At 35.3% G+C, this 144,179-nt stretch overlaps 4 protein-coding genes across 4 annotated transcripts; 2 read left to right on the forward strand and 2 right to left on the reverse strand.

The window, feature by feature from the left end:
* The first annotated feature begins 8,572 nt into the window (after positions 1 to 8,572).
* RHAG (Rh associated glycoprotein) lies at positions 8,573 to 50,483 on the forward strand. The gene is made up of 10 exons (XM_049765227.1): positions 8,573 to 8,711; positions 33,562 to 33,745; positions 34,445 to 34,595; positions 36,327 to 36,474; positions 37,473 to 37,639; positions 41,885 to 42,022; positions 42,561 to 42,682; positions 49,347 to 49,420; positions 49,781 to 49,854; positions 50,343 to 50,483. The coding sequence occupies exons 1-10, from the start codon at positions 8,573 to 8,575 to the stop codon at positions 50,481 to 50,483; spliced, it is 1,338 nt and encodes a 445-aa protein (XP_049621184.1).
* A 16-nt stretch (positions 50,484 to 50,499) lies between these two features.
* On the forward strand, positions 50,500 to 82,552 carry LOC125996287 (cytochrome P450 2K6-like). Its single transcript, XM_049765228.1, has 10 exons — positions 50,500 to 50,507; positions 63,546 to 63,690; positions 65,392 to 65,554; positions 66,911 to 67,060; positions 69,109 to 69,269; positions 70,057 to 70,230; positions 72,012 to 72,153; positions 78,342 to 78,526; positions 81,184 to 81,325; positions 82,365 to 82,552. Exons 1-10 carry the CDS (start codon positions 50,500 to 50,502, stop codon positions 82,550 to 82,552), a joined length of 1,458 nt encoding a protein of 485 aa, XP_049621185.1.
* A 12,254-nt stretch (positions 82,553 to 94,806) lies between these two features.
* C18H6orf141 (chromosome 18 C6orf141 homolog) lies at positions 94,807 to 95,295 on the reverse strand. Its single transcript, XM_049765229.1, has one exon. It carries the CDS (start codon positions 95,293 to 95,295, stop codon positions 94,807 to 94,809), a length of 489 nt encoding a protein of 162 aa, XP_049621186.1.
* Positions 95,296 to 122,129: 26,834 nt separating this feature from the next.
* On the reverse strand, positions 122,130 to 136,539 carry GLYATL3 (glycine-N-acyltransferase like 3). The gene is made up of 5 exons (XM_049765230.1): positions 136,462 to 136,539; positions 133,546 to 133,653; positions 132,423 to 132,549; positions 126,956 to 127,082; positions 122,130 to 122,544 (listed from the first exon to the last, which is right to left on the reverse strand). The coding sequence occupies exons 1-5, from the start codon at positions 136,537 to 136,539 to the stop codon at positions 122,130 to 122,132; spliced, it is 855 nt and encodes a 284-aa protein (XP_049621187.1).
* Between the last annotated feature and the right edge of the window lie 7,640 nt (positions 136,540 to 144,179).

A 144,179-nucleotide genomic window follows, 5' to 3' on the forward strand; every position in this document is an offset into this window, starting at 1 on the left:
CATATCTATGAATATGGATATGATTGAATATAAAATAGTAAATGAAATATTATTTGAACATAATAAGGGATAAAATACTGATTTGTGAACAAACAAGACGAATGGTTTGCTAAGTAAAATAAATAAATCACAAAACCCTCTATTATCTGTGATTTCACTACTGTTAAAATCCAGTATAAAAAGAACATTAGGAAAAAAAAAGATGAGTGGTCTTTTGGGGATAAAAAAAATGGGGATATAAATGGATAATTTCTAAAGAATATGGCATTTGGCAATAGCCATGTTTGAACTGGGCCAATTCCCTAGATTCAGTCTTTTCTGAAATTAGATGTAAACTCAGTTGTGAAAGATTATAGCTACACCAGCCCTTGCAGCAGAAAGCTGGCCATCTTGTGATGAAAGGGCAAGCCAAGCCCCCACCCTGCCAAAGCCAGTTTGTTGCCTCTATCATCCAGAATTATTGTTTCCCCTATGGCCTTGCAACATTTGTGACCTTCTGGATTCCTTTCAAGGACACTGACTTTATTATACTTCCTGTATGCCAGTTTGGGGGCTGAAGTCATCAGATTTTTGGAGAGTTTGGGCACCCTCCCCCCATATCTTCTTTGTTCTCAGAGACCCGGAAGCTGAGTACTCGCTCTTAAATTTATAGTATCGGGAATAGAGTTTTGAATTTCTAGCTGGACAACTGTATTTGTTTGATGTTATCATCATTTTTTTTTTTTGGTTTTTGGGCCACACCCGGCGATGCTCAGGGGTTACTCCTGGCTGTCTGCTCAGAAATGGCTCCTGGCAGGCATGGGGGACCATATGGGACACCGGGATTCGAACCAACCACCTTTGGTCCTGGATCTGCTGATTGCAAGGCAAATGCCGCTGTGCTATCTCTCCGGGCCATGATGTTATCATCTTTAAAGGAACACCTCATTTTAACTGAAGAGACATCTAACAAAAAGAGCTTATTAAAAACATTTTGCCATTGTATTAATGACTTTATTGAAGATAAAATAATCTTCACATATATACTTGTACTATACTTTTTCTTTTTTTCTTTTTCTCTTTATCTTTTATTTTTCTCTCTATCTTTAATGCCTTTTCTTTGACATATCTAGAAACAAATGTATTATGATCAACTATGTCAACTATGTCAGCATTTTTTAAGTATGTTAATGAATTTTTAAAAAGAATATGCTATTTGTGGGTCCAGGCATGTGACGCACTGATGAAGTGCATGCTCTGCATGGAGAAAACCTGAGTTTGATCCATATTAATATTACACACACCAATAAAATAGTGTCCGCTTTGCTCATTTTATTTTGGGTTCAAACACAGCAGTGCTCAGGATTTATTTTCTATCATTGCATTTTGGGAATATTCCAGGCAGACTAAAAGAATCATATAAAGTGCTGGAGATTAAATTTGGACCAACCACGTGCAAGTAGGTGAGTGCAAGGCAAATAAGTGTCTTACCCATTGTACTATCTTTCTGGCCCTAATATGAGTTTTGATGACATAAAAAAATGTTTGAAAATTTGTCGTAACTATGTTTATGCTTATTGGTGAATATGCTAAATTGTATTAAATTGTATGCTTTATATTGTCTGATATAATTATATCTCATTAAAATTGTTTGTTTATTTGTTTGTTTCTGGTTTGGGGGCCATACCTGTTGACACTCGGGGTTACTCCTGACTATGAAATCGCTCAGAAATCGCTCCTGGCTTGGGAGACCATATGGGACACAGGGGGATTGAACCAAGGTCCATCCTAGATCGGCCATGTGCAAGGCAAACTCCCTACCACTATGCTATTGCTCTGGCCCCAAAATTGTATGTTTTTTTTTAATTTTTATTTTGATCATAGTGGCTTACATATATTTTACCGTAGTATTTTATGTACATATTAACGTTGAATCAGGGGAATACCCACCAACAAATTTGTCCTCCCCCCTTCGCAGTTGCCTTTCTGCAACCCATATCCCCCATCATCACCCCCCGGGCTGTTAGAGTAGGTGGTCCCCTCTTTGTCTAACTTACTATCAGTGATCATATATCTGTTTGGTCCTGGTGCCCTCCTTTGTTTCTCCCTCTATTTGAGAGGCTGATAAAAATTTAAACTATTTCTTACTATGCATCAGACTGGAAATGAAGAATAGTTTAGACTACACCAATCTAGTAGAGGAGGACAATTAGAAAAATAATGTTAAAGTTGATATTTTCAGGTACTTTAATGTTTTGGGGAGGGGGATCCTCTTTATTGAGGTTAGCACATCAAGAGATACTCAGGACTTACTTGTCTCTGTGCTCAGGAATCATTCCTGGAAGTTTGCAGGGAAAAATAAAATGTCCTGAGGCTTAAACCCCAATCTGCCACATGCAAAGTAAGTGCTTTATTTTTGTACTATCTTTCCACCTTCACCCAATTAATTTCAAAATATATTTTTAATAAGATAATATAATTACAAGTGCCAATGTTTATGCTTTTGGTAAACAAAGTCATTGCACTTCCAAAGCCATAAAAATGTCCAGGGACTTCCACCACTGCCCTTATATAATTCTATTCTACTCTCTTTCTCCTACTCTTCCAAACCCCTATTCTCTTCCATTTAGTAATCTAAGTTCTGTTTTCAGAATTAGTATTTATTTGAATCGGGTACTGTTTATTCTTTTTTTTTTATGTGCAACATATGAATGAGATCTTCTAAAATTTGTTCTTCTCCCTCTAACCTTATTCCAGTAGGAACATACCAAGTTAAATGCCAATGTGTAATTTGAAGTCATCTAACTGTTCAAAAACAAAAGTAACAGAAATACACACTAACAGATGAGTAAACCTCTGAAAATGACTTAATGACCTCATTGCAAGATACAATAATTTTCATAAATTGACTTGTTTCTGTATTATTTTATTTCTTTTTTTCTCTATTATTTTCACTTAAAATCATTTCTCTCCTACTTACCAGGGAACAAATATATTTCAATCAATTATGTAATAGATAGCCTTTAATTTAAATATTAAAAAATTGTCATAAGCTCTTGATAAGAGCCTGAAATTTGAAGTTGTTTTGGATTTGCTGGTGTTCATTCCTCTGCTATTGTCACCTAATTCAATGAATTATGGGAAATGATGCTGAATGCAATCATGTTAGTTGAAGAGGAATTCCTGGAATACAAATAAGAGAAGACCCACAGTATCTGAAGGTATAGGCAAATGTAAAGAACCTATTCTTCACTGTATACTTTATGGCAACAACTAAAATTGTTCTGGTCTTTCTAACTCCTAGGAAGAGAAGGTACACAGAGAATCCTAACAACAAGATAAAGTCCACTATCTCTTTTGAAACAAAAACATGAAAAAGAGATAAAAGGAAGGTATTGAACTGAATACTCAGCATGACAACTGCTCGTTTAATAATTGCTTAAGTAGGGCCTGGAGAGATAGCACAGCAGTGTTTGCCTTGCAAGCAGCCGATCCAGGACCAAAGGTGGTTGGTTCGAATCCCAGTGTCCCATATGGTTCCCCGTGCCTGCCAGGAGCTATTTCTGAGCAGACAGCCGGGTGTGGCCCCAAAAAAAACAAAAAAAAATTGCTTAAGTAGTTTTAAATTAATAGAGTCAATTACATTATTATATTGTTTTATTAAATGCAATAGATATATAAGCATATAAATTAATTTCTAGAACATAGAAAATGCTGAAAACATTTTAGCACTTTTATTCTCCAGTATCTTTGTATTATAGATATATAAAAGTTAAAATAAAGACTATCATATTTTTATTTTTATTTCATATACACACCCAGCAGTACTAAAGGTCTATTCCCAGCCTGGTGCTTGGGATCACTCTTTTACTCCTGATAGTGCCAGGAATCAAATCCAGTCCCAAGGAAGAGATAGCTATGACTCCAAAACAGATAAACTAAGTGTAGCCTTGATCATATTGTAATTGTTCTTTTTCTGTATGCTGTGGGTGAAGGAGTGTGGTTTCTTGTTGCTGTTTTTCTTTTTGTTTGTTTGTTTTACTTTTGTAAGCTACTAAATTTTAATAAATACCAAAAATGTTTCTCATTATATTATAGCTTTCTAAGTGAAGAGGCTCTAAGTTTGTGGTTCTCTAAATTAGGATGAAAATTTTAACACATAAGGTATATATATATATATATATACATATATACATATATATGTGTGTATGCATATATAAACATTTTATAAAGTAGATGTATAGTTTATATTTATCTACATTTGTATACATTTTCTAGCAAAGGCAAGGAGCTTGAATTATCTTTTATTGTTTATTTTTATATATTTTATTTTTTAACATTTTATTTAAACACTTTGATTACAAACATGATTGTGGCTGGGTTTCTGTCATGTAAAAAACACCCCCCATCACCTGTGCAACAGTCCCATCACCAATGTCCCAAATATCCTTCCTCCCCAACCTAGCCCTGTCTGTACTTGAGACAAGCTTTCTATTTCCCTCATACATTCTCATTGTTAGGATAGTTCTCAATGTAGTTATTTCTCTAACTAAACTCATCACTCTTTGTGGTGAGCTTCATGTCATGAGCTGCACCTTCCAGCCTTCCTCTCTTTGTCTCTGAAAATTTTTGCAAGAATGTCTTTCATTTTCCTTAAAACGCATAGATGAGTGAGACCATTCTGTGTCTTTCTCTCTCCTTGACTTATTTCACTCAGCATAATAGATTCCATGTACATTGTTATATAGTATTAAGAATTTATCAGAGGATCTCCTGAATACTAAACCACTAATCTAAATCCCTCAATGTCTGTATCATATCAATACCTCATATCTCAATGTCTGTAAAAACAAAAAATAAACACAAAGTCATATTCCCAGCAATAACAATTACACAATTTTTCTCATATCCAAAAATTAAGTTAGAAAATCATGTCACCTTCCTGGGGCTATACAGAAAGTAATCAATCCTGGATGAAAATATGACTCATCCATTCCATGATAATTTCAGATTTACCTCACCTTACTCAGTGTCTTAAGACACTGAAGATAATTTCTACAATTTTTAGAATTTGCATTTTAATTAAAAAGTTTAATATAATCACCATGAAATTACAAATTACAAAGTACTGTTGTGACACATTGTAATACCTTTCAACATTACCTTTTTCTCCATTTTGAATGCTTACCTCCACCATAGACATGGCACTATGCCTGAAAACCAGTAGATAATAAACTTTTACACTTTAGAAGACCCCTACATTCTACCTCCTTGTAGCTAAGAATGGTCAAATGAGTGGTTTTCTTTTCATGGTTGTCAATTCAGCAAGGTCACTTTAGCATGTGCATTCTGCCGAGTCTGCCAGCTATTGGTTCTTCCAAGGTTCATAGTTTAATCTACATCATACCTTTTTCCAAGGTAGTGAAATGCTGAGGATAAGAAAGGAAACACTGGCTGGAATAATGAGAGAGAGACAGCAATATTAATGTTACATAAAAATAATGTTACATAAAAGACTCAAGGACCAAAGATATGGCTTACATTGGTAGAGAACATATTTTGCATGTGCAAGATGCTAGGTTTCGTCTACAGTAATGCATGGTACTGAAAATATTAAGTGTTTAGGATAATGCCTGCTGCACACCACCATGTATGGGGACCCAGAAAAAATAAACACTCACAAATATACACATGCATACATGAGCAATTAATTACATTAATTTCTTCCCTTTACATACCAACATTTGAATTCCCTTTTGAGTTTTTTTTCTCCAAGAAAGTCATCCTTTAACGCACTCATGACATTTAGCAATTGACCTCTGTTAGCTAGACACAGGATTTACTCTATAAAACAAATGATGTGTAAAAGACATGGCCCATGCTTTCAGGAAGCTCACAGGTAGTGAAGAAAAGAGCCAACTTAAAATGGCAGGAAGCTAAAAGGTAATAAAGATAAGCGCCAACTTATAAAATGGCATAAATATACAAATCCTTCCTTAGTGTAGCACCCGTAAATAAATATTAGCTGAAAGAGAAAAAATAAAGAACATCATTTAATGAGAGTACAGTATGAAGCTGGCTTTAAATGGCACTTAAGATTTTGTTGAGGAAGAAGATTCTATCTAGACACTAAAGGATGATGAATGCGAGTTGTGGGAAAGAGCAGAAGGAAGAGTATTTCAGTTAGAAATGCTTGTACAAAAGCTAAAAGTTATGAACAATTACTTTTCCTGATTATGTGTCATTCTGCTTATTTCAGTCCAATGGCCTATCCTTAAAAGGAGTGCCATAAAATCCAAATCCTAAATATCTAACACATCTATATGATAAGATTTTAATATTTTGCTAACACACTCCATTGATTTATAGTATATCTTCCTTTGCTGTTTTATTTGTTGCTTTGTTTTAGACACTTTGTACATATCTTATTAACACAAAGTCTTTGCTTTAAAATCCTTCTGTGGAGTTTTAATAAACACTCCTTGTATCAGTATAAAAGCAGAAATCAAACATAGCATGTACATGTGAATTTCTATTGAAATTATTCCTGATGTCATTGAGTAAAAAACAATGAAAATAACCATTTTCAAACTTGTTGAGTTACATGTTGATAAAACTATAAGAAAACATTCTAAACATTTTAGGTCCTATTGTGGAAAACATACAATAAACAGAAGAAATGGTTTCACTGATGAATATTTGTCTTTACAATATGTATAGCATGTGCAATTAAATAATGCTGTCATTTTCACTTTTTTGAAAATATTGATTAGTGAAAAAAATTGAACAAATTGCTTACTCTAAGTTTTCAAGCACTGGTTTGTCCTGTTATGAAAATAGTTAGAGAATGGGAGCAAAAATAGGAAGAACAGTGTAGTGTGAAGTGTATGGCATCTTATTTATATGTGACTTTTTCAAGAATAAATTAACTATAATCTTTTTGAATATTAAAATTATGTGTCTCAGCATATTTGTTTATTAATTTATTTACATTGATATAAAGCAAAGAAGTATACAATAATACCTGTAAGTATGAAAAATGCTTCTTACAGTGCTTAAAGTTCTTCTATGGTCCATAGGCCCCACACAATCCAGTCCAGGTACAATTACAACTTCAGCTCAGCCATTCTCTCTCCTATAGTTCAGCTTTAAATAACTAAATTATATGTTAAAATATGCCATATTTCTCCAAGAGTTGTGTTGTTTTCTCTTTTATTTACTTTACTGCCACATCAAAATTACGTTATTTTTTAATTAAAATTAATATCTTTATTTAAACACCTTCATTACAAATATGATTGAAGTTGGGTTTCAGTCACATAGAGAACACACCCCTTTACCAGTGCAACATTCTCATCACCAAAGTCTGAAATCACCCTCCTCCCCATCCGGCTTCCACCAGTAATGTAGACAGGTTTTCTACTTCCCTCATTCATTCACATTGTTTTGATAGTTTTCAATTTAGTGATTTCTCTAACTGCACTCATCACTCTTTGTGATGAGCTTCAAGTCGTGAGCTGGACCTTCCATCCCTCCTCTCTTTTGTCTCTGGGAATTATTGTAAAAATGTATTTTATTTTTCTTAAACCCCATAGAAGAGAGACACTCTTCTGTGTCTATCTCTCTCCCTCTGACTTATTTCACTCAGCATAATAGATTCCATGTACATCCATGCATAGGAAAATTTTATGACTTGATCTCTCCTGACAGTTACATAATATTCCATTGTGTATATTTACCAGTTTCTTTAGTCATTCATCTGTCGAAGGGCATCTTGGTTTTTCCAGTCTGGCTATTGTAAATAGCGCTGCAATAAATATAGGTGTGAGGAAGGAATTTTTGTATTATATTTTTGTGTTCCTAGGGATATACCCTAGGAATATACCCTAGTGGGATAGCTGGATCATATGAGAGCTCAATTTCCAGTTTTTGGAGGAATCTCCATATTGCTTTCCATAAAGGTTGGACTAGATGGCATTCCCACCAGCAGTGAATGAGAGTTCCTTTCTCTCCACATCCCTGCTAGCACTGCTTGTTCTCATTCTTTGTGATGTGCGCCAATCTCTATGTCATGAGATGATATCTGGCATGAGATTGCTACTCCATGTTCTATTATGCTTTTGTAGTCACAATTATACTGCTTATCTCTTTATACATTTATTCATATTTCTGCCTTATCAATTAGTTCCATCATACCCTGAAGAAAATTAAAGGACTATTCTATTTTTCTTAGTTTTGTGTTTCTTATAAAGCCTAGCTCAGTGTCTCTCATACTACAGGCATTTAAGAGCTGTCTTTTGATTCAGTTAAACATGATCATCACCATTTTCATGAAATAAATAATTTTAATTAGCATATTTTTCAGTCTACTTTTTATATTTTCAAGACAGCATTTGGAGCAATAATTCAAGTATATAGCATAACTCTCTGCAATGGGTGGGGTATTCATCAGTCTTACCCATTTCTTTTCTTGTGATATCATTGGAATGCCTTGAGCTTGCAGCTTGCTTCCACACACCAAGCTGCCTCACTGTTCTTATCAACCTCCTACAGCCTGTGAAGGCCTCAGTCTGGCCTATGCTTTGCCGCAAACATGAGGTTCAAATTTCCTCTCATAGCTATTTCCCTGGAAATTACCATGATTGTTTTATTTCAATTATTTGTTCATTACGACACGGAGCAGAAGCCCAATAGCAACAAGTCAACCAACGTGGACTTTGAGTTATATCCTTGTGAGTAAGCAACCTATTTCTTGAACATTTGGGATGCTTGGTTCTAAAAGTGTAAATTTTTTAATGCTATTAACACTTAAAATTTATGTTTAAGGTGTTTATAGAATTATGTTGTATTTATGAATACTAAGGGTATTGTGAGTTTGTACTAAGGTATCTGGTCTTTTCTCTGAAATTAATGTGTCTGAATAGAATTGGTATCATTAAAATATCAGAGCATTAATCCAATTGGTAGGTTTTTGTGTGGCCTTCATGTTGTTAACTGTCTTTATTTTAATTGTCTTTATTTTCTCCTTCAATTGGGCACTACAGTTTACAATATATAAAAATGCCATTTTGCATATAAGAAAATGTTCAAATGTAACTTGAGGAGGAATAAAGTAGAAAAAGATGAAGTATTGGGGTTAATCGAAATTTCATATGTGTACTCTATAGAATATGAGCATTTAGTGAAAGTATACCCATGCTTTATAATGTCCCTAAGTTCCTCTGTGATGAGATATCAAATGTGTTAACCTAACCTAAAAACAGCACCACTATCTATATGAATGATTAAAAGAAGGGATTATATTAGTTTCAAGTTTGGAACAGCAGCTTAAGAAATATATATGGTAACAATAAATAATACCCTTTATTAACTACTAGGAGCTAGCATAATAATTACTTTATTATAATGGATAGGAATGGTAAAATACCAATGATATATGAACTTAGTTTTAATAGTGCTCAGAATTTAAAAGTTTCTAAATGTAAACATTTGTTGCAATATTTATCATAGGTTTTGAGTAAAAATTTAAAAAGCTGGGGCCGGAGTGGTGGTGCAAGCAGTAAGGCGTCTACCTTGTAGCCTAAGGATGGATTTCCTGGGGTCCCATACGGTCCCTCAAGCCAGTAGTGATTTCTGAGCACATATCCAGGAACATCACCAGGTGAACATCATGAGGTGTGGTCCCTCCCATAAAAAAAAAAACAAATAAAATAAAATGTCAAAAAGAAGTTTTAAAAACAAAACACTTTCTTTTTATGTTTACATTTTTGTAGGGAATTTATATAATGAAGTAATTTTTTTTTTATTTTGAAGTCATACCCGGCAGCTCTCAGCCGGTTATTCTTGGCCCTGAGACCAGGAATTACTCCTGGTGGTGCTCTGGGAATAGTCTGGGATGCCCAGGATCTAGTTGGCCTCCTATAAGGCAAATTTCCTCCCACTGTGCTATCACTCTGGCTCAATGAACAATATTTTTAAGGAGAAATTAGAGAGCTCCTAAGTGACTCAGCAAAAATGCATAATTACAAGTGAATGCCAGAGATAGGATCATAAGTCTGACAAGTGCAGTTCTCTTTGCACTAGATAGATGTCAAGAGGATTCATAATTTTATAAGCTTAAATTAGAGAACACCAAAGTAAAACAGAATTCTGTCCAACTCTTTAACATCTATTATGTTTTACTATATATTTTACTATATGTTTATAGTATACAAATTTTATATAAATATATATTTATTATATATAATATTTTACTAGTCAATTATATGTGGATAAATATCTGCTATACAGTACAAAGAAATAAAATATCAAAATACAATCTATAATTCATGTTATTTAAATTAATTATATTAAGAACTTAAGATTATTTGTAAAAAAATTGTACATTCATAACTTGTTTGATTTTTTTACATTTCTAATTGATACAATTCTGAACTCTCAAATTTTTCAAGGTAAAACTTAGGATAAAAATTTAGAGACAGAGGGCCTTAGTACTAGCATAGTGGATTGGGCACTTACCTTGCAAGTGATCAACTGAGGTTCAACTCTCAGTATCTCATATGGTTCCCTACAAGCAACACCAGGAATAATTCTTGTATGTAAAGACATGAGTAAACTCTGAGCATCCCTGGGTATGACTCCAAAACAAAGAACAAAGAATTAGAAATAAAAATAAAATTAGAAAGATTATTGCTAAGCATGACTTTTTAAAAATTGGCCTAGCAGTTTTAGAATATAGTCTACTTGTTGAAAATGCAGAAATTCATTTGCTTTTTAATTCAGTAAGAAAATATTATTAAACTACCAATTTTTTTCAGTCTGCAAAGCCAAAGTTTCAGTGAAGAAAGGTAGGCTAAAATATATAAAAATAATAATGTCATCATATATATTGATATCACAAATATAAACTGTGCATATAATATGCATGTACATCATATATTATTTATGATATAATGTACCTTGGCTTATATTATGTATGTATTGTATATATTATATAATTATATACATGTTAAATACATGTATGAATCCACTTAAAAACACTGGTAATAAACTATCACAATAATGAAGCAATAACCAGAAAGTAGATGCATCTAGATAATAATTTGATATGAGAGAATTATACCCTAATAGCAGCAAAACTTAAGTCCTTCATTATATAAACTTAGTTAGCTTCTCCTATTCATATAGGATGCAATAATCCTGTATACATTTTTAGATAATTGTAAAATAGTTAACTCATTTTCTTTTTACATGGTTTTAATGAGAAATTTTGTTGAGAAAGTCAGTTGATGTATAATGGGCTATTCTCCCATTATAAGGTAATAATCAATAGAACCAAAGAAAATAAACCATATAAATAATGGGACAAGGTACTTCTTAATATGTGTTCTGGTTGTTTTCAATTGGGGATTTCTTCATTAGGGCCTGGGGGCAAGCCCATTGCTGTCTTGGGTCTTGTTCCTTGCATGCAGACAAACATAGTTGATCTGTTATGTCATGTGGTCCCTGAGCACCTCCAGGATCCATCCCACATGTGATGCTTCAGTTTCTGGCACTCATAACCTTGTCTAGTAACTGAGTGTTACTAGAATTTTTCCCTCTTTTTTCCTTCCTTCCTTCCTTTCATCTCTCCTCCTTCTTTCCTTCCTTCCTCCTTCTTTCCTTTTTTCTTCCTTTCCTTTCTTCCTCCTCATTCTTTCCTTCCTTTCTCCACCTACTTTCCCTCCTTCCTTCCTTCCTCCTCATTCTTTCCTTCCTTTCTCCACCTACTTTCCCTCCTTCCTTCCTCCTCACTCTTTCCTTCCTTCCTCCTACTACTTTCCTTCCTTCCTACATTTCTTCCTTCCTTTCTTCCTTTCTTCTCCCATGAGTGAGAGAAGTAGAATGCCTGTTTCAAATATAGCCAGAGGGTGGGGGAGGAGGAAAATGGGAAGCAGTGGTGGTGTGAATGTTGCACTGTGAAGGGGTGTGTTCTTTCTATGACTGAAACACAACTACAATTATGTTTGTAATCATGATGTTTAAAGATGTTATTTAAAAAAAAGTACCTTGCTTTGAAAAACACAGTAATCAGACTTACTTTAATATATTTTATGAGAATGCTGTTGATAAAATAATAATAAAAAATAAATAATATCTTCATGTATCTATTGAATGTTGCTATTCTATTAACTATCCCTAATATCTCTGTCAACAATGGCTCACCTGTTGGGAATGGAGACGGGGAGATGATACTGTATTAAATAAATTGTCTGACCTGTGAGATCAAAAAAATAAATAAATAAATAAATAAATAATGAGACAAATGTTTATGCAGAAGAATCAGCAAGTTCAAAAACCTTGGGGGAATTTAATATATGGTAAAAAGAAACATGGAAAGTGAACATGGGCATTTAGAAGTGTAGTGGGCAACAGTGAAGCACATTGTTTTTAATCTGAGCGAATTAAGAAGCCATTTCTCAAAGAAAGCCTTTAAGTGCATAAATATTATATAATTTATATATTTCTATTTAAAGCATTTTGATTTACAAAGTTATTCATAGTTAAATTTAGAGATACAATGTTCCAGAGTTAATATCACCACTAGTGTGAATAGCCTTCCACCAATGTTCTCAGAGTCCATCCCGTGTTCCACCATCTATCCTAGCCTGCCATTATAATAGGCAAGTTTTAAAACTTTGTTTTTAAAGTTTGAAAGAAAAAGAGAGAAAGACAGAGATGAAAGACAGAACAAAAAAGAAGAAAGAAAGAAAGAAAGAAAGAAAGAAAGGAAGGAAGGAAGGAAGGAAGGAAGGAAGGAAGGAAGGAAGGAAGGAAGGAAGGAAGGAAGGAAGGAAGGAAGGAAGGAAGGAAGGAAGGAAGGAAGAAGAAAGGAAGGAAGGAAGAAGAAAGGAAGGAAGGAAGAGAGAGAGAAAGAAAGAAAGAAAGAAAGAAAGAAAGAAAGAAAGAAAGAAAGAAAGAAAGAAAGAAAGAAAGAAAGAAAGAAAGAAAGAAAGAGAGAGAAAGAATGAAGGAAGGAAGACATAAAGAAAGAAAGACAGAAAAGAAAGAGAGAGAGAGAAAGAAAGAAAGAAAGAAAGAAAGAAAGAAAGAAAGAAAGAAAGAGAGAGAGAAAGAAAGAAAGAGAAAGAAAGAGAGAAAGAAAGAAAGAAAGAAAGAAAGAAAGAGAAAGAAAGAGAGAGAGAGAAAGAAAGAAAAAGAAGGAAGGAAGGAAGAAAGGAAGAAAGAAAGAAAGAAAGAGAGAGAGAGAAAGAAATAAAGAAAGAAAGAAAGAAAGAAAGAAAGACAGACAGACAGACAGACAGACAGACAGAAAGAAAGAAAGAAAGAAAGAAAGAAAGAAAGAAAGAAAGAAAGAAAGAAAGAAAGAAAGAAAGAAAGAAAGAAAGAAAGAAAGAGAAAGAAAGAAAGAAAGAAAGAAAGAAAGAAAGAAAGAAAGAAAGAAAGAAAGAAAGAAAGAAAGAAAGAAAGAAAGAAAGAAAGAAAGAAAGAAAGAAAGAAAGAAAGAAAGAAAGAAATAAGGAAGGAAGGAAGGAAAGAAGGAAGGAAGGAAGAAGAGAGGAGGAAAGAAAGAAAGAAAGAAAGAAAGAAAGAAAGAAAGAAAGAAAGAAAGAAAGAAAGAAAGAAAGAAAGAAAGAAAGAAAGAAAGAAAGAAAGAAAGAAAGAAAGAAAGAAAGAAAGAAAGAAAGAAAGAAAGAAAGAAAGAAAAAGAAAGAAAGAAAGAAAGAAAGAAAGAAAGAAAGAAAGAAAGAAAGAAAGAAAGAAAGAAAGAAAGAAAGAAAGAAAGAAAGAAAGAAAGAAAGAAAGAAAGAAAGAAAGAGAAAGAAGGAAGGAAGGAAAGAAGGAAGGAAGGAAAGAAGGAAGGAAGGAAGGAAGGAAGGAAGGAAGGAAGGAAGGAAGGAAGGAAGGAAGGAAGAAAAAGAGGACAGGAAGAAAGGAGGATAGAAAGGAAGAAAATGGAAGTAGGAATGAGAGAGAGGGAAAGAAGGAAGGAAGAAAGGTAGGTCAGAGGAAGGGAAAAAAGAAAGAATAAGAAATATCAAATTGAAAAAATAAAGAAATATCAAATTGGAGCATCATTTCTCAATGAAGACCAAATGACTTCTTGAAGTCCCCAGGATATGACAAAGGGTCATAGGAAAAACTCAGATAAATTGGTAGGGAAACATGATGCAATAACTAGGGGTCAATCAGTAAAAAAAAAAAAAAGCACAGGAAGGAAACAAAGTTTTAAAGGGGTCAGAGTTAGAATAAGTTTGAGAAACTCTGGGTTAAAGAACCAGGGCAAGTGGCTGGTGAGGTGGCGCTAGAGGTAAGGTGTCTGCCTTGCAAGCACTAGCCAAGTAAGCACCTCGGTTCAATCCCCCGGCATCCCATATGGTCCCCCCAAGCCAAGGGCAATTTTTGAGCACTCAGCCAGAAGTAACCCCTGAGCATCAAATGGGTGTGGCTCAAGAAACAAACAAACAAACAAACAAAAAAGAACCAAGGCAAGAGTTAAAAGTAGTGAAAAAAATGGTCATTTTGTGGCTGTGAATTTTTTAAAATTGTGCACTAACTAAATTTTCTGACTCATTGCTCTATCAAACATTAAACACAAACGAATCAAGGAAGGAATAAATAGAATTTTACTTCCTTTAAAATTTTTACTTTCTCAGAGTTGGCTCAAAGGTTATACAAAAAAAGACTTTGCACATCACCTTACTCAGAGAAATGCAAATCAAAACAGTGATGAGATGTCATCTCACAGAACACAAATACTACCAGTGTTGGTGGGAATGTAAGGAAAAATGAACCCTCAGCTAATGTTGAAATATCATCCAGTCCAATCTAGCTCAACTTTATTAGAAAACAATACGGATACTTTCAAAAGCTAGAAATTACCTCTTACATGACCCAGAATTCCACTTCTTTGCATCTCCGAGAAGTGAAGAGAAAAAAAAAACAAAAAAACCCTAAAAACTGCTAAGTTCTTTGCAGTACAGTTCACAAAAAACCAAAATAGGAAACAAACCAATGTTCAAGAACAGAAGACTAGATTAAAAAACTATACATTGTGTAGTTGCTTCAACTGTTTAGTTAAGTGGGCTCCCAAGTATTTGAATTTCTGTGGTGGTATTGTGAATGCATTTGCTTTTTTATGTCTACTTCTTCTCTATCATCATTTGTGTATAGGAAGGCCATTGATTTTTACTTGTAAATTTTATAGCTTGCCACTTTGCTATATTATTCTATTGTTTCTGGAAGCTTTTTGATAGTTTTTAGGGTTTTCTAAATATAGTCATATCAAGTGAGAGCTTGACTTCTTTCCTATCTGAATGCCCTGGGTATATTTTTCTTACCTACTTGCTACGGCAAGTACTTCAGTATAGGAGTGCTGAGAGGAGGTAGCCTTGTCTTGTGACTAATCTTAGAAGGAAGGCTTTTAGTTTTTTTCTCCATTGAGTATAATATTTGCCATGGAAGGATTTTAGCTTTTTTCTCTGTTGAGTATAATATTTGCCAGAGTTTTGTGGTAAATGGCCTTCACTATATTAAGTAAAGCTACTTCCATTACCATCCTGTTAGAAGTTTTTTTTATTGTGAATGGGTGTTGCACCTTATCAAATGCTTTCTCTGCATATATTGATAAGATCATGTGTTTTTTTATTTAGTTGGTGTGGTGTATTACGTTGATCGACTTGTATATGTAAAACCATCCTTGCATATCTGGAATACATCCTAACTGGTCATGGTGTCTGACCTTCATGATGAGACATTGGATCCTATTTGTTAGTTGAGGATCTTTGTGTCTGTGTTCATGAGGGATATTGGTCTAGAGTTATCTTTTGGGGGGAGCATCTCTGTTTGCTTTTTGTATCAGAGTATGCTTATAAAAATGCTTATAAAACCATTTGAGAGTATTTCTGTTTCTTAAATTTCCTGGAAGAGCCTGAAAAGCATTGGCAGTAGGTCCTCTTGAAGACTTGAAAGATTTGACTAGTGAATTCATGGAGCCTGGGCTTTTGGTTTGGGGAAGACTTCTGATTACCATTTTAATAAAACAGGGCACAAGGTAATGGAAACATATACCCCATTCATGAAATGTGAGGATTAACATCATTAATATTTCAATAGTTCACAAATAATTATGCAGATTTAATGCAATCTCTCTAAGGATACACATAACATTCTCAAAGAAGTAGATCAAACCCTCTTGAAATTTATTTAGAATAATAAAAGCCCATGAATATCTAAAGCTACATTTAGGAGAAAGATGGGAGGCATCACTTTCCCCAACTTTAAATTGTACTACAAAGCAATAGTCATTAAAAAAACAGCATGGTATTATAATGAAGACAGACCTTTAGATCAATGGAATAGACTTGAGTATTCAGAGAATGACCCTAAAACACATAATCAATTAATCATTGATAAAGGGAAAAAGAAACACAAAATAGAGCAAGGGAAGTCTTTTCAATGAGTGTTGTTGGAACAACTTGTCAGTCACATGCATGAAAGAGAAAACTTATACCTTTAACACCAGGCCATGAAGTCAAATCAAATTAAAAGTCTTCGTATCAGACATGACACTATAAGGTATATAGAAGAAAACATAGGCAAAATGCCCATGAGATTAAAACTAAAGGCATTTTGAGGAGGAAACCTCACTGTCCAAGCAAGTGGAATCAGAGTTAAATAAATGGTACTGCATTAAACTGAGAAAACACTCCATTTCAAAGGAAGAAATTAATAGAATATAAAAGTCACACACAGAATAAAAGAAGCTATTCATTCAATATCCATGAGATAAGGGGCCAATATCTAAGATTCTAAGATATACAAGGTACCAACAGAACTTCACAAGAAAAAAAATCATCCAACCTCATCAAAAAATAGGGAGAAAAAATAAACAGACATATTCTCAAAGAAATAAAGATGGCCATGAGACACATGAGAAAATGCTCCATACAATTAATCATTGGGAGATGCAAATCAAAAGGATTATGAGTTATCTCACACCATAGTGACTGGCACAAATCACACACACACACACACACACACACACACACACACACAAATACAAACATGAATAATCAGTGCTGGTGGGGATGTGGAGAGAAAGGAACATTCATTCACTACTGATAGGAATGCTGTCTAATCCAACCTTTCTGGAAAACAATATGGATATTCCTCAAAGAAAAACAAAAAACAAACAAACAAAAAAAAAAAAAACCCTGGGAGTTGAGCTGCCATATGATCTAGCTTTACCATTCCTAGGATTATATCCTGGAAATACAAAACCACAATACAAAAATGCCCTCTGCATGCCTATCTTCCTTGCAGCTCTATTTACTATATCCAGTATTTAGAAACAATCCAGATGCGTGACAATAGATAAGTGGCTAAAGAAGCAGTGATACATCTACACAATGGAATATTATGGTGTTAGTAAAAATAAAGTCATGAAATTTGTCTGTACATGAATGGACATGCAGACTATCATGCTGAATTAAAATATACAAAGAATAGTTTCACTCATCTGTGGTGTTTAAGAAGAATAAGTGACAGTATGGTAATAATACACAAAGACAATAGCGCTGTGGGCAGGAAGGACCAGACCATGAAATGAAGCTTACCTTCATGATATGAAGGTGAGTTCAGTTAGAGAAATAACATGACAATTGTAGTGAGTGAGAGAAATAGAATTCCTGTTCCTAGACAGTTAGGGGCAGTGGGAGGAAAAAAATGGGTAATATTAGTGGGGGGAAAGTTATACTGGTGATGGGTCATGTATTCAATTACTGAAACCCAACTATTAACACTTATAGCCACAATTTTAAATAAAGAAATTATTATCAGAAAAAAAGGAATTATTCACATTTCAACAAAAGCACCAGATCGCAGATGCCAATAGTAAAAATTGGCAAATAATATATACTGCACTTAAACCCAACCTTTGAAAACTGAAGTTTCAACACAAAGATATATTCATTTATGTGTGTACAAGCTCACACACTCACACACACACACACACACACACACACACACACACACACACCTGCACGCACACACAGGATGCATAAGGACAATGAGAATGAGACCTGAGTGGGGAGACAAGTGGAACAACTCTAACAATAGTTGTCTCCTGAATGCCAGTAAGAGAACAGTAAGCTCATCATAAAGTCAAATCTTTTTTTTAATTAATATCTTTATTTGAACACCTTGATTACAAGCATGATTGTGGTTGGGTTTCAGTAATGTAAAGAACTAGTGCAACATTCACCAGTGCAACATTCCCATCACCAATGTCCCAAATCTCCCTCCTCTTCACCCGAACCTCGCCTGTACTCTATCAGGGTTCTCAAACTCAATTTACCTGTGGGCCACAGGAGGCAAAGTCGGGGTGATTCTAGAGTGCAAAGTCAATAGTAAGCCTTGTACACTGGGGGGTGTGACCCAAACAACTAAAACAAAACAAAACAAAAAAAGATTTTTCTAGGGCAGGGCCACAAAATGTACGGAGCGCCGTTTGCACCCCGCGCGGGCCGCGAGTTTGAGATAATAATAATAATAATAATAATAATAATATAGTAATATAGTTAGGATAGTTCTCAATGTAGTTATTTCTCTAACTGCACTCATCACTCTTTGTGATGAGCTTCATGTAGTGAGTTGGAACATCCAGCCCTCTTCTCTTTTGTCTCTGAAAATTATTGCAAGAATGTCTTTCATTTTTCTCAAAACCCATAGAAGAGTGAGACTATTATGCGTCTATTTCTCTCCCTCTGACTTATTTCACTCAGCATAATAGATCCCATGTACATGCATGTATGAGAAAATTTCATGACTTCATCTTATACAGAAAACATTCGTTACTTATTCCAAATGGTGACCAAACCCTATCCTATTGAAAGTTATCTCTTCTAGGAAGAAAAATGTCTTCCATAGAGGAATGCAGAATGGAGAGTAGGAAAATGACAGGGATAGGTGTTGAATATTGTATGAGTGAAACTCAAACATGTACAACTTTGTAATTATCTCCGAGTGATTCAACTTAAAATTTTCTTATTAAAAATTTATATTGCAAATAAAAAGGTCATCTTTTCTATTTTAGCTATAGTAATTCCAGTTTAATTATACTATCTCTGATTTAGCCCAACAAACATAACTAATTATACATGTATTCTTACATTTCAAATATTGACATAAACGAAACTTAAATATTATTCATAATATATCATTGGATATAATATCACTAAATATTCACTTATTAAAATGTTCAAACCTGGCCTAGAGAAATAGTGCAGTGGATAGGGTACTTGTCTTGTACATAGCAGCCTACCCAGCTTCAATCTTCTGCATCCCATAGTTTCCTTGGACACTGCCAAGGGTAATTCCTGAGTGTAGATCCAGTAGTAACCCCTTAGCATCTCTAGGTGTGGCCAAGAAAAAAAAACATAACAAAAATGTTCATGCCAAGTAAAGGGATGAAGTGCAGTTTCTGCTTCTATGAACATACTGTTTGTACTCTATCAATGCTTGATCCCCAAAGTACCACTAGGTACCCATACCTGGGTAACCTTTAAGTGCCATCAGGTATGGGCCCCAAACAATAATAAATTACTCAAGGCATTATCCAATAATAGTCAATAAACATTTTTGAGTGCTTCTATTTCATTATAAAAGATACTGACTTTACAAGTAAATAAAACTTGTATTGAATATTGATAGTTCAATAAATTTAATAAGACAAAATGCTTTGAATTTCTCTATTACTTGAATCAGACATTTTTAATAGAAGATAAATTACAAGACCAAAATTTTGTAGTAGCAATCTTTTTTCTCTTATTAATAAAAGGCAGAATTAAACATGTCAAGAGCACAACCATGAAGTGTATGGGACCTCTGAATATCATGTATATGGACACAGAAATACTCATTTTAGACATCATCCATAAAATACAGATTTGGCCTTCTATAGTGTCTAATAAAATGTTATTCACTCTGTTGAAGCAAATAGTTTCACAAGAAATAAAACATGACTGAGAATTTAGTCAATGATTGTTAACAGGTAAACAGGCTATAAAATATTAAAAAGGTTCTTTGAGTACTGCCAACATTTTATTAGGGATTTTACAAACCAAAGGCCTCTAGTATCTATGGAATATAAAAAAATCACATCAATGACTTTTTCATTCTATTAATATGAAACAACTTACTGTAACAATCTATTCGACTAACTCCTATTTTGAATAAATCTTTTACCTTTTTATGACCTTATTAAAATGTGCATTAATCATTTTTAAATATTAACTTATTGAAAAACTAAGGCCCTATATTTGCATCTGGCCAACTTGATTCAAATTCCTGGTACTGTATATGGTTCACTGAACATCACCAAGGTATTCCCCTGAACATACAGCCAGGAATTATTACAGTGTGGCCAAAGATGAGAGAGAGAAAGAGAGAGAGAAATAGACAAACAGATAGATAAAAAATAAGAACTATGGTTATATAGTTCCCAAATGTTGACATTTTCAAGATATCTTATTCAAAAGAATGAATTTATATTATCAATAATCTCAACTAAAAACCTTGGAGAGACATGGTGTAGCTGATAAGTTTGTATTAGAAGTTATAAATGTCCCAAAACTAATTAGAGCAAGGGGGTCAGGGAGATCTTTGAAGGACCAGAGATCCCACTTTGATTACCCAATGGTGCTTACAGAACAATGTGCGCCAAGAATCAATCATATTCAGCCATATGTACAACATGCATCTAAATTTCTATGCTCTCTCTCTGAACCCTAATTTGAAAAATAAACATCAAAATGCATTACTGGCAATAAATATTGTCAACTAAATTTTAGTAAAACAATGATATATATAAAAATAAATGACAACTTTACACTTGCATTTCTCCAAATATGTCAATAGCTGTCAGAACATAGTTTGGGTTCATTTTTTTCAAACAAAAATAAAAATCCAACAGTCACTACTAAACTCTTAATAATAGTATGTATGCTTTTTGGTGTGCAATTCTTTGCAGCATACCAATTCACAGACATTATTGAAAGGACATATATAAAAGGTTCCGGAATTAAAAATAACATTTTCTATTGCTTCAGAAAACATAAACAAACCTAGCTATTTTTCCCTCTAAAAGTGTGTGGAGCTGAAAAAGTTCATGATTATTAACAATTATTAATTTGGTAATTTTGCTTTCATTTATGTTAAAGTTTCTATAGTTACACATACTTATGTTTGTCACTATCTGTGAAATAGCTGAATAGTATAAAAGGAAAATTACATCTCAGAATTATCTGGAGATTTGAGCCACACACAGCATTGCTCAGTGGTTACTCCCGATTCTGCCCTCAAGAATCATTCCTGGATGGCTTGGAGGACCACATGGAATGCCTGGGATCAAACTCAAATCAACCATGTGCAAGGCAAATGACCTAACAGCTGTGCTATTACTACAGCCCCAAGAAAAGTCTTTTAACCTTTCAGACTTTCTGTAATCTCTAAAGTGCCCTATTATATGATAGGAACCACTGAACATAAACCAGTATATGTTGTACATTTAAAACACTAGAATTATTATATGCATTTCAATACTAGCAAGGAATTAAATAAAATTGTTTATTTTTAAATCAATGTTTAATATTTTGTTCCTCTATTTATCCATATCTTATTAAGTGTATCATTACCAGAGATAACAATAATAAAGAATAACTGTGTTTAAATATAAACAATATCTAGGGATCATTTTTATGTCATTCTAAGTTTTACCCAGTGTTGTCTCACTTATAAGAAAAAAGACTAGTGGATTCTGACTGCTGCCTTTTCTTTAAGTAGTCTTTTCTTCTTAAAAGAACTAGAAGCAATAGGCACAAACAGATCTCTATTCCAAAACTTATTTTTCTACTTTGGGACTATTAGGGGAATTGTTGATTTCTGATTGATATACTGGTCTAAAGATAGGGAAAGATGGGGTAAGAGTGGTATTACAGTGGATAGGAATTCTCTGCAGGTGGCCATTCTTAGTTTAATCCCTGGTATAGCCATTGTCCCCTGAGCCACCAAGAGTAATCCCTGAGAGCAGAAACAGTGGTAAACTGACCACTTCTGGCTGGGCCCCAAAGCCAAAAGCAAACAAACGAAAAGCAGACAGGCACTTTTTTTGGGGGGGAGTGAAGTTAATTTTATTGATAAAAATAAAGATATAATTATGATCACATAATAAATTATATCAGATTTCAAAATATTATTTACATTAATCAATGCTTAGACCTTATAATGTCAACAATATAAAACAATAATAACATGATTTTCTTGTTTTTATACTATTATTTATATGGCTGTGTGTGCTTTATTCTTTTTTTAATTTTTATTGTGATCATAATGGCTTACATATCTTTCACAGTAGTATTTTAGGTACATATTAACATTGAATCAGGGGAATACCCATCACCAAATTTGTCCTCCCCCCATCCCAGTTCCCTTTCTGCAACCCATATACCCCACCATCACCCTCCAGGCTGCTAGAGTAGGTGGACCCCTCTTTGTCTAGCTTACTATTAGTGATCATATATCTGTTTGGTCTTTGTTCCCTCCCTTGTTTCCCCCTCTATTTAAGAGGCAGAGCTAGATAAACTGAGTTATGTGGTTTTGTTTGAAGGAAAGAAAAGCGATATAATGGGGTACAAAATAATAAAAAATAAATAAATAAAAGAAGTCAAATACTTTGAAAATGGGCAGAGACCTTAGAGGCTTTCAACCTCAGTTTGAGAGAGGACATGAAAAAGGTAATTGAAACACGACAACAATACAGAAAGAAATATCAAATTAAATATCCAGTAAGCACTATAGCAATAAAGACAAGCACCACACAATAGTCTCGGTTCTGAAATCAAATCATGCTGGAATGTAAAAAGCAAGAGAAAGATAAGATAAAATAAAGTAAAATGAAATAAAATAAAATTAGAGATATCAACTTCAATATCTTACACCAAAATAAAGACGTCAAAATCGATCCATAAATAAATAAATGTGTGGAAAGATGATTATTTTGTGTTTTTTTTTCCCCTGCATAGGCACAGCAACTACTGGGGATATTATAGAGGAAATTCCCTTGGCCTAGGAGTTACAGGGTTTCTCTACCCCTGAAGTATACTGTCATGGGATTAACTGTAGACTCCTTGCATGATTATTTACTCTCCCCTCGGTGCTTTTGTGGTATATGGAAGACTTCTGTTTCATCTTGGATGGTAAAATCAGACCTCTGTATCTAGAAATTTTGGTGACTGTGCAGCTCAAGGAATGGAGCTTTGATGGAGTCTTTCTTTGTGGTTCTAAGAGTTCTGCTTCTTCAGTGTCGTTTTAATCCATCTTCTGTAATTCGTGGTCTTGGTCATTATGTTGCTCCTAGGATGGAGCCTGGGATAAAGTCTTTCGTTATGTTTACGGAAGACCCATTCAGTTGCAGTTGTCTCAGTCAGACCTCTGGAGTTGGAGATCTTGTTTATTGAACAGATCGTAGACCAAAGCTAGGCTAGAGCTTTACGTTGCTGTTGTTGTTGTTGTTGTTGTTGTTGTTGTTGTTGTTTTTGTTGGTACCGGGATGCGTACTGTCGAGTCCTGGTTGTAACAGGTTGTAACAACCTGTATATTTTTTTTTTGTGTGTGGTTTTTGGGTCACACCCGGCAGTGCTCAGGGGTTATTCCTGGCTCCAGGCTCAGAAATTGCTCCTGGCAGGCACGGGGGACCATATGGTGCGCCGGGATTCGAACCGATGACCTCCTGCATGAAAGGCAAATGCCTTACCTCCATGCTATCTCTCCGGCCCCAACAACCTGTATTTTATATAGAGATCTTAGCTTTTGCTCATGTCAAAGGGTGACATGTTTTCTGATTTTGTCTTATCGTTGGCTGATGAGGAAGGACAACTTGCTCTTAGATCAAGTTGTTCCCATTTCCTCGTTGTCAGGTTATGAATTTAGAACTGGCACATGTTGGCATCAGAGCAGTATTATGAATGCCCTGGAGGGGATTTGGTTCCTGGAGCTGTTGTGGAGAGCTCTGTCATTTCTATGTCTGGGATCCAGGAGTCAAGGCTGGACTGTCTGTGTCTAGTTCCCTGGAGTCTAAGTTGGTTACACATGACATATGTTCAGGGTGGGAGATGTCCCTGTGTTGTAAAGAAATATGAGTTTTTATCTCTAGTAGATAAGAGCTTGTCTTTACACATAAAATTTCCCCTTTGTTTAATATGTCTTTGCAGGAAGAAGTGGTGCTACATTATATTACTGGTGGATTTTTGGGGGTGGAGAGAGAAGAAAACAGTCACACGCCAAAAACTAAAAATATATATGCTCACACATATCTAAAGAAAAAGAAAGATTAAATAAAAGACGTAATAAGGGAATAAAGTGGGTCCAGGAGAGATAGCATGGAGACAAGGCATCTGTCCTTCCTGCAGAAGAACGGTGGCTCAAATCCCTGCATTTCACATGGTCCCCGTGCCCACCGGGGGGCGATCTCCGAGCATAGAGCCAGGAGCACCCTGAGTGCTGCCTGGAGTTACCCAAAAGAAGCACAAACAAATCAAATCAAAAACAAAAACTAAAACAAAACAAAACAAAACAAAAAATGGACAAAAATTTAAAAAAGGGAGGAAGTGAAACAGAAGATTATTTTACATTTGTGGAGAAACAGGATAAGAGGTAGTGTTATATAGGTCTATACCTATGATGAAAGTATACTTCCCCATTGTCTTTTGAGATTTCCTTGTGAGGTGTGCGGTCCAGGCAGGGAGCAGACAGGCACTTTCTATAGACTAACAGGAGTATGCCAAAGAACAAAAGATCTTGCTTAAAGAAACACCAGTTAGTTAATTTGGGAGTAAGGGAAGCAATAGAAGCAAAGATAAGGTGTTTATAGATTATAGATTATAACATACTGAAGACTAGAGAGATAGTATAAGAGGTAAGGCATTTATCTTGCACACAGCCAACCCAAATTGAGTGCAGACCTGGAGGCTTCCAGCACCTTCTGGATAGCACAGAAACTGCAGAACGCTGGCCCTGCAGGTCCAAAGTAGCATAACATCTTTGGACCCTTGATTTGAACTGCAACCATATTAATGGAGAATTTCCTGGATCTTTTGAGCATTGTTTGGAAGACCCACCCAAATTTAAGAAAACAGTATATACATTTCTATTATATATAATACATCATTATATATACATATATATATATATATATATATATATATATATATATATATATATATATATATATAATATATATATATATATATATAAGGATCACTCTTGGCAGGCTCAAAAGACCATATAGGAATCAAACTTAGGTTAGCTGCATGCAAGCAAAACCCCTTACCCTATCACTGTGGCTCATTTATTATATTTTTTTCTAAATATTTGAAATATATAAAAATTAAAAATATGGAGAACCAGAGAGACAGTACTGAAAGTCAGATGCTTGTTTTTCATGTGTCTGGCCTAGATTCAATCCATGTCACTGACTAAAGTGATACCTGAGCACAGAATTGAGAATAAGAGGGGCCGGAGAGATAGCATGGAGGTAAGGCATTTGCCTTCCATGCAGAAGGATGGCAGTTCAAATCCTGGCATCCCATATGGCCCCCTGTGGTTGCCAGGGGGTGATTTCTGAGCATAGAGCCAGGAGTAACCCCCTGAGCACTGCCAGGTGTGACCCAAAAACAAAACCAAAACAAAAAAAGAAAAAGATTGAGAATAAGCCTCGAATTCAGCTAAATGTGTCCTAAAACCCTTCAAAAATACTGGAAATGGCAAACTCACATTGCCAGGATTTAACCATTAAAAACAAAATAAGGACTGGAGAGAGCACAGCAGTAAGATGTCTGCCTTGCATATGGCCAACCCAGGAGACAGTGGTTTGATTCCTGGCAGTCCATATGGTCCCCTGAGCCTGCCAGGAGCGATTTCTGAGCACAGAGCCAAGAGTAACCCCTGAACACTGCTGGGTGTGACCCAACCCCCCAAACCCAACACACAAAATACCCAGTTGGTCTTTAATAGGAAGATGAGTCCACCAATTTTCATCATTTCATCTATAAACATAGTTTTTGGGTAAAAATCTTGCAGTTCTCATTAGACAATATTTTTGGAGTCATCCTCATTAGTGGTCAGTGTACTTATGCATATTGAGTCATTATTCTGGAAATTTATAGGTGCCATATTTTTACATGAGGGACTCTGGGAGACAAAAAAATGACCTTAATAGATCTACATTTAGCTTTTCCTTCATTTTGTCCTAAAAGAGTTTCCAGACATACTTGTTCCAGAGTCTGTTTGAATAAGTAATAGTCAAAAAAATATAAAGTAACAAAGAATCTATATAAATGAAATTATAAGCACAAACTTACAGTTGTTTCAGTTAATATCTTTTCAAGGGCTAGTTCTCCTAAAGTATCTACAAGTATGCCTCGTAAAGAAGCATTGGGAATGGAACAAAAAGAGCCTTTTAAGAACTAGGCATATGTAGACAGTAGAGAAAATTTTGTTTTGTTTTGATGGAGGATGAGTTGAAATCATTGCATTTAAACATATTGAGTTAATCAGTCTTGCAAAACATTCTACCTAAAAATTTAATATGGACACAAATCAAGAGAAAAACAACAAGAAAAATTAATGCACTAATAATGAAAGAGATGCTGGTGATGATATTATATCTTAGAGAGTTCGGGTTTCCGAATTTGAAGCCAAATTATTTCTTATGAGCAAAGTAGTACTGATATTGGGATAGAGAGAAAATTTATTTGATTAAGTTAAATATTTTTCAATAAAATATTTTAATAAAATATTTTCAATTAAAATATGCCCTTTCTTGGCTTTTAAAATCATGTTTTAGGGACAGGAAAGTTAAGCAGGTAAGGTGCCCACAATTCAATCAGCCAATCTGGATTTAGTACTTAGCACCTGCATTTGTTTTTCTGTATCAGAAATGCTTCCTAAATGTAGAGCCAATTAGAGTAAGCACTAAGCACTGGTGGGTGTGGCAAAAAGCATAAAATAATTACAATTAAAGCAAAATCAAATCCATGCTTTTACTACTGTGCTATATGGGGAACATTGTTTATAAGGCAGAAATATGAGTTACATCTGTCCACATGAACCATAGTTGTCATACATTTGTCAAAAATATTTTGAGGCTCCAACTAGTAGCTATCAAATTGTAAAGGTCTAAGGTACATTTTCTGAAGGATAATTAAATATTGTCAGTAAATTCAACAAAATAAGTATTCTTGGGGCTGGAAAGATAGTACAGCTGGTAGGGCACGTGCCTTGTATACGACAGAGCCTGGTTCAATCCTAGCATCCCATTTGTCCCCTAAGCACCATCCAGGAGTAAGCCCTGAACATCACAAGTGTGACTCCAAAACAAAGAAAGTATTCTTCATGTACTTTAAACCAACTTCAAAGTAAGTGCTGACTTTTCTCAAGTTAAATATAGACTGAAATTCAAATGTTATATACAGATGAGATTTTTTTTTTATTTTTATTTTTTGGCCACTCCTGGTGAATCTCAGGAGTTACTCCTGGCTATGCTCTCAGAAATCGCTCCTGGCTTGAGGGACCAAAAGAAATGCCATGGGATTGAACCAAGGTCCGTCCTAGATTAGTGTGGTGTGCAAGCAGACACCTTACTCTTGTGCCACTGCTCAAGCCTCCAGATAAAGATTATTTTTTAATGGTGAAATTGAGAATTTAATGTTATTTCATTGTTATAGGTCTAAGAAATACGTTTGATTATTTGAAAAAATTTTAAATACAGAGGTCTCCCAAGGTTCTGTGTTTTTTATATTATGGCTGAATACTCAATTACGACCATTTTATAAGCATGGGTATTTAAATAAATTTTTTTTTTATTTTAAAATAAATGCATTATAAACTACCTGGTAACTATAGTGTATAAAGAAAAAAAAGATTATTTTTGAATTCATAACTTTTAGCATAAACTAAAGCAAAAATCACAAAGCTTACCAGGCTCTATGTAAGAACCAATTCCACATGTTTTCTCTGTCTTTATTTCACTCGTCATCTTTGCTACTTACTAAGAGAGAAGATAAAAAGTCATTGAGATAAATAAAATGAGATTATTCCCCATTTTATAAACTAAGAGAACTAAAATTTATGGAGATACGTTTTGGAAGGGTCACACACCTATCCCTGCTCATTAAGGTCACTCCAGGGGTACTCAGAAAAATGTAGTGTTAGGGGCAATTCTGGGGTCTCCTGTAGGCAAATGTCGTTCCAGCCCATTGAACATATGTTCTGGCATATGTCCCATATGTCCTGGCATCCTGAGAGATCCTTTTATTAAAGATCATGAAGTTAATAAAATATACATGGATAACAAATCATGTCATAAAACTAATAGAGTGTTTGTTGATGAGTATTATTTGTACCTAAAAATGTGAAGAATACAAATTCATTTCAGCCAGTGCAAAGGAATTAATTAGGCATAATTAATTAAGCATCTACAATATTGAAAGTTCTGCACCTTTTTAAATGTTTCAGTATCCTCCTTTGTTTCATGTTTCCAATTATTAGAATAATTTTCCAATTATTTAAAAATAATACTACAGGGGCCGGGTGCGGGTGGCGCTAAAGGTAAGGTGCCTGCCTTGCTTGCGCTAGCCTTGGACGGACCGCGGTTCGATTCCCCGGTGTCCCATATGGTCCCCAAGCCAGGGCAAACTTCTGAGCACATAGCCAGGAGTAACCCCTGAGCATTACCGGGTGTGGCCCAAAAACCAAAAAAAAAAATAAAAATAAAAATAAATAATACTTACAAATAAAAGTGGTGTTAATTTGGTAAAGGAAGGTGAAGGGGAGAAGGACACAAAGAAAAAAGTAGTCATAGTTTTACCAGAAGGAAAATGTGTAAGATATTCTGCACCACTAGCAGAAAATTCTAAGTAAAATTTCAAGTCTTATTTTTTTGCTCTGTGCTCTGGAGTTTTTAACAAAATGGAAAAAGTCTAAAAGCATTAACTTGTTTAAGAAAAAAAAAGTTTTAGCTCCACTAAAATTTTGAACCCAAGAATTTCTTTAAAAGAAGCTGTATTGTTCACTTAGGCATATTTTGGACATCAGTAGCATCATCATGTCGATTCAAGTTGTGATAATCAAAAATATCCTTGATATAGGTGCCGGAGAGATAGCATGGAGGTAAGGCGTTTGCCTTGCATTCAGAAGGACAGTGGTTCGAATCCCGGCATCCCAAATGGTCCCCTGAGCCTGCCAGGAGCTATTTCTGAGCGTAGAGTCACGAGTAGCCCCTGAACTCTGCCGGATGTTACTCCAAAACCAAAAAATAAAAAATAGAAAGATACAGGTGCTGGCGAGATGGTGCTAGAGGTAAGGTGTCTGTTTGCAAGCACTAGCCAAGGAAGGACTGCGGTTTGATCCCCCGGCGTCCCATATGGTCCCCTCAAGCCAGGGGCGATTTCTAAGCGCTTAGCAAGGAGTATCCCCTGAGCATCAAATGGGTGTGGCCAGAAAAAATAAATAAATACATAAATACATAAATAAAATATACAAAATAAAAATATCCTTGATATCAATAAACATATCTTTATATGATTTATCCATAGGAGATAAACCTTGTATCAACACTTTCTTTTTTTTTTTTTTTTTGGCTTTTGGGCCACACCCAGTAACGCTCAGGGGTTACTCCTGGCTATGCGCTCAGAAGTTGCTCCTGGCTTGTCCCCATATGGGACACCGGGGGATCGAACCGCGGTCCGTCCAAAGCTAGCGCAGGCAAGGCAGGCACCTTACCTTTAGCGCCACCGCCCGGCCCATATCAACACTTTCTGACTTACAAAAAATCATTAGTGAAAGGGTCTGCACCTTTTCTAATTATTTATAAGCATTTTATCCATGTATTTTATGTTACAGATTTATCTACAATTCTTTTCAAATTTATCAACTGTGGCAACCTGAATAATAAATAAGACTAGTCCGCCACCTTGTGGCCTAAAGCAATAACAAGCTTTAGACAGGAGGTTAAAAAAAAAAAAAAAAAAAACACTGAAATTCGGTTAAGACCAAGAAATTCCTCTCTATACATAAATGCCTACTTGGTTTGCCCATCTGCCTCTTTTCCAATAAAAGGAGTAAAAGTCAAGTTAAAGAATCTTTAAACTGGAGTGTGTGGAATTTGTAAAATTAAATGTAACTCATTTTTACATTGGCAGGTTACTAGTTGCTTCAAAAATCAGTAGATTAGGAGATAGGATAAGAGCTAAGAGGTATTATTTTTCTTGCATATATGAGATCCTGGGTTCAAATCTCAGGATATTAAATAAAAAAATCATAGAACCCAATAGGAATATTATTACTCTAAGGGAGAAAAAAGAAAAGAATTTTAGGAAAATAAATTGATAAATATTTCATTGAACAATAAAATGCATAAAGTGAGTTCTCTTATCTTTACTATCAATCTTTTTATAAGTAAATTGTAAAGTAAGATGAGACTTTGGGTTGAATGATCCAAACTGTCTTTTTAGGAGGGGGGAACTAAATTTCAGAATAGTACAATCACATCACAAATGTTCTCATAGTTATTGTCTAAAACAAAGTTTTACTTATAAAAATTTAGGTTTGAGGCTTAGAAGCAACTTGCAAAAGAAGAAAAATTTCTATGGTTACTTATATCTGAAACATCAAGCATATTAATATTAGATGTTTTCCAGTTAGCAATTCCAGTAAAATCCAAGGATCCAAAGACCCACAGGTAGATATGAACTGAAAAAGAGACATACATAATGCTAGAATATGAAAGGAATTTGCCATAGAAGTTTTATCTTGCTTGCATATGTCATTGCTCTCTCTGAGACTTCCTTCAGAGCAGCCAGCAAGGGTTAGGAATGATTTCTAGAGGAGGGAGATTTGGGACATCGGTGATGGGAATGTTGCACTGGTGAAGGGGGGTGTTCTTTACAAAACTGAAATCCAGCTACAATCATATTTGTAATCAAGATGGTTTAAATAAAGATAATAATAAAAAATACGATTATGTGTAAAAAAAAAAAAGAAGAAACCTCTCTTACCCTCTTCGATATACTCTTGCTCAGGATGGTACACCCAAAGAAACACTATATTTTCCAAAGCCTCAAAGAATTGATAACGTTAAAAGAGGGAATGACACTGGTGTATGCCTGAATCATGAGATTACCCAGCAAGGAAATTAGCTCAAAGAACTGGAACACATTTTACATGCAAAAACCTTAAGTCCTTGCACAGCCCTGTATGATCTCCTGAGCACTGTTAGGAGTAATCTCCAAGCAATGAGCCTGAGAACTGCCAAGTGTGTCTCAGACATATCCCTTCCTGAAACAAAAAATACTGCTCTAGTTTTCTGAAACTCTAATCCTTACATTTTTAGTACATAAATGCTGGGTTTAAACTGTAATGCAGACCACCAAAATCCCCTATCAACTAGTTTATTATGATGCCACCAATCTGTCCTGTTTCTATCATAGTGTTATAATCAAAGATAAGTTCCTTCCTTTTCAAATGCCAGGTACTTTTGGAAAAACACCATCTTCCCACTTCCTAATGAGGAAAATAGAAATCCTGCCTCGAGTATAGGTGGGGGGTGGATGGGGAGGAGGGAGATTTGGGATATCGGTGATGGGAATATTGCACTGGTGATGGGGGGTGTTCTTTACATGACTGAAACCCAACTGCAATCTTATCTGTAATCAAGGTAATTGGACCCGGACACTCCCATTAGACATGTCCCCTATAATGGACAATATACCACCACAGAAACATGCATCAAAAAAAACAAGATCAACAATGGACTTGGTAATAAAGGAACTCTCACTGCTAGTTGGTGTGCAGATGGTCCAGTTATTTTAGAAAATATTGACATTCCACACACATTAAAATAAAATAGACGTTGAGCTTCTGCATGACCCAGCAATCTACTCCTGAGAATATACACTAGGTACTTTAAAAGATAATTCAGAAATGACACCTGCACTTCTATGTTTTGTTTTGTTTTGTTTTTGTGCCATATCTGGCTTTGCTCAAGGGTTACTCTTGGCTCTGCACTCAGAAGTTGCTTCGGGCAGGCTTGGGGGACCATATGAGATGCCAGGCATTGAACCTGGATTGGCTGCGTGCAAGGCAAAAGCCCTACCCATTGTGCTATCGCTCTGCCCCTGAATTTCCATGTTCACTGCAACAATATTCATAATAGTCAAAAGCTGTAAACAGCCCAAGTGCTTGCTACTAGAGTGGATATAGAAACTATGGCACATCTACACAAAAGAGTGTTATTTATCGATTAGGAAAAATGAAGTCATAAACTTTGCTTATACATGGATTGATATGCAGAGTATCATGTTGAGTAAAATGAGTCAGAGTTAGAGGGACAGAAAAAATGTTTCACTCATTTTGAGGATATAAAAAAATACAAAACAGAGTAGGTAATAATACCCAAAGACCATTAAAAACAGGAGGATTGGTTCACAATAGGAAACTTGCACAATTATGTGCAGTTATAACAGAGGAGAAATCACTATAACAATAATAGCAGGAAACGTTCACTCTGGACAGAATTGTGTGCTAAAAGAAGATAAAGATAAAGCATAATACCCTTTCAGAAATAGTATTGCAAACCACAATGCTTCAAATGACTAGAAAAGTTGAAGTCAGAAAGGAAGACTAGAAATGTGTCTGCCTTTGAGGCAATCTGTGGGGGGTGGTGATTAGGGAAACTGGGAATATTGGTGGTAGGGTACGTGCATGGGTGAAGGGATGAGTGTTGCAACATATTATAACTGATACTCAATTAAATAGCTTTGTAATTATATATCATGGTCATTCAATTTTTTAAATAATTTTAAATCACAATTTAGAACAAGATGTGGATACTTCATAGACTAATATTGTATGATTCATGTAAGATAACATTGCCTATGCTAAGGTATCTACAGGAAACTGAATGATGGAAAAGAGAACTTATTCCTTTGTCTTGGTATATTTGAAAAGTTTTCAAGAATGCTTGATGTTTATAGTATGCAATGGTTTTCTTAGAAGGAAAGTAATAAAAAGCTTATCAGGGAGAGAATGAAGACATGGGAATGATAGTACATATCAAAGAAAACTAACTTGCCTCCTGTCACATGGTCAAGCTGTTTCTGGAGACCAATTTTTTTGATGTGTAAAATTCTCTTCCGTTGTAATGTGCCTTAGAAGACTGAATCTTCCAAACAGTACTCAGGAAGCTCTGGAAGGCCAGTCCCTACAATTTCGACTAGTAGGACCACTGATTCAATACCAGGGCCCATTAACACAGGTGGTACTTGGGCTCTGTGATATTAGAAGGCCACTAGGTCATCCCAGCAATGCTTGAGGATCATGCGGTACTAGGAATCAAACTTGAGGCCTTGCAAAACATTGTACATTGAGCTATCTCCTCAGTCCAGAGCTTTACAATAAGATTTATTATGATGAAATATTTTATGATTCATGCTCCTTTAATGCAATTTTTTCTCTGCTCTTTCCCAGTATTCCAAGATGTACATGTTATGATATTTGTGGGGTTTGGCTTCCTCATGACCTTTCTGAAGAAATATGGTTTCAGCAGTGTGGGCATCAACCTACTTATTGCTTCTCTGGGTCTCCAGTGGGGTACACTTGTACAAGGGCTCTTGCACACCCATGGAAATAAAATTCATGTTGGAATCAAGAGGTGAGCATCCCACGTTTTTTTAACTATTGTGCTTTTAGTCGTTTTTCTTCTAAGTAACTTGTCAGTCAACACCTCTACAATCTATCAAATTCTCTTCCTTAGCAAAAGAAGAATGTTGTGATCTAGGAATTCAAATAAATACTTTATTCTGATAAGTAGTTTTATTCACTGATGTCTCTATGCTCTCTGCTTCACTAATAGTGTATAAGAAGTTCCCTTTAATAAAAAAAATTTAATCCTTCATCTTATTAATAGGGGATGGTGGAGGGAATCTTCATTAATTATTTTTCTAAATTACTTTTGAAACTTAACACATTATATTATGAAACTGCAAACACCACTGAAGTTAATTCATCATGCCAACAAACAAAAAATGTCTTAAATTAGACCAAGAATATGTGTTTTAAAAATAAAAAATAGTGCATCCTGAAATTTATAGTGAGGAAACTGGGGAGATATGGGCCAGTACCAGAGGTCTCTGAACAGTGACTCAAAAGAACGGTATATGGTGGGTAGAAGAAACTTTGTGTAGTAAAGTATAAGAGTAACAAAGGAGACCTTGTGAAAATATTTCATGAAGTATTAGAAAAAGAATCCTTGCACTCTCTATAAAGTGTTGCCCTAGTTCATTTCCACATAAATAAAACTTTATTTCAGTGTTCTCTTGCTCTTCAACATAGTTTTTTCTTTTCCCTTTAGCATGATAAATGCAGACTTCAGCACAGCCACAGTTCTAATTTCCTTTGGAGCTGTACTGGGAAAAATAAGCCCAATCCAAATGTTGATCATGGCTATTATAGAAATTACGGTCTTTGCTGGCAATGAGCATCTGGTTGTTGAGATATTTGAGGTAAGTGAAGATTTAGAGATAGTATGATGTGTAAGGCTTAAGTCCAACCTGAGTTTGATCCTAGGATCCCAGATAGTCACCTGAGCACTGCCAAAAGTGATTAATGAGTACAAGGCCAGGAATAACTCCTGAGCATCACCAGGTGTGGCTCCCCACAAAAAATAAAGCAAAAATAATTTTGAGCTACCAGTAGGATTTATACTTACTTATACTCATACATTAGTTCTGGCCCAAACACAAATTGAATAACTACTCTAAATAGAGACAACTTTAGAAGAAAGCATTAGCATAGTAAACAGTAATCATAGTCATCATTTGAGTCTGTTTTTTAAACAATGAATTACCCAAATATTAGCTCACTTTATCATCCATCACAACCGTTAAATTAGGTATAATCTTTAATCTATCCATTAACAATAAAATTTATATTAAGTTACTTGCCTGAGTATCAAGCCACATTTTTCTAACTCCACAACTCTTTTGAAGACATCAAATTTCCTATCAATGATTAGTTTCTATTTCTAATTCCTCATATTAGGTTAATCTTCCTTTTGAAGACATTCATTATAGTCTCGGTTAAATATTTTTCTATATGAAATTTTTTCTCATTGATTTCCTCAAGGATATCAAAATGAATATTTTAAGTTACTTTTGAACATGTTATTAATCAATCTGTATCTTGAAAGCAAATATTTTTGCAACTTTCTAAGCATCATGCGTTAGTAAGTTAGTTACAAATAGTATATTTAAGGTTTATGTCTTCATAGAACTTCCTATTCAGTAGGAGAGGTTGACATCAAACAAATAATTTACATTCACTCACCCTATTATGAACACACACAAATATTACAATCAATTGAATTCTACAAGAAGTAAGTAGAGAGTGTAGCCTCCAAGACTAAATTATGGACTCAAGGACAAATTCTTTGAGGAAAAGAGCAATATGTCAGCTCAACAAATACATATGAATTTCAATCAAATAGAAAAAATAGAAAACTTAATTTTAATTTATTCAAATTCCTGAAGTTGTTTAACTGTCCTACTTTCTCAGTATAGACCAATGCCTCGAGTTTGGCTCTTAAATTTTTCTTCTAAATATACAAAACACAGATAACGCGAACAAATATTTACTGCCCTCCAGGAAAAACTACAATATGTGTCTTCAAATAAATCTCAGACCTCAGCTAGTTTGCTCATCACAGAGCAGAGTGAAAATATACTAACTCAATGTGAGCTTTCAAAGTTTTCGAGTTGAATTAAATGTGCTTTAACTACTATTTTAAGTGAATGCAAAAAATATTTGTTTTTTTTTCATCATTTTTGTATCGTGTGTACCATATTTTCCTAACCTGAAGAAGTAACATAAAATATATTAATTATTCACCAAAGACCTGAAATTTCACAAACGTGGCCTTATCTAAGTCTCAATATAACTATGTTAGCCAGGCACTGTATGTTCGCACTTAACAAAACTTGAAATTAAGACAAGTATAATAATCCATCCAAATCCACACCACAGTAAAATATTTTATTTAAGATTAAAGACCAGTTTAAGCATTCTGAAACCTATTATTTTCATTTTACTGTTTAATTTTAGCCTTCTTTATACATATTATTTTTCTTCCTCTTAATATTTTATATTGTTCAGCCAGTAAAGTATCCTTTCATTGACTTTGCTCCTGTACTGAGACTTATCTTTATCTCTACTTACATTAATTATTTATATCTTAGGCATCTGATGTTGGAGCATCAATGACCATCCATGCTTTTGGAGCTTACTTTGGCTTGGCAGTAGCAGGAGTCTTATATCGACCTGGCCTGAGAAGGGGACATGACAATGAGGAGTCTGTATACCATTCAGACTTGTTTGCAATGATTGGTGAGTAGAGATGAACTCCCTAATTCTGTGCTATGAAGCAAAGTAATGTTGACTCCAATGCAGGTACGAATATAGTCAAAGAAGAACATGCGCCAGGGTTGGAGAGGTATTATGAGAGTAAGCCCTTGCCTTGTACTCAACTGACCCTTATTTGATTCCCAATATCACCATGTGGCACCCAATCACAATTCAAAGTGATCACCAAGCACAAAGCCACGAGTATATCTTTAAAAGAGCAAGGTGCAACCCAACTCTCTCTCTCAAAAGTAGAAATATGTTCTGACATCTCTTTTGTTGATGCTGACTTAGTGCTTATTTTTTCCCTAACTCTGAGACAACTAAATCTGAAAGTAGAGAAAGTATCAGTGTTTAAGACACACAGTTTCTCCTAAGCTATCTTCCATACTCTGAACAAGTAGTTCTCAAAATTATTTGACCTACCTACCACATTTCCAGGGGAAGAAAAAAAAAACACTGTAAATCTAGAACAATGTAAATCATTTTCCAAATTCACCCAAAGATACTATTTTTTGGTTCTTCAAAAATTTTAATCGGTATGTATTTATATTTTATTTTCTATGAGCATAAATTCATGTTTTACTATTAGGATTTGATTTAGTACCTTCTTTTTCTATTCTTTTTATTCTTTAAGGTTTCCATCATATACCATCTTTTGTCTTCTTGACTAAAATGTATTTTTCTTTTTATAACATAACTTATTACAAAGATTAATAATAATTTCTTTTTTGGATCAACTTAAATTTCATCTATTTCCTCATAGATCTTTTATAAATATCTTTATTTAAACATCTTGACTACAAATATAATTGCAGTTGGGTTTCAGTCATGTAAAGAACACCCCACTTAGTCAATGTCTCTCTTCCCAAATTATCCCACCCTCACATCATTCCAGCATTACCTCAATCTCCCAAATACAGAAGGTGGTATCACGCACTAAAAATCACTGTATTGACATTCCTCTTTGTGGTTCACTGCAGGAACTCTTTTCCTGTGGATGTTTTGGCCAAGTTTCAATTCAGCTATTGCTGACCCTGGAGAAAAACAGTACAAAGCCATAATAAATACCTACTTCTCTCTTGCTGCCTGTGTGCTAGCAGCTTATGCATTCTCTAGCCTTGTGGAGCACCGAGGCAAGCTGGATATGGTAAGTGTCATTTAAAGCCGATGAAAATTTCTCCAAATAACACAAATAGTTGCTGTTTAAAAGATGGTTCTTTTCGTGAAATTGCTGAGCTGCCACAACCTATTATATCACTGCCAATCATAAAGAATATTCTGAATATTAAGATATGATTTCAAAGACAGATACTTTTGTTGAGGCTTATTTATTTAATAGAGTAGATGTCACCTTCTTAAAAACTCTTCCTTAGAATGAGAACTTGCTAAGAGTAGTAAAAGAGTCTGGAAGCAAATGGTTCTATTTTTCTTTTTTTTTTTTTTTTTTTTTTTTTGGTTTTTGGACCACACCCTGTGACGCTCAGGGGTTACTCCTGGCTATGCGCTCAGAAGTTGCTCCTGGCTTCTTGGGGGACCATATGGGACGCCGGGGGATCGAACCGCGGTCCGTCCTAGGCTAGCGCAGGCAAGGCAGGCACCTTACCTCCAGCGCCACCGCCCGGCCCCATCAAATGGTTCTGTTTTTCAAAGTGCAAATATTTCTCTCAAGGAAGCAACAATGCAGTGTGATATAGGAACCAGAAAAGTTTCTGGAAAGAAATGGGGAATTAGTTGGCTGAAATGCTGGTGAAATCCAAATAAGTTATTTAAGAGTATTCTCTTCATTAGCAATTTATAATGTCAATTTCTAAGATTTATGAACTAAAATGTTATCACTGGTGGCCCTGGGTAAGGCATAGATGGGAACTCTCATCAACATTTTTAAAAGCTTCATTCACCTAAGTCTAAAATTATCTTGAAAGAAAATATTTTTTCAAATTTGACAAATATTCAGGAATATGGTTCAATGATAGAGCACACATGTTGTGTATATAAGACTATGAGATTGCGTTCACATTTCTGATTACAATCCTCAGCTCAAGCAGGTGTGAATTCAAGCACCACAACAAAGGCTATTACAAATTACAACAGCAAAAATCTTTAGTTGGTCATGTGAATTTCTTGCCTAGGTATTACAGATAAAGTGAAGGAAGAACCCGATATCTTCTTACCTAATTTAAGGAAGAAAATGTACAATATAGCTTCATTTTAGTATAACTGTGCTAAACACATAAAACTGAACATAACACATAAGATAAGCATCTGTTATAAACTCTCTGGAAATTATTTCCTGATACATAAGAGAAATCAATTCAGAAACCTCTTTTCACAATACTGATTGTTGGGGTAAAAAAACATAGAACAGCAGGTAAGGTCTTGCACACAGCTGACCAGAATTTGATTAGAAATTCCATATGGTCCCAAGCTGCCAGTAATGATTCCAAAGTGCAGCAGGTGAAGTAGCATCCCTCATGTGGCTCCAAACAAGCAAACCAAAAACAAACAAACAAAAAGTACTAATTGTTGTCCTCCTGGCGCAAAACAGTCATTTAAAGTTTAATTTTAATGAAATTAAACTTAATTTAAATTAATTAAACTTTAATTCAGCCTTACTGAACTTGGAGATATTTATGATGGCTCTATTAATAAAATTCTGAGGAATTGTAGTAAATAGTAATTGACTACTCATTCTTCATTTCTTAAATGTCTCCAACACAGCAACATCTCTAAAGCTTATCTTTAGAAAGTATCATGTCCATTTCAACCTCTCATTATCCCCTCTTTGAATAGTGGAATGATGCAGATTTTACAAAACATTTAAAATATATAGGCCCCTTGCAGCTTTTTATTAAACACAAACACATTTTTAAATGACATCAATGAGCAAAACACTGCTCTTAGTCTTCCATGAAGTTATTTTCAGATTTCTTCTTATTCCTCCCCTCAATGAACACTACCAATTGAGGACAATCCACTCACTCAGGCACTATCACTATCCAGTCAATCTAGATATCAAACATCAACTTCCTTCAATTTACAGGAGAGGCCTTCTATTTTGTGAGCAGTCTTTGTATACTAGTGACCATTTTCTTTGGAACTTTAGAGATTTCGCATTTTAATGTTGTCCCATCTGTTTCTATTTGCTTACACTTGCTTGGTCAGTGATGTTTCATCCTTGAAGTTGTGTTTAGCTTAAATATCATGGAGTATTCTGCATATGTTTTCCTCTGTGTGCCTTATGGTTTCAGGTCTGATTTCAAGGTTTTATTCCATTTTTATTTGACTTTTGTGCATGGCTTTAGAGAGAGGTCTATGTTCACTTTTACATGTTCCGTGCCAGTTTTAACTATACCACTTACTGAAGATACTTTCTTTGCTCTGCTTCAAATTTTTTGCCCCTTTCTCAAAGATTAATTGTTCATATACCTGAGGGTCAGTCTCAGGATATTCATGTCTTTTACATTGATCTAAGAAACTCTCTTTATTCCAATACCGTGCTGTTTTACTGCTTTATTGTACAGTTTGAAGTTGTGTAAAATGATAATTTCCATCTTCTTTTTCCCAGCCATTTTTATCTATTTGTGGAGGTTTATTGTTCCATGTAAATTTAATAATTGTTTGATCTATTTTTAATGTCCTGGGTATCCTTCTAGGGATTGCATTAAAAATATACAATGCTTTGAAAGTATGCCATTTTAATGGTATTACCTCCCAATCCATGAGTAGTGTATATATTTCCATTTCCTTGTGTCTTCTTTTATTCCTTGAAGCAATGCTTTGTAGTTTGCTTTGCAAAGGTCTTTTACCTCTTTACTTAACTTGATTCCAAGGTACTTGATTTTCTGAAGCATAATTGTGAATGGGATTGCTTTTAAATATCTCTCTTCCCTTTCATTATTTGTACATAAATACATAGATTTTTTGAGTATTAATTTTGAGTTTGCCACATTACTATACAAATCTATTGTTTCTGGAAGAACTGGGTACTGAAAGGAGATAAAGTGATATGCCTGTTACCCTTCCAGTAATAGTATTTCAACCTACATTTTCTCGAAGAATAAAAAGAAAAAAGAGGAAAACCATAGCTACCACAGAAAAACAGGTTTGAGGGCAGGGGAGAGGACTAGAGGTACACTGGTTACATTGTTAGCAGGAAATGTGCTTTGGTGAAGGGTGTTGTAAACTGTATGACTGAAGTTTAATCATGAAGAACTTTGTAACTACATATCTCATTGTGATTGAATTGAAGTAATCATTTATAAATAAATATATATATATTATTTTATTTATTTTTAAAAGAATATTTTAAATTTAAAGAAAAAAGAAAAGAAAGTTTTTTTTTTTATCACAAAGAATTCTCTTTTTGTAAAGAATCAGTAGCCCTTGATCCAGAAGACTAATATGCCACACTGGTCAGGGACTTTAACTTTACTAAAAGTCAACCCAGGTTCAATATCCAGCACTCCATACAATTCCTCTCTGTCTCACCAGGAGTAATCTCTGAACTCAGAGCCAGGAGCAAGCCTTCAACATTTATAGATGTGGTCCAAAAAGCAATATATATAAAATATTATATATAATAATTATATAATATATAGTCAGTTGCTCTTTGAAAGGGGATTATGCTAAATCAGAGGTCCCCAAACTTAAATGATCTCATGGCCCCTTTTCAGAAAGAAACAAAATTGCCCAGTACCAGCCTAGAAAATTATCTTTATTAAGTGTAGCATTAAATAATTAACGATGGAGCTGGATGGAAGTGGATGCCATCCCAGGCCACGTGGCTCCGCAACCCCCATTTAGCTGGCGGGTCCCAGGCCCAGGTGAAGGGCGGAATCAAGACTCACAGGCGGAATCAAGACTCACAGGAAGCATCAGCTTTATTCATCCCTATTCACCCCATGTGTGTGGCCTATCTCATAACCTTTCAAGTATTCAGCCATTCTTAGCTACCCTGCATCTTAACTCCTTTCAGCCATCTTCCTTTGACCTCCACCCTGGTCAAAGACCACAAGAGGCAAAGACCTAAAAGCCACAGAGTCCAGCAGGGCAGAGACCCCCTAATCCCCTCGCTCAAAGGTTTATCTACCTTTTCCAAGACCCCTCCCAGGAATGGGCCGGGTCTTGCAGGTAAGGTCACACCTAATATTCAGTTCCCAAGACCCCTCCCAGAAATGGGCGGGTCTCAGATAGGTATGCCTACAATTAAGTAGATAAACAAAGTTCTTACCCTATTGTACCTAAGGCTACTACAACTTTCGTGAATCTTTTAAGTATCTTCTAATAACACTCACTTTGTGAAAAACTGTTGAAAGATTCATTGAACTCTAGAGTCCTTCAACCCTTTTGAGCCCTGTCTGACTAAATTCATCCCTTTTTGTTTCCCACACAGGTTCATATTCAAAATGCGACCCTAGCTGGAGGAGTTGCTGTGGGCACGTGTGCAGACATGGATATCAACCCTTATGGTTCCATGATCATTGGGAGTATTGCAGGAATGGTCTCCGTCTTGGGATTCAAGTTCCTGACTGTAAGTGTACCAGATAATCTAGATCAGAATTGAGCCTGCAGTCACACCTTCTTGCATTTCACCAGCAAAAAAAATAAAATGGCTAGAAAATATCCTTCATTAGAATTTGTCCTGTTGAAGTGACATTTGGCATTTACCCAATTACCACTTGCCTCACTAGTCTGAACTATTTTTTGTAGCAGGAAAAAATTCCTCATTATTGATAACTTCGTTGAGTTGAATCTTAAGTATTTGTGTTTCTTTTATCTGACTTTTTTGCTGTTACCATTTGTTCTGTATTTTGGGGGACATTATGGCTTTTATAGAAAAATTTTAGGCTATCATCAATAAATACATCAGTATAGGATATGAATTTATTCTTCTTTAAATTCATCTACTAAAGACAAAAATCATTTGCCATCTGTGTATTCAGATTCTTTCATCTTTGTGGATTTTAAATCTGTACAATAGATAAAAAAAATTCTTCCTGCTTAGTCATTTACCTAAGTTACAGAGTTGTGTATATTCAACAAAATAATAAAACATTTTATAATTTTAGCCATTTTTTGCTACTACACTGAGGATCCAAGATACATGTGGAGTCCATAACCTACATGGCTTACCGGGTCTGATAGGTGGTCTTGCAGGCATCGTGGCTGTAGCTATGGGAGCATCTGACACGTGAGTAAAGAGGTTGTTTTACCTTCCCTCCACCCCTGAGCTGCCACTCCAGGTCCTATTGACTCAGAAATCTTCTAGTGAATAAGTTTTCTCTTTATCAGGACTGACCACCATTTATAAGTATTGTCCTTGTTAGAGCTCAAGAGCTACAAAAGAGAGAATAGAGTGGCTTTGGAAAATGGAATGGGGGGTAATGTTATTAGTGTTTTGTTTAATTAGAAATAATAATTCAAAATTTTCTGGCATAAGCAATTGTCTCCTAATAACATGATTCAGTAATCATGATAGTCACTTTTATTATTTTTTGCCTGGATGCACTAATATGGACAAAGAGTTGAGAAGTAATTCTCTCTCTACCTGCACAAAGGAAAATGAATTACATAATGTGGAGACTATTTGAATCTGTGAAATCAAACTGACATTTGTCCTCAACTTTGCTATTTACTAGCTATGTGGCTTTTTTAAAATAATAATTTCTTTATTAAAGCACTATAGTTACAGAAATGTTCGTAGTTTGGTTTCAGTCATTGAAAGTAATTTCCCACTGTAAATTTCCTGCCACCAAAGTTCCATATTTCCCTCCTTCCCACAACCCCTGCCTGTCTTCAGAACAGGCATTCCACTTATTTCTCTTCTATCATTGATGGAGTACTTATCAGTGCAACTGCACTCCTCATTCTTTCTGGTAAGCTTCATATCATGGGCTGATCCTTCCATCTCTCATTTCTATTGTCTCTGGAAACATTACCATACTGTCTTTTTCTTTTCCTATATCCAACAGATAAGTGAGACTATTCTATATCTACCCCTCTTCCTCTAACTCATTTCAATCAGCATAATAGTCTATATGTCCATTCATGTATAGGTATAATAGTCATCACGTTCTCTCATGTATCTGACTTCATTTTTTCTAACAGCTGCATAGTATTCCATTGTGTAGATGTACCATTGTTTCTGTTGTCAGGCACCTGGGTTGCTTCCAGGTTCTGGTGATTGTAAGCAGTGTTGCAATGAACATAGGAGTGCAGGGGACATTTTTACATTGTGTTTTTGTATTCCCAGGGCATATTCCTAGGAGCGGTATTGCTGGATTATATGGGAATTTAATTTACAGTTTTTTGAGGTATATCTATATTTTCAGAAAGGCTAGACTAGATGACATTTCCACTAGCAGTGAATGAGAGTTCCTTTCTCCTCACACCCATGCAAGCATTGGTTGTTTTGTTCTTTGTGATGTGTGCCAGTCTTTCTGTGGCATTAGATGACTTTTGAAAATTAATCAAGCTTTGTGGTTCTCAATATTTTTCTTTCTTTTGTGTTTTATTTTATTTATTTCCTTTTTGTTCTTTCCATTTTTTTCTATTCTCTTCTTTTCCTTTCTTTTCATTTTTTGTAAAAGTAAAGAATTATACTATTTATTATCTGAAATCATTTTAGCTCTAACACACCTAGATTTCTTCTAAAATAAATAATAAGATCAGTTAAATTATAAGAGAAAATATCTGTCAATGAAATCTAGGAGAATGAAAGTGATGCAGTCACCCATCTGTTGCCACTTATAGACAACACAATTAGAATTTGATAGAAATGTCATTCATGCCAAACAGTAAGGAAGATCATAGAATTCAGATTATAGAAAAAGTAAATAGGAGGTGCCAAAATTTTTCCATTTTTGACTTTTGCCCACACCTGACTTCTGAGAGGGCTACTATGGGCTCTGAGCTCAGGGATCACTCTTGAGAGAAATGAGGTACCAGATGTGGTGCTGGAGATTGAGCACAGGATGACAGCATGCAAGGCAAGTGCTCTACCCACTGCACTTTTTCTCTGTCCCCATAATTCTCAGTATTTAAATCTATTAAAAGTATGAAGAGTTATGAGTGTTTTTACAGTGTTTCAAGGTGACCACTGGCCAGAATAAAATAATTTGGAAAAAAAACACCCTAAATTTCAGCAGATTTAACCTTGCTAATATCAAGGTTCAAATAGTAATAAATATTATTTTTTGGTTTTTCGGGCCACACCTTTTTGATGCTCAGGGGTTACTCCTGGCTAAGCACTCAGGAATTGCCCCTGGCTTGGGGGGGACCATATGGGACACCAGGGGATCAAACCGCAGTCCTTGGGGGGACCATATGGGATGGGGGGATCAAACCGCAGTCCTTGGGGGGACCATATGGGACGTGGGAGGGATCAAACCGCTGTCCTTCTTTGGCTAGCGCTTGCAAGGCAGACACCTTACCTCTAGCGCCACCTCACCGGCCCCAGTAATAAATATTTTTAAAAGTTATAAACAGGGGCTGGAGAGACAGCACATTGGTAGGGTGTTTGCCTTGCAAGCAATAAACTCAGGGCAGAACCTGCCTGAACAATTTCTGAGTGCAGAGTCAGGAGTAGTAATCCCTGAGAGCAGTCATATGTGACCCTCCCCCCAAAAATTCTGTAATTGATGCAGTTTTTGTGGGGTTTTTAACTCTCTACTCAGATTTGGATAACAAGCCCTGAATATCTATATTTTCTTTTATTTTTCTCAATTTTTCTAGAACCTGACAAAATATAAACACCAGACACTAAAAATATTTAAAACAAATCTAGACTTTAATGTAAATCAAGACTCATGATAAAATTCTCCGTCAATGAGCTAAACTCCTATGTAATAACTGTCTTCACATTTTACAAACATTCTGTAGAAGTGGCTTAGGGTTACGAATAGAGGAGTTCTTGAGCATCATGTCTAGTCTAGCTTCATAGATGTAGTAATACAAGTCAATCTGGCTCTGAAAAACTAGATCTCACTGGGTGGCCACATTGGGGGTAGATTTCTGATTAGATAGTCCAGTCCTTCTATATGCAGGTCTAGCAAGACTCAATTTATGCTGAGGGAACTGGCAGGGGCATGCCCATTGCAGGCCCATTCACATGAGTCATACTTTTTACACATGAGATAAGATACCTGTACAAGAACCAAAACTGTTTGCATGTGTTCATGTGTTCGGAAGTCTTACAGACAGGTGTACTTGAGTCATAGTTCTCACATATGAGATAAAATACCTTGTACAATAGTCAAAATTGTTTATATGTGTTCATTCAGAATGATAGAATCAGTTTTATTGGTAAACATAGGACAAGGGGAAATTAATATTTAAAACGACATTTGCAAATTATAGGAGTCTAACTTAACTAAGACTATTAATTTTGTTTTACCTAATGTTTTTTGAGCTTATTTTATCATAGAATGATTTTTATTAAAAGTACATTTTTTAAATTTTGGGCCACACCCGGTGACGCTCAGGTGTTATTCCAGGTTATATGCTCAGAAATCACTCCTGGGACACCAGGAATCAAACTGAGGTCTGTCCTGGGTAAGCTGTGTTCAAGGCAAACTCCTGCTGCTGTGCCAGAGTTCCAGCTCCTATTAAAAGTACTTTTTAATAATTAGTAAAATGTCTTAGAAATTTTTTGAAAAAAGTTAAGATAGGAATGTAGTTCAGTGGTAAGCTCCTGCATTGAATCCATGAGGCTACAAAATCAAAACACACCCCACTCACATCTCCATGAAGTGCTAATCCAACTCTGTTGTGTGAAAATCACTGATGTAACCAAGTGTGCAAAGCCATGGTATACTCTATACACCACCCAAGCACATCCACACAAACACACACACCAGAGAACAATAACAAAGGAAAACTATTAATTAATTGTTAAATAAACATTGTCCTTTAAAAAGTCTTTTTACAGTGGTTGGAGCCTCTTAAAGTCACTGTAACTTGCTTGCCCTTTCCAGACCTGGTTTAATCTCTAGCAACCGGTTATGGTCCCCTGAGAACATCCAGGAGTGAATCTTGAGTGAAAAACCAGGAGTAAGCCCTGAGAACCACCAGATGTGGCCCAAAACCCAAAACCAATTAATGAATTAAAAAATCTTTATAACCCCAAAAATCTTTATAAAACCAAAAAGGGGGTGCAGAGCAGTGGTGCTAGCAGTAAGGTAGCAAGCCAGGATGGACCTTGGTTCGATCCCCAGTATCCCCAAGTCAGGAGCAATTTCTGAACACATAGACAGGAGGAAACCCTAAGTGTCACAGGGTGTGGCCCAAAAAGAAAATAAAATTAACAATAACCACATTATAACATAAATGTAAATTAAAGTAAATCAACAGGTTTTTTTATGTTATCAAGCTGAAAGCTTAATAAAATACTGAATAGTGTCCTAAGATACTACCAATTTACAACCATGATATAATCTCATTTCTGTGATGTTTTATTTTAGGTACATTATTGAACATACATAAGAAACTGTCATAACAGCACTTTCAAACATATGAAATACTGGAAAAATGTAAATATTCACTGTAGCTATAATTAGTTATTTGTGTAGTATATAACTCTATAGTGACTAAAACTAAGATCCAGACCTACATTAATTAATATAGCACACTAGAATTTAAAGAAAAATTAAGTACTGGTGGGAATGCCGTCTAGTCCAACCTCTATGGAAAGCAATATGGAGACTCCTCCAAAATCTGGAAATTGAGCTCCCATTCGACCCAGCTATTCCACTCCTAGGGATATACCCTAAGAACACAAGAATACAATACAAAAACCCCTTCCTCACACCTATATCTATTGCAGCACTGTTCACAATAGTCAGGCTCTGGAAACAACCAAGATGCCTTTCAACAGACGAATGACTAAAGAAACTGTGGTACATATACACAATGGAATATTATGCAGCCATCAGGAGAGATGAAGTCATGAAATTTTTCTATACATGGATGTACATGGAATCTATCATGCTGAGCGAAATAAGTCAGAATGAGAGAGAGAGAGACGCAGAATAGTCTCACTCATCTATGGGTTTTAAGAAAAATAAAAGTCATTTTGCAACAATCCTCAGAGACAATGAGAGAAGGGCTGGAACTTCCAGCTCACTTCATGAAGATCACCACAAAGAGTGGTGAGTGCAGTTATAGAAATAACTACACAGAGAACTACCATAATCATGCGAATGAATGAGGGAACTGGAAAGCCTGTCTGGAGTACAGGTGGGGGTGGGGTAGGTTGGAGGGAGATTTGGGACATTGGTAGTGGGAATGTTGCACTGGTGAAGGGGGTGTTCTGTACATGACTGAAATCTAATCACAATCATATATGTAATCAAGATGTTTAAATAAAGGGAAAAAAGAAAAAATATATAAATTAAAAAAAGAAAAATTAAGTACTGTAGCATGACTATATTTTCATAAAACATGGTTATGTTTTACATTTTAAACTTATAGAATTAAAAATTGAATGTTTTTCTTTTTTGTTCTCTTTTCTTTTCTTTCCACCCTATTGGAGGGTGATATACCCAGAAATACTCAGAGAATACTTCAGACTCTATGTTCAAAGATTACTCTTGGTGTGGCTTAGGGAACCATATGTGTGCCAGAGAATAAATAGAGGTTGGCTACATGTAGATAAACACCTTGACTCCGTATAATTGTTTCAATATTCTTTCTTTCTTTTTGACTTATAATTTTGTCATCAGTTGCATGTTATGTGTAAAAAGATTTCTCTACTAAAAATGATTTTAATTGTAAAAAAGAGAGATAAAAGGAAATTTTATTTGCACTCATTGTCTTGAATTAAAAGATAAAAATACCAACAGATTTGACACATTGTTTGCCTTTATTTGTTTTCTTGCCCTCAGTCTTTCAACAATACTTTCCATAGTGACACCCTATGAGAAGCATATTTCTAGTTTATGTTTTCACTCCTCTGACATCCTAAGCATCTTAATCTCTTTATTACCACACTGTTCTTAAAATGCAAGGTATTTTTTAAAAATCATTTTACGATGAAAGTACACTGTTCTAAGATGACATATAGAGATAGTTTTTTCTGCGTCATAGTTGCTAAAATCAGCTTTCCTGACCTTGGTTGATTTGAGGGGATTTCATCAAAATCGTTCCTCTGGAGGTGGGGTGAAAGAGATGATACAGAAAAAAATTTATTTTGTGCATTATCATCAGAGTCTAGGCAAGAATCTGACACAGAACGTGTACTCAGTAATTATTTGTTGTATGAGTGGCTTTTGTATCGTAGGCATTATTTCCTTTGAGGTTGCAGAAGCTTCTCAGCTTAAGATAGTCCCATCTGTTTGTCTCTGCTTCCACTTGTTTGGAGAGTGCAGTTTCCTCCTTGAAGATGCCTTTAGTCTCAATATCATGGAGTATTTATTTTACCAACGTGTTGTTCTATATACCTTATGATTTCAGGTCTGATATCAAGGTCTTTAATCCATTTATGTTTGATCTTTATACGCATTTTTTAAAAGCATTCAAGGAAAGTTCTAACCAGTTTGTTTGTTGATGTGCAATGTTGCACATAGAACTATAGGTGGCAGACGCCCACACCTTCATGAAAAAGGCTGAAACAGGGCCCGGAGAGATAGCACAGCGGTGTTTGCCTTGCAAGCAGCCCATCCAGGACCTAAGGTGGTTGGTTCGAATCCCGGTGTCCCATATGGCCCCCCGTGCCTGCCAGGAGCTATTTCTGAGCAGATAGCCAGGAGTAACCCCTGAGCACCGCTGGGTGTGCCCCCCCCCCCAAAAAAAAAAAAACAAAAAAAATAAAAATAAAAAAAAAAAAGGCTGAAACAGGATTCTTTCCTCATTTTTAGGTCTACAGTGGCCATGCAAGCAGCTGCTTTAGGTACTTCAGTTGGGACAGCGCTTGTTGGAGGACTGATCACAGGTCAGTATAAAAATCAAACCCTGTCCTTTAATGTATGCTCCTAACATAATGAATGAAGAATTCGGTAAGATGTTCCGTTGATAAATTTGAAAAACTTTTAACCTGGAGTAAAGTTTTTAAGTTCAAGCAAGGGGTTGTGGGTTTCGGGTATCTCTTGTAGTCCCCTGAATCTTCCAGAAATAATCCCCGAGCTCAGAGACTAAGCAAGGCCAGGTGTGAACCCCAAAGAAAACAATAATTAAAAAAAAAAGAAAAACACCTCTGAGGGACTAATATTTATAATAGAGTTTAAATGTACTACCTGGTAGTTTTCCTACTTCAGTGTCATGACATGTTGACATATTTCCTTCACTTTTTCAGGTTTAATTCTAAGGATACCTATTTGGGGACAGCCTTCTGATCAGAACTGCTATGATGATTCTGTTTATTGGGAGGTATGACTATTTTCTAAATAAACATACAAGTGATATGTGCCGTGTCAAATACATGTGATAAAATTGAATGAACTCCCTAATTCTAGAAAGAAATGAAAATAATGTGCCCAGATAATTAGACACTGTTTTTTTCACATGGGTTTCCAAATTAGAAACCATCTGAATAAAACATAGAATTTAGTTATAATGAAAGTAATAAACTTAAGCATGCCAGATGATTATCTATTCAGTGGGATTTACAAGGAGAATGAGTGTGAGAACAAAAGAATAAATAAGATACATGTTCTTTTGTCTTTCCCCAACTAGTACTATTTTATCCCCAGTTCTTTCTGATCCTGGATGCAAACCTTTGAGAAATGCAGGGAAGAAACTGTCAAATGTTCTAATCATACTTTCTTTAAAGGTCCCCAGGTGGAGAGAACATGACCATTATTTCCAGGAGCATGACAGCGATCTGGAGCCTGAACTCTAAATACTGTTCAACTCAGTCTCCTGTTTTCCACCATCTGCGATCAAGTAAACCCAAAAGCAACATCAAAGAAGCAAATGGGACAAAACAGATAGATCCCGAGTCCGTTGCATCTAGTCTAAAATGTCTAATCCTGGAGCAGTTCCCTGAAAATCAATGAGAATCTAATTGAAGGAATGGGCCCGTAATCGTAATCCATAATCAAATGAATTCAAATCACAGCACCAAGAATACAAGTGAATATGCCATGTATGTTCACCTTTTTCTCCCCATAGATATTAGTACTTTGTAATCACAAAAATTTCTTGATGTAAATACTGCATATCAACCCAAAGATTATATAATAGAAATTAATACAGCTATTTATGTTAAAAACTATATAACCAAATTGCAAATATATATATGTAAAGTAGTAAAAACTTTGCTAATTTTATATTTTTAAACTGATTTAGTTAATAATGTTAAATCTTTTTATTTCTTCTTTTTTTTTTTTGAGGGGGGCAACACCAGGTGATATTCAGGGTTTACTCCTGGCTATTAGCTCAGAAATCACTCCTGGCTCAGGGGATCATATGGGATGCAGAGATCAAATTCAGGTCAGTCCTGGGTCAGCCACATGCAAGGCAAATGCCCTACCACTGTGATATCACTCCAGCCCCAAAAATGTTAAATCTTTTCTTGAATATTTTTATATTTAATTCCTTTTACACATATACTACTTGCAACAAGAGGTTGGTTGTTATACCTGAAAAAAGTCTATTTTGTATAAAAAAAAATCAATGGATTGAATGTTATTAGGGAAAAAGAGGTGAAGATATGGCTCAATAATACAGTGCATGTCTTACATATGTGAGGTTCTGAGTTTTATCTTCAGAATTTAAAAAAAATCCAAATAAAATTCTCTCAAACATTAGTCTTTGACTTTCCTTGCTGTAGTGGGTAGATAATTTAATAAAATATATGCATATACAAAATCCTTTCTATTTGGCTTCTATAAATATATACATATATATTTGTGGTTTTTGGGTCATACCTGGCAGCTCTCAGGGATTACTCCTGGCTTTTACACTCAGACATTGCTCCTGGCACCTGGCAGGCTCGGGGGACCATATGGGATGCCAGGATTCAAACCACTGTCCTTCTGCATGCAAGGTAAATGCCTTAACTTCATGCTATATCTCCGGCCCCAGGCTTATATTTTTGTATTATTTACTTTAAAAATCAAGCAGAAGGTTCACAATATTATATAAGCTTTAGATAATAGCATTTTAGAAAGATAATTAACATAGGCTTACCAAACCATTAATAGAAAAGCTAATTAACGTGGCTTCTGGAAGCACAAAGAAAGACGCTATCCTAGGTGCCATCCTAGGTACAGTGCAAAGACCAAGACCACCAACCACAGAACATGGATTAAAATGACACTGAGGGAACAGAACTTCTAGAACCACAAAGACTGACTTCATCATAAGTCCCACGCCAGGATCTGTGCAGATACTGAGATCTCTAGACACAGAGGTCTAATTGTATCACCCAAGGATGGAGAAACTCCATATCTCTTAGGCCAAGTGAATTCCTTTTCGAATGACCCCAATATTTACTGTGCCAGGGCAGGAGGAAAAAAACAAAAAAGCAAACAGCACAAAACATTGTTTATTTTTTATATATTATTTTTATCTTCATTTATTATTATTATTTTTTTATTTACCTATTTTTGGTCGATTTCTCTGTTTGGGTGTGGTTATTGAAGCTGTTGTCCCCAGTTATACCTATTTTTTTCTCTTCTTTTCTTTATGTGCTATGCCATGGTTCTTATCTCAAGACCATGGCGTTTTGTTTTTGTTTTTGTTTTTGTGGTGCTTATCGTTATTGTTGGAGTCCTCACTGGATATTTGACACTTCTTTTTGTACTGGTGGAATGTTTCATCTTCTTTTTCTCCTTCATCTCTCAAATCATGATGAGAGCCTCTAAAAGGATTCCGCCCACTTTCGGAGTATTAGACTTTTACCCCAGTTTATTACTTTTCTCTTCTTCAAACAAAATCACGCAAATTGAACTAGCTAGTCCTGCCTCCCAATTAGAGGGGGAAATAAGGGAGGCACCAAGACCAAACAGGTGCAAGACTACTATGTAGTAGGATAGGTACATAGGGGACCTTGTATTCTAGCAGCCGTGGGGGTGAGGGAAGAGGATATGGGAGATAGGACAAAAACGGAGGTGTAGGGAGGACAATTTGGTGATGGGAATCCCCCCTGATTTTATGTAAATATTTACCTAAAATATTATTGTCAACAATATGTAAGCCACTATGATCAAAATAAAAATTATATTAAAAAAAAGAAAAGCCAAATAACTTTTCTCAATATAAATGAAACATCAATTCACTATTGAAAAAGTAAAAAAAAAATTCCCTAGCAAACTAGAAATAAACATACTTTTGTTGATCTTACAGGGAGCAACTATAAGCACCATAAGCAAATAATATATTAATTAACAAAATGCTGAGAAGTTTGTTTTATCTTTTAAAGTAGCTCTTTTAATGCTTCTTGAAAAAATTGTTTCAGGCTATAAATTTCCTAAATTGTTGCCTGCCCAAGAAACTTTGTATGTACATTCAAATCTTAATGATAATATTGATAGAGAACATTTTTGTTGTTTGTTTGTTTGTTTACTATAGCTTATAAATTCTCCTTTAGCTCTCAGTCTCATTTGGTAGATCTGCTGTGAATCTTACAGACTTTGTTTCTTTTTGGATCTTCCTGATTTCAATATTCTGTTGTTATCTTTGGATCTTGTCATTCTGATTATAATTTGTCTTGGACTTTTCCTATTTAGATCTACTTTTTTCTGGGACTCCACTGGCCTCTTGGATCTTGATGCCAGCAACCCTCAACCCTTCTTTACAGTTATCAGATTATGCTGTCCTATTCTTCAGGGACTCTGATAATTCATAGTGTTTCTTTCTTCTTTTTTTCTTTCTTTCTTTCTTTCTTTCTTTCTTTCTTTCTTTCTTTCTTTCTTTCTTTTTTCTTTCTTTCTTTCTTTCTTTCTTTTTCTTCTTTTTTCTTTCTTTCTTTCTTTCTTCTTTCTTTCTTTCTTTTCTTTCTTTCTTTCTTTCTTTCTTTCTTTCTTTCTTTCTTTCTTTCTTTCTTTCTTTCTTTCTTTCTTTCTTTCTTTCCTTTTCTCTTTCTTTCTTTCTTTTTATATTTCTTTCTTTTCCCTCCTTCCCTCCCTCCTTCCCTCCCTCCCTCCCTCCCTCCCTCCTTCCTTCCTTCCTTCCTTCCTTCCTTCCTTCCTTCCTTCCTTCCTTCCTTCCTTCCTTCCTTCCTTCCTTCTTTCCTTCCTTCCTTCCTTCCTTTTTTCTGTCACACCCGATGATGCTCCTGGCTATGTGTTCAGAAATCGCTCCTGGCTTGGGGAACCATATGGGATACCAGGGATCGAACCTAGGTCCATCCTGGGTCAGCCACGTGCAATGCAAACTTCCAACTCTGAAGTATCACTCTGTCCCAAGTATTTCTTTATAAAATTTGGTTTCCTCTCATTCACTGCTTCTTGAAATGTAGGCTGGTTCAGCCTTTTGGAAAACAATATGATATTCCTCAAAACACTAGAAATTGAACTTTAATTTGTTTCAGCAATACTACAATACTATTCCTGGGCTACACCCTAAGAACCCAAAAACACCATGTGGGAAAAGCCTTCTGCATTCCTATTTTCATCACAACACTATTTATAATAGCCAGATTCTGGAAACAACCTAATTCTCCTATAATAGATGAGTGGCTAAATAAAATGTGTTATATTTGTGCAATGCCATACTATGCAGCTGTTAGAAAAAAAAGAAGTCATGAAATTTGGTTATAGATAGAGGGATATGGAGATTACTATGTTGAGTGAAATGAGTCAGAGGAAGAGGGGTAAACATAGAATAATCTAATTTATTTCTGGGATATAGGAAAAATTAAAGATAGTATGGTAATAATATTCAGAGACAATAGATAAGAGGGCCAGGGGGACCAATTCATGGCAGGAACCTTGCAACAAAAATTTGGGATTGAAGTTAGGATAGTGAATGGTTCACTATGACAATGATAGTTGGAACTGATTGCTCTGGACATCAAACTTTAGATCCTGAATACTAGGACTTAAAAATTAAAAAAGAACCTGCATTATATGATGTACTCTTATGAAAAAAATTAAGTAGGGATCCTAATATTTTAGTATATGGATGAAATAATTCAAAATGCATTAGTTTCTATTCAAAATAAGTTTTCTGAGACATGTTCACTTATAGATCTAAAGTCCACTGCTGTATTCCTTTTATGATTAAAAACAGAGATTCTTTATTGCTTCATCTACTAATTGTTAAAAGTTCAACTTTTAACTTTAATTTAGCATTAGATTTATTGTATCTGTCTTTAAAAGATATGTAAAAATATTACTTATATTCTTAAGTAATTTTAGTATATATTATACATGCTGCAAGTATATATCCTAATCTTAATCAGATGATATTGGGGCCACACCCAGAGTTGCCACTTAGAGGTTACTCCTGCACTCCAGTGGTTACTGCACTCAGAATATACTCCTGGAAGTCTTGGGGGACCATCTGAGATGCCAGGGATGAACCTGAGTCAGCCATGTGCAGGGCAAATGCCCTACATACTGATCACCTAATGAGATGATTTTTTAAAGTCTGTTTATAATGGTCAATTTGAGGAAACTTCTTTGGAATTTTGTTTTGTCTAAATCTGAAAATTTGATTTAAAACGATTTAGTATAATTTTATAGTTTGCTGAAATCTGAGATATCTTCATATATTCTTGACCCTTGTTTTCAAAATCTTTAGTTGTTTGATACACAAGATAAGAGAGCTCTGACGATCTAGTACAGAGGAAACGTTTTTCTAATAGCCTTGTGTTTTACTAGAAACTATTTTGTGCATTTTCTTTATTTCCTTGGCCCAGTGTGAGAGTGGGCTGACTGATATGTGTTCTGTCTATTTTGTGATTTCACTATGGAATTTAGTTGCAGGTATTTAATCTTTCTTTGACTTTTATGTTCTTGATGCTCTTGAAGATTATAAGCCAGTTATTTTTTAAATCTCCACTTATGAGCTTGATGTACCCTAATGATTGGGTTCAGGCTGACAACTTGGCATTTGTTCACAGAAGTGAACCTATTTGTGTCTCATTACATCTTACAGATAGAACTTCTGTTCTAAATTTGTATCACTGGCCCAGAGAGATAGCTAAAGTTGAGTTACTGGAATCATGGATTCATTCACTGGTATAACATGTACCAAAATTTTTTTTACTGATGGGTCCCTATATATATTTTCAAATATAATGTTATACCTTAATGTTACAAAACAAACAGGTATACAAATTTTTTAGATTTTTTGAGCAGGAATTGAATCAAATAGCACCAAACCAGAAGTTATTAGATATAAATCACAAAGTGTTACTTGGGGAAAGAATTCTACAGAGAAAGACAAGTTACAATGTAAGGAAATTATTGATTGATTATAACAAAAAGTCTGACTGAATTTGTTAATTGTTGTCTTTTGTATTTTGATTTCAAAACCTAAATATATTTTCATACTTAGATTTTTATTTGCTTATATATATCCATTATATTAAAACTATATCAGTCTAGTGTCATCCTTATTGATTTATATTATAGATTATGTCTTATTTTTTATTTATATTCATTACCACATTCTTTTTTCAAAAATTCTTTTGAATGATAGTTGGAAATAATCATTCTGCATAAGAACTGGCTGCTGAAAAGAAAAAAATTGATATTTATGATACCTCTTCTTCAGTAACAAATATTGCAAGCCAGTGTTTAAATGAATCAGAGAGAGGAGAAGGAGGATGAGGAAGATAAAGAAGAAGGAGAGGGCAAAGGAGGGTGAAGAAGATGAAAAAGAAAAAGAAAGAAAAGGATAGAAAGAAGAGGATAACAAGTAGAAAGAGAATAAGAAAATAAGAAGCAGAAAACAAAGAAAAAGAAGAAGAGGAAGCAGAAGAGAAAGGAGAAGAAAAGAAGAGGAAGAAGAGAAAGAAGCAGAAGAGAAGAAGAAAGGAAGAAGGAGAAAAGAAGAAGAAGAAAAAAGAAGAAGAAGAAGAAGAAGAAGGAAGAAGAAGAAGAAGAAGAAGAAGAAGAAGAAGAAGAAGAAGAAGAAGAAGAAGAAGAAGAAGAAGAAGAAGAAGAAGAAGAAGAAGAAGAAGAAGAAGAAGAAGAAGAAGAAGAAGAAGAAGAAGAAGAAAGTAAAATGTCTGCAGGAAAAGAGAGAGGGAAGAAGGTTGGGAGAGAAACTGGGAAAGTGATAACTGGAAATGTGCACTGGTAAAATGTGTTGTACACTATATGACTGAAGCCCAATCATAAACAACTTTGTAACTCTAGAACACAATTGTGTTACTAACAATCTTGTAAATTCTGGTGTTTAAGTAAAGCAATGTTTTAAAATTAAAAAAAATATATTGTGTTTTTAACCTAATTTTACTTATATAATGTTATTTCATAACCCAGATTCCCAATATTCAATTTAATCTGTTAAAAAAATCTAGGCTTAGTAAGCATGGAATTCAAAATGATTAGGAATATTGCATAGATAGAATGTTAAATAGGTCTGGAGAAATAGCACGGCACTAGGTCATTTGCCTTGCCTGGGTAGACCCAGGAGGCACCAAGTTTGAATCCTGGCATCCCATAGGTCCCCCAAGCCTGGAGCAATTTCTGAGCAGAGAGCCAGGAGTAACCCCTGAGTGCTGCCAGGTGTGACCCAAAAACAAAAACAAAAACAAAAAACGAGGAGTCTTAGATTAGCCATGGAGTGGTCCACAAAGTCCATGTAACCATCTAAATAAACAAAGCTGTAAAAACTACCAGCTTAAAAAAATCTGGGAAAACCAATAAACTGAGAAAACCAAGAAGCATTTCTTTTCCTGGTTAGATAGTATCTTATGTATGTGGTCATGCATCATTGTTAGAAAAAAAAATCCTGGGCCCGGAGAGATAGCACAGCAGTGTTTGCCTTGCAAGCAGCCGTCCAGGACCAAAGGTGGTTGGTTCAAATCCTGGTATCCCATATGGTCCCCCGAGCCTGCCAGGAGCTATTTCTGAGCAGACAACCAGGTGTAGCCCAAAAGAAAGAAAGAAAGAAAGAAAGAAAGAAAGAAAGAAAGAAAGAAAGAAAGAAAGAAAGAAAGAAAGAAAGAAAGAAAGAAAGAAAGAAAGAAAGAAAGAAAGAAAGAAAGAAAGAAAGAAAGAAAGAAAGAAAGAAAGAAAGAAAGAAAGAAAGAAAGAAAGAAAGAAAGAAAGAAAGAAAGAAAGAAAGAAAGAAAGAAAGAAAGAAAGAAGAAGAAAGAAGAAAGAAAGAAAGAAAGAAAGAAAGAAGAAAGAAAGAAAGAAAGAAAGAAAGAAAGAAAAAGAAAGAAAGAAAGAAAGAAAGAAAGAAAGAAAGAAAGAAAGAAAGAAAGAAAGAAAGAAAGAAAGAAAGAAAGAAAGAAAGAAAGAAAGAAAGAAAGAAAGAAAGAAAGAAGAAAGAAAGAAAGAAAGAAAGAAAGAAAGAAAGAAAGAAAGAAAGAAAGAAAGAAAGAAAGAAAGAAAGAAAGAAAGAAAGAAAGAAAGAAAGAAAGAAAGAAAGAAAGAAAGAAAGAAAGAAAGAAAGAAAGAAAGAAAGAAAGAAAGAAAGAAAGAAAGAAAGAAAGAAAGAAAGAAGAAAGAAAGAATGAATAAAAGAAAGAAAGAAGAAAGAAAGAAAGAATATAAAAGAAAGGACAGAAGGAAGGAAGAAAGGAAGAAAGAAAGAAAAAAAGAAATATGGAAAGAAAGTAAGAAAGAAAGGAAAGAAAGAAAGAAAGAAAGAAAGAGAAAAGAAGAAAAAAAATCCTGATCTCATCTTCCAGCACTCCGATTCTATCCTCAGTTGCTGTTACCCTGCTGGAGAGGCTATCCACTGAATTTTTTATTTGAGCTACCGTGTTTTTCAGATCTGTTATTTCAGTTTGGAGTTTTCTGATTTCTGTCTTTGTGTTCTGTTCAGATCGATCTATGCTTTCTTTGAGTTCTACAAACATCTTCCATGTTTTTATTCTAAACTCCTTATCTGAGAGGTTAATCAGATGGTTGGAATTTTTTAGGTCACCCGAGCTATTGTCTTCATTCTCTGTGCTTGGTGTTTGCCTGCAAGGTTTTCCTATTGTCACGCTTGTAGTGTGATTTTTTTTTTCTGCGTGTTGTGGTGGGGTTCATTGGTTAGGAAGAGTGCACAGCCATGAAGCCGAGTGGCCCCGCTCTTCTGCGGCCCCTAGGTGACTTTTTTGGGGGGTGCGCTCCCTAGGCCTCTGAGGAGAGCTTCAACTATTCAGAAAAGATGGACAGGCACAGCAAAGATTTCCCTTGTAGTCCTCAGAGTCGTCAAAGGCACAGCAGGGCAGAGCCTCCACAGGCCAGAGGGCTCAGCTCTGCCTGGTGACCCCCACACCAGACTTTACTCAGTCCCTGGGCAGCTTCAGGGTGCAGTTTTTTTTGGGGGGTGCTCCCTAGGCCTCTGAGGAGTGCTTCAAATATTCAGGAAAGATGGACAGGCAGAGCAAAGATTTCCCTTAAAGTCCTCAGAGTCGTCAAAGGCGCCAAATAATCTTAATATATTATTTTAATATAATTGTAATTTGTATTGTTTATTGTAAGAAACCATAATCATCAACTTAATCTTAATGGCTTTTCTGAATTTGTTAAGCCTTTCTAACAAATATTAAACCTAACAGGTCCCCAAAACTTTGCACTTTTTATAAATTTAACATAGACTACCACACATATAAATAACTTATTTATCTATTTTCTTCAAGTCCCACATATTATATAAGTTTCAGGTCTACATCACTGAAAATCAATATATGTATAAGTCAATATTAAAGCTCAATTCCGCCCTGAATCATGCAATTGTTTTCCTTATCCTTATTTACTTATATGTTTTCTTCCTTAAATTTGGTAAACTGAGTTTCAGAACTCTGATCTTATCTAATTCATCGATTTGTTTTCAACATACATCATATAAATGAAATGTTATATCTTGTTTTTTTGATTTATTAAAATATTGATGTTTTATTTCCTCTTTTCTTATTTTCAAATAAAAGTATTGATAACATTTTTGAAATGTTAAAAATAAAAAAATTTGAGTTTTAGTAAGATCTGTTTATATCTGATCAAAACCTGCTATTATCTGACCATTTAGAGTATTCAACCACAAGTTGTTTTTATTGGCATACTTCCATTCAGTCTTGTGTCTCCTCTTTGTTTTTAAAAATGGACTTTTCTTAATAACAAAAATATTTGTGAATATAAAAGATGTCAGTAAGATAAGCTTGAATATAACAGTCACCTTTCTTTCAAAGAAATAATGTTTTTGGAGAGGATATAGATTTGTCATTTTTATTTTTTAATATTTTTATTTAAACTCCATGATTACAAATATGTTTGTAGTTGGATTTCAGTCATAAAAAGAATACCTTCCTTCACCAGTGCAACATTTCTACCACCAATGCCCCCCATATCCCTCCTTCCCCACTCCCTGCCTGTATTCAAGACAGGCATTATACTTCTCTCACTTAATAATTAACATTGTCATGATAGTTGTTAGTGTAGTTATTTCTCTAACTACTCTCATCACTCTTTGTGGTGAGCTTTGAATAGTCTCACTCATCTATGGGTTTAAAGAAAAATAAAAGACAATATTGTAATAATTCCCAGAGACAAAAGAGATGAGGACTAGAAGGACCAGCTTATGATATGATTTGTCATTTTTATTTTAGTCAAATATTAAAGACTTAGCCAAGAAGATTTTCAAATTGCCAGACAAAGGTTAACTGGAATTAGATCCAGAATTCCAAAGCAATGCCAAGTTAAAGAATTCATATATTTAGTATTAGGACACTGACCATGGGGGGTAAAGAGTAGTGTAGCAGGAAGCAGGAAGAGGCTACCGCATGAAATTGCATAGCTCTTATAAAATCTAAACACATTAGATCTCAATTTTCTTCTCTATAAAGTGGAAGAATTTGATACCTGGTATGTAGTCAGTTATCTGAACCTTCATATTACTAGGAATTACTCCAAGAGTAAAAAAAATTGTTTTCAAAGAATTAAATAATTCATTTTTTCTTTAAATGGACTAAATTCTATTCATTAAATGTCAGATACCATGCTAGATACTGGAGATCTATATTATTATGAGTACGTTGGAACAACAGGAGAAGAAAGTTCTCATTATCAAGAATTTTTTGTTTGTTTGGGGGGAACACATGGCAGTGTTCAAGTCTTAGTCCTCATTCTGTGCTCAGGGGTCACTCCTGGTGGAATTGGGGAAACATATGAGATGCTAGGACTCAAACCAAGATCTTTACACACTATATTATTGCTCCTCTAATCATACTTGGGAAATTTAAACTCTTAAGTTAGATAAAACAAGAGTTAAGGTATACTGCCTACTGGATTTCATCATGAGCACAATCAGGATACTGCTAGATATGGTTCCAAAACAAAATAATTAAATTTATTAAACAAATTTAACTTTTATAAAAAATGTAAATATAGAAGGGAATGAATCATAATATCGATTTGATGAAATATTTCAAAGAAGTGGCATAGAGGGCTGGTGATGAAGGCAGTGGTAGAACTCTTACTTTCCAGATACAAGGTGGAGATCTCATTCACTGGCAATGACCCACATTTTAAGTAATATCCTGCAGCTCTGCCATTTGTGGTTCCTGAAGCCATAACAAGAGAGTGCAAGCTCAGATCCATCCAATAAAGGATGTGGAAGCAATACAATAAAAGTATCTTATTTCCAAATAACATTGCAATTAAGCCAGCCAGAGAGATGGCACAGCAGTAGGACATTCATGCTGCTTACCCTAGAGGAACCCAGTTCGATTCCCGGCACCTATATGGTCCCCCAGCCTGCCAGAGGCAATTTCTGAGTGCAGAGCCAGGAGTGACCCTTGAGTGCCATTGGGTGTGGCCCAACAATGAAGAAATCAATTAATCAATCAATAAATAAAGCTTTTAAATAAAGTTTAAAAGAAAACATTGCAATTAATTATGTGATTCTGCTACCTCCAATTATCTATCACCACAAAAGAAAGAGAAGGGAAAATAAGACATAAAAGTTTGTTCCATCCAATAATTTCTTACTTGAACAAGTCAACTAGAAGTGGTGCATGCCTGCACATGTATAAAGGTTGAGAACTATTGGTTAAAACTGCCAATCCATGAACCTGTACACAGGTATAAAAGTGTTTGAAAAACCATGAACTAGAACAAACTATTCTCAGATCTAGGTTTCATCCCTACTGTCCATATGGTTCCCTAGAAGTGCCAAGATTAATACCTGAAAAGTCAGGAGCAAGCTATGGGCACATCTAGATATGGCTCAAAAACCTAACTAAATAATTAAAATTTAAAACAAATTTTAAAAGTTGTGACTGTAATGCTGGGTCAATAACACAGCAGAGGGTGTTTGCCTTGCACAAAGCCAACCTGGACTCCATGCTTGGCACCACTTATGATCTCCTGAGCCTGCCAGGAGTTCTACTCTGAGAGTAGAAGCAGGAGTAAATCCTGAGCACCATCAGGTATGACCTGAAAACATAAGAGAATAAATAAATCAGTAAATATATATTGTTACAGTACACTTAAAATGTTATTAATACAGATGAAGATATAGATATATGTAAATACAAAGAGAATACTTACACTGAACTCAAAGGGGGAAAGAAGAATGTCAAGTATTAAAAATAACTATCTATCATAACAATGTGAATGAATGAGGGAAAAAGAAAGCCTGTCTCGAGTACAGGTGTGGGTGGGGTGGGGATTAGATAGATCTGGGAAATTGGTGGTGGGAAACCTGCACTGGTGAAGGGGGGTATTCTTTACATGACTGTAATCATACAACTACAATTATATTTGTAATCACGGTGTTTAAATAAAGATAATTTATAAAAAAATAAAATAAGTATCTAGTGGTAATGATATATTTATTCTTAACTTATCACAAAAATAGTTAATTGATGTATTATTGCTATTCTATTGAAAATTAAGAAACGAAGGCACAGGAGGACCTTGAATTATCTGCGAAATATTTTTGCTAAAAACTACAGCCTCACTCACTAAGCAGAGCATAGTTTTTTTCGTTATAATTGAGACTTTTCTGAATCTCCTTTATGAGAATTGAAAGAAGTAGACTTCTCTGTGTATAAGAATTTTGACATTTCTAGGGGCCGGGTAGGTGGCGCTGGAGGTAAGGTGTCTGCCTTGCAAGCGCTAGCCAAGGAAGGACCACGGTTCAATCCCCCGGCGTCCCATATGGTCCCCCCAAGCCAGGGGCGATTTTTGAGTGCATAGCCAGGAGTAACCCCTGAGCGTCAAACGGGTGTGGCCCAAAAACTAAAAAAAAAAAAAAAACACCCAAGAATTTTGACATTTCTAGAGAAAAAACAGTTTAATAATAATGTTTGTGCCTCATACATATAAAATAAAAAACCCAATGAGACTTAGTTAATTCAACCATGCCTAAATAATCCATTAAAGGCACTGCCATAGATAAGAGAGGAGAGCAACATTACCTGGAAAGCACAGTATAAGATAAACTTATGCAAATTTAGAAGAACATTTAATTCTTTGTATAATATCATTATTTAACCTAACACAAACCCTGCTGTTTTATAGTGAATAATGCAATTCATTGTATTTCGCACATATTGATTTCACGTTGAAGATTATGCATGTGTTTCTCTGAAATTTTAACTTAATCTTCAAGTATAAATCCCTGGTTTATAAGGTAGGGGGTGGAATCCCCCTAACAATATTAGATAGATAAAACAGATTTAAGTGAAAAGGATAAAGGAAAATGAACTTAAATAAGACAAGCATAAAGCTTATTTCATTTCAACTGCAATAGGGTGGTAGTTGAATATAGTTTTTATTTTCACATAAAAGAGAATTTTTATTTTTTCCTTTAGAAAGTTGAGTATAGTGGAAAGCAAATGTTATTCATGATGCCATCATGTTTTAATTTACATTGAATCTGCTAATTTTAGTGGGAAAGAAAAGCAAAAACTTATATGGTTTTAATAATTATTTGTACTTGTATATTTTTATAAAAATGAATAGCTTTGATTCTTTATTCTTTTTTCCCATTCTTAGCGTGATTCTTATTTTAATTTTAAATATAAAAATGTTCATGACTAACTGTTCCAAAGGACATTTTCCTCCAGGACCCAGACCTTTGCCAATCATTGGAAATCTTCATATCCTCAATCTGAAGAGACCATATCAAACCATGATGGAGGTAAACATATAAGTAATTTTATGTCAAATGTATTTGTAATTTCATAAATTATTCTTACCCTTAGGTTCATTAGCATGCATGCATTTTCAACTAGTTTATATATGACTAATAAGGTCATTAAGGATGATTCAAAATGAATAGAGCTACCATAAATTTAATTTTTAATTTACTCTAAATTTACATATATCAATAAGTATATTCTTAAAATGTTTTATATCCTGAAATATTTATGATCTGAAACTTTTACCTCCATCATTTTTCCTATGTATTTTATATGCACTTTACTATTAAGGGTTGTAACTATGGTTACAGGCTTACTCGAACTTTTTAGTTAACTACCAGAAACTTTTTATAAAAAGGCAAAATTAAGAGCCTGTGCCCCTAATAGACACATAAAATTAAGTTTAAATATAATTTAGTTTAAATATATCTTAAAATAACTGACTTGTTAATTACTAAAGGAAATGAGATTTGAATGTCTTAATCTTATATAATTTATGACTCTCCTACATTCAAAGGTCAGATGATACGAGACTAATTCTCTACTAAAGATTTTTTTTATTTTTTCTCATTTTTACCTTAGTACTATTTATTGTAGAGTCAATTTTCACCTATGAAAAGTCCTATCTCCACTTGCCCATAAACTCTACCATTTTCCTCCCACAATGTATCTCCTTGAGGTTTGATTACCTGACTATGCCATATCCATGATACCTTAGTGTTCTTCACCTGTGACTATCCTCACAACCTACAAATTCCATTTTAATTTTCATGTAGTATTAATTATGTTACTTACTAAATTGCTCAGTTATTCTGCATTTTCTATCAGAATTCTAGAGCTACCCTTTAAGATCAGGTTCATTATATACATGAATATTAAAAATACCCATTTTATTTTCTGCCTGAACCTCAATCAATCTAAGATCATAATTACTATAAACAGTAATACAGAATGTGTACATCTTACTGACACTAGTATTTACAAGCAGGGTGATTTTTCAAGTCATCGTTTCTTGCCAATGCAAGGAAGATGATGGCTACATCTACATCAGTCCTTTACTATGTTTTGATAGATATAAACATGCTAAAATATATATATAGATTTAGAAAACAATAATTGATTTTTGTTATTTTTAATTATGAAAGTGGTATATTCAAATAATACATATATATTCAGCTACTATTTTTCAGTTATAAAAATAAGTCGCTAAAATATTTACATTTCATTCTGAAAGAAAGCCTTAATAAAAATTAAGATTTTTCATGAACTAATGCATAATTAACTTTAGACTACTTGGATTATAATAAGTCCAGGTACGGGGCATGAGTAAAGTAGTCAGGTGGTAAGCGGAGTAGTCAGAAAGTCTCCCATGACATCTGGGTAGACATTTCTTAAGGTCAAATAAAAATATAATAAATTTAAATTATGAGTTGATTCTCTTCTGTCAGAACTTAGTTACTATGAGAAACTCAGTTAATCACAGCAACGACAAAAAAAAGTATCCTTAGGGAACTAGTTCAATATTATCGTTTCATAAGAACGACTTCAAGGCTATTGTATCATAACAATGTTCAAAACGAGTTCAATACTATTGTTTCATCAGATAAGGAATTCACCAACTTAGCAAAGATCAAGATTTAGATCGCTTTTTGTCATTGCAAATTGTTATAGTTGTTTCATTTGTTTCTCCTATACATGAGCTGTCCCAGAAATATGGCTCCATTTACAGTATTCAAATGGGACCAAAAAAGGTGGTGGTGCTTGCTGGATATGAAACAGTAAAAGATGCTCTTGTCAATTATGGAAATCAATTTTCAGAACGGCCTGAAGTGCCTATATTTGAAGAATTTTTTGAAGGAAAAGGTAATAATCTCTAAACTAACATATGGCCTTGTGGTGAACATCATTAAATTAGTTTTATTGTGTTCTTTTCAGTTTAGTTTTTTTAATTATCAATCAATATACCTTACACAAATAGGATTTGCTTAAGCAGAAAATATGTGCTTATGGTCTTATTCTTATTATAAATGATAGACACAAATATTAAGCAAATATTTATGAACCATTTATTAGCACAATGCTGACTGGTGCATTGTTACAGCAAGATGGGCATTTGCCTTGCACCCAGCAAACATGAGTTGGATCCTTCAGAACTCTATATGATCTACTGATCCAAAACATGCACACTCTAAAATTACACAGAAAAGGAGAAGCTCTTGACCGCAGGTGCTGAAGTGACAGTACAGCAAGTAACGTGATTGCCTTGTATGATGGAAACCAGTTTGATCCCTGGTACCACATATGGTCTCCAAGACCCTCTAGGAGTGATCTTTAAGTGCAAGCTTAAAAAAAATCCTAAACACAGCCCAAAGTGGCCAAAAAATAAACCAAAAAACACAAGAAATACAAAGATAAAATGAACCATTTGATTAAATAGGTCATCACCAAAGGATTGACATACATCATTAAACAATGTGCTCAGTGTTTTACATATAGTGAATTATATTTTTACTTCCCCAAAACACTTTGCTTTAATTTAGCTTTATACTCATGTCTTTGAGATAATCATTTTTATTGAAATTCCCATTAATGGCTCATAACGTAAGTACTCAGGGACAGCAGTGATTTTTTTATCTGATATATCTAGAACATAGGACACTTTCTTGTCTTGCCTCTGGCATCTCTGATTCTTTGTACAGCATATTAAGTATTATTGACTTCATAATTACATATGAAGATTTTATAAGTATATGCAAAGATGTTTTGGTATTATTGATGTTAAAAACATTTTCCTCAAGCAAGTCATTTTTTTTGGAGAGTTAAGTAGTCTTTTTTAAAAGTGAATCATTGGTCACATGATCATTAGAAAAGTCATTTAAAGAAAATAACTACAGTCCTCATCTTCCATCATAGAAGTAAAAGCTTACAAAAAAGTTCAATTATTCTTTAGACTAATTTTGAAAAAAATATAATTCATTCTTGCAGTACTTATAACTCTATATTGATAGACTTTTTTGCTGCATAGCTTATTTTAAGTTAAATTATTTATGGCACTTAATACTACTTACAATTAAGTAAACAGCCTGAAAGAAGTAAAGCCTCATTTCCCTTATTTTTTGAATAGGAAACTTGAGCTTCTATTAAAGCTATTATTTGTTAATGCAAATTAAGTTTTGCAAACTTTAAGGTACTAATTTAAAAATATTTCCTCACTATAAGGACTTATTTTCTCTCATGGTGAAACATGGAAAACTTTGAGAAGATTCAGCCTGACCACCTTAAGGAACTTTGGCATGGGCAAAAGAGTCATTGAAGACAGAATTATAGAAGAATGCAACCATCTCATACAAAATTTTGAGTCTCACAAAGGTGTGTAAAAGCAATACAATGAACATCTTTTTTTTTGTTTTGTTTTGTTTTTGTTTTATTGTTTTGGTTTGGCGCTGCATGCGTGATTCTTACTTTTGGCTCAAGAATCACTACTGGTGGTACTCAGGGGGAACGTAGAGAATGTTAGAGAACAATCCTGGTAAGCTACATACAAGGCAAAAGCCGTACCTGCTGTACTATCACTATGGCACAAAGGACATCTTACTTTTCATGAGGTATACTTCAATGAAAGTTGTATTTCAATTAATAATGTTGACATAGTTTTAAATTTATAATGAAAGTTCTATACATACTATTTATTTCCAGTTTCTTTTGTAAATTTTCCCAAAACATATAAATGTGTTTTATATCTGTTCTCTTTTTATGAACAATTTGAAAGTGATATGCAAATATACTGTTCCTATATTCTGAAATATTTTGATGAGTTTCCCTGGTATTAGCAAATATATTTACTTCCATAATAAAAACACAATTTGGGGCCCGGAGAGATAGCACAGCGGCGTTTGCCTTGCAAGCAGCCGATCCAGGACCAAAGGTGGTTGGTTCGAATCCCGGTGTCCCATATGGTCCCCTGTGCCTGCCAGGAGCTATTTCTGAGCAGACAGCCAGGAGTAACCTCTGAGCAAAGCCGGGTGTGGCCCAAAAACCAAAAAAAAAAAATAAATAAATAAAATAAAATAAATAAATAAAAACACAATTTGAAAACCTCCAATAAAAATGGACACCCATAGCACTTTGTTTTATATATGCAGGATTTATTTCTATTTTGCCATTAATATTCTAAATAGTAAAAGAAAATTGAGATTATGCATTTCATTCACTGTATAATGCCTCTTGTTTCCTTGAATTTGAAACAATATATTGTTACTGGGTATGGTTTTGATTCCTTTAAACTAAGCTATATTTCCTTTAAAGCTAAAGCTATATTAATTTTATCAGTCCATGGAACAAATAGTGCAAAAACTTTTCCTGTGTTGTGTGCTTTTCCATCAAACTTAGTTTGTTCTTATTAAAAATCAATTCATTTGCACTGATGCAAGAATAATGTAGAGAAATAATCAAAAGAAGACTAGCCTGAGGAGAACATGCAGAGAAGAAATAGAAGGTTCAGTCATTCATATGCTAAACTAGACATTCCTCCAATGTAGAAATAGAGGCTATTGGCAGTTTAGAGATATTGCATATGACCCTATCCCCCCAAAAAAAAAACCTACTCTTCTATGTGAAGATCCTTACAAATGCTAATTTCTCACATGCTCTTTTTATATATTTTAAAATAATTTATGTTCTTCATAAGAATTTCAACCTCTGCAAAGATACTGACATACTCCAAGCTACAAAAATTTTTCGACTTAAAAGCATATGTCCATCTACATGTTTAATGATCTAAATGCTAAGAAAAACAAGATCCACTGCAGAAGAGACTGAATTAAGGAACTGTTCTTGATGAAATTCCATTAAGTAGAATTTTCTATTTTTGTTCTTTTTGGGGCCACAGCTGACAATGCTCAGTGGTCACTTCTGAATCAAGAATCATATTTGGAGGGTTTAGGGGACTATATAGGATGCCGGGGAATGGGAAACCAGCTGGACACATGCAAAGCAAATGCTCTACCCATTGTACAACCATTCTGGCCCCCTTGAGTAGAATCATTTTAACCCTGTCCCATTTTAAACTTTTATACTTGAATGAGGCCTAGTTATTGAAATGATTCCTTGCCAGATAATATGAATTAATACTCTCCACCATACCCCCCAGCAACACATATGCTGATCTTTCACCTCTTATACTGAGCCAAATGTAGATTTTCTTTGATATATACTTCTAGTTTGCATTATGGAAACGTGTTGACAAATTCTACGTATTTTTCAAGTCTTCTATTAGTCTCATTGCTCTTTTGAAAACAAGGAATTGAGTAATGCCTTTTTCCTTTATTAAAATCTTTGTCAATATGTTCAAATCAGCCTCTACCTAGTTTAACACAACGCTTGTCAATATTTGAGGTCTAATTAAGTATTTTTTATAGGAAAACCCTTTGAGGTCGCGAAAGTAATAAGTGCTTCTGTTGCTAATGTTATCGTATCCGTATTATTTGGAAAACGTTTTGACTACCAAGACCCACAATACCTGAGACTCTTAGCCTTGATTAGTGAAAACGTGAAACTCTTTGGATGTCCTCAAATTGCGGTAACTTTACCTTTCCTAGTCACTTTTAGTTACTCTAAATTTTATCTGATTGTTCAAGAGAACATGTATTAGAGGAATTTGCACTTTTAGGAAAATTTTCTGAACTAAAAAAGTAATTATTAACTTAGTATTAATAAATAATTATTGCCCTATTTTATCTAACATTACAAGTTATTTTATTTGTATCACTAATTATACATATGGGGGATAAAAAAAGAGTGCAGAATGTGAATAACACATATTATTTCTCTCAGGGTAAATTTTGCTACTACCACAAACAAAACTTTATTCCAAATACAGATAGATCAGGCAACCATAATGCCTAATTTTAAGCTTAATTTTTTAGGTAAGTATATATTATGTAATTGGAAAGTTAAAAACTCTTTTGAGAATCTGACAAACTTTAGAAAGCTCACCTATCAAAAATAAATATTCTGACAAATATACAAAATGTTGAAAATAGTGAATTTCTTTCTAAACTTTTTAAGAATCATGGAACTTTAGGTTAAGTAGTATTACCCCATAGGTCTTAATGACAGTAAGCCTTGACTAAAATAAACACAAAATACTCAGGAATATAGAATTCCCTGGAAGCCATAGCAGTATTGACTCTGATTTTAATCACTTTAATAAGTGAGAAAATAAAATTTTCTATATACTCTCCGACACTGTAAACTGAGATAAAATTCAAGCCTGTGTGAGTCCTAAGTCTTTAAAAATATTGATTTCACCTTTACTATTATGTAAATCATACACATTGTTTTAATTCATATTTTTATTCTTTTAGCTTTTCAATATGTTTCCTGCTTTAGGATTCCTCCTAAAGAGTCATAAGACAGTACTCAGAAATAGAGATGAATTATTTTCTTTTATAAGAAGAACTTTCCTTGACTACCATCAGAAATTGGACATAAATAATCCACAAAGTTTCATTGATGCATTTCTGATCAAGCAGGAAGAGGTAATGATATTTTTTCACAGAGTTTACCTTAGATCAGTGTTTATAATTTGGTGCAATTAATAACACCCTAAAACAACAATATTTTTTCAAACAAGAAAAATTATCAGATTCAATTTTGGTGCTTAAGATTGATTTGTACTCTCCAAATGCCATGTCTTATGTTCCCAAATACTTTCCACTATTTTCATTTATCTCTGAAATAAATATATATAGAATCTCAGGTGGCAGTTCTTATTAATAATATTATTATGTTAAAATACTGGAAAATGTTTAGACAAGTTCAAGAATGATATTTTTTAATTTAAAATGCTATTTAATGGAAAAGAAGACAAATTCAAGTGAATGCAGAAGCCAGAGAGATAGAACAGCAGATAGTGAAGCACAGAGTTAGGGCATTTGCCTTGTACATGGCTGAATTGTGAAGGACCCTGGTTAGATCCCCGGGATCCCAGATGGGCCCCAGAGTTTGCCAGGAGTGATTTCTGAGCTCAGAACGAGGAGTAACCCCTCAGAGCTGCCAGATGTGGCCCAAAAACAAAAACAAAAGAAAAACAAAACAACAACAAAAAAAAGTAAAACAAAGCAAAGAAAAGGATTATTGCATAAAAGGTGGGATCTGGACAGTTCCAAAGTAGAATGCTGAGAATATTTTTAATAGAAATGGTCACTGAATTATTTGCTCGTTTAATCATTTCATTGAAAATGAATTGCCAGGGCCTGGACCAGGAAATTTCCTGGGCCAGCCTCTATTTTTTCTCTATTTTTATATTATTGGTCAGGAAATAGTAATGACTGTCTCAGACTTTATATATGCAGTGCAGGATTCTCCCACATTTCTGGGTGAAGACCTACAATCCCCAGGATGAACCACTGCCTAGATAGTTTTGGTGGTCCTTGACACTACAGGAACTCAAAGAGCAGTATATACTTAACTTTAAGCATTAGCCCATCAGTTTAGTTGACCAAAAAGTTCTAGAAGTGGCCTCTAAACCCTTCACCTACCTCCCAGCACCAATTGGGAGCATACCTCCACTCAAAAAGTGAATATACAATCTTCTTGAAAGGCAAAGGGACAGTCTCAGTATTGTAAAATGTTATCATTATAAGTATCTGGGATATAATTTGTTTTGAACTTCTATATACCATTCCCATGATAAAAGCAAAGTAAACAAACAAACAACAAAACATTACAGACTGAACTCATGTCAAAAATCAAACCTTAGGCTCATATGTAAAACAGGAATGCAGCTCTTGAGTCATCTTCCTGGCCCTTCTCTTATGTTACACTGAAACAAATATCAAGCTTTGAACTATTTTTTCTATAAATATTTCAGTATGTAGCACAAAAATAAGGACTTAGGGGATTGGAGAGATTCAACAGTACATAAAACTTTGCTCATGCTAACACAAGTTCAATACCCAGCACTGCATATGGTCCTTCAAACACTGCCAGGAATAAACCCTGAGCATCATAGAGTTGATTCAAAACAAACAAAAAAACATAATAAAAAATAACCTCCTTGCCAGTATCACACCTAAATAATAATTCCTTAATAACCTCAAATGGCTATCAAATTTCTGACTAAACTATGAAATGTATTTTGTTCTTTAGACAAGGATTTAAATAAAATCCTAATTAACTGATTATTGTTATTGTTAATCCACTTCATTTTGAAGAAAAAATGCAGTGTTCTATATGTTTTCAAATTCACAGGAGGTTATTTGCTATGGTTGTCCACTACAAAATGATCTTATCACTAATGATCTGTCTTTCTCTGCAGGAGAAAAATACATCAACGGACTTTTTCAGTGACAAAAACCTGCTGGCTGCTATTAGTAATCTCTTTGGGGCAGGTACAGAGACCACAGCCACCACACTGCGCTGGGGAATTCTGCTCATGATGCGCTATCCTGAAGTCCAGAGTAAGTCATCAAGATATTGCTGGAAGGAGAGAAATCAGAAATCTTTTTTTTTTCTTCTTCATGAAAGGTAAATGCTTTACCTCCATGCTATCTCTCCAGTCCCGAATATTATTTTTTTATATATATATTTTTTTTCTTAACACCACCCATCACCAGTGCAACATTCCCATCACCAATGTCCCAAGTCTCCCTCCTCCCCACCCGACCTCCGCCTGTACTCTAAACAGGTTCTCAATTTCCCTCATACATTCTCATTATTAGGACAGTTCAAAATGTAGTTATTTATCCAACTAAACTCATCACTCTTTGTGATGAGCTTCCTGAGGTGAGCTGGAACTTCCAGCTCTTTTCTCTTTTGTGTCTGAAAGTTATTATTGCAAGAATGTCTTTCATTTTTCTTAAAACCCATAAATGTGTGAGACCATTCTGCGTTTTTCTCACTCTCTTTGACTTATTTCACTCAGCATAATAGATTCCGTGTACATCCATGTATAGGAAAATTTCATGACTTCATCTCTCCTGACAGCTGCATAATATTCCATTGTGTATATGTACCACAGTTTCTTTAGCCATTCGTCTGTTGAAGGGCATCTTGGTTGTTTCCAGAGTCTTGCTATGGTAAATAGAGCTGCAATGAATATAGGTGTAAGGAAGGGGTTTTTGTATTGTATTTTTGTGTTCCTAGGGTATATTCCTAGGAGTGGTATAGCTGGATCGTATGGGAGCTCGATTTCCAGTTTTTGGAGGAATCTCCATATCGCTTTCCATAAAGGTTGAACTAGACGGCATTCCCACCAGCAGTGGATAAGAGTTCCTTTCTCCCCACATCCCCGCCAACACTGTTTATTCTCATTCTTTGTGATGTGTGCCATTCTCTGTGGTGTAAGGTGGTATCTCATCGTTGTTTTGATTTGCATCTCCCTGATGATTAGTGATGTGGAGCACTTTTTCATGTGTCTTTTGGCCATGTGTATTTCTTCTTTGTCAAAGTGTCTGTTCATTTCTTCTCCCCATTTTTTGATGGGATTAGATGTTTTTTTCTTGTAAAGTTCTGTCAGTGCCTTGTATATTTTGGAGATTAGCCCCTTATCTGATGGGTATTGGGTGAATAGTTTCTCCCACTCAGTGGGTGGCTCTTGTATCTTGGGCACTATTTCCTTTGAGGTGCAGAAGCTTCTCAGCTTAATATATTCCCATCTATTAATTTCTGCTTTCACTTGCTTGGAGAGTGCAGTTTCTTCCTTGAAGATGCCTTTAGCCTCAATGTCCTGGAGTGTTTTACCTACGTATTGTTCTATATATCTTATGGTTTTGGGGCTGATATCAAGGTCTTTAATCCATTTGGATTTTACCTTCGTACATGATGTTAGCTGGGGGTCTAAATTCAATTTTTTCAAGTGGCTACCCAGTTGTGCCAACACCACTTGTTGAAGAGGCTTTCTTTGTTCCATTTAGAATTTTTTGCTCCTTTATCAAAAATTAGGTGATTGTATGTCTGGGGAACATTCTCTGAGTATTCAAGCTTATTCCACTGATCTGAGGGCCTGTCCTTATTCCAATACCATGCTGTTTTGATAACTATTGCTTTGTAGTAAAGTTTAAAGTTGGGGAAAGTAATTCCTCCCATATTCTTTTTCCCAATTATTGCTTTAGCTTTTCGAGGGTGTTTATTGTTCCAAATAAATTTCAAAAGTGCCTGGTCCACTTCTTTGAAGAATGTCATGGGTATCTTTAGGGGGATCGCATTAAATCTGTACAGTGCTTTGGGGAGTATTGCCATTTTAATGATGTTAAATCCATGCCAATCCATGAGCAGGGTATGTGCTTCCATTTCCGCGTGTCCTCTCTTATTTCTTGGAGCAGAGTTTTATAGTTTTCCTTGTATAGTTCCTTCACATTTTTAGTCAAGTTGATTCCAAGATATTTGAGTTTGTGTGACACTATAGTGAATGGAGTTGTTTTCTTAATGTCCATTTCTTCCTTATTAGTATTGGTGTATAGAAAGGCCATTGATTTTTGTGTGTTAATTTTGTAGCCTGCCACCTTGCTATATGAGTCTATTGTTTCTAGAAGCTTTTTGATAGAGTCTTTGGGGTTTTCTAAGTAGAGTATCATGTCATCTGCAAACAGTGAGAGCTTGACTTCTTCCTTTCCTATCTGGATTCCCTTGATATCCTTTTCTTGCCTAATCGCTATAGCGAGTACTTCCAGTGCTATGTTGAATAGGAGTGGTGAGAGAGGACAGCCTTGTCTTGTGCCAGAATTTAGAGGAAAGGCTTTCAGTTTTTCTCCATTGAGGACAATATTTGCCTCTGGCTTGTGGTAGATGGCCTTAACTATATTGAGAAAGGTTCCTTCCATTCCCATCTTGCTGAGAGTTTTGATCAAGAATGGGTGTTGGACCTTGTCAAATGCTTTCTCTGCGTTGATTGATATGATCATGTGATTTTTATTTTTCTTGCTGTTGATGTTGTGTATTATGTTGATAGATTTACGGATGTTAAACCAGCCTTGCATTCCTGGAATGAAACCTACTTGATCGTAGTGGATGATCTTCTTAATGAGGCATTGAATCCTATTTGCCAGGATTTTGTTGAAGGTCTTTGCATCTGCATTCATCAGCGATATTGGTCTGTAATTTTCTTTTTTCGTAGCATCTCTGTCTGGTTTAGGTATCAAGGTAATGTTGGCTTCATAAAAGCTATTTGGAAGTTTTCCTGTTTTTTCAATTTCATGAAAGAGTCTTGCCAGGATTGGTAGTAGTTCCTCTTGAAAGGTTTGAAAGAATTCCTTAGTAAATCCATCTGGGCCTGGGCATTTGTTTTTGGGCAGGCATTTGATTACTTTCTTAATTTCCTCAATAGTAATGGGTGTGTTTAGATATGCTACATCCTCTTCATTCAATCGTGGAAGATTATAAGATTCCAAAAATTTATCCATTTCTTCCAGGTTTTCATTTTTAGTGGCATAGAGTTTCTCAAAGTAGTTTCTGATTACCCTTTGAATCTCTACCATATCAGTAGTGATCTCTCCTTTTTCATTCCTAATACAAGTTATCAAGTTTCTCTCTCTTTCTTTCTTTGTTAGTTTTGCCAGTGGTCTATCAATCTTGTATATTTTTTCAAAGAACCAACTTCTGCTTTCGTTGATCTTTTGGATGGTTTTTCTGGTTTCCACTTCATTGATTTCTGCTCTCAGCTTTGTTATTTCCTTCTGCCTCCCTATTTTTGGATCGTTTTGTTGAGCACTTTCTAATTCTATGAGCTGCGTCATTAAGCTATTCAGGTATGCCCCTTCTTCTTTCCTGATGTGTGCTTGCAAAGCTATAAATTTTCCTCTCAGTACTGCTTTTGCTGTGTCCCATAGGTTCTGATAATTTGTGTCTCCATTGTCATTTGTTTTCAGGAAGGTTTTGATTTCCTCCTTGATTTCATCTCGGACCCACTGATTATTCAGTATGAGGCTATTTAACTTCCAGGTGTTAAAATTTTTCTTCTGTGTCCCTTTGTATTTTATATATAATTTCAGGGCTTTGTGGTCAGCAAAGGCAGCCTGCAAAATTTCTATCCTCTTGATATTATGGAGGTATGTTTTGTGTGCTAACATGTAGTCTATCCTAGAGAATGTCCCATGTACATTAGAGAAAAATGTATATCCAGGCTTCTGGGGGTGGAGTGTCCTGTATATATCTACTAGGCCTCTTTCTTCCATTTCTCTCCTCAGGTCTAGTATATTCTTGTTGGGTTTCAGTCTGGTTGACCTGTCTAGTGTTGACAATGCCGTGTTGAGGTCTCCCACAATTATTGTGTTGTTATTGATATTATTTTTCAGATTTGTCAACAGTTGTATTAAATATTTTGCTGGCCCCTCATTCGGTGCATATATGTTTAGGAGGGTGATTTCTTCCTGCTGTACATATCCCTTGATTAATACAAAATGTCCATCTTTGTCCCTTACAACTTTCCTAAGTATAAAGTTTGCATCATCTGATATTAATATGGCCACTCCTGCTTTTTTTTGGGTGTTGTTTGCTTGGATGATTTTCCTCCAGCCTTTTATTTTGAGTCTATGTTTGTTCTGATTATTCAGGTGCGTTTCTTGTAGGCAGAAGAAGGTTGGATTGAGTTTTTTGATCCATTTAGCCACTCTGTCTCTTAACTGGTGCATTTAGTTCATTGACATTGAGAGAAAGAATTGTCCTGGGAGTTAGTGCCATCTTTATATTAAAGTTTGGTGTGTCTGTTGGTAAGCCTTGTCTTAAAGTATGCCGTTCAGTTTTTCTTTTAAGAATGGTTTTGAGTCTGTGAAGTTTTTGAGCTGTTGTTTGTCTGTGAAACTATGTATTGTTCCTTCAAACCTGAAAGTGAGTTTTGCTGGGTGCAGTATTCTAGGCGAAGCATTTATTTCATTGAGTTTTGTCACTATGTCCCACCACTGCCTTCTGGCCTTGAGCGTTTCTGGTGACAGGTCTGCAGTAAATCTCAAGGATGTTCCCTTGAATGTAATTTCTCTTTTCGATCTTGCTGCTTTCAGAATTCTGTCTCTATCTATGGGATTCGTCATTGTGACTAGGATGTGTCTTGGGGTGTTTTTTCTGGGGTCTCTTTTAGTTTGCACTCTTCGGGCATGCAGGATTTGATCACATGTATTCATTATCTCTGGTAGTTTCTCTTTAATGATGTTCTTGACTGTTGATTCTTCCTGGAGATTTTCTTCCTGAGTCTCTGGGACTCCAATGATTCTTAAGTTGTTTCTGTTGAGCTTATCATAGACTTCTATTTTCATCTGTTCCCATTCTTTGAGTAATTTTTCCATTGTTTGATCATTTGCTTTGAGGCTTTTTTCCAATTTCTTCTGCTGTATGTAATTGTTATGTATCTCATCTTCCAGTGTACTGATTCTATCCTCAGCTGCTGTTAACCTGTGGGAAATCTCAAACATGTTTTTCTTCAATTCATCTACTGAGTTTCTCAGACCTGTTATTTGATCTGAAATTTCTGTTTGGAGTTTTCTAATTTCTATCTTCATATTCTCCTGATTCTTTTTAGTTTTCTCTTCTATACTTTATTTGAGTTCTTTGAACATGTTCCATATTGCAACTCTAAACTCCTTATCTGAGAGACTGACTAGGTGGTTGGTCATGTTCAAGTCATCAGAGTTGCCATCTTCATTCTCTATGTCTGGCACTGGCCCGTGTTGTTTCCCCATTGTCACACTAGTACTGCGTGTTTTTCTACGTGTTGTGATTGTATTCATCGGCTAAATGCTGTGCACCGTCGTGAAGGGGAGCAGAGCATCCGTGCTCCTCTGGCTTCTCCCTTTCTGGGCGTGTCGACTCACCTCCACGGAAGGCTCACAGGAAGGCAGGCTGGCAGATGGGCTGCACCCAGGATGAAATCAGGCCAAAAATGCAGGACAGGAGAGTAGAGAGGCAGAAGGGTGCTGGCATCTGAGATCCAGCGAAGTTCAGTGGCTCCTCCCTTTCTGGGCGTGTCACAGGAAGGCAGGCTGGCTGATGAGCCGCACCAAGGGTGAAATCAGGCCGAAAATGCAGGACAGCAGAGTAGAGAGGCAGAAGGGTGCTGGCATCTGAGATCCAGTGGCTCCTCCCTTTTCGAAATCAGAAATCTTAAATGTAGTGTGATGATGATGATGATGATGATTATTATTATTATTATTTTGGGGGCTATACTCGGTGATGCTCAGTGGTTACTCCTGACTTTGCACTCAGAAATCGCTCCTGGCTTGGGGGACCATGTGGGATGCCGGAGATAGGTCCTTCCTGGGTCAGCCAAGTGCAAGGCAAATGTCCTAGCACTGCACCATTGCTCCAGTCCCTGTAGTGTACTTTTTAAAAGCATAGTAAATATTACATAAAATTTTATTTACATCAGTAAATAGATGCTCTTATACAACAAGAAAATCATTATAACTTGGGACATTCATTCATTGTAAAGTTCTGGATGATGCAGAATTCTTTAGCAGCACTGGATAACTTCCCCAGTTCTGTCAAGCATTATGAGAGACATCACTGCATGACAATTCTTAGAAAACTCTTAGAAACAGATGCCTAAAGGATGTTATTTCCAGAAAAAGCAAGTGATGGAACTTGAGGCATGCTTGATTGTGACTTCCTTTTGTAAAGAAAATGGGAAGCCCTTTCTTCACTCTAATTTTGTTTTCTCCAGAAAAGGTTCGTGAAGAGATTAACCAAGTTGTGGGCTCAGGCCAACCTCGAATTGCACACCGAATTCAAATGCCCTACACAGATGCTGTCATTCATGAAGTACAGAGATTTGCTAACATCTTACCCTTAAGTGTACCTCATGCAACAACCACAGATGTTCTATTTAAAAACTACTATATTCCAAAGGTAAGGATTAAAGAAGAGATGGTGAAGTGAGAAGGAATGAATGTCAGCTGCTCAAAATCACAGAAATAAAGATTACCTCTGTCTTTACTCTTCCCCCTTTTCATTTTTTTCTCCTTTACTTCTAACAAAAGCAATATGTTTTATATTTATTTATATATAATATTTACTCTGTACAGCCCTTTTTTTTGTTTTGTTTGATTGTTTGTTTTGTTTTTGGACCTTACCCAGTGGTTCAGGTGTTACTCCTGACTCTGCTCTCAAAAATTGTTCCTGGCAGGCCTGGGGGATTATATGGGATTCCAGGGATGGAACCCTGGTCTATCCTGGGTCATCCCTATGCAAGGAGGCAAATGCCCTACCCAGTGATATCACTCTGGCTCCTGTGTACAGCTTTCTAAGGCAATCTTTTTTATTTTCCTTACTTTAAAATTTATTACTATTTTATTTCTGAAACACACCCAGTTGTGCTCAGCACTTACTCCTCTGAGCTTAGGGAAAACTTCTGGTTAAGGGGATCATACAAAGTTCTGGAGTTCTAAACTATGGTTAACTATGTGGAAGGCAAATACCTTGACCTTAGTACTATCTCTCTAGTTCTGTGTCCTTTTCTGTCTTTTTATATGATTATTCAGGAAAATGGATTTCAAATAATTTAAACAAGCTTAATATGTAAAGGAGTCAGAATTCCAGATAAAATTTCTACCCTCAAAAACTCCCATAGAAATGTCTTCTTTCTATGGTGCATCTATAATTCAATTCTCAGTGCACACACACACACACACACACACACACACACACACACACACACACACACATCTCCACTTCTCCCTTACATCTAAAGATATAGTCTTGTGCCTTCTACCAATAAACTGAAGAAGTTCAACCATAGCTTCAATTCTTCCCCCTTTTCTTGTTTCTGTAATGAATGAGGCTCACATCCTTGGTTATGCAACTGGGATTCCAAGTAGCAGAGCCCCTGGGATAAGTGCTCAGTCCTGTGAGAGTAAACTCACACAATCTCGCCTACTTCGTGCTTGTAAGACACATGCTTTCCCTGAACTATTTATGTAGCCTCCGACAGCACAAATTCTTTTCATCAATACTTGATTGGTTTACTGTTTCTAGTCTCATCTTGATATAAATCTGTGGTGATATGAACTCCATCCCCTGAGGGTCACTTTCTTTGGGAACAAGAGAGTTACATGATCCTTCTCAATTCACTTTAAGTATTTATTGGATTGAATTATTCAAATAAGCAGCTGAGATTTCAAACCACAAATATACCACTCACTGTCAAAAAGTGAGTAAAGGGCAAGAAAAAAAGCTATGATAGTGGTAAGATTTTGATTCTCATTTTAGATCTGATATTGCTTATCAGATTATTATATTGGAAAGAGCTTTGCATTTTAAAGGACTTACTTGACCTACCAATGTTAGGTTCCTCAACTTTTCTGAGTCTTATGTTTTCTTTCATGAAATGGAAATAATCTTGCACTATTATGAGGAAGAGGAAGTTCATATCTAGTGCCAGGATAAAAAATTAATCATTTAAAAATAGGATAGTTGCTTTTGCTTTTGTTTGTTTGTTTGGTTGGTTGGTTCATTTGGGAGGGTATACCAGGTAATGCTCTGGGCTTATTTCTGGCTCTGCACTCAGGAATCTCTCCTGCCAGGTTCTGGGCACCGTATGGGGTACTGAGGCTTGAATCTGGGCTGGCTTCATGGAAGACAAATGCCCTACTTCCTATCTCTCTGTTTCCTTAAAGCAACTTAAAGTCATACTTTTCTTTTAGTGACTCAAAACTATACAGCTTTTTGTGATAAAACAGCTAACTATAGTAATACTATTTCAAATTTTTCCATAAGGGAAGAAACGAATAACAACTTGAAACAAGATTTGTTTATATGTGGTTTTAGTTTTATAACTTTTCCTATATAATAGTCATTTGATAAAGAGTTGTCAGTGAGGTATGGAAATATTGCAGCTTATTTGCCAGAATTGGCTTCTGTCTACTTGGAAGATTTTGCTTGTTGACTATTACAGTCACTGGACATAAAAGACAGCCCTTCACTGGGCCCCACCACCTGCCAGAAACTCCACTAGCTTGCTTCATATGTCCCTTTCAACTGAGGTTGACAGTTACCAAATGAAGGTAATGAAGACAATTTGACACTGGTCATACAAACTTAGAAACAGGATTTTTTCAAATTCTATACACTGTTATTGTGAACATATGACTAAGAAAAATTTGTCCCCAATTCTGAGTTCAAAGTTGTTCCCTTTTTCACTTGTTATTGTATGAAAATACTTAACTCACTCAATCTCAGAACCTATCTGCCACTTCTCCACCCCATTTTACTTTTTCCCACATCTTTCTAGCGCATACTGCTTTGGTTTGGTTTGTTTTTTGGTCCACTTTAGCAGTGTTCAGGGGTTACACCTGGCTCTGTACTCAAGGATCATTCCTGAAGCTGCTTGAGAGACAATATGAGATCCTGGGGATAGAACCAGGTTGGTTGCATACATGGCAAATGCTCTACTAGGTGTACCCACGTAATGCAACTTAACAGTTCTCAAAAGACTGACTACATATATTTCAGAAGTCACATTTTTGGAAAGGAATTTAATCTTTCACTAACAACATTCTTATTTCTAGGGCACTGAGGTGATCATTTTGTTGACCTCAGTCCTTCGGGATCAAGCCCAGTGGGAAAAACCTGACACATTTAATCCTCATCATTTCCTCAGTTCTACTGGAAAATTTATCAAGAGAGAAGCTTTCATCCCCTTTTCAATGGGTAAGATACCTTCATTCAGAAAGGTGGTTTGAAAAATTCTGGAGGTGTTTGGCTGATTTTTTGTTAGGATTATACTAAGGTTCCTGGTTTTGTTTTTGTTTTTGTTTTTGTTATTTTTTATGTGGCACAGAACTTCAGACATATGGGGACAAAAATGCAAATTTTGTCCTTTCATTTCTCAAGAAATTTTATTTAATTATTTTGAAATCAACCCTCCAAACCATGTCTAAACTAAAAAGGTACACAACATGACCCAGATATTTTATTTGTTTCTTTTTGATACAAATATTTTAAACTAATAAACTTAAAGGTCATTTGAAAATTTTTCAGCATGACATGAGCATTTTCAGCCACACAATTATTATAATAAACCTTATGAGATCACATTAAGGACAATAATCAATCTGGATGCCTTTATTCCTGGGTAAGGAATATTTCCAGAACAAGAGTTTCTCCTCCAAGGAGTTGATTGACTAGTCTAATAGGGACAAATAAGAAGTTGGCAGGAAGCCTGACCACTTGGCTAGTCACTGTGTTTTCTATGACTTTCTGTGTTTCAGTATGATCTAGTCTTCTGATCCATCTAGTCATTCCCACATTTCAGATTCCTTGTTTCATTCTCTTGTTTTCTAGGGTCAAATTTCTTTTAGCCCTCAAATGACCTCTTCTATATTTTCCTTTATCTTTTACCTACCTAAATCCTCAAAAGTAGAGAAACAAAGCTCATATTGTGACAATTGAAGACAGCTCAAAATAAATTCAGGTAACACTGCTGTGTGTTCTCAGAATACCCTTTGCCTTGCCTATCATATTTTCACATTAAAATGTAATTGTCCCCCTCAATGAAGCACATAAGGTATAGCTGGTTTCTGAATTTAATTTTATGATCCCAGTGATTAAACTGGGAGCCCAAACTCATGAGGTGTAGAAGATACAAAGCTACAGGATCACTCTAAAGCAGAGAATCATACATAATTGCTTCATATTAGTGTCGAGTGTTTATCACAGTTTGGTGTCTATACTGTGTGTATCTATCCAGGTCACCGGATGTGTGCTGGTGAATCGTTGGCCAAGATGGAACTTTTCCTTTTTTTCACCAGCCTCATGCAGAAGTTTACCTTCCAACCACCTTCTTGGGTCTCCCATCTGGACTTGGACTTAACCCCTAACATTGGCTTCACTACTCCTCCAATGCCTCACAAGATATGTGCTATATCCCAGGCCTAGGCTGATATGGGAGCTGCAATGCCACTTCTTGCTATTATCTTATCATCTTTAACATTAATCATAGGTTCTTTCCTTTTCTGAATTTTTCTGTACATAGTATTCTACCAAAGACTTCAACATTGTATAGGATAGTCAGCCATATCATTGCAGAAGATTCTTAGGTCAGGTCAGATTAAGTTTCTTAATAACTGTATTAGAAACTTATTTCCTCATTTCCATTCTCTAAAGCAAAGAAAATAAGCAACACATTTGAAAAGAAAAAAAGAAGAAAGTTCATTGGTATTCTAGGATTTGATCTTTAAATAAACTAGTTTTATTCCTTAGGTACACAAGATATCTAAGATTGCCCAATAAATAGTTCAAACTTACTTTGTGTGTGTGTGTTTTATATTATACACATATTTATTTACATATCCTACAAACACATGTATACAGGGAGGCACATGGGCATTTTTTTGTTGCCAAAGTCTTTTTATTTATTATTATATATACCATAATTTTTATTTTGACCATATTGGCTTACTTATCTTTCACAGTAGTATCTTAGGTACATATTAACATTGAATCAGGGGAATTTCTCATCACCAAATTTGTCCTCTCTCCACCCCCACTCCCATCCTGCATCCCATGTCCCCCATCCTCACCCCTCCCCAGGCAGATAGAGCAAGTGGTCCCCTCTGTGTCTAGCTTACTACATAGTGATCATATATCTGTTTGGTCCTGGTACCCTACCTTATTTCCCCCTCTATTTGAGAGGCAGAACTAGATAGTTCAAGTTATGTGGTTTTGTTTGAAGAAGAGAAAGCAATAAAGTAGGGTAGAAATCAAATAAGCCAAAAATGGGCATAGTCCTTAGGGGCTCTCAAGCTCAGTTTGAGAGAGGACAGGAAAAAAGAAATTGAAATACGACAACAGTAAAAAAAAAATATCAAATAAAATATCCAGTAAGCACTACAGCACTAAAGGCAAGCACCACATAATAGTCTCGGTCCTGAAATAAAACCACACCAGAGGACAAAAAAGAAAAAAAAAGAAAAAGATAAAATAACATAATATAAAATTGGAGACATTGACTTCAATATTTACACCAAAACAAAGAAGTCCAAAAAAATAAAAATAAATAGATAAAAAAGATTATCTTGTCTTTTTTTTTCCCCTGCATAGGCATAGTAAATATTGGGGGCATTAGAGAAGGAATTCCCTTGGCCTAGGAGATACAGGGTTTCTCCACCCTTGAAGTACAGTGTCATGGGATTGACTGTAGGCAAACTTACTTTTTTTTTTCCAGGGGTGAATGGGGAAATAAGGGGAAAGTACACTGTTTAGCCCTTAGGCAAAGACTATATGTTAGTGGTGATATACTTAGTAAATATGACACCAGAAGATAATATTTATACCACCATGAGAAAGTAATATTCAGTAATAATTATTAAGGTAATATAACTTGCTTTAATCATTTTTAATATAATATTTTAATTGATAAGTAATGATCAAACTTTAGTAAAACTGAAAACTGGGGGAAAATGAATAACAAATTATGTCAATCATGTACTTTTTTTCATTCATTGTCCAATTATAACTAATTAACAATAAAAATAAACTTCTAAGTTGTCAATTATTCAACCTCCTGGGGATGCTCATGAAGTCATGTGCAATGCAAAGGATTAAATATTGTCAGTCACATGTAAAGCTCATTAACCCCTTTCATTATCTCTCTTGCTCCAAGCGCCTTTCTTTTTTTTAAATAAAAATACAATCGGTGTTTATTTGTGTCCAGTCTATTCTTGAAGAAAATGCACACGTTATTCAAGTAAGTTAAATTTTTAAGAATTCACTGTTAGGGGCCAGAGAGATAGCAAGGAGGTAGGGTATTTGCCTTGCATGCAAAAGGACAGTGGTTCGAATCCCAGCATCTTATATGTTAGCCCGAGCCTGCCAGGAGCGATTTTTGAGCGTAGAGCCAGGAGTAACCCCTGAGCACTGCTGGGTGTGACCAAAAAAAAAAAAAAAATTCACTGTTAAAAGAAGACACAGTCACATATATGACAGAAAATTCAAATTCCTAGTTCCTCTACTGTTAAAATGCATTTATGTAGCTGATTGTGTGTGTAGGTGTTATGTGTGGAGGAGAAAGATATAAGCAATTAGAGGGACATCATTGAAAGTTCTTTAAATTCCTTCCCACAGAACAATATGTTTAAGAAAAATAAAATGTGTTGACTTGAAGTTTCTCTCTGTTTTATTAAAATTCTAATTGTGATTACATTTTAATTAGATCAACAATAATTGTTTTTCTGTTTTGAGATAAGTGTTTTCACTAAGCACATGGTGATAATTAAAAAAAAAAACTGAATTTTAGTCTAATTTTATTATTGCTTGACACTTTTTAAAAGAGGATTGCTGATTATTGTTCATTCCTGGGGTAAACTCTGCTCATTACCTAATACTGGTACACCAATATTTCCAATATTTTGGTTATAATATTATTATACGTATAAGTTTACACACTTTAATACCCAGACATATTAGGATGAAAAGACTTCATAGCCTGAAACATAACTTTAGTCGTAGGAATCAATTTTGAGACTGGTTTTGGAAGTTCATTAGCATGTGCTAGGATTGAGTCATGAACGTTGAATCATTGAATCAGAGAATGCTTACAGATGTTGAAGGTACTCAAAAGCCCTGCCTGAAAGTTTTTTGATTTGATAAAATTGTTTGATATGGGGGCCAGAAAGATAGTGCTCTAGAAGGGCATTTGCCTTGCATGTAGCCAACTTGGGTTATATCCTTTGTGTTCATATATAAGGTCTCTGGAGCAGGCTAGGAGTAACCCCTGAGGGCAGTCAGGTGTGTCCAGCTTCTCAAAAACTAAACAATCAAAACATTATCTGATGTTCCTCATATTCTAACACCCTATTAAGTTAAATTTAGAGTATTTAATTGTACCCACTTTTCTTGGACCCTATAGTTTTCAAAATAAGCTAAAAGTTATAAGTTTTTGGTGAGAGCCAAAAAATAATAATAATTCATAAGAAAATCCTGAGAACACACAAACCAAGTTAAAACACAGGATTTAAATTCTGTAATTAGTTGTTTTAGTTTTAACTCCATTTGCAAAAGTACCCTATAATTTAATGTAAATCTGAGCTTCCAAGCATAAAAATGGTCTGGCTCCTCCGCTAAGCTTTAAGAGAAAATAATGACCACTGATACTTCCCAGATAAAACTGTCTGGTATTTCTGACATTCTCAGATAGAAGTTGGGGGCTGATTATCCTGTCTACCTCCTACACCTTTCAAGAGAAATGGCTCTGCTCCATCATATTAGACTTTAGACCTTCAATTCACAAAGTTTGTCTTAGTTTTATTAATCCTAAACCACGTGGCTACATGCAGCTAAGCCACATTTCAATATTTTATATTAGTATAGTGTCAGTCTAGAATTATTATAGAAAATCTCATGGAAAAGTTACATAGTGAACTACCAACCTCAGTAAGCCAAAACACAGAAGGCTCAACTATAACCAACCTATGCCCAGTAAATTAATAAATACTGAATTTAGTGACATTATGGAGAGATATAACAATCATTTAGAACTGACCTTTGTTGATCCATTTTCCTCCATGTTATAACAAGTAAGAAGAGGTAAATTTGTGCTTACATGAAGGCAAGCTCTGGGGGTAGGGCAGAAATTGGGACACTGGTGAATAGAATGTAATATAGAGGTGGGATTAATATTTGAGCTTTTAATGCCTTAAAAGGCTGTATTATGAATAGCTTGGTTAATGATGGTGTTACAATAAAAATGAAAAATAATGAAAATCTGGGGCCGGAGAGATAACATGGAGGTAAAGCATTTGCCTTTCATGCAGAAGGACAGTGTTTCGAATCCTGGTCTCCTGTGCCTGCCAGGGGCGATTTCTGAGCATAATGCCAGAAGTAACCCCTGAGTGCTGCCGGGTGTGACCCCAAAACCAAAAAAAAAAAATTTATGAAAATCTGAATTTAGAAATCAGACCATATGCAGAATATATGAGAGAAAAATTTTAATATAAGTTGTTTGGGTTAAATATGATGTCTTGTGTAGCTTGTATTATTCCTTCTATTAATTAAGGATTATTGTTTCAGTGACAGAGTATATTCCTTACATACTGATGCCCTGGGTTTAATCCCAGGCACTGCAAAACAAAACTAAGCCTGATGAAAAGGAAGAATACAACTACTACAGATAACAAAATTTGTATTTTCATTGTATGCTTGGTACCTTTATAGTATTATATATGTATATATTATATATGTATATATAAAACTTTCTTCTAAAATAAAATCCCATGAGCTTAACATTTTTTCTCAACTTAAAAGGAAATATGACCTACAATCTCTAGAAGTAGTTTGGGAAGCCAAAGCATAGCCTCCGTTGAAGTTATCTTAGAAAGATCAGGATTTCTGTGAGGATCTTGGTTCTGAACAAGGAAGGATGCCATTTTGTAAGGACCACATGGTATATAATATGCTAGGTTTCCTCAAGCCTATTCCAATAACACCACCCCAAGCTACTTAGCCATACCAGGTAGTCTATGGGGAAGGACACAGGGAGTAGTGGGAAGGTACACCTAGAAAACAGCCAATCATTGTAAAGATCATCAAAAAGCTAGAATCTCATTATGTCTCTTTCCTATATAAGCTTATTCACTACCTGGCAGGGTTCCTCTCCTAGAATGACAAAGACCAGTCAGTTTTGGATCTCTTGGTAGACGGATTAAAGTTTTGTTCAGCTTTACTCCAATTGTGTAGTCTTGTTCTTTGACTCTGGACCCTAACACTTCTTCTGATAACTACACGCTTTATTATATTTTTTTTGTCCTTCCAATTAGGAACTCTTCAGAAAAAAATCGTAAATCATGTCCTAAATCAATCATAATAGAAGTACTTCTTGATAGTCTGTTTTTACCTTCTCCATATTAATATTGTGCAAACAAAAATCATTCTTTCTCAAGCTTATCAAAGGAAAAAAAACACTAGATGGAGTAAGACTGGCAAAAATTTATCCAAAGCTACTTAAATTGAGGAAAGAGTTTGAATTAAACTCCTTTAAAACAAAGGGGAAGATTTTAAGTGTAGCTGTGGCCTAAAGCATCTACTTGACTTCCACTTGACAGATTTATCACTGGCAAGGTTCAGTCTACAGTGATTAGAGTAGCTGTTTCAGGTTTATCAAATTAAGAGTTCCACTGGCACACAGACTAGGAGTTGAGGGAGAGGCAGGAGATATAGCACAGTGGTTAGGGCATTTGTCTAGCACACAGTCAATCCAAGCTCGATCCTCAGCATTTTATATGATCCCCAGTGCCTAACAGGAGTGATTTCTGAATGCACATCCCTAAGTATGGCCCCAAAACAAAACAAAAAAACAAACAAAAGAAAATTACATTGCAAAGGGTGGCTCCAAGAGACTACTCAGAGCAGTAAAAGGAACAGAAGGTTGGGAGATTTACATGTCCAAAGGGCAGAGAAAAGACAAACACATGCAAAATTTCTAAAGTAAATATTCTAAGAGAGGTCTGGAACTTGTAGTCAAGATGAAACCTGTTTAAAGTTTGATGAAACCTGTCTAAAGTTTCATCAAGCTGAGAAAAACAATGTTAAGGTCACCTTGATGTCTAGAAATCTCTTGCCTGTCTGCTCTCAAAAAGCACAAACAACTGGGAGCTGGTTCCTATTCACTGAATAATTCGCTGAATAGCTTTATTCCTATATCTATGAATGTTACCACACCCTGAAAGTCTTCATTCAGTTAATTTCTTGCTTTGAAGCTAATCAGTTCTTATGTTTTATGACTAACTATTGGCTAAACAATTCCTAAGAACTGATTATTATTCCTTACACTTTCCAAAGTAAACTGGTCTATTTCTTTCCTAATATAGATAGAAAGAACTTACAAAGATGTGTCCTCTATAATTAATTAAAGAGCAATGAACTGGCTAGAGTTAAAAAGATTCAGGGAACTCAAGAATCAAGGCCCTTGTTTTCTTATCTGAATCAGTGGATTTAAATGCAGGCTCCACCTTTCCTCACCAAGAGGCAGACAAGTCCTGACTCAGCCAGCCTAAGGTGTTGTAATTGTTCTTGATTTAATGACTTCCTGTCTTTCTTCCCTGCAGGGGCTTTAAGAGGAAAGTTTCATTCTTAGCTAATAAAAGAGCTACATTTCTAAAATAGTCCTAACCTCAATCATCAACGTTACATTAGGTAAACTTAAGGATAAATTGTCAGTTTTTAATAACTACAAAGCTTCAGAGATAGTTTTATTAATTAGTAAATGAGTAGAATTTTCCTTTTTTGGCAGTCTCTAAATATTTAGATTGTTTTACAACATTTACATCATATTTCAATAATGTGGTGACACCATAAGATGCATAATTCAGTACAGTATATAAAACAATATTTCTCAAAATGTAATGTGAGTCACCCAGCAATCTTGTCAAAATGCAAATTTTCATTCAGTATATTCCATTTTTTAAATCCTTTCTGAAAGGGCCTGGGGCCCTAAGTCAGTGACTAAGTATATGTCTCAGATGCTTAAGGACTTGTAAGGACCAGAGCAATAGTAGAGTGGTCAAAGTGCTTGCCTTGCTTAAAGTAGATCCATGTTTAATCCTCAACATCCTCTGTGGTCCTCTGAGCACCACCAGGAATGATTCCTGAGCACAGAACCAGGAGTAACTCCTGAGTATCACTGAATGTGGCCCCCAAACAAAAAAACAAAAAGCTTAATTGATCTCTGGTATTACCACACAGGCCTGTGTGTGACCCCAGCACATCAAACATGTCTGCTATCTGGCACACCACAACCACAAATTTGTGTGAGCACAACTGAAAGTAGCTCTCAGAGAGCACTGAAACTAAGAAATGTGAGCCCTAGTAATCGAATGTAAACCCAATGGGCTGATAAAGTTGGTGAAGTGAGGAGAGAGGAGGCAGCCTTGAGAAGGGACTCTACCACTTTCTATCTAACCTCTGCTATTCTGGGAACCAGTGGAAAATCTAGGACTGAAATGAGTTGGCTAAAAGCCTTTTGCTTTGCAGGAAAGAAAAGTCAATCCTAGAGTTTACTTAGTCCTCACAAGTTCTCATCCTACTATCTTAAAAAAAAATCAAGAAGAGACAGTGAAATAAAAAAAAATTATTTTATTTGGAAGTTCTAAGGTAAGGTAGAGAGAAAGAGAAAGAGAAACAGATACAGAAAGACAGAAACAGAGAGAGACAAAGAGAGAGACAGAAACAGAAAGAAATATATGAGAGAGAGAGAGAGAGAGAGAGAGAGAGAGAGAGAGAGAGAGAGAATGTGTGCTTTACCAAAGGCTAAGGCCTGGAGAGCCTCAGTACACATCCCAACATTCAAGTTTGAAATAACCCATTTCAAGAGGGAAGATAAGGGCACCATTATATTCATGCGCTGGCATATGCATGCTTACTTTGTTCCAAGTTGACTTATACAGGGCTTTCTCTAACCTCTCCATGTATTACCATTATACCTAGTAAGAGTCTTTTGCTATGGTGGTTGCCAAGGGAAAGAGTTAGGAGCAGTTGATGCTCCTTTTTGACATTTTTTTTTCTGGCCTTTGCTCCGGCTAGAGCTTCAAGAGGGGTCCAACCTTCTTTGCGTGGATGGTGGCATCAGTTTTGGCAGCCTCAGGGTTATTAGTTGGTTTTATTACTTCCCAAGAACTCATTGCCATGGAGATGGAGGTGTCCTTTTCACATCTGTCTACCAACATGATTCACCCACAACACTGGGAAGACAAGAAAAAAAAAATTATTACAAAATTTCTGGTCCAGAGAGATAGTAGAGAACATGGGACAATTGCTTTGTAGGTAGCCAACATAGATTCAATCCCTGACACTTAAAAGGAAAGGAGTTTTCCCTATAACGAGTTCTTTTTTTTAAGCGCAGCTTTGCTTTAAGTTTTAAGTTCTTCATAAAAACTCAGTGACCCTGTCTAAAGCTGTTAAAAGCCAGAGTCACAAGCCAGTGACAACAAAAGATAAGTGCTCTCCAGCGATCTCCCCTACCTCCTGGTCTTAAAAGTTCTCGTTTTGAATATCAAAACCTCAGGTCAGCACAAAGAGAGAAGTCCTGGCCCCACTCAAGGGAGGGGCCATATATCCCAACTCATTCAGGGTCTGTTTTTTTTTAAGAACCATGACAGGGCAGTATGTAATCTGGAACCAGCAAGAAAGCCCTAGTCTAGGGTTTGTTCTACGACCTGCACAACAACCATGATCTCTAATTCCAGAGACCTGATTGAGACAATTGCAACTGAATGGGTCCTCTGGAAACATAACAAAAGACAATATCCCAGGTTCCACCCGAGGATCAACGCAAGGACCAAGACCATCAACCGCAGAAGACAGATTAAAATGACATTGAGGAAACAGAACTTCTAAAATCAAGAAGAAAGACTTCATCGTAAATTCTACTCCTTGACCTGTGCAGAGACTGAGATCTCTAGATAGAGAGGTCTGATTTTATCATCCAGATCGGAGCAAAAGTCTTCCATACAACACAAAAACACCAAGGGGAGAGTAAATGAACTTGAAAGGAGTCTATAGATAATCTCATGACAATATATTCCAAGGGTGGAGAAACCCTGTATCTCTTAGGCCAAGGGGATTCCCTTTTTCGAATGACCCCAATTTTTACTGTGCCTATGCAGGAGGGGAATGGGGAGGGTGGAGAGATAGCATGGAGGTAAGGCATTTGCCTTTCATGCAGAAGGTAATGGGTTCAAATTCCGGCGTCCCATTTGGTCCCCTGTGCCTGCCAGGAGCAATTTCTGAACATGGAGCCAGGAGTAACCCCTGAACACTGCTGGGTGTGACCCAAAAACCACACACACACACACACACACACACACACACACACACACACACACACACTAAGCACAAAATAATCTTTTTTTCTTTTTTTTTCTTCTCTTATCTAGTTTTTGTCATTTTCTTTGTTTTGGTGTAGATATTTAAGTAGTTGTCCACTTTTTATTTATATATTTACTTTTTCTTTCTTCTTTTCTTCCTTTTTGCGCTCTGTCATGTTTTTTATCTCAAGACAATGGCAATTATGTGGTGCATATCTTTATTGCTGCAGTGCTCACTGGATATTTTATTTGATACTTCTTTTTGAACTGTTGTGGTGTTTCACCTTCTTTTTTCCCCTTCGTCTCTGAAAAGTTTAATTCAAGGAGTGGAATTGGTTTACATACTTTGACTTCCATGCATTTCCACAGAAAGGCAAAAAAAGTTAAAATTACATCTGTTCTGCGTTTATGAGATAACAGACATCATATTAATAACCCCATAGGGAAAACAAACTTACCTTACTTGTTCTGAAATCTATGTTCAAAGCTCCTGCCTGTCAAGGAGAAGAAGCAGTCAAAACTTGTACATTTTATGCTATTAAACTTGATTGAATCTCTACCACAAAATGTGGAGGTCATCATGTCTATGGAATTTAAGGAAGTGCTTACTGACCCACATAATGTTTGAAAAAGCACACGTAACTCTTTTAAGAAGGCAGAAAAGAGTCCATTAATACTATTGGTTTGGATTCTATAGTATTTCTTATTTTGTAGGTCTTCTGTTTTTTTGCCATGTGTGTGTGTGTGTGTGTGTGTGTGTGTGTGTGTGTGTGTGTGTGTGTGTGTGTATTTCTTTTAGATAAATAAAAGACTAAAGTGTGGTTAGGATAAAAAGAGAATTAAAACTAATAATAGTTTGGATATCTGTTACTTGCCAGACATTGTTCTAGGCATATTTCATTTAACTTAATCCTCAGGGAAACTTAGTGAAACTATTATTTATTTACTATTATATTTAACAAGTAGCACTCATGGGCATTCAGGGATTAAGCACTGGCCTAAACACACATAAAAGATGGAGAAGCTCATCTCCAAAGTTTGCCTATACAACCAAAGCAAGTAAGTTGTACTGTTCTTTATAGTCAAAGATACAGAAAGAAATGATAAAGGTCTTTCTTGTTAACTATGTTAAGTGCTCAGTTACTGGGTATCATAGGATGATTCACAACACAATTTAGTGTGAAGTTTGATATTTGTCAGGAAATGTAACCTTATATAGGAGTCAAGTAGAGTTGTTCATGGAAAATTCTATTCAGTCTTATGAAGTTTAGATGATCTTTTTTTAACACCTGGCAGTCTATAAACAGATGAGCTTAAGGTGCAAATTCCTTGGCCTGAAAATGGGCTATTGGTGAGTTTCCAGCCAATAGGCCCTGCCAACCCAAGGTAATCAATGTGATTATTATCATTAGTAGTAGTATTAATATCAGTATTAGTGGAGTTAAAGTAACGTTATCTTTATTATTTTCTTATAAAAGATAATAAGAATAGTGGTTCTCAAAGTTACCACCCTCAGAGATAATTTTGATGTAACTGTCATGATTGTGGTCTGGCCCTCAACCATAGTATTAATAATGTTAGCTATAAGGTATTTCCAAAACTATCCAAGTGACTCAAGGAAGCTTGAGGATCTTTCCAGTAAAAAAAAACTCAGGATATCTTCAATTATCTGTTGATGCCCTCCCACCCCAAGTAAATTCTTCTACAGGCCATCTCCAAATTTTAAGGAGGGAGATTATCACATGCATAACTATTGTAAGTATGGGACTTACCACACAAAATAGCACTTTGCATTTATAGATGCTGTATCCACATTAGTTTATCTAGAAAACTGGAACACAGCTATTTTGTTGAAGGCAGTTAAGTAATAACTGAAAATGAGTAGTGAAGGAAAAGTAGAGACAGGGCTCCTGTGTTTATTCTTCCAAAAATAACAGGTTATTCCTCCAAAGCCAGAGTCCCAGATGTTGTAAATTCTTGCAATAACTAGAGTATTTCTTCAACAGAGATAAATTCAAGAAAATTTTCTCTAGGGGGAGTATCTGACTTCAAATGATGTCAGTCTATTCTTTGAAGAGTTAAAAAAAACTGTATATATATATATATATATGTGTGTGTTATTTAATAAAAAAAATACATAAAATCAAAATGAAGTTTTGTAATGCCCCAGAGAAAGTTATTTTAACTCATCAGAAAGGAAGTACTTTAACCCAGTCTTGGCTATAAATGATATTAATTAGGAACTAAGACCAAGAATGTGATATACAACCACTTTATGGAAAAATACACATTTCAGTGAACCATAAGAGCAGAATGTATGTTTAGTAATTCGCACATAACATAGGTTAAGAGGTTAAATTGATTAAATTTCAGATTAAAAGCTTGCTTGCCAGCTGAAATTAGTTATCAAAGCAGACCCCATTTAAATAGCATTTCGCCTTTAGAACTCAACTTTCTGTCTGCCCCACTTCATCTACTTAACACTTAAAATGTAAAGCAAAACAAAACAAAACAAAACAAATAACCCCTGAAAAAAAAAAATAGGCACACTGAAAGAGAGCCAAAACTGCGTTTACTTGTCTCTTTATTTTATTTTCTTTCCCATTTCTTTTTCAGCTTTTAAAACAAGCCTCTCTCCAACAATTCTTACCCCCTTAGCCAAGAGTAAGGGACACATTTCATCTATGCCTTTTAGGGGGAGGTAGGGCGTGATGCAAAACAAAACAAAACAAATAAGAACTTTTTTTTCCTTATTTCAAAATCTCTAAAATTTGCCATTTTGAAAATACCTCTTTTCTTCTCTCCTAAGTGTCATAGAAAAGGTTCAGCACTTTTAGCCACAAAACAGTATTAGTTGTCTTCTTTACAGTCCTTCCATCTGCAGGGTGGGGATGCCAGCAGCCCCCCTGAAGCTGTATCTCGCAGCTCTCAAAGTTCTTAGAGTTGGTTCAGGTTTCAGAGCAGGTTTAAGAGCATATTTTGGGGCCGGTGGGGTGGCGCAGGGCTTAAGGGCCTTGCATGCGAAGACCTAGGACGGACAGGGGTTCCAACCCCAGCATCCCATATGGTTCTCTTCCCCCAAGCCAGGAGCGATTTCTGAGCGCAGAGCCAGGAGGAACCCCTGAGGGTCACCGGGTGTGGCCCAAAAACCAATAAAAGCACAAAAAGAACATGTTTTTCCCTAGGAAAAGTGGAACCACCAGCTCCTTCCCCAGGTGCGCCTCTGGTCTTTCTGGTTCACCATCATCAAGGAACCAATTTTGGGGGAAGCCTGTTAAATAAATGCTGGATTCTGCAGCAGTCAGTGATGCCATTCTCCGTGCCCAGGGTGCCTCACTCCCTGTTGGTGCGAAAAGTGAAGGCGGTCATGGTGCGCTCCTCGGTGCGCCTTGTCATTTGGCCCCGGGTCCACGCGCTCTGCAGCAATTCTTGGGTCACCTGGTAATCCACGACCCGCACGAGCACTGATTTGCTGGTGGCCTGGCTGTCTGCACCCCGACTGCCCGGAATTCTCTCCGGAGATAGAAAGGGAGGAGAGGGGCACCCGCGTTCCTGGGGAGCGTCCGCCCCTTGGCGTCCAGGGTCCTCCTGGCTCCCCAACCACCTCCTCTCCGGGTGCAGGAGGAATAGCACTTTCTCTCGGACCCAGGGCTCACAGTCCACGTTGTCTCCGGTGCCTCCGTCCTCTGGGGTGACACTTCCTCCACTGACACTCGCCAGTGAGGAATTAGGGGCTCCCCGGGCCAGGGGTGCCTCTGCCAGGCGCGCGCAGACCCTGGTGCGCCCCAGGCTGCGCCCCAGCCGGGAGGGAGGATCATTCATGCGTCTCTTTTTCTTTCTTTCTTTCTGGGGGTCACTCCGAGCGAAAGCGGGGCGTTGGCTGGTCCTGGGTAAGGTGTTGGGGCCACGCCCGGCTCCCCTGCCTGTGAGTCCAAATCAGATTTAAGGCCGGGCCTGTGTTTGGCGCCTCCCCTTTCCTTTCTGCTACCTCTGGGTCCTACAGCTGGCTCTGATCCAGGGACGGTCCCCTGGCTCAGAATAGCTTTTCTTCTTCCTTTCCCTTCAGTTCTCCCTTCTCTTCCTGTCCTTGACATTCTCTCTCTCTCTCTCTCTCTCTCTCTCTCTCTCTCTCTCTCTCTCTCTCTCTCTCTCTCTCTCTCTCTCTCTCTCTCTCTCTCTCTCTCTCTCTCTCTCTCTCTCTCTCTCTCTCTCTCTTTCTTTCTTCTTTCTTTCTCTCTTTTTTTCTTTCTCTTTCTTTTTTCTCTTCCTTCCTTTTTCTTTCTTTCTTTCTTTCTTTCTTTCTTTCTTTCTTTTTTCTTTCTTTCTTTCCTTCCTTTCTTTTTTCTCTTCTTTCTTTTTCCTTTTCTTTCTTTCTTTCTTTCTTTTTCTTCCTTCCTTCCTTCCTTCCTTCCTTCCTTCCTTCCTTCCTTCCTTCCTTCCTTCCTTCCTTTCTTTCTTTCTTTCTTTCTTTCTTTCTTTCTTTCTTTCTTTCTTTCTTTCTTTCTTTCTTCTTTTACTCTCTTCTTTCTTCCTTTTTTCTTTCTTCTTTTTCTCTCTTCTTTCTTTTCTTCTTTCATCTTTTCTTTTTCTTTCTTCTTTTTCTTTTTTAATTTTCTTTCTTCTTTCTTTCTACTTCTTTTCTTTTTATTTTCTATTTCTTTCTATTTCTTTCTTCTTTCTTTCTTCTTTTTCTCTCTTCTTTCTTCTTTCTCTCTTCCTTTTTCTTTTTCTTTCTTCTTTTTCTCTCTCTTCTTTCTTTCTTTTCTTTTTTCTCTTCTTTTTCTTTCTTTTTTAATTTTCTTTCTTCTTTTTTCTTTCTTTCTACTTCTTTTCTTTCTTTTTATTTTCTTTCTTCTTTCTTTTTTCTTTCTTTCTTTCTTTCTATTTTATTTCTTTCTCTTCCTTTCTTTCTTTTAGAATTTTTTTTTTAGATCAGCAAGATCAAAAAGAAGGGAAATTACATTCAATTACGTACAAGCAAGAAATGCCACCTGCTTGTCCCCTGCTTACCTTACTCTTTCTTTCTCCATGAACAAGGCACAGGATGCCCTTGTACTATACTATGCCCTCTCAAAAGCCCAGGACGAAATAGTGTCTTTCCAAAAAAGGTGAGTGTTTGTGTGTGTGTGTGTGTGTGTGTGTACTTAAAGTTAATCAAATCCTGAGTTTTTCATATTACTATGAATCTTATGCCACTTTATTCATCATCCCAGATTAGAAAATATAGGCCAAAAGATCAGCTTGGCAAATGGATTATTGGACAGGAAAGATAACATAGTGGGTATGAACATACCCAACTATTTAACGTAGTTGTTAAACGTAGTTTATCATAAACATAGTTGATGATTGAAATTGGAGCCTTTGATGAAATGACAGAATTTTTTTTTTTTGGTTTGTTAGTTTGGGTCAATATCTGTTAAGACAGTGGTTCCAACTGTTTGTGTTCACTTTAATTAATGGCTATTCCATCTTGGTAGTTAATTTAAAACAGGATGTCAAACATAAAACCAAAAAAACTGCTCAGAGAGATTTTGTATTTTAATTTTAATTTCAATTTGTGTATTTGTAAAGTATTTCCCATTTTTGCACCCCTGCCCTCCAGTTCTGCTTTTATTTCTCTTTAACCTCAGAGGTTAACAACATATGTCTTTGGGAATCCACTCATTGATAAGCCTGTTTACACACTAATCTATGACTAAATTTGAGAAAACTAACTAATAAAAAATAAATAAAGAGCCTATTGATTTGTGATGTCCAGTCCACTGTGGTAACAGGTGCTGGTTTTATAAGATACTGTTCATTGTTTTTCCTATCTGATCCAGGATAACTAGTGTGTTGTCATTCCTGCCAGTATAATATGGTGAAAGGTATTTAGGAAAGAGGGCATTCTGGCATCTACCAGCTGGTATAACAAAAGAAATGTAGGCGGTGTGAGAAAACCTGGGTCAGGTCTTGTTGATAAGAAGCCTGGTCATGCATTGATGTACTGGCAAATAACAAGTAATGTTTCTGAGTGTTTTAAAGAAGAGAAGAACTATTCTGAACGGTCTATGTACTTAAACATGTCTTATTCAAACCCCATTAAAAAAAAAGTGGCATTCTTTCTATAGTTTCCTTGAGAACTTAGAAGAACAGGGAAGTTATGTACTTTCAGGACCAGATAGTACAAGAGTAAGATTCTGGCCTTGCACCACTGACCTGATTAAAACCCAACACTGTTTATGATCTTTGGAGTACATACAGAAATGAACTCTGAGCACCAGAGCCAGGAAGAGGCACAGCCCAGTGTGGCTCCAAACAAAGAATCTGCCAAGGTCAAGCACAGGCAAATAATGGAAATGGAATTCTAATATGTTTATTTAAATGTTTGTTCCTACTTCAGTTACCTTTCTACTATATAATTTTTTAACTTCATGTTATTTTGTTGGGGGGAGTCCTCATTTATTATCATCACCTTAAAAAAATAAATGTCATTGACCAACTTATAAAGCATCCCCTTCCCACATATTCTATTTGAAATATATAGTACTGGGGGCAGGAGTGGTGGCACAGAGCAGTAAGATGTCTGTCTTGCCAGTGGTAGCCTAGTACAGACCTCAGTTCGATCCCCTGGCATCCCATATGGTCCTCTATGTCAGGAGTGATTTTTGAGCGAATAGCTAGGAGTAACCCCTGAGCATCACTGTGTGTGGTTCCCCTCAAACACCAATATATATATAATATGCTACATATTATATATTATATTAATATATATTATATAATAAATAAAACCGAATAATATATATTTATGTTTATTTTCTATTCCAGTAATTCATTTCAAGGGAAATTTCGATTATGTACATTGTGTATCTTTCAAGGATACATAATGAGGCATAGCGAGTTGGTATAATTATATTTGGTATAATTCAAGTGATTAATGAAGATTGAGGAGGCTTCAGGCCAGCTCCTCATTAGCATGTTGTTCATTTATTTAATCAGAAATTACTGAGTCTGTGTTAGGGGTCAGCTAAGTTTCAGGTGTTGGGAGCATGGGAGGGAATGGGCCCAATTTCATGTTCTCTAAGTTTTTATTGTGCAATAACTTCTCAATGTTGTTGATAGACTTTTGAAAACTGTTACTTTAACCTACTAAGCATATAAGGAAAGTAAGTTATTGAGTAACTTCATTCTATTTTTCCCTTCAGGAGGATTTTTCTATCATAAATGTTAAAATGTAAAATGAAATTATCTGGAAGAAAATTTAAGGTTCAAGGTTTAGCTGTGTAGGTAGCATACAACAGATTATGTTCAATAAAAGAATTTTTAAAAGATAAGTGTTAGGCATATTATGGTATGCTTTCAAGTAGCAATATGAGAATGAATATGGAGAGCATTCCAAAGAAATACCTGTATGCTGGGCAGCTGCAAATATGCCCAAAAATGTAGTCATCATGTTTAAACTAGGCCAGCTCCATAGACTCAATCTTTTCTCAAGTAAGATGTAAACTGGACCATGGAATATTATGAGTACATTGGTCCACACAGCAGAAAGCTGACCATCTCAAGAAAAGAGAATGGCCAAGTCCCTGCTCACCCGAAAGCATTCATGCTGCCTTCAGCACCCAGAATACTATTTCCCTAATAGTCTTGCATGATCACTGACTCTCTTTGATTCCCTTCTGGGATACTACTATGACCATACCTTAGGTACACCAGTTTGGGGCTGATATCACCAGGACTTTTTGGAGTGAGGGAGGGCAACATATACTCATACCTTCTTAATTCTGGGAGGCCTGGCAACTGAGTACATGTCCCTAAAAGTTGTAGTATCACTAATAGTGCTTTGAATTTATGGACAAATTCATTTGTTTGATGCTGTCATCCTAAAGCAACATCCCAATTTAATAAAATGAACAGTTAACAAGCGCTTACTAAAACTTTTGCCACTGTATTAATGACTTAATTGGATATACAATAATTTTCACAAATGTGCTTGCAACTGTTTTTTTTCTTCTTTCTTTCTTTCTCTTTCTTTCTTTTTTCTTTCTTGCTTCTTTCTTTCTTTCTTTCATTCATTCTTCCTTTCTTTCTCTTCATTTTATTTTTTAATTTCTATTTCTATTTTTTTCAATAACTACTTTCACTTACGTGGATACAAATGTATTTCAACTATTACAACTATGTAATTCATTTTCTTTAAATAAATAAATTAAAATAAAAAAACTAAATTCTGTAGCAGTAGTAACATAAAACACAGTTTTATAGAGGCTTTATATTTTGCCATAGGAGATTAGGCTACATTGGGCATAAGAAGTGGGGGCAATCTATCAAGCAATGAGACAGACTCATTAGCCATAATTTCTAAATCTAAATTTCTAGATGTCAAGAAGTTATCTATTAATCATAAAATAATTTTAAGAAGGAAGTGTTGAGGGGGCAGAGTGGTGGCACAGCAGTGGGGCTTTTGTCTGGCATGCGGTTCAGTCCTCCAGTGTCCCATATGGACCCCCAAGCCAGGGATAATTTTTGAAGAACATAGCCAGGAGTAATCCCTGAGCATTACCAGGTGTGTCCCAAAAAATAACAGGAAAAAAAAGAAGGAAGTGTTCAATAAATACAGATATATGCTAAAAATAATATAAACCACCAGAAAATTAGATAGCTTTCTCCCACAGAGTAATATTATGTGCTGTAATATATTTTTGAAACTTTTTACTATATTGAAGTACAGCAATTTACAAAAGTATTCATAGTTGTGTTTAGACATACATTTTTTTAACACCAATCTTACCACCATCTTCAACTTTAATCCATCAATATGTTCAGGTTCACTCTTCTAACCCTCATTTCAGTCTGCCATCTTCACAGACATTTTTTTATGTTTGTTAGTTAGAGTTTGAATCTCATGATTTCAGTATTGTTGACTCTGGATATTAGGTCTTAAACCCCTTCATATGTCAAAATTCCCTTGATCTTTGACCTCTGTTATTTCTCATCTGTCTTCTCTCCTCTCCGCCTCTCCACTTGATTTCTGTCCTCCCCCCCCCATACTATGGGACCAACAATGATCAAGGCATTTCTTCTTTAAACAATTGTATTTTCATACAATTATTTTAAATACCACATATAAATTATATAATTCTACATTTGTCTTTTTTCTTCTGGCTTCATTTAACTTCATTTACTTCATTAATGTAATGATATCATCTAGTTCCACCTATGTTTCAATGAATTGTATGATTGCATCATTTCTTATAGCTGCATAGTATTCCATTGTGTATATATACCACATCTTTATGAAGATGGAATGCTTTAATATCTTAAAATACGTGAGAGCTGACAAAAGATGTTCCAGGGAACTATTTTATTTCCTCTCTAAATTGTTTGTTACAGTTACAAATATGCAGGGTAATAAGGAGTATGATATCTTAGGATATCCTAAGAATCATAAAATTGATGGCAGACACTATATCTGCTAGAAATTTCAATGGGAAAAATAATTTCTGTTGTTTCCATTAAACTTAGCAATTATTTTTGGTTTGAACTTCATGCCCTTTGAATTCATCTCAAGAGCCTTTGTTCTCTTTGAACAAGATTTCTTTTCCGTCATATTTTTAAATAAATAAAACTTGCTCCACCAAAAGAGTAGTTATTTTAAATACTTATGAAACAATATCACTTGTAATCATTTCACTTTCTCGCCTTTAGCTACCTTATCCCCCACTGGCTTGACGTTTTAGCCATTATCAATAGCTTCCTTCTATCAGACCTTAAGTTCTTGAATTGAAACTTATTTGGATCACCTGGAAAGCTAATAAAGTAAGGGACCAGAGCAACAATACATTAGGTAGGGGACTTACTTTGTATTTTGTATGAATACTGTCCTGTGTAGCCACAAAAGTAAAAAAAGAAAAATACATAAAATAAAAATAATACCTGGAGAAGTGAATATTTTACATTTTAATGATACATGGGTTTCATGGAGAATCATTTTCTGTCCACTGTGCCTATATCTCAACTTCTTGGATCTTACACACTTTCCTGTGCTGAACATGTGTCACTCCTTCTTTACCCCTTTTTTCCCCATTGAAAGTTCTCCCTGCTCTTTGTTCTGGAGTCTTCCAGGACACATTGATTTGTGCTGTCTTCTTGTACACCAACTTAAACACAATAAAGAAAACCAAAATTTCTTTTTGACTTTGTATTTAGTGTCTATTTGTAACAAATCAAGAAGCACATTATTCTCTTGTGTGGGGCTCTGCGCTCAATATATCAAATAGGTGTCCTAAGCGTGGGCAGGACTGATTCCCAATCACCACCATTATCCAGCACCACTACCACAAAAATGACCAATACATCATTTCTCTGAGTAGTTCCACACTTTGGCACTGAATTTATTACTAGCTCCTCATAAAAAACACAATATGTATTACTAGTTCCTCATAAAAGCAATATAATTTAAGTTCTATGATATACAACACATAATAAAAAGACTCTTCTGATTATACTTAAGGAAATATCCCAAAATTTTATAATGGTGCATTCTTACTTACTGAGGTATAAATGACTTCTTATTGGTCTTTTACTTTTGAGATTTGTCAATTTGAACAGTACACAATTTATTTCTTCTAATAAAGTAAGAATATATTGGGGGTGGGATTCAGGAATTTAGTAAAAAGAAGAAAATAGCTAAGAACTAGCACAATTGAGAAAGTTGTCATGGAATAAGTGGGATTTTTACCTGTATTGCTTTGGATATAGGGATTGGAAACCATGAAAACAGCAACTACTGCCAAATTATGTACCTTATCCCTTCAAATCATAGGTTTGAATCCTCATTATCAAAGTGTCTAACAGAAAATAGGGTCATTTGGAAGCAAGGTTCAAAAAAGTGATAATGATGGGTTGCTAGTCAGCTGACCTCCCACCCACTCTGTAAGGTAGAGTGAGAAGGCAGACACCTGCAAGTTTGCAAGAAAACTCCATCCAGAAACCCCACCAGATTGCCTCTTGATCTTAGACTTCCAATCTTCAGAGCTAGAAAATACGGAATACCTGTTTATTGGATCCACCTCGTTATGCTGACCCTAAACAGCCTGGCAGAGCAATAGTTCCAAGGATTATAGTTCCATAGAGCAATAGTTCCAGAGATTCTCATTAAGGTAAAGACTTCAGACACTGCTTCAGAGATGGAGAAGCACAGCACAAAAAGGGATCCATCTCCCCTTGAGTAGAGACCACTTTTACTTGATCCCTCCTACCTCAGAGTGAGCTCTGGTCCAGAGAAATAAAGCTATTTTCTAACCCATTGTGTTACTCTCTAAACATTCCTATACTCCACTGTTTATGCTTAACTTCTCCCTGATACTTGACTTTCCTTTGAAGATCCTTCTGCTCCATCTTTGCCCCTCAACCCTACAGACCTAGTTTCTCTTGTCCTATATAAGCATTGTTAGAATAGAATAAAATGTCTCTGGACATCAGTTTGGGACCTTTTCTTTCCCAGTTATCAGCTGAGAGGAACATTCTCTGTCCAGAATGCACCTGAGGGACAGAAGTTGAACTTGCCGGCTGGCAATGCCAGCAAACCTGGTGATCAAGCCATTAAGTCCTCATGATCTTATGTTATGTTAACCAGAGTTAACTAATATAAAAATTCTAATGTAAGTAAATAGGTATTACCATAAAAGTTTTAGGAGTTCACAAACTTTTTGAGAAAACTGGAGTAATCAGACTTAAAATTGATCAAAAGTCAAAGCTGTTGGAGAAGTTGCCACTACAGCAACATATTTGTTTTGCTGGTTGGAATGAATTCCACCTACTAAGTAATTAAATTCCAACCTCAGAAAGTGTCCATCAGGTTAAATGTGTAACCTTCTTGCCTTTGATATTGCAGAAAAAGATATAGATGAAAGATAGTTTGTGGACTTCCTTTGCTCCAATACATTAAAAAAAGACTATTTAATTTTTAGCATACCAGCATATTAGGGAGAGGCATAAGTTTTGACTACTTTCTTTACAAAAGAGATTATACAAGTGGAAACAGAGATAAACAAATGGGACAACTTTAAACTGAGAAGTTTCTATACTTCAAAGAAAACAGAAACCAGGATACAAAGGCCACCTGACACAGAATGGGAGAAACTATTCACCCAATACCCACCAGATAAGGGTTAGTATCTAAGACATACAACATACTGACAGAACTTAACAAGAAAAAAAATCTAACCGCATCAAAAAAAGGGAAGAAGAAATAAACAGACATTTATTTCCTCAAAATAAGAAATACAGATGACAAAGGCACATGAAAAAATGCTCCAATATGCTCCAACTAACTAATCATCAGAGAGATACAAGCCAAAGCACCATGAGATATCATCTCACACAACAGACGTTGGCATATATCACAGAAAACAACCACTGCAGGCATGAATGTGGAGGAGAAAGAAACTCATTTACTGCTGGGGGGAAATGCCCATCTAATCTAGCCTTTCTGGAAAATAATATGATATTCCTTAAAAATCTAGAGATTGAGCTCCCATATGATCCAGCAATACCATTCCCAAGGATATACTCAAGGAACACAAAAACACAATACAAAAATGCTCTCTGAACTCCTATGTTCATTGCAATACTGTTTACAATAGCCACAATCTGGAAACAACCCAGGTTTCCAACAATAGATGAGTGGCTAAAGAAACAGTATTGCATCTATTCAATAGACTACTATACAGTTGTTAGGAAAAATGAAGTCATATACATGGATGGATATGGAGACTATTATGTTGCGTGAAATGAGTTTGAGGGAGAGAGATAGACATAGAATAGACTCACTGATGTGTGGAATTTAAGAAAAATAAAAGATAATATGAAAATAATAACCAAAGACAACATAGATAAGTGTGGGAAGGGACCAGCCTATGATATGAAGCTTACCACGAAGAATGATGTGTATAGATAGAGAAATAACTGTACTGATAACTACCATGACAATGATAGAGAGAAACAAAATGTCTGTCCCAAAGACAGGGTAGGAGATGAGGGAAATGGGAGACATTGGTGGTAGGAATGTTTTACTGGTTAATTGTGTTGTGCATTCTATGTCTGAAACCCAACATTGAACATTTTTGTAACCACAGTGCTCAAATAAATAAATAAGTAGTAATATTTATTTATTAATAAAATAAAAATAAATACATAATATGAATATTTATTTGGTTTGGGGGTCATACTGGCAGCTCTCAGGTGTTACTCCTGGTTTTTTACTCAGAAATCACTCCTGGCAGCCTGGGGTACCATATGGAATGCTGGGATTTGCACCACCAATGATGAAGCAGCTGAGTGCAAGGCAAATGCCCTACCTCTGTGCTATCTCTTCAGCCCCAAATAAAGAAATTATTAAAAAGGAGAGAGAGAAGTTATAGTGTTACTATAAAAAGGAATAAAAGGTGTAATAACAACAGAGAACCTGTTGTGTGAGACCATTTAGATCATGAGTTTGATTGATGGCATTATCTACATGTGTAATCCCAGTGGTTCTGCTTCTTAGGATCCAAGTATGATCTTTGGTTAATGTCAACCAATTTGTGTGCAAGCACTTGCAACAAAGTAGGTGATCCTGGCTAGAAGTGCCACCAACAGCATGTGAGACCCTGTAAATAAAAGTGTGCAAGTGCCACAGAGGAGTGTGTTTGACTCCTGATCAGTATTAGAAGCAACAGCATCAACACCAACAACTAAGAGAAGAGAAAGAAAAAAATTAATCTACAACACTAACTGTTAAAAGCAGAATTGAGATAGAAGAGTGACAAAATATTTCAAGGAAGGTGACACCATGCACAGCAGTGCAAGGAAGATACCATGCACCATGAAGTTAGTGGTTTATTTAAAAAGTAGTTTTTCACTTTATGTTTCTAGTTTTACAAGTCTAACATTATCTGATATTTCACCCATTCTAGTGTCTTTTCATGAAACTTGTACCTTGATGATTTTTTAATGTGTTTTAGATCATGATGTTTATTTACAAATTATGGCAGACTGTCATAAGTTACTTCACTTTCCTGAAAGTAGACCATGCTTCTTGTTTTCTATGTAACTTGCAATAATCCCTCTCGAATAATATACTTTCCTAACTGGTTGATGTTTACTTAGTCAGAAGACTTGCCTCACTTTACAGTTTGTAAATAATGTGGCACTGATATATATGAATAGTAACTGGAAGAATCATTACAAAATTGGTTGTGAAAATGACCTAGATGAGGATTGCTACTGTAACTGTGATGAAAGGAAGATAGCATATGGTCCTAAGCTGAAAAGAATATGATGGAGATACAGCAGATGATACATATTCTGAACAAGAAATAAAATTTTGTTATCATAAACCAATGAAATTTGGATACGGTTTTTAGTAAAAATGTTTCTCTTTATTTTTCTACTTGACACCACTTCTAAGTGTTTTACAATAACTCTAAATCCAAAGAACCTAACCTTGAATTCATTACTAATTTTCTCTAATCTGTCTTCTCATATTGTTTCTTATTTAATTCAAATATTAGCATATCTGGAACATTGACTTTCCTACTTTTTCCTCAAGAGCTATCCACTTGTCCTTCTCTGATTCCCACAGATCAAAAAATTATGTCAGACTCTAACAAAGCTGGAGAAATAGTAAAGCAGGCGGGGTGATTGCTTTGCATGGAGCTGACCTGGGTTCAATCTCAGGCATCCCAAATGGTTTCCAAACATTCCTGAGTTCAAAACCAGGACTAACTACAGAGCACCACCAAAGGTGATACAAAAACACACAAAAAGACTTAAATATTTTTTATAAACCTACCCAGCCTTTCATTCTGTATTGCTAATTAAATAAATAAAAGAATGAACAAATCATATAAATTAACAAAAGTACAGACTTGAGAATACTATAAGGTTATTGTATACAAAGAAAAATCTAATAGAATTCTGCAAATGCCTTTAAAATTGCAGGTCTTTTATTGGGGGGGCACTCAATGACACTCAGGGGTTACTCCTGGCTATGTGCTTAGGAATCGCTTCTGGCTCTGGGGACCATATAGGATGCTGGGGATCTAACCCAAATTCCCTACTGCTGTGCTATCACTTCCTGCCCCCAAATTACACATCTTTTAAAACAGATATTATTCATCTTTCTTTCAACACTTTGAGACCTGGAGCACTAAGACCTTATAAAGAAAATCAGCTCTGGTCTGAGTCAGAAGACGTTAATGAGCCAAACTCTCTTGGGCATGTCTCCCCAACCCATGTTCTCACCTGCAAAGTAAAAACAGTACCTATTCATCTTGTTTCCTAGGGCTGTTGTATAAATCAAATGAAACAATTATTTTTGGTCATATTTTGAGAATTATGAGGCCTGCAAAATAATTTAATTTTTAAAAGTTGTATAATTGTTGCAATTTAGAACTTGGAATCTATGGCATAGTTTATAATGAGCTCCTCAAGAAAAGATGAAAAAGTCAAGGGTTTATATTATAAAACAAGAAACAAAATCTGAGTTGCTAGGTGAAGAAACAGATATTATAAATGGAGGGGGCAAAGAGGAAGTAAAAGAAAGAATGGAGGTGACAATTTTGACATATCAAGCAGTTTATCATGGCAGTATGACCCTGAAACTAACCTGTGTGTAGTTTTTTATTTATAATAATAACTTAAATGAAAAACTTAAGCATGTTTTCATTTCATAGATTAGTGGTGACCCTTAAGGTGCTGGCCGGGCATTTTGAAATCTGGTGGATCCTAAAATTTTAGGGATTTTTGTTAATCATAAAGCACCAAGTAGTGCAAGTGCTTAATTAAGATTCCAAAATTACAAGTTAGTGTAAGCAATCTGAAGTATCCAATGTTTTAAAGCCTATTATCCTCTCTTGCCAGAGATGATGACTTGAGACAGGGTCTATCACTGAGTATGAGTAAGCAATTTACTAAACAGGAAATTACTACCAATTGAGTCAGCATTTAGTGATGATTATAAAGAATTAATGTTCGCTATCCTATACCCATCTTGAACTTAAACACAATTTGGCCTACTCAATCACAGTATATAGTGTTATACCAAAAATAGCTCATCTTTGATTCAATATGGGCTCATTAACATTTGTTTAATATTTCAAATAAAATAATCACTTGTATTAGTAAAATAGGGATTGCAACATAAAAACTATCTTGTTTAGGTTATAACAAAAATTAAGGGGACTTTAGTTGGGGTATACCATGATTGCATCTAAGGTATAATCTGAAGATTAATCAGGGGTGGGGAGCATATGGCCCTTGGATCCATTGTATAAAAATAAAAATCTATGGAATCATGTGGCGGTCCTGGTACACAAAGGGACAGACACATACACTTCTTATTGACTGTCAAGCCTATCTGCCTATACTATAAAGTCTACAGAGAATGTTATAAGTATTGAATGCTCAGTGGCAGAAAAAAGTTTCCTCACCCCTGAAATAAAAGAAAGAGGCTGAAGTAGAAGACACGCTTCTTCTCATTCATTGGTAGGCAACAGTTTAACAAGACATAGTCCTGAGTGGCCATAAGTCTTCAAACAGTTGATCTAGAATGCCTTTGAACTCAAACTCAGTATAATTCTTCCTCTTTACAACTTTACAACTTCCACTTTCCAACTTTATTATTCACTCCTCATGAGTAAGGCATGGACAATGTGGTTAGAATAGGTTGAAATGGTTCTAGTAACTCTGCATAGATCCTTTCTCTTTCTCAACTCATATTCAGGCCAACCAAGCAACTAAAGTTTTGTGTGTTTTTTTTGGTCTTGTTTTGTTTTCAAAACATTAATGAATAAAGGCTTGCTATTTCACTTCCTTCAATTTACTACTTCTGACAGTTATCTTTCCTCTGATCATGCTTTATATCTGAAGTTTTTCATTCTCTTTTCATGGGGTGGGGAAAGTGCTTTATTTTTTTATTTTTTATTTTTTATTTTTGGTTTTTAGGGCCACACCCGTTTGGCGCTCAGGGGTTACTCCTAGCTATGTGCTCAGAAATCGCTCCTGGCTTGGGGGGACCATATGGGACGCAGGGGGATTGAACCGCGGTCTGTCCTAAGCTAGCGCTTGCAAGGCAAGACATCTTACCTTAGCACCACCTTCCCAGCCCCAGGAAAGTGCTTTAGATGTGATTTCTACATTAATTATAATGTGACATGGGCATAATTTAAGATCATGAGCAGGATCAAACTTCCTAAACTTAAGTTTGATCTACTATATATTAGTAGCATTAGTTTACCCTTTCTTTATTTTATGAAGTTTATTCATCTAAAACTAAATGGTAATCAATCTTCTATGGTTATTAATGGAATTAAGCTAGATAATACATGTAAAATCCCTGTAGCAGTGCCAGTCACACAGTAAATGACATTCCTCTGGAATATTATTTAATTTTTTTCACTCAGTGTGGCTATGTCTATTTTACCTTCAATGCCATTATTGAATTGATCAGTGTTGTATTTTTACCATACTTATCTCAGCTTTTCTTTGGAGCTCTGCTTGCTCTCATTTTTCTCTTGAGATTTCCAATTTATGCTACATTTTTGGTCTTTCAGCTAGACTACATCATCAGCATAGGCCCAATAGTGTGGCATTGCTTTGTTTCAGTGATTTAGGGGCCCACAAGGGAAATACCCAATATTATTGGTGAAGGGAAGAGTGCATTTGATCAAAAATACCTTTTAGACCTTGAAACTAAACTTGGTCCTGGGAAGACCTATTTTAGTATAGCTACTCTAGTTTTGTTTGTCTGTTAGGCTTCCATTTTTTTGTGGATTTGATTTCCACCTTATCATTTTAAGCCTACTTTTTGTCTTGAGAATTGAAACAGGTCTTTTGGACACAGCCTAGAACTGAACTTTGCTTTTAATATACACTCATCCATTCTATAATCTTCAAGGAGTTCAGACTATTTTACATAGAGAGTGATTGTTGATAAATGAGAGATTATGACTTTCAATTTATATATTTTTATTTAATAACTACATTGCTTTTTTGTTTTCTTTTCTTATCTAGTGTTTTAATGTTATTTTGTTTCTCTGTATTTTATGCCCTGTGTTTCTGTTCTTATCACAGGATTTGCATAAATATCATGTAGTTCAAATAGTTATTTTTTCTTAGCCATTTTATTCTTAGTTTTATTTTTTACAATATTTTTTTTCTTTTACAATATTTTAACTATTTATTTATATTTATTTTTGCTAGCGCTGGAGACAGCAGGGAGAACTCTTGCCTTGCACTAAGCCAACCTGGGCTCAATCCACAGCACTCATATGATCTCGCATTTACAAGCTCCACCAGGAATGATCCCTGAGCAAAGAAAAAGGAGTAAGCCTTGAGTATCACTGGTGTGTCCTTCCCACCCAGAATTTTTTTTCTTTAATGCAGAGATTGAACCACGGTTTATGTATGCAAGTCATGTGCTATATTTTTGTGTCACATTTTGTGTCTCATCTTATTGTTGCCTAACAGTTTATTTTCTCATATTTCCCTGTGAATTTTTATTTTTTCAAATTGTATCTTCCTAATAACTAAAAAGGATATATATTTTAATTACTTCTTTATTAACACCACTTATGCTATAATTTAATGTTCAATTCCCTGATCTGAAGAGTTGAGGTTTATTTTTATTTTTATTTTGTTTTTTTTTTCCAGTTTTGTTTTGTTTTGCTTTGTTTTATTTTATTATTTATTTATTTATTTATTTTTTGTGGTTTTTGGGTCACACCCGGCAGTGCTCAGGGGTTACTCCTGGCTCCATGCTCAGAAATTGCTCCTGGCAGGCACAGGAGACCATATGGGACGCTGGGATTCGAACCGATGACCTCTTGCATGAAAGGCAAACGCTTTACCTCCATGCTATCTCTCCAGCCCCCTTATTTTATTATTTTATTTTATTTGGTTTTGGTTCATGTCTGGTGATGCTTAGGGCTTACTCTTGGCTCTTCACTCAGGAATTACACCTGGCAATTCACAGGACCATATAGGATGCTGGGTTGGCCACATGCAAAGCAAGTGCCCTACTCAATATACTATTCCTATGGTACGCTCAAATTGAAGTTTCTGATTCTAGTTATCACTCTCCTCAACAGTTTGTGGTTTTCATTTATTTTTCCACTTAAAATAGCTTTGTGTTCATCTTTTATTTTTTCTTCATATTTTAAGGGTAGTTTTTCTGGAAATGCATTTTCGCTAGTAGCTTGTTCTCCAAAAGTATTTAAAACATGTCTTCCAAACTCTCTCCTGGCCTATACAATTTTTGCTCTAAAAAGAAAAATAAAACCTGGTGGGAATACCTTTATAAGTAATATACATTTTTCTTTTTGCAGTCTTTAATATTGTTCTTACTACTGGGTTTTGAAAGTTTTAGAGTTATGTGTCTTGCTGCACATTTTTGAATTTTGATTGCAAGATATTTTGTGAGATTTATGAACTTGTGTCTTCAGTTCTCTTCCCTAATTTAAAAAGTCTTCCTCTATTATTGATTAGAATAAGTTGCCTGCTTCCTCTCCGTCTCTGTATCTTCTGAAATATATGACATCTGTATGTTCTCTTACCAATTACATATTAATAGCCCATGTAGTGTTTCAATGCTTTTAATGTACAAGGTCTTTTACCTTCATTACCACGAAAGTGCGCAAGATTTTCCACCATTGTCTGTCACTTGCAGTCTTGCCACTTCATTCCCCACCTTCTTCCACACATTCCTCAGATCTGCTGTTTTTTAGTAGGCACTGCCTCATCTCTAGTATTATTTCCTTATATACCACTTATGAGTGAGATCACTTGATATTTGTCCTCATTCTGGTTCATTTCACTTAATATGACCTCCTTTAGTTTCTTCTAAGTTGTAGTAAATGGCAATATTTCATTTTCTATTATATTTAATTGTATTCCATTGTGTATGTATACTAATGTTATGCATTTGGGTTATTTCCAGAACTTGGCTATCATTGTGATATACTTTGGTATATAATTTTTAAAATGAATATTTTGTATTCTTAGAATATGCCAAGATGTAGAATCACTGGGTCAAAAGGGAATTGTCTTTCTCTCTTTCTCTCTCTCTTTTGTTATGGGGTGGGGGGTTGCTTAAGGGGAATGGGAGGGTTTGAGTCACAACCTGCTGTGAACAGGATTTATTCCAGGGTCTGTGCTCAGGGATCACACCTGGTTGAGTGTAGGGTACCAAAAGTTGTGCCAATGATTAGACCCAGATTGACCACATGCAAGGCAAGTGCCCTACCTACTATACCTTACCTGTTGTCTCCAGCCCCAAATATCCTCATTTTAATTTATTGAAATGATTCTAACTTCATGTCCAGAGAGCCAATATTCTCACCAATAGTGAATGTGGGTTTATCACTGGAATCTCACCAACACTTGTTTATAAAATTTTTTGATAAATGCTATTCTTACTGGTGTTTGATTTGCATTTTCCTGATGATAAGAGATGGAGAATATATTTTCTTTTTTTTTTTTTTTTTTTGGTGGTTTTTTGGGTCACACCCGGCAGTGCTCAGGGGTTATTCCTGGCTCCATGCTCAGAAATTGCTCCTGGCAGGCACAGGGGACCATATGGGACGCCGGGATTCGAACCGATGACCTCCTGCATGAAAGGCAAACGCCTTACCTCCATGCTATCTCTCCGGCCCCGGAGAATATATTTTCATGTGCCTATTGGCCAGGTGCATTTATTCTTTGAGGAAGTATTTGTTTAGTTCTCTTCCCCACTTTTGATGCAACTGTTTACTTGTTATTTACTTTTGTGAGTACTTTATCTTGAATATTACCCTTTGTCAGATGCACGGTGTGCAAGAATTTTCTTTCTTTTTGTAGAGTTCTTTTGATTTTAGCTCTCATTTCTTTTGTTGTAGTCTCATTTGTTTTCTGTTTTCTTTCCTAATGGAACTGAATCATGTGACTTTGAAGTCAGATAAGGAAATTTTTAAATTTAAAAAATTTAAAAACATCATGAAAATTATTTTGAATATTATAGAAAACTTCCTTACTATTTTAAGTGTTCCATTATATATATATATATTTTATAATTTATTTGACTATACAAAGTAGAAATTTATGAAAGTTCTTATGAAAGATAATATCAAAATGAATAACCTTGTGCAAACATTTGCTTTATAGAAAATGTTTACAAAAATAGAAATTCAGGGTAAAATATTGAAATGTAATTGCTTTAATGAATGTGTATATACTGTTAAGTTCCTTTCTTTAGAATTATCACATTTTTCTTCTCAGTATGATCTCTGTTTTTATTAATCTCATGTATTTAGTATTGTCTTATGTTCCTATTTCTTTTTTTTTTTTTTTTTTTTTTTTGGTTTTTTGGGCCACACCCGTTAGATGCTCAGGGGTTACTCCTGGCTACGCGCTCAGAAATTGCCCCTGGCTTAGGGGGACCATATGGGACGCCGGGGGATCGAACCGTGGTCCTTTCCTTGGCTAGCGCTTGCAAGGCAGACACCTTACCTGTAGCGCCACCTCGCCGGCCCCTTATGTTCCTATTTCTAATAAGTAAAGTATGATATTTAGAATGATTTAATCAATTTTTTATTTTTAAATATAATTAAGCATATTTTCAATTTTCAATGCCATTTTATTTCTTTTTCTGTGAATTAACCATGTCTCTTGCATACTTTCATTAAACTTAGATTTTTGTTTTCTCCCCTTAACTTTGGGAATCCTTTAATTATTAACTTCCCCCTTCCTTATTTTTTGTTGCTGTTGCTGTCTTCTATGAGTCACGCAGTAATTGCAATAAGTGAGCTCACTTCCTGGTTGAACCACAATGAGGTTTGCATATTTTGATTGTGCATGCTTTATTGTGACGCTGACCAAGTCACACACTTAGTTGCAGGGCTCAGGAATTTGCACATTTGTGGCACTGGGGATCACAATGGTAATGCCAGGGAATGCAGCTGTCACTATGCATTAGTGCTGCCTGGAGATTAAACTGTGGATCCATACATGCAAGACAGGTGTTCTACTATTGAACTACATCCCATGTTATATAAAAATCCTAGTCAAGGCTACAATCATTAGCCTTGTCCTGGATGGTTTGGCTATTTACTTCATCACAGTAACTTATTAAAACATATACATAAGAATCAGAGTGTTGGCATAAAAGAGAGGAACATTGTTTTTCACTAAAATAGTTTACAAAATGTGAGACAGTGGCCATATTCTAGAGTAAGTAGTATTGCTTCTTAGTAAGACAAGTAGTTTACACAAGGAAATAGTAAGGAATAGAACACTCAAGGAATAAAAGATGGCAGACTCTAGAAGCACCCTTTCTACACAGACTTATAGATTATATAGAAGGCAGAATATATATGAGATTATAAAGAAGAGGTTTGTGTGGGATTATAGAAGAAGGTGATAGTGATTTCTCAAAGTACTACTCACACTCTAACCATATTTGGTCATTTTTAAGGTTGTCTTGGCAATTGTAAATAATATGATACAAGTGGGTGTAGTTTTAATGTAAATGTTTTTATTTTTTGGTTCACTATTGGCAAAAACAGACCAGCTTTGTATACAGCCATGCAAGAACATGATCAAAGATGTTAACTGATCAAAGATGAAAGGTTAAAGAACAGAGTACTAGTTACTAGTTCTTTTATAAGATATTGCTGAAAGGGGATTAAAACACATTTCTATTAATGATAGTGCATACCACAGTGGCAAAAAGGGAAAAAAGAAAGAGAGAGAGAGTGTGAGAGAGAGAAGGAGGAAGAGAAGGAGGGAGGGAGGAGAGGAAAGAGAGAGATGGAGGAGAGAGAAAGGAGAGAAATGAGAGAAAGAGAGAGATAGAGGGAAGGAGGGAGGGAGAGAGGGAGGGAGGGAGAGAGGGAGAGAGGGAGGGAGGGAGGGAGGGAAGGAGGGAGGGAGGGAGGGAGGGAGGGAGAGAGGGAGGGAGGGAGGGAGGGAGGGAGGGAGGGAGGGAGGGAGGGAGGGAGGGAGGGAGGGAGAAGTGAAATATCTGTCCAGAGGCAGGCGGGGGAAAGAGAAATATTGAGGTCAATGGTGATGGAAAATGTGGGCTGTTTGAACAGTCTACAGTTTGAAAAGACTGTTTAAAATCCTAAACAATTTTGTAACCACAGTGCTTAAATAAAGTATTATAAAAATCAGCATGCAGATATTGCTTAAAGGAAAACCGACTATTGTAATTATTGAAATACAATAATTTCTGCACAAGAAAATATTTTTTGATGACAGGAAAACTTTCTTTTTCCTTTCCAATCAAGGTCAATCATGTCTTATTTATATTACCATTTTCATGTCTCACTCAGACAAATTAAGGGATCTATTTTTAACATAATTTTTTGCAGCAAGAAAATACTTGGTATGACTTTATAGTTGCACATAAAGTGTCCTTTATATTCTACAGATAATAGCCTTTTATTTGCTTCTCCTAGTTTGCCATATGCATTTTTACTCAAATATTGTATTTTGTCATAGAGAAATTATACATATGCATGCAAGTTTACTTAATCAAACTTAGGAGTTTTTCTGTTATTATTTATGAATTTGGAGTCTCTTACTTTGGAAATAGTTTTTCTATTGTCCAGGTTATAAAGGAACCAACCAGTATTTTCTTCCAGTACTAATGTGTTTTCTTTATATTAAAAAGTAATTATTTATGTTTTGAATTGATATAAAGTCATTTTCACTATAGAATGAAAAAATATTAATATGATTTTTCTTGTTTTCCAATTTTTATGATTTTATTATTGCATTTGTTTAAAAAGTCATCATCCATTTAATCTGAGATACCACTTTGATCTTATTTTAAACTTCTTTCTCTGTCTCTCTCTCTCTCTGTCTCTTTTTCTCTTTCTTTTAATTTCTGGGCTTTCCCCTCTTGTTCTGAATAATGAAGTACCATCACTCTATTTCAATTACTCTTTGAATACTATAAACTACAACTTATTTTTTTTTTTGTTTTGTTTTGTTTTGGGTCACACCCGGCAGTGCTCAGGGGTTACTCCTGGCTCTATTCTCAGAAATCGCTCCTGGCAGGCTCGGGGGACCATATGGGATGCCGGAATTCGAACCAATGACCTTCCGTATGAAAGGCAAACGCCTTACCTCCATGCTATCTCTCCGGCCCCTACAACTTATTTTTTGTTTGTTTATTTTGGGGCTAAACCGAGTGACGCTCAGGGGTTACTCCTGGCTCTGTTCTCACAAATCTCTCCTTTCTGGCATGGGGGACCATACAGGATACAGGGGAATCGAACCTAGGTCCTCCATGTGAGAGGCATACTCCCTACTGGCTGTGCATTGCTCTGGCCCCAACTTCATCTTGCTTTACGACAAATTTCAGTGAGGTGTGGTTGTTAACTTCCAAACTGAGGAGAACTTTGGATTCTGCACTAGGGGTGACTGATTCTTGCTAAAATTTCACATTAGCCAAATGGCTTAATGCTCGCTCAGTTAGAAGCATCTAATTCTACTTGTACCTCAGCAAAATCAGACCAGTAAATCCAGAAACCAACCTAAGGTCTCAGTAAAGGCAAACAATTTTACAAAAACAAACAAACAAACAAAAACAATTGAGCTGAATTCCAGGCTAGCAAAAACTGATGCTTAGAAATTTGACTAATGTGAATAAAATAAAAATTACGCATTTGTTTTTTATGAGGAATAAGGTAGATGATTTTCGCAATATATTTGTGGAGGTTAATCTTTCATTTCTTACCCTGCTTTGTTCAGAATTTGTATTGTAAATTTTATATATGTATTTCACTTTTGAATCTTAGAATAAATACACATACCTAGTTTTAGGAATAGGTTGAAATGAAAGAAAGCCAAAATGCAGGGAAAAAAGTATTTTGAAATAACTTTAAACAATCCAAGGGCTCTCATAGTTAGGAATAAACTAGACCTAAAGGCTGTCATCTAGTGTTCATAATGGTAACTGCACCTTCTTAAGAAAGTTTCACAAACAAGCAAGTGGTTCTCAAATAGTGGGGCGCGCCCCCCAGGTGTTGGGGGGTGAGGCTCCGTAAAGGGGGAGCATTTGATCTCGGCAAATACTGTCTTAAGAAGCTAAGCCCCGTGTTGTCTCTGTATGTCTCTGGAGCCCAGTTGCTGTGTCCTGCTTCAAACCACGCTTGGAAAAGCTATGCATTGCAAAATGTGCTCATTGTAGCCATTAATCCAGACATCACCTCGGATTAAAAAAATCAGCTCAAATTATTTTATATATTTTTTTTTTGCAGGTTAAAGTTTTTTAAATAAAGATACTATTTACAGTCGCGCGGAGGGCGCGAAAAGTGTTTTCTTTTTCCTAGGGGGGCGTGACAAAAAATAATTGAGAAGCACTGGATTAGGGCCATGCCCAATCAGTGCTTCTACACACAATGATCATTCCTGTCAGGGTTTAGGGAATTAAAAGTTGTGGCAGGGATTGAACTGGGATCAGTTGTGTAATCACAAGGAAGGCAAGCATCAGGCATTCTATACTGTCTCTCGGGACTACATATGCAATGTCTTTTCTAAATAACTTGGTTATTTAGCTCACTCAGCATTTCCTAGTTTGTTTTCAATTTTATGTATTTAATTTTTGTTTTGGCTACATCTGGTGGTGCTCAGGGGCTACTCCTATTATGCCCTACCTGTTGTACTATGGCTCTATGTCCCAAAACTTAATTTTTTATTTCTTTAGAGAACGGTGATTTACAAAGTTTAGTTTTATACATATAATGTTGAAGCACCAATACCGAACGGTGATTTACAAAGTTTAGTTTTATACATATAATGTTGAAGCACCAATACCATATCCAGGGACAACTTCCCTCCACTAGTGTTATTTTGTTCTCTTTTTCCTTCTCCCTCCAACAGCTTCCTATCTTAATAGGCACATTATACTTTGGTTGTCGTAGTTTTGATCTCATATTTTTAATATTATTGAGTCTGTAGTATGAATATATCGCTTTAGCATTCTCCCATATTTCCTATGTACCCAAGATTTGTGACCCCTATTCCTTATTTCTTCCCCTTCTCATCTTCTTCCTTTACATTCCAATTTATTTCTTTCTTTGTCATTTCTTCCCTATACTCTGGGGTCAAGGATTATCTAGGCTTTACTTCCTATTACTATGTCTTGAATTATTTACCTATTTGTGTAACTCATGTACTGCCTTATGACCTTCATTGATGATTTTTCTTTTGAGGGAGAAAAGAGGAAGATTGAAGTAAGTAGCATCAAGGAACACTCTCAGTTTTTAGTATTTCCGAGGGGATAAATGTGGGGGCTTCTCATAAAACTCATGAATGGGCTCAGACTTCCGACTCTCGACTTACCAGTGATATCTTAGTAGATGAGATATGTTTTTGTATTTGTTTTGTATCACTTTTCATTTGGTATTTCTACATTCAAATTTTTCATATAAGCAATCATAGTTTTCTAGTTTTCCACTCATTTAAAATATAAATATACTTAGTAAATTTCTTGAAATATGTAAGCGATTCAAAATCGTACTAAAAATTTGTGGTTTTCCCCTTGATTTTTCCTCTTCCTTTTGCTCTGTTTCTGAGATGATCAGGAGTTGTCCTTATAATTGTGGTACTCGCATGATTATTTGGTACACACTAGAATTGCATAATTTATTGTGCACTTGAATCCCAAACAACTGAGTTTCTGGACTCCTAATTGGATATGTGGGCAGTGCTGCAAATTGAACACTCAGCCTCACCAGCCTCCCACCCACCATGCTACTTTCTAGTTTGGGGTGCTAACTTTTAAGAAGTGAAATTGCTGCATCAAAGGAATATGCTCCAACCTTCTTATTTTTAAGCTTGTTTTCTAATTATGATTGGTTCAGATTGTACTAATAAATACAGAAAAACACATAGGTTATAATTGTATGCTGTGAAGGACTTTCACAAAGTAGAAACATCTGTAAGACCCCACTCAAGTTTAGACTTAGATTACTTGGAACTTTCTGAGAGTCACTTTCTCTCTGGCTTCTTTTGGCATTTTGTATGTAAAATATTTGATGGTACGATGAAAATTTTTCATTACTTATTTATGCAGGACATCTCAAAATCAGTTGAAATTTTTTTCTTCTTACAATCATATCCTGATTTTTTTTTCTATACCCTGACCACTTCTTCAATTCTTGTCCTCCATTTTTTACATATTTTATGTACTTGAGACCAGTACTAGGCAAACTGAATCTGGCAGCCTGGCTTCTGGTAGCTATTTATGTTTTCCACAACCTAGCTGTGCTCAAGACTTGTTCCTGACTATGTGTTCAAAAATGCCTTCTGGCAATAATCTGGGAATTATATGTGGTATTGAGGATCAAAACTGGTTCTGCTGTGTGCAAGTCAGCTTGCTGGACTATCTCTATGACTCCAACTTTCCTGAGATTTAGATCTAATTATCAAACTTGGTTTCATAGTTTGAATGTTTGAAAACAATATTATCACATATTGAGAAAGTTTTATTTATATTTGAATTTTCTGTCCCCACCTAGCAGTGCTCATGGGCTTCTTGCCAAGTTGACATAGTCTAACCCTGAGTTGACTTCCTGGCTGTCAATATCTTTAAAATGGACAATCTACTCTGCTCACATAGTACCAGATCTGATGTTATTTCAGGGTTTATCTCTAAGTGTAAAATTTCACCAGTCATAGCTTTCAAGACAAAAACTAGGAGTCATATTTGACATTTTGCTCTTACTGTACCCCATATCTCCTAACAAATTGGTTATTTTCTGTCCTAAATATCTCTAGTTATCATTCACTTCTCACTATTATCATTGCCAACATTTATATCTAAGCTAAACTTTGTCTCTTGCTTAAACATTTTTTGCAATATTTCCCCAAATCTTTGCTAAAGAAATTAATAATACTCTGCTTAAAGCACTTTAATAGTTGATATAGTGCATTGAAGAATCCATGATATTGACATTAAGGCCATATTGAAGTAGCCTTTTCCTATTTGTAGAGTCTTCCCCTTTTATCCTTACTATATACATTCCTCTATACATTTCTTTAAAAGTTTCAAGATGTTGAAAGTTGAGCAAACATGATATTCAGCGTGGGTATCTGGAGTTTAAGAGTGTGATTGAGGCTGAAGTCACAGCAGGTGGTTGACCCAGGTTTGATCCCTGGCATCTCATATGGCCCTTCATTTTGTTTCAAAAATAAAAAATAAAATATTAGAGGTGCAATTTGGTGGAAAAATGGAGGCAGTGTTGGAGTAGATTGTACAGTGGTTAGGGTGCTTGCCTTGCACACAACTGACTCAGATTTGATCCCAGCATCCCATATGGTCTTCTGAAAACCACCGACAATAATTTCTGAGTACAGCCACTTTGAGGATAAGGTTGAAGGCAGAAAACACAAAAAAAAACAGCTAATTATCACTGTGATTATCACTTTGCCACTCAATATAAAGTGAGTCATAACACTCCAGAGCAAGAATTCCAAGAGTAATGTACTTATCTTTTAAGGATTAAGTTCTATCTATCTATCTATCTATCTATCTATCTATCTATCTATCTATCTATCTATCTATCTATCGATGTATGTATGTATGTATGTGTATATATATATATATATATATATATATATATAGTTTCAGCACCTGGCACAATTATCAGCACATTGTTAAATGTAATGTTAAGTAACTTATACTATTAGTAAACATGTTATTAAGAAAAATAAGGCTATAATAATAGTATATACTAGACAGGAGAAACACATAATTACACAATGCTAAAGATAATGAGCATCCCCAGTGTGAAACTAGACCACATTCTCCCAAGAGGTTTATGGACTCCAGCTTCTTTGTGTTCTTCCCTCTGGTACTAAAGACAAGTTTCCAAGTAACCACTAGTCAGGATGACTTAATCATATATTCACATCTACGAGTATTACTTTTCATTAAAATGATGTTTTCTTCTGACAGTTTTCTTTTGTTCAGGACAAACACAATTTAAGTTTCATGCTCTCTCTAGTGGCTTCCATTGTAATAAGAGACCTATATTCTTATCAAGTTTGTTTGACTAGAAAAGTCTAACAATTATGTCTGTATCTACTTTTATTGCAAGGAAAGAATACAGCTTATTCTTTCTTCTCTTCCTTGACTATCCTTAGGTGATAAACTTACATAAGCAATTAAAAACTTAATTATAAAAGAAATACTGACAAGAATAATGTTTAATGAAAGTGTTAATTTAATTTTTAAGCATCTAAGTTTTCTTTACAAAAGATACATGATTTAGTGCAAAGATGATATAAATCAAACATCAAAAATCAGCATTACACTCCATAAAGAATTGCCTTGCAATTTTGAATAAGGTATCTATTTTTCCCTGATCATCAACTCTTCATATTTAAAGAGAATTGAAGTTTATTATCTTAACATTCTGAATAATACATAAATGCATGGAGAAAATATGAGAGAAATATATGTGTATATATGAATGCTTACTTGAGAAAACAGATCGATATACAAGAGGTCTGGATTAGGTAAGGGACGATGTTGGCAATCTGTCTCTAGCATGCAAAATATGCATATATTTTCACATATGTATATATTCCACATGCATATGCATATATTCCACAAAAGCAACTAAACAGCAAAGGAGAAATTAACATTTTAGGCTCACTCTACACCTACTGAATTAGGAACTGTGGGTGAAAGGTCTAGGGATCAGTTACACAATCTGCCTTTCAGGTGACTGAGAAATATGCATAGCATATGAGCACACCCAGCAAAGAATTCTAGGCTATAAATATAGCTAGAAATGGAGAGTCATTGAGTAGTTAAATAAACAAAAAGCAAGATATTCTACAAAGATTGGGTTAGATTTGAGTGAGTCCTACTGGCAATGGAGGCACAGGTAACTGTTTTGGTAATGAGAGGTGGCACAGCAGTATGGCTTTTGTCTTGAATGAGGTTGACCTAGGACAGACAGAAGTTCGATCCCCTAAAGTCCCTTAAGGTTCCCCAAGCCAGGAGTGATTGCTGAGCGCATAGCCTTGAGCGTCACCGAGTGTTGCCCAAAAACAAGGGAAAAAACATAATAGGGAAATGCGTTGTCAGATTGAGAATGCTGAGCAGAAGCCTGAGAATACAGAATCTACAAGCTTCCATGTTAAATTACTTGTTGCCATGCAGATATTTCTACTCAGAAATGCTAATTTTTAGAACCTGATTTTAATAAAGGATTCCAAAAGACGATAATTATTCTGCTTTCAACCATGGATAGCCCTGACCCTGAAACTTATTTCAGGTAGAAACAAGAGACTGGAAAAAATTAAGATTTCTCTGGCTGTCTTCTCTATCGTCTTCAGGCCAACCATTCAAGATTCTTTTTGAGTCCAGATAATATTTCCCCTCCTGGGCCAAGGAGCTAATTCAAAGAATGCTGTGCTTGAAGGACACTTGACTTCAATGTGTCACCACCACCTGGCCCTCTGAGCAACAGGAGGAGAGCAATGTGGGCCCATGAGGGGGAAAAGTAGTCTGTGTGTGTGTGTTTGTGTGTGTGTGTGTGTGTGTGTGTGTGTGTGTGTGTGTGTGTGTGTATGTGTGTGTGTTCAGAGAACTAAAGAAAACCCCTTTATTTCACTGGGGCTCAAGGTCAAAGCTACCCAGAAAAATTTGCAGGGGTGAGAATAAGTCTATGGAAACGACAAGGCAAGATTTCAGCATGCACGCTCTTCAGGAGGTTAATGGATGCAACGTTGTCGTCCAGGACATTGCCCTGAGAAGGGAATCCCCGGCTCTGCAATTTCTTAGCTAGTGTGAGGGCCACCAGACGGCTGTATCCTTTCCGGCGGTGCTCTGGCAGGGTATAGCCATGGCACATGGTGCAAAACTGGTCTGTCATAGACCAAGAGACTGGGTTTCCCTTCTCATCTCGGACGCACACGCTGGGAAAACAGGCAATGAGGTTGGCAATGTATCGAAGGCATTGCTCATTGCCACCCCGAGACCAAGTCCGGTTGAGCAGATCAGCATCGGCAACGCTTAGGTAGGTTAGTCTCGGGGGAGACGTCTTTCTGGAAGAAAATGTCATGGGAAGAAGCATGAACTTGGGGTCCTGTGACGATAATCTCCTGTCACTACAACTCACTCCTCTTTTTCAGATTCAATAAACCTGTTCTAGAGATGTTGGCTGGCAAGTATTTGAACATTTGTAATGAATTCAAAATGTTTTCCCTTCTAAGAGGATTGTTTTATAAAGGCTCAAAATACATGTGCCAAATTGAAATATTTTGTTCTAATTTTGTATTGATTTGTTATTGTCTTTAGGATAGAGTAGCACATTTTTCCTTTTTCTTAAAACTATTATCACACTTGTTTAAGTTTGCTGATACCCTCTCAACTATTGAACAAGTTCAAATTCTTTGATCCCTAAATTTTTTCTTGGTATGAATGGTACTGTAGGACTGACTTTATGTCTTTATGTATCCATTGCTATAATATAAAAATTAGTAGCCATGCGTATTAACATGCTAAAAAAATAGTTTTCCAAACTATCCCCTAAGAGAATGGGATATCTAAGTGAGAGAAATGTGATAGAACTGCGAATATAAAACAGAAATATAAATATAATGTAAACCATGAGCACAAATAAATGAAGTCTACGCTATTAAGATAAAAATCATTAGATATAGCAGTTTCTAAGAACTCACATGGATTACTTAGTTAAAAGTTTACAGAACTGGTTGATTCTTAGAATTTGCCCTCTTGCTTTAAAACTGTGAGAAAACTGGTTAAGAAAATAATATTGCCATTATGTATCTATATATTTATTTACTTTTTTAATTTTGGGGCTGAGCCACACCCAGAGGCATGCAGGGGTTACCCCTGTGCACAGAAATTACTCCTGGCAGGCTTCGGGGACAATATAGGATACTGGGGATCCAACCTGGGTTGGCTGCATGCAAGGCAAATGTACATCACTTCAGGTCCCTTGACATTATTTATAAAGTACAAGTTATTGTTTGTTTTTTGTCACTTGTTCTGCTATGTTTACACTTCAAGCATACTGAAAGCTCTGGCCCTTGACCAGTAATGTAGTCACTAAGCGAGGATTAACTAGAAGGCATACTGGATTTTTCCTTTTCAGGGGTGGTGGGGCAGGTGGTATGGGCCACCCCTGGCTGTGCTTAGGGTTTCCTCCTAGTTTTGCACTCAGGGATCACTCCTGGTGGGATCAAATTTGGGTCAGCATATGAAAGGTTAACACTGTACTATCACTCTGGCCCCATGACATAACTGGATTTTTGAGTGTATATCTTTAGGTTGTTGTTATTGTTGTTGTTTTGGTCACACCCAGCAGTGCTCAAGGTTTACTCCTGTTTTTGTGCTCAAGGATCACTCCTAGTAGAGTTCTTAAGACCACATGTGATGCCAGGTATTTCAACTAAAGTTTGTCACATGCAAGGCAAGTACCTTCCTTAATCCTTATACTATCCCTCTGGCCCTTGACTTGTATTTTAGAGGCAGGATAGTAAAAACAATTTATATATTTGGGTTATAATTTAAGTGTTAAAGATAAGTTGACTACCTTTCTATATAGAAGGATCAAATTCAAGCTAAATATTGTAATGGCATCACAGGAAATAGAGAAAAATATTTAAATAAGTATTTACAAATATGCTATCAAATAGAAATAGAATATGTCTAACACTCTTAAAAGAGAAATTGCAAATTTGATTCAACAAAGATATAATAAATAAAAATATGAAAGAGAAGCTATCGTCATAAGAAATTTAGGAGGCATTAGCCAATTGGAAGATATAAAATGATTTATGTTTATTAAAATAATTTGTAAAACTATAACTTGAAATATATGATTGGTTAGTACTGCTGATTACTAAATAGTTATTTTATTTCAAGGTACACTAATAGCAAAAATTTTAAAGATTGCAAAGAGTTAAGAAATCAGGCTTAAAACTAATATTTTTATTTGAGGGAATCTCCCAGAAAATTATTAGGAGGCTTGGATGAGGGAGGGATTCAGGGGTGATATTTACTAATTCTAGGCTAACCAGTCTAGTTGGCTAAATGTGAGGGTCTGAATGCAGGGCTGACTGAACCCTATAATCTTGGGACCATGAGTGGCACCCTGGTAGTATGTGGCACGGAGAATATGTGGTGCCATGCTAGGCTTGTGTTCTAAGTTCCTGGCCCAAGGCTGCTATTGTTAATAAAGCATGATCCAGGTTGGTCTTTAGCTGTTGTCTGGCAACCTAGATTTCTCTCAAACCCCAAAGATAATGAATAGTACCCTGTGCCTGTTTGTATAATCAATGTCCTCTATAATGAACAGCTGCTTTCCTTCTGGGAGTTTAAGTAATTGGTATATGCTAGGCAATGGGTGCTACAATAGAACAGTTACATAGATTAGCACGACTCATTGCTGAGGAAATTAAATGGCAATATAGGTAGCACTACAGGGAGAGAAATGTTGGAATATTGTGGTTGGTTCCTCTTCCTTATTTCCCCTGTGAACCTTTAACTCTGATTTTGATTTTGATTCTTTAATTAGAATAAAAAACTATGACTCTATATATTGAATCCTATAAGATCTTCTAACAGTGGTCCTCAAACTATGGCCCACGGGCCACATATTGTATTTGTATCTGTTTTGTTTCTTCATTGCAAAATAAGATATATGCAGTGTGCATAAGAATTTGTTCGTAAGTTTTGTTTTTACTATAGTCAGACCCTCCAATGGTCTGAGGGACAGTGAACTGGCCCCCTATTTAAAAAGTTTGAGGACCCCTAGTCAATTATTAATCCCATGTGTGACTTATTTAGGGATCCCTGAAAAGGTGGTAATAATGTAGTTTATATATGTAGTTATGCATATATCTATATATGTGAATAATGGAATAAAGTATGTGACTCTCTCCAGAATAATCAAGAGGGTGTAAAGAGAAGTTATGAGTATGGAAGAAATAAGATTAGCCTGTACCAACTGGAAGTTCATTAAACATTTATTATAGGTTCAGGTACAAAATTTCTTAAGCTTTGTACCAGACTAAAAGTTTTTAAAAAGAATAAGTTGCTTTATGCAACTTAAAGTGTTAGTTTTGTAGGTTTAGATTTATTTTGCCAAACCTTCAACATAATCCACCAGAAAATTAAAACTAGCAATTATTGAGTACTTTTCATGTAGTATGTTATATCTGCTAAGGTAAGGTAAATATATATTAATTTTTGAAAATAAAAAATTGAGAAGAAATAATAAAGCAGGGCTCCTCAAATAAGAATAAAAGAAACAGATATAATGTTTCTATTATTTATAAATATGTATAAAACATTTATAAATTTACATTTATAAATATATTTATAAATTTTTATTTATATTTATAAAATATTTATAAAGCATGTTTACAAATATTTATAAAACATTTACAGTTATAAATTTATATTTATAAAACAATAAATATATTTATATTTATAAAACATACATTTTATTTATTGAAAAATAAATATTTATAAAACATATAAAATATCTTGCAGCTCAAGGAATCAACTTCTTGAGAATATTTTCTGGCTTTCTAGTTTACTTCTGTATATTACTTTAATTCTATCCAACAAGAGAGTAATAATACCATAAAATTTTCATGCTCCGGCAAAAATTTTGATGATAATATAGTTAATATAATACCTCGAACCTAAAGTTCAACTTGTCAGTTAAATACCCTCATCTCTGAAACAAAAAGCATCTCTGTTATCAAGTTACTAACACAACTTGAATTCAGATAACAGAGGCATTTGGAATTATTTGGGGAAGGGATATATCCAGGAATATCTTTCCTGTGCATGCTGTGAAAATTAATGATGCCTGTTATTATTATTACTCATTTATTATTGTGGGCAAAGACTCATATACGTTTGCAGGAAATCAAAATCAGATAAGCAACACAGAAAAGAAAAGAGGCAGCAGCACAGAGGGATATTTAGACTCAATGATTAAAATTCAAATCCTAAATATTTCTTTCTTTGTCCTTTTATTTATTTATTTATTTATTTGCTAGGGACATACTAGCATGTTTAGAGACTACTCCTGGTGGAATGCAGGGAACCATCTGTGGAACCAGGAGCAGAATTTGGTTCTGCTGTGTGGAAGGCAAACACTTTACCTATTGTACTTTCTCTTGCTCCTAAATATTTTCTTTTTTTTTTTAATTCACTCTGTAGGTTTTGCAATTTATTTTCTTTTTTCTTTTTTTTTTTTATTTAAACACCTTGATTACATACATGATTGTGTTTGGGTTTCAGTCATGTAAAGAACACCCCCCATCACCAGTGCAACATTCCCATCACCAATGTCCCAAGTTTCCCTCCTCCCCACCCGACCCCCGCCTAATAATACTAAATACTCCAGTTACTACGATTTGCATACTTGCCTAGCATTAGATCCTCCCCAAAGAGAAATTTTAATTTACATACAGCAAGCTAGAGTCTGGAGAAGCTGAAACAGGATTAAAATGAATGGCCTTAAAGGAAATTTGCTTTACATCCATTTGTTTTTCTTTGGCAACAGCATTGGAAACATCACACAACTCACTCTGCAGTCCTAAATGTGAAAAAGATCATGAGCTATATAGACTATTTAAAAAAATATAGGCATTTTTATCAACAACAAAAATTGTTCTTGTATTTTTTATCAACAAGTTGTAATATTTTATCAACAATTATCAATTTAGTATAATTAAGTATCATGGTCCTCTAAGTACCACAGTGTAAAATAAATCCCACGAATTGTGAGGATAAGTTTGCTAAACCCCACACATTATGAGATCACCCTACATGTAATATTTTACTCCCAGGTGCACAGGTTTGATGAAGGTAGGGTAGCCATGAAGGATTAAACAATCCAATTAGGAAAGAATCATAGAGTCTGTATGCTGCTTGCCTTGTGTTCTCTCTTCTAGTGTGCCAAGCCAAAACTCTTTTTTTTTCTCCCAGAACTAAGTCCATCAGGGCAGAGTGATTCAGGAGTGCTTTTACATATTAAAGGTTAGGTAAAAGGAAAGAAAAAATTCAGGTAACCCCTTTGTTTTGGGTTAAAAGCTGGGTGTAGGGGGGTGGGGTGGGAGAAAAAAAAAGCTGGGTGTCATCTTTATCACAGGAGTGGTCCCTAAGCAGAGTCAGAAGTAATTCCTGAGTACTGCTTATTTGTGGCCTCCTTAAACGAGAGGCATTTAATCATGTATCCAGGGCTGAAGCAATAGTACAGTCGGTAGGATACTTGTCAGAGCATAATAACTTTAAAGACTTTCTTCCAACCTAATATCTAATATCTCCTATAGAAATAGCAAGGTATAAACTATTGGTGAGATTTACTCTAACAACTTACTTGAGTCCCACTCATCTGAAATAGCTATACTATATTATCTATAAATTTTATCCAGTGCCCATTGTATATAAAGAATTATTGTGTGCATTGCTTTACAGTAGAATCCAGGAATGGTTTAGTCTGTCCTCTGATAGGCTACTTTATTTTTTAATCTTTTCTTGTTTTTTGCCACATCTTGAAGTGATTAAGAATTACTACTGGCTCTACACTTAGGAATTATTCCTGCTGTTGTTTAGAAGACTATATGGCTCTACACTCAAAAATTACTCCTGGCAGGTTTGGGGGACCACATGGGATTTCGGGAGTCTAACCTGGGTTGGCTATGTGCAAGGCAAGCACACTACCTGATGTACTATCACTTCAGCCCCAAGAACTGATTCTTTCAAAATTTTAACATGAAAAGAAGAAAAAATTTTATATTGAGGATGTAGTAACTATAGAAATATCCTATAGAGAAAATGCAAATGGAGGTAAGGGATATGACTCAAGGGACAGAAGACATTGTCTATCTTGTGCAAGGCCCTGAAGATGATCCCCAGAACTTAATAGGCTCTAAGTACTGCTGATAGGATCCCTATAAAAATACATGTGTAGGAGCTAAAAAAAAAATAGTACAATGAGTATGATACTTGCTTGACATGTGGCCAATCTGGGTTTGAAGTAAGCCCTTAACCCTGCTGGATGTGGCTTCCAAACAAACAAACAGCAACAACAACACAAGAAAAAAAAATCCCAAATTCTCAGCTTAATTATTATATAACTTAATACTGAAGCATAAAATAGAAAAGTTCCCAAACACAATTCTGTCTCTCCCCTAAACACAATCACTATTTAAAATTTTAATTTTTAACAATGAAGGGAGGAGTGGGGGATGAAAACCAGAGTAGAAGTGACATTAGGGACAGAGTGGTGGGTCATGGTCACTTTGGTTGTGATCAGGTGGAGCAACTTTGTACATCACTACAGAAAACTTAACAGTTCTGAAACCATACTACCAAAATTGTAGTAAGTTTTTGAAGAATTTCTATTTAAAAGGAAATTTCCTCTATTTTTAGAGGAAACTGAAAAGGCAAGCTAAATGGTGGGAGGAAATATTTATAACACATATAAATGCTAAAACAAAACTTTATTTTTTATTTTTTGATTTTTACTAATTTCTTTATTGTTGAGTTTCAGCCATACAATGTTTCAACACCCATCCATTCACCATGTGCTCATTTTCCACCAACAATATCCCCAGTTTCCATCTCCCTCCCTTCCCATCTGCCTCCATGGCAGACATTTTTTCTCTCTTTCTCTCTCTCTCATTCTCTCTTTCTTTACTTTTTAGATTCTATGCTTTTCAATATTGTTACTAAAGGGTACCACGCATATTACTTTAATTTCTTTCAGCACTCAGTTCTTGTCCAGAGTGATAATTTTCAGCTTCCATTGTAAGAGTGGTCCCTTCTTTGTTCTAACTGTATTCCTCCTATCTTTGTGGCAAGCTTCCTACCAGGAACTTGTCATCCTGACCCTCATCTCTGTTGTTATTGGGGCATTGTTACTATATTATCTTCACTTTTATATATCCCACAAGTGAATATGATCATTCTATGTCTCTCTCTCTGACTCAGTTCACCATAATTTTTCTCTTTTATTTAAACACTGCTTACAAAGTTGTTCATGATTGAGTTTCAGTCTTACAATGTACACCACACTTCATCCATGAACATTTCTCACCCGTAACATACCCAGTTTTCCTACCACCTTCGTCCTTCTTCCTACTTCTCACCCTCTCATCTTTTTTTTCCTTTTAGACACTGTGGATTGCTATTAATGAAGGAATACTATGCATATCAGTTTTTCTCAATCCAACACCCAGTTATTGTCCAGAGTGATCAGTTCCAACTATCACTATCATAGTGGACTTTCTATACCCTAACTGCACTGATCCACTACTGTGGCAAGCTTCCTACCATAGACTGGTTCTCCTGACACTTCTCTCTATTGTTTATGGATGTTATTATCACACTATTTTTATTATATCTCATAAGTGGGTGATATTTTTATGCATATTGCTCTCCCTATCTTTCATTTCACCCAGCATAATACTCTACATATCCATCATGTATAAGCAAGTTTCATGACTTCATTTTTCCTAACAGCTTCATAATATTCCATTGTGTAGTTGTACCAGTTACTTTAGCCACTCATCTATTCTCAGGCACTTAGACTGTTTTCAAATTCTGGCTTTTGTAAATAGTGCTATGAAGAACCTAGGAGTGCATAAGGATTTTATGTACTTTTTTTTATGTATTGTGTTTTTGTGTTCTTAGGGAGTGTTCTGAGGAGTGGTAATTCTGGGTCATATAGAAGCTCAATTTCTAATTTTTTGAGGAATATTTATATTGTTTTCCAAAAAGATTTAAACCAGTCACCAGCAGTGAATGAGAGCTCCTTTCTCCCTACAACTGCACTATCACTGGTTGTTCTTATTCTTTGTGATGTGTGCCACTTTCTGTCATTTCACCATCATTTTTATAGTTATCATTTGTTTTCTTTTATGTTCAAGTCTCAAATGCCAGTCTAATTTGACCTGTGCTTTTATATATATATAAATCGTTTAATTCACAGATTTTGTTTTCATCCCTATCCTGGCCCCCTTTAAAAATTATTTTTATTTACTTAGTAAAAATTTAGTTTGTTTCTGAGTAGAGATTCAAGAGTATAGATTATCTTGTTTTGTTATTCCAGAGTGTAGTTTACTATATAGTTCTGTCTTTGGTTTAATTAGCACTTTTCATAAGCTAAAACTGTTCTGCCTTTGTTGCTGTTTGGATAAGCCAGAATTCAGAACATTTATTGATCTCAGTTGCAGTGAGCGAGCCTATGAAACTTTCAGATTAGTGCTTATTTAGACACATCCTTTCTTGTCAAGCAACCCATAGTGTACAAAAGAGGATGAAGGTCTGCATTGAGCCCCCAATCTAATGTTGTTTATGGCTGGCTCTTAGATTAAAAATAACTAAGGCATTCCTGTGCAGGATGTGTTACAGATTTGAGCTGTGTTACAGCTAAAGTGACACTCCCACCTGAACCTTGATTTATTCAAGTAGCCTAACTGATAGGTCTTGACTGAAGCCCATACTGTAGCAAAAGATGAAAAATTAAATGACAGTATATAAACTTTTAGAGTTGTTCATGATTTAGAAATTATAGAAGACAGAATATTTTTAGGTATTATGACTGTAGATAATGAAGATGTTGAAGTCTTAGAAGCTATTCATTATTTCAAGGGAATTCCAGTCATTACCATGGAAGCCCAGAATGTTAGGCCATATCAGAAGTCAACAGGGATGCTGTCTCTAATTTACATACTAAATGAGGGTTTTTTATTTAAACCACTCTAGTTATATTAGGTATTATTGAGTCACATGGGTCCTCTCCAAATGGTCTAGAAGGATTAATGGATCCATTTAAGTGACTATAACTGAGCCATGAGTTTAGTCTTCTTAGAAAGAATTGGCAATTCCAAGAATATTTGTTATATGAGTTCAGATCATTTTAGGATGGGAAGCATATATAACCATTAATTTACTGACATGATCTTTTATGTCAAGAAATAATATTCTCATTTAGATATTAGGTCTTCTTGATAATTTTCAAATGGATATAGATATTTCAAATATTTATTTATGTTACCTTTTTTTTTGGTTTTTGGGCCACACCCATTTGACATTTAGGGGTTACTCCTGGCTATGCGCTCAGAAATCGCCCTTGTCTTGGGGGGACTATATGGGACGCCGGGGGATCGAACTGCGGTTTGTCCTATGCTAGCGCTTGCAAGGCAGACACCTTACCTCTAGTGCCACCTTCCCACCCTATTTATGTTACCTTTTATATCAATTACCTTTGTAGGGGACAAGAGTTTCCTTATGAGATAATTTGTAACTATCTAAAAAACATCGCTAAATTTTATATTTCTAAATGTATTTATATTTCTAAATATATTTACATTTCTAAATAAGGGATCCTACTTTCTCAAGTTGTGAAAAATTGTCTTGTCAAATTGTTAAAAAAATACCCACTTTGATTGGAACAGTTATATACAGTAAATTTTTTGCCTGTATTAATACCTAATCACTACTAAGAGTTAAGAACTAAGTGATACCTGAAAGTTGAACTGTCAGTTCAAACTCTGGGAAACTTTTACTCTACTTCCCTCCAGCTTTGATAACCAGCTATAAGTCATAGCTTAAATCACACTGTCTTTATAAACTAATCCTAGGATATGCTGTGCAAATCAATTGATTATCTTTCCAGAATAATTTTTTTCAGAAAGAAAACATGCCTTACCTCTAAGCTTATACTTTAACAGGCTGGGGTACTAGTGTCTATATTATATTAGTAGGAAAAAGTACCACTTAAAGCAATCCCATTTAAATGGCATCTACTCACTCTAAGTTCAGGCCTCATTAGGAATATGCATGAGCAAATATATACATCAAATATGTCATATATATCTATGTTTGACCAAAAAATGGCCATTTAGTTATGCCTTGCATGGGATCTCACCTTGTATCTGAAAAATTTGGTCCCAGTTGATGACATCGTGTTCTTCTAATAGCTGTTTGTAAGCCCTGACATCCTTGTAGAACACAGCATAAGCATTTGTATAATGGTCCAGGTTATCTGTTTCAGCCTAGGATAGAATATATAATCATAAAAAACACATATATTTTATATATTAAATACTAAATAGATTGGATACTATCAACTGAGCATATCTAGATAATTTTTATTACCAAAACAGTCATATTAAAACAGATAAATGAGAATCTGACTGAAATACTAATGGAAGAACACAATGTTTAAAAGTTGATTTTTTGGTTTTTGTTGCTTTTTTTTTGTATTTTTGGGCTAACTCAAGGGTTACTCCTGTCTCTTCACTCAGAATTTACTCCTGGAAGGCTTAGGATATATATGAGTTGCCTAGGATAGAACCCAAGTTGGCTGCATGAAAGGCAAATGCCTTATCCATAGTGCTATTGCTCTGGCCTCTATAACTTTTCTATCAGGGAGGGTTTAAGACATTAATTTCTCTCTCTCTTTCTCTCTCTCACCCTACCACACACATGTATATGTGCAGATAGATCATAGTTGCATACTTTGACTTGTCTGTATGTCTATATGTATATTTGTATATCTCAGTTGAGCCACTTATCAGAATTCTGAGAACTTTCTTAATAGTGTAGGATACACACCCTTGATAATTTGCATCTCTCTTGTGTTCCAGATGTGTTCTTCCATACACAAATCTGTGACTATTTTATCTCCCCCAAATACATGTTTTGAATCAAGGTTTATCTTATTAGCTAAAAAGCCCCACCCCTACAAGGTGGTATTCTATGGGTTTTTATACTCAAATTCTTAGGCTCAGTAGAAATGTTTGTTTTGTAAAAATAACACACCAGAGATTTTCTATATGCTAGATCTAAAGTCAGTCAAATTTATAGCTTGTTAATCTACGGTATCTGGGTATAATTATTAAATATACATGTAATGATTAATAATAATTAATAATAAATTTAAAATTAATAAAAGCATTTAAATGATTAATGTCTGTAATAAAAGTTATTACAAATATTTTCTTCCTAGTTCATGACAATTCTTATATTTTGGTATTTCTAAACTATACCTCTTTCTGACGACGGGTAATGACAACTTTAAAGTCTGGCCATGAATCCAATACAACCTCCTTTTGAAATGGATTCCCACGATTTATGTTCATTACAGCTCCGTAAACCTAAGGCAAGAGACAGGCCAAACATTACTAGCTGTTACAATGACATATCACCCATTTTACTTCTTGTTCTGCTATATAATCTTGGACATAGATTCGAAATGAAATAATATAACATACATACATAATACGCACAAATTCCTCTGTTATCATTTTATCAGTAATACAAAAACTGGCAAAGAAAAACTATGAAGTTCTATGAAACTTTCCCAATTTATTATATTTTTTGTTTTAATAGTAAAACAACAGTGAAACAAATAGTAAAACAAAATTAATAGGTTTACCTAGACCATAACTTGGCATAATAGGTCAGCAATAAATAATCAATGTTTGAAGCAGAATCCAACATAAGACATGGATTTATGACCCAAACATCATAAAAAATCTTCTAGAGATGTTTTTTTTTATTTTCTTTATGCTATCTGAAAATAGCTGGCAAAATCCAAGTATTCCTTCAACTCTGAATCATAGTTAAGCAGCTTATCTAAGGTTTATAAATTAAATAATACTGGAATCATACTATATTATGTTCTGTTCTCTTTAATTTTTGCTATTGTAAGAATAAAATATTTCTCTTATATAATTAATTTTTACATATTCTGTGCTTATAAAGGAAAAGAGTTATAGTGGTAACAAGTAGAGCTCAGCTATAGGTCAATGTTAATGCCGGTATAACCATAATCAACAAAAACTGGGCAAGGTGCTTGACTTACATGCAGCCAAATGGGGTCAATGCCAAGCACCACACATATGGTCTCCCAAGCCCACTAGGAGTTATCCATGGGTGCAAAGCCAAGATTAAGCTCTGAGAACTGCCAGTTATGACCATAAAACCAAATATGTATATATTTCATAAACATATATTCATAAACATATATGTGTGTACACACATAAAGTGGCATATTAACCAATCCTTAGATTACAAAACATCCTCATATTGAGCAGAATTCTAATTACAAAAGTATTCCTAGTATGTTATCCAGTTAATATTATATTAAAAGCATGCAAAACTAATTATAGGACCATAATAATAACTCAGAAATTAAAGCATTTATTTCGTATATTGCTAGTCACAGTTTGAATCCCTAGTACCACATATGTTACTCTGATGATCACTAGGAATGATCTAAACAGAGTTAGGAATAAGCCAGAGCACTATGGGGTAAAACCCCAAAATAAAACAATAGAAAGACTAACTATGGCTTTAGAAGTCAGGATATTTGTTACTTTGGTGGAGCATGAGAAAATAGTGTGAGAGGAAAATTAGGGAAGCAGGAAATAATTCTTGTTTGAGTTAGTGTTCTTTCTATACATACATTTTGGTAATGTTCTCTCTTAAGTAGAGGTTACATAGGTGTTTGTTCTGTAAAAAGTTGCTGAAGTATAACAATATGTACGCATATTGTCTATCATATTCTATATTTCAGTGAAGAAAGGTAAATCGTAAGGGTGTTTAAACTATATTTTACCTCCTTTCTTGCTATCAAGTTCAAATTTCTCACCTTAATTCTAAAAACGTATCCAATTGTTTTCTGTGTTACCTAATCTGGACCTCACATAAATTCATATCATATCTGATCCTCCAATTTAGTCTGACTGAGAGGCTGTGGAACATGATTACACTTAATTGAAAACTTATCCAAGAAGTAAGTAATCCACAAAAGACATGCTTTTTATCTGTTAATCATTCATTCTGGGGCTGATTTTCCTACATATAGGAGTAAAGATTATTTAAAATGGCTGAACTCAAAGAAATGAAGGACAGATGAAAAACAAAAGTACTTTTTCTTATCCTTTTTATTCTCTAAAGAATATGACAACCATTTCCATCAGATTGTCCAGTTAGTACTTAGTATATTCTTTTGTACTGAGATGCAAAATTTTCACACTTCCCTTATCATAAGTATCAATAGAGCAAGATGATCTCAGCTAAAAGGATTTTTTCAATTCACTTTTGTTCACTTTTTAGTATGCATAAGGAGTATTTGTTAAAACAGAGTATTAGATATTTATGCAAATCTTCCAGAAATCATTCATTGTATTCTTATTAGCATTTAGAAACATTTAGAAACCACTGTTGTAGTGCTAGCTCTTTACTCAGGAAATTAAACACTAGATACGATGCGCTTTAGTTTACATTTTAACAAATTTCTTAAAATATTTCAATTTTACCATTATTTAACCAACAAGCAGTCATTGAAAATAAATTAAAAAAAATAAATATCTGAGTATAAGTTTTATTTTGGAACTTTTTGTTTAAAAATCAGTAATAACTCCTAAATTTCACTTTCACTGTATACCTAGATAAGGTTCTTAGTAGATTCTTACCAACTCATAGTCTTCCACAATTTAGAAAATTTTACATTTTAAATTTAACTTAGAAATAACTTATTCTAGGGGCTATAGTGATAACAGAGCAGGCATGGTGCTTGCTTTGCATGCAGCCAATCCAGGGTTTGATTTTTGGCATTCCATATGCTTCCCTGAGCCTCTCAGGAGTAATTCCCACTTGCAGAGCCATAAGTAACCCCTGAGTATCACCAGGTGTGGCCAAAACAAAAATAGAAATATCAAGCCTAAAAAATATTTCTTCAGAATAATCTAGTCTGACTGTCACAACTCAGATTATGTTAAAAATTTAATTACTTGGGCTGTGTCTACAGTCCATTAAATATGTTTCCACCAGGAACAGATCTAGGAAGCTAACAATACTCCTAGAAGAATCTGATCATAATAAAATTTGGTGTACAGATAGAGTGTGACATCATTTCACAGATTAATAAGCTAAATTTTTTCTTAAATTTACAGTACCTTGAGTGATTCAGGAAAGAGGCTCTTCAGCATTTTTTCCAGTGTCAGCAGTTTGGTAGAACAGTTTAACACCAGCATCTTCTCAGTATCGGTTCCACACCTATTTAGAAACTTGAAGAACTAAATTTAATTTTTGCTTGCTTACATCTGAATCTGTGAAGGAATATTCTCAAATGCATGTTTTTTCCTTTGTGTAATTCTGTTGCTTTCTAAAGAAGAAAGGAGGTGGGAAGGAGGAAGATAGAAACGCTCTGTAATGGTTAAGCAATGAATACACAGAATTGGAGAGTGTTAAAAACCTAATCCTGGAAAAGACAAAATACACATACTGGGTTAAATCATTATAACTTTACTCTAAACTTTTCCTTCAATCCAATGATAGCAGCTGTAAACTTATATTTATGTCTTCTTTGCTTTAAATCTGTCTCAAGTACTCTGAGGATAGGAAGGGCCTTTATCTTCATTGTGTGCCACTGCATCCCCTTCATCTACCCAAGTGTGATACATAGAAAAGGGCATTTTAAGTAAGCATTGGGAGAATATGAAGCTCAGAGTAAAAGTGTTAGGGTTAAGTAGGCAAATTTTGCTTTGTTTTGTGGCTACTTTCAGAAGTGCTCAGGACGTACTCCTAGCTCTGTGTTCAGGGATGATGCATCATATTTACAAGACCACATAGAGTACAAAGAGATTAAACAGCAATCAACTATATGCAAGGTAGGTGCCTTATCCCCTGCCTGAGCAGTGAAAAGAAATCATTTCTTCACCTTTGCATCTACTTTATATATTTGTTTATTTTGTTTTTTTGGAGAGGTGCACACCTCGTGATGCTCACGCATTACTCCTGGCTATACTATCAGAAATCGTTCCTGGCTCGGGGGACCATATGGGACACCGGGGGATTCATTAGGGAATTGAACCGTGGTCCCTGCTAGGTTAATGTGTGCAAGGCAGACGCCCTACCGCTTGCGCCATCACTTTATATTTAACTCTAAAAATATTTTTAGCTTAGATCCTCATGATTAATGCATTAATTTATTATAAAGGAATCAAAGAGAAGATTAAATTAAATTAAACTATTTAAAAGAGAAGCTGATACTGTATCCATATTTAGTTTTTCTAGATATCTCTTTATGTTATAATAGATAGCAAAATGCCTATAAACTACAATCATTTGAATATCGCTTATTTTGTCTAAAAGTTTGTTACAAAAATCTACTTAAACCTCTTACAAACATAAGTAAGATATAATGATAAAAATTACGTTTAAGGGGTCAGAGTGATAGCACAGGGGTAGGTCATTTGCCTTGCTCGCTGCCAACCCAGGATGAAACCGGGTTTGATCCCGGCATCCCAAATGGTCCTCTGAGCTTGCCAGGAGCTATTTTTGAGTGGAGAGCCAGGAGTAATCCCTGAGCGCAGCCAGGTGTGGCCCATAAAACAAAAACAAAATTAAAATTCAGGTGCAGGGAAAATGGAGTTACAAAAACAACAAAATAAAAAATCTGGTGACCTGGGAAAACTTAAAGATTAAGAACTATGTTTCTACAGATAGACCTGATCATTTGTGGATTTCATATTGGTAAATTGATTTAAATTTGTTCAAATTTACTTATACTCCCAAATTAATACTTGCAGTGCTTCTGTACTTATTTTCAATTACAGAAACATAAAACCATAAACATTCAGACTTGGGAAGGCTTAAAGTTTAAGGACTATGTTTCTACATATAGACCTGATCATTTGTGGATTTCATATTGGTAAATTGATTTAAATTTGTTCAAATTTATTTATACCCCCAAATTAATACTTGCAGTGTTTCTGTACTTATTTTCATATACAGAAACATAAAACCATAAACATTCAGACACACAAACCAACAAAGAATCAGGAATATTTTCTAGATAGATTTTTTGCTTAGAGTCCCCTTGTCTATTTCTCTAATTTTCCCCATATCATAATGCAAACTATGAAAGAAACAAGAATCTGTTTTTTACTCTAAGTTTTCTTCTTTTTTTTCACTCTGTTTTCTAACAGCAAACACAGAGCTCTAAACTTGATTCACAGTACAATTCATTTTATCCATAAAATAATATGTTCTTAACCAAACATTTTTGCTCGACTTTTTATTTGTACCTTGTTTAAAGGAAGAGTAGTTTTATAACTTCTTAATAGTCCAAAGCATCCTTGATCTAGCTTCAATATGTCTAATAAATGGTATATTCGGCAGATGAGTATACCAATATATTTATCCAAGATTTTGATATATTTCCTTTTTTTTTTTTTTTTTTTTTTTTTTTTGGTTTTTGGGCCACACCCGGCGGTGCTCAGGGGTTACTTCTGGCTGTCTGCTTAGAAATAGCTCCTGGCAGGCACGGGGGACCATATGGGACACCGGGATTCGAACCAACCACCTTAGGTCCTGGATCGGCTGCTTGCAAGGCAAACGCCGCTGTGCTATCTCTCTGGGACCAGATTTTGATATATTTTCAACATAACAACATATTCCTTCAAGAGCCTAAGCAGCTCCTGCTAAGCACCAAAACTCAGAGTAAAAAATAATGGTCACATTAAAAATTAGAGAGGACCAATAAAAAAGCCCTAGTTTAGGGCTTGAACTATGACCTGCACAATAATCATGATCCCCAGTCCCAAAGGTCCGGCAGAGACAATTGTAACGGAATGTTACAAAGACCAAGATCACCAACCACAGAAGATGGATTAAAATGACACTGAGGTAACAGAACCTCTAGAACCACAAAGACTGACTTCATCATAAGTCCCACCTCAGGATCTGTGCAGATACTGAGACCTCTAAACATAGAGCAGAAGTCTTCCACACACCAAAAAACAACAACAACAACAACAACAACAACAAAAAACACCATCGGAAAAGTAAAGGATCCTGATCATGAGCAAAGTCTAGAGTTGATCCCATGACAGTATGCTCCAAGGACAGAGAAACCCCATATCTCTTAGGCCAAGTGAATTCCTTTTCGAATGACCCCAATATTTACTGTGCCAGGGCAGGAGGGAAAAAACAAATACAAAAAGCACAAAATCTTGGTTACTTTTTATATAAATATATATTACCTTTATTTATTATTGTTATTATTTTTATTTATTTATCTATTTTGGTCGATTTTTCTGTTTGGGTGCGATTATTGAAAGTGTTGTCCCCAATTATATTTATTTTTTTTTCTTTCTTCCTTTCTTCTCTTTCATTATGTGCTATACCATGTTTCTTAATTCAAGACCACGGCATGATTTTTGTTTGTTTGTTTTAGTTTTTGTTTTTGTTTTTTTTTGTTGGTTTGTTTGTTTTGTCTGTTCTTTGAGGTGCTTATCGATATAGCTGGAGCCCTCACTGGATATTTAATACTTCTTTTGGTACTAGTGGAGTGTTTCACCTTCTTTTTCTCCATCTCCCAAATTGATGATGAGAGCCTTTAGAAGGACTCCGCCCATTTTCAGGGTATTAGATTCTTACCCCAGTTTATTATTTTTCTTTTTTTTTCAAACAAAACCACGCAACTTGAACTAACTAGTCCTGCCTCCAGTTAGAGGGGGAAATAAGGGAGGCATCAAGACCAAACAGGTGCAAGACTACTAAGTAGTGGGTTGGATACAGAGGGGACCACATATTCTAGCCGCCCTGAGGTGAGGGAAAAGGAAATGGGAGGTAGGACAGAAACGGAGGTGTAGGGAGGACAATTTGGCGATGGGAATCCCCCCTGATTTTATGTAAATATGTACCTAAAGTATTATTGTCAACAATATGTATGCCACTATGATCAAAATAAAAAAAAAGGAAAAGAAAAAAAATTAGAGAAATTTCTTTTGAAAAACATTGGACATTATCTTATTAATAAAAAGCAATAAATTTCATAAAGATCTTTCATTCAATACATAGAGACCTTTCAAAGGTCACAAAACAGAGTGCAAAAATAATAATAGATACACAAAATATTTTATATACATTTTAATTAGAGTCAGAATGACAACTATTAAGTAAAAGCTATAATATGTCATTTGCTCACTTCTCAAAGATAAATCTCCCCTACCTACTATGTTTTAGAACTAGAGTGTAATGGCCTGTTATCAACAATTAACTCACAGAAAACTGTCAAGAAAAAAATGGATGCTTTAGAAAGTGATTTAGATTGTTCTAATAAGTGGTCAACAAGTATGTAAATGTTTTATTAATACACTAATTAGATAATGAAGTAAGACACTCTTCTAGGAGATTTTTGCTGTTAAAAAGTAAATATAATATCTATTTTCATGGTACAGTATATCATACCATTTACAATACAGTGGCAGGTGACTGTTAATGAAGAAAACTTTGTGTATATATTAGACACTTGTAATACAATTCCACAAATAATTTTCTAGATAGATTTTTCTGCTTAGAGAGTTCACTTTTCTATTTTTTGGATTGTGCCCCAAAATTAATGCAAATAATTTTATACATCATAATTATTTGACTCATATTTGTATAGAAAAGTATAAGCTCCCAGGGGCCGGAGTGATAGCACAGCGTTAGAGGGTTTGCCTTGGATGCAGCCAAACAGGGATGACACTGAATTCATTCCCCAACATCCCATATGTCCTTAGAGCTGCCAGGAGCTATTTCTGAGCTCAGAGCCAAGAACAATCCCTGAACACCACTGGGTGTGGCCTAAAAACAAAACAAAACAAACAAAAAAAAAAAAAAAGAAAAAGGAAAAGAAAGATAAAATAAAAGCTCCTGAACATAATCTTCCCCACTAAAATTTAATTCCAATTTATTCCTCAAATATTTACTAACCCTAACTTTTCTATTTTTTCTGACAATTGTAATCAACAATTTGCGATTTATTTTTTTAATGAATTAAATTAATGCTTACCTAGTTCTTAGTATTCCGTCTAAAGCTGTGGTCTTTCTCTATATAAGTACTGTAGCACCTTCTTCATAAAACGTACATTTATTAAGGCTACTTCACTAATTAGTCCTTAGTGGGAAGAGGAGAAGGTAAAACTGTCCACAGCAATTAAAAAGGAAGGAGTTTAGAAAGGCACGTAGGTGAAAATCATCTCACAGATATCACAGGAGTTTTCATGTTACCTCTTTCTACTTTCCATCATATTTACTCATATATTATAATAAACCAACAAATAATTAGTGTCCATAATGAATACTTATGTCCAACGAATGGACATCTAGTAAAAAATGAATTTCTGTTAAGAACTAAAGGAAAGAAATAAAGAGAAATGGGACTAAGGTGAGTAAAGATAAAAAATATTATAAAGGTATGCTCACATATATTTTTTTAAATGTCCAAGCCTAAGCAGGGGTAATCTCTAAAGAGAATTTTTAAACTTTTAAAAATTAAAATCTCATCTATTCTTTTATGTTTTGGATCTGGTGCTCCTTAGATACTCCTGAAACTACTCTTGTCAGGGTTCAGGGGACCATATTGGTTCTGGAGATTGAACCTGGGTGTATTACGCAAAAGACAAGTGATTTATGCATGCTACTATCTCTTCAGCCTCAACTCTGTTCTATAAATGGAGAGTAATTCAGAGTTTATATCCCACAAATGACTGCAGTTTTGAACACCATATGTATTTACATAGAAACTTGGTATACAGTAAAATTCTTGAGAAATAAATAGATCAAATAATTCAACATATTTTAAAGAGAGTTCTAATTGTAATCACCCACACGGGAGAATGCTGTTTATCCTGTTTATATTTTATAAAGTTACGATCAGATGAAAAGGGAAAGTTACAACAGATATACTGATATAAGTAATATAATGGATAGTTGGTCTTTGAAAGTGACTAGAGAAATATTGTTAGGTGATAATTTACTGGATATCAAAATAAGAGAATTTTTTTCACACTGGATTCTTTTTTTTTCTTTCTGGTTTTTGGATCACACCAGGCAGCACTCAGGGGTTACTTCTGGCTCTATGCTCAAAAATCGCTCCTGGCAGGCTGGAGGGACCATATGGAATGCTGGGATTCGAATTGAAACTGTTATTTGTAGAAAAGATAAATTTAGATTAGATATAAATTATAGTATCAGATAAAAGATTTTAAAACCTGGGTTTAAAAACTTATGTAGTTTAAGATACATAAATAATATTACAGATTTAGACTAAATTATTTCCCAAGTGCTCTCTCTAAAACATCAGAACTAATTAGAATTTTTTTATACAAGGAAAAGTACTATTTTTCACATTATAATCTGTGTAAGCTGAAGATAATCGGAGGTAAAATATGTCCATAAAGCTAAACTGAACTTGAATTCTGAGATTGAGAGAAAAAAAATGAAAGTGGAGTGGGGTAAGAAGGTTGCTGGTATAAGTAAAAAATGAAAGAGATTCCATCTGAGTCCGACTGAAAAATTCGTAATCATGTTCACTTTAATTAAGAGAACAGATGAATATACAGTGTAATATTTAATCATTAGCTTTTGTTACCCTCTCTATTTCTAGCACATCGATGAATTCCTACTGGTCAAAATTATAATTTTTTTTCACTCCCTATTTCAATCACTTCTCATTTGTGATTTGAAAGCAGTTAAGTTGGTTTCAGGTTTTATTCTTACAGGCTTGTTAGGATTAAATATTGTTATAAATATTTGAAACATGTGATGAACTGCAATATTATTTAGCATATAGAAGAGATTAATAGGTGTTGGCAATTTTTATCCTTGTTAATATTACTGTATATCCCTGATAATCCATTTGAAAACCTAGAGTAGTTTTAATGATCTCCTTGGGGATGGAAACAGGATGAAACTAGCTAAGGCATGTTTGTTTTTGCAAGTTAAAATTTGAATATTTCATTTGTCAAATATCCTCTAATAGCTATATTAAATTTGGAAAATATAACTTTATCTTCATCTTAGTTCAACTGTAACCTATAACAAGTTTTAAATATGGTTGCTACAGCAATTTCATAGTATTGATGATAACTGTAGAGGCCACTAAAATGAAAGTACACTTACCGAGGACAAGAGAAAGTAGTTCTATGGTGGGTGGGTAGTGAAGAAATGTAAATATATTCAGTGGTAGCAACTCTTAACAAGAAAACCTAGTTAGAAGACAAAAGGGGTGCAGTCACTTCAGAAACTTTGAATTCTCTGCTTTTGCTTTCCTTCTTTCCTCTAGTATCTTCTTCCAAGCTGAGTCTTTCTTGACAAAAAATGACAGATGAGAGGATTGGGAGACTTTTGTTTGGAAACAAAGCCGAACCAAGCCATTCACATACTAATTTTGACAAGGTGCATGCACCTGCATTTATTGTTGGCAAATAGGGAATATAGTGATATTCTATACAAATAAATAAAAGAAAGTAAATCCCTTAATCATGGGTTCCAAAACAGGTGTTTCAGATTAAAACAAAACCAGTTATGTAAAACATGCCCAATGGAGAGTTGCGGAAAACAATGAGTTCATATAAAATTGAGAATTTTAAGTGGTTGACAGTATGCTATGAATAAATTTATCACACCTGAACAGACTGCCTCCCCTCATTGCTTTCATATTACATTGCTTCTGCAGAATTATGGAGAATATTGATTTTTCCGGTTTGTTTCTGTTTCTACCAACATTCCCTTAATCAAGCACATAGAGATAATTTATGGGAGGGGGTTGGTCTTAATTTACAAAAGTTGATCAGACCAGTGGGTCTAAGCTAGACAAGCACCCGAAACTTTACATAAAGCT

This window comes from Suncus etruscus, chromosome 18, assembly GCF_024139225.1.
Source record: "Suncus etruscus isolate mSunEtr1 chromosome 18, mSunEtr1.pri.cur, whole genome shotgun sequence".
Lineage (NCBI taxonomy): Eukaryota > Metazoa > Chordata > Mammalia > Eulipotyphla > Soricidae > Suncus > Suncus etruscus.

What these genes read in the sequence shown, in the direction of transcription:
- RHAG (XM_049765227.1), top strand. Translation starts at nt 8,573, where the DNA reads ATGAGGTTCAAATTTCCTCTCATAGCTATTTCCCTGGAAATTACCATG. An exon ending in GGACTTTGAGTTATATCCTT is followed by an intron (nt 8,712 to 33,561) that starts GTGAGTAAGCAA and finishes GCTCTTTCCCAG; the next exon opens with TATTCCAAGATGTACATGTT. An exon ending in ACCGAGGCAAGCTGGATATG is followed by an intron (nt 37,640 to 41,884) that starts GTAAGTGTCATT and finishes TTTCCCACACAG; the next exon opens with GTTCATATTCAAAATGCGAC.
- LOC125996287 (XM_049765228.1), top strand. An exon ending in GCGCTATCCTGAAGTCCAGA is followed by an intron (nt 72,154 to 78,341) that starts GTAAGTCATCAA and finishes TGTTTTCTCCAG; the next exon opens with AAAAGGTTCGTGAAGAGATT. An exon ending in AAAACTACTATATTCCAAAG is followed by an intron (nt 78,527 to 81,183) that starts GTAAGGATTAAA and finishes TCTTATTTCTAG; the next exon opens with GGCACTGAGGTGATCATTTT.
- C18H6orf141 (XM_049765229.1), bottom strand. Translation starts at nt 95,295, where the DNA reads ATGAATGATCCTCCCTCCCGGCTGGGGCGCAGCCTGGGGCGCACCAGG.
- GLYATL3 (XM_049765230.1), bottom strand. Translation starts at nt 136,539, where the DNA reads ATGCTGGTGTTAAACTGTTCTACCAAACTGCTGACACTGGAAAAAATG. An exon ending in TCTTTCCTGAATCACTCAAG is followed by an intron (nt 133,654 to 136,461) that starts GTACTGTAAATT and finishes CTCTTGCCTTAG; the next exon opens with GTTTACGGAGCTGTAATGAA. An exon ending in TCTCCAGACTCTAGCTTGCT is followed by an intron (nt 122,545 to 126,955) that starts GTATGTAAATTA and finishes ATTTTCTTCCAG; the next exon opens with AAAGACGTCTCCCCCGAGAC.